Raw genomic sequence first — 121,896 nt, 5'->3', positions numbered from 1 at the left:
CCAGAACATCCAATCAAATCAGAATAAACCAAATTATAACACAGTCAAAACAAAACTACATTGCTTATTGGGAAACAAAAGGACAAGCACAAAGTAAAATGCAGTGCTTTCTGGCGCTAAATCGACAGTACACCGTGGTTAACTATTTGACCATGGTTACTGATCAAAACCTTAGAAAAACCTTGACAAAGTACAGGCTTAGTGAGCACAGCCTTGCCATTGAGAAGGGTAGACACAGGAAAACCTGGCTCTCTGTAGAGGAAAGGCTGTGCAACCACTGCACCACAGCAGAACCTGAGACCGAGCTGCATTTCCTGACAAAAATGTAAAAAACATAAAACAATTAATGTCATTTCCCCAAATTTGAAACTGTTTTTTCAAGGTTTCAAAGACCTCTCTGATGAGAATAGGCTACCCGTCCTGTTGGGGGAGGACGCAGAGAGCTGTGGGTTGGCAGCGCACTACATTGCTGCCTGCTATGAGATGAGGGACAGTGTCTGATAGACCAACCAACCTGCACATGTCCACTATATTGTTATTGTTCAATAGTTATTTTGACCCTTGGTTATTGTTGTTACTGTTGTCCCATTGACAATATTGATTATTATTTTTATTATGTTAATAGTGTAAATATCCAAAGTAAGCTTTGGCAATATGTACATTGTTACGTCATGCCAATAAAGCAAATTGAATTAGAGAGAAAGCGAGCGAGCGAGTGAGAGCAAGAGATCTCTGCAAGGCAGCACATTTCTCAGTGATGTAATAGTGCTTTTTATGAACCTTTGAGTTTCTTTACAGGTCAGCTATTCTGGAACAATGTTATTACCCAATGGACACAGTCGAGTTATGACACATTGAGAGTCATTCAGGCAACCATTTAAGGAGGTGAGGTCTGACCAAGGGACCAGATATTGCAGATATTTATCTACAGATTTGTAACGGGCTAATGGGATTCTCCATTACCCGTTACAGGATAGGTACTGTTTGACATGGCACAGAATCTACGACCAACCTTAACTTGGCGATACTATCTTTGTTTTCTATTCGGCCAAACATGTACACTACATGACCAAAAGTATGTGGACAGCTGCTCATCGAACATCTCATTCCAAAATCATGGGCATTAATATGGAGTTGGTCCCCCCTTTGCTGCTATAACAGCCTCCGCTCTTCTGGGAAGGCTTTACACTAGATATTGGAACATTGCTGCGGGGACTTGCTTCCATTCAGCCACAAGAGCATTAGTGAGGTCGGGCACTGATGTTGGGCGATTAGGCCTGGCTCGCAGTCGGCGTTCCAATTCATCCCAGAGATGTTCGATGGGGTTGAGGTCAGGGCTCTGTGCAGTCCAGTCAATTCTTCCACACCGATCTCGACAAACCATTTCTGTATAGACCTTGCTTTGTGCACGTGGACATTATCATGCTGAAACAGGAAAGGGCCTTCTCGAAACTGTTGCCACAAAGCTGGAAGTACAGAATCGTCTAGAATGTCATGGCGATCTTTACACCACTCTATCCGACGCTTGGCATTGCGCATGGTAACCTTAGGCCATTTCATGACGCTCCCAACCAACAGTTATTGTGCTGACGTTGCTTCCAGAGGCAGTTTGGAACTCGGTAGTGAGTGTTGCAACCGAGGACAGACAATTTTTGTGTGCTAATAGCTTCAGCACTCTGCGGTCCTGTTCTGTGAGCTTGTGTGACCTACCACTTCGCGGCTGTGCCGTTGTTGTTCCTAGAGGTTTCCTCTTCGAAATAACAGCACTTACAGTTGACCGGGACAGCTCTAGCAGGGCATACATTTGACAAATTGATTTGTTGGAAAGGTGGCATCCTATGACGGTAACACGTTGAAAGTTACTGAGATCTTCAGTAAGGCCATTCTACCGCCAATGTTTGTCTATGGAGATTGCATGGCTGTGTGCTCGATTTTATACACCTGTCAGCAACGGGTGTGGCTGAAAGCCAAATCCACAAATTTGAAGGGGTGTCCACATACTTTGTATATATAGTGTACCTTCTAAAATGTCTGTGTCCAGTTGCAGGTGGTTCGTTAGAATTTAGAAAATGCTCCATTATTAAAATAAATACATGTTTTGCTCCATGAAGTAATCCAACAATGTGTAAGCCGCCATCTTCTCTACTTCAAACCCTCTCATATTGATCAAGACAGGTGAGTGTCATGACAAGCAGCACTTTGGGGTGGACCCACCTGTCCCAATCAATGAGAGAATATTTGAAATAGACAAGATGGCGGCATACATATGGTTGAATTACTTCATGGATCAAAAAATCAAAAAACATTTTCTTAATTCATAAGAGCACCCAGCAACTGGAAAATTAGATTTTAGAAGACATGTTTGGCAGAACCGAGAACAAAGATAGTATAACCAAGTTAAGGTTGGTCGTAAATCATCTGTGTAGCGTCATGCCAAGCCTATTTCACACAAGCTCTTATATTGTTCACGAAAATCACAGCCACTTGTTGGAAACAATTTGAAACATCAAATAGCCATATTGCTGTTGAGACATTTACCCCAAAACAATACTATCAGATAGAGCAGCTGCTGAAGATGCATACAGTAGCTACCTGATGGGATAGGCGTTGCTTTGTTTGAGGACATTTTAAATGTTTTTTCCAGTTCCAAGTTCTTCTTTCATTTGCGGTAGGTGAGCTTCTCAAGGAAATATATTCCTCAAATCTCTCGTGACTGCGCAAGCACGCACTCAAGAAGGGGGTGGGGGGTTTGTAGTCCTGGAATGTTTTGGTGTGCGCGCCCCCGATGTTGTCTGATCGTGTGGCGCGCCAGAGAGCGAGGGTAGGTAAGCGCGGTAGCGCGATACGTCTGTGTCTGGAGTACAAGGAAGGAGGAAACTATGGAAAGGGGAGTGATGGTGGTAAAGAAATGACAAGTTTGGGAGTATAAATTACACAAGAGTTGCCTTATGAGGAGCCTTCAGCGCCTAGGACGATGAAACAAGTATCGTAAGAGGTAAAATACTACGGCAGTTCATTTTCGTGCGGTAAAGCTCTGAAATGTTTTGATCACGGTTTACTTGGAATTGTTACAATGAAACTGATCACCACTAAGGACATTTTGGTATCTAACTTGTTTCGCACAGTTAACTTATTTCTGTGTTTCATCTTTGGCTGACTTTATTGTCAGTGTTTGACCGGTTACGAATTGTCATAGGCTACTTAAAAGCCAATTCAGGTTCAAGAATTAAAGACGTTGGTCTACAACAATGTCGTGATGAGGGAAAAGTCATTTGCTTTGAAACAGCACGAAGAATGCGATTGCGAGGTATATAGGAAGTTGATCTGATTTGGATAGGCTCGAATAGTACTAACAGCTAGGTTTTGAAAGTGTGTTTTGCTCTTGTCTTTGTAGATGACCACACATTACGCATGATTTGAGGTAAGGGCGCCGGAGAATCTGAGGGATCCATGGCACTGGTCGAGAGAGAACAACAATAGTGAAACAAGAAACGAGGAAATACTCAGAAGTTTAACTCCTATCACCTCTTCCCAAGATACTCCCTGTAAATCTTTGAAAATGATAAAAGCCGAGAGCAAAGGAGAAAGGGCGCTGAGGAGTGCGTCCCCGCATAGAAATGCTTACAAGTCGGACTTCCACGCTATTAAGTGTACTTTTGATGGGACGAAATCCGACGGCGCTGCAAAGTTATATGCAAATGGCTCTATCGACACCCAGGAGGACACGAGGGGGAGGCCTTTTGGCAATCGGATAAACAAGATAAAGAATATTTTCCTCCAGATGGATGGTCAGCAACAAGAGATTCAAGAGGTGAAAACCACTTTGAAAGCTGATGTGTCCCCTGTCTCCCCACCAAATGAGCCATTTGCAGTCACCACACACACAACAAGCTTGAGCTGTGCCACTAGCCCAGAATCTCAAAGTTTAGATAAAACCCCCAAGGGAGGGGATGTCGAAGTTGACAAAGCAGCTTTGGCAGAGAAGTTTTCTTCGACCAGGAAACTCTTTGAGAGGACTATCAAAGAACAACCCGCAGCGGATAAGTCTCCCAACAGAGTTGTAAGCCGGGTGGCCCTGGGCAGTGTGTCTGATGGGGGGAAAAGTACCAGGAGATTGTCAGGGTCCACTGAGACTAGCAACATCAAAACAGAGCCTGGTCCCACTCCAGTGACGAGAAGCCGGACAGATGAGAGGAGCGATACTGAGGAGACAAAACATGTGTCCAGGTTGTCACTGAATGCTGGACCCATGTCCAGGCGGCTAGACAACTTCATTGTGGACAGTGACAATGAGAGAAAAGCCACAGAGATATTATCTAAAGTATGCAGTCTCTCAGATCGCTCAATGCCTACATCTCCGACAAGGGACAGTTTTTACAAATCCACCATTCCAACTAATGATGCCACTAACAAACCCACCTCTGTAGTTACCAGTGTCATTCTCAAACCAACTTCCCCATTCAATAACACCACTCACAAACCAATCCCCCCAACAGCCAATGCCACTCCAAAGGCCAGCTCCCCAGAGCCCATATCCCCAGGTGGCCAAAGTGCTTACAAGCGCTCCCCCTCAACCAGTGACTGTTTTGTTAGACCATCTGTGGGTAGCGATGGCGTAAAACCCTCCAGTCCACCCCCCAGGGATCAAAAACAGCCTACCATGTTTGCCAACAGCTTTTACAGTAGCAACAGGGCCAAAACCTCCGACAGTGCCAAGAGTGATGGGCATGTGGCACAGAGTCCCACCAGGGAAAAGCCACCTACCCAGGCTTCATCTCTGCCTGGCATGGTCCGGGCTGAGCTCATAGTGGTACAGAATGAGTCATCAGAGAGCGAGGAGAATGAAGATGAGAATATTGAAGACAATGTTTTTGAGGAACTGAATGTGCAACCCCCAAAAGAGATCAAAGTTGAGCTAAAAGAATCACCACCAAAGGTGATCAGTCAGAATGATGACCACCATCAGCAGATCTTAGAGAATGATGAGGGCAAGGAGACAGAGATTACACTGAAGAAGGAAGATGGAAGTCGAGTTGAGGAGTGGAGGGAAGACACAAGTCCTGTAAATCAAACTGCGGATTACGAGGAGGAAAAGGTGGATGAGGAGGTTGCTGAGGAGGGGCGTGAGCAGGAGGAACAGGGCAGCAGGGGCAAGATTTCCCCAGTGGCATATGGTATAGAGAACGCAGCATTTGTGGATGATAGGGATACTGACCAGACCCTCAAGGAGGAGGAGGAAGAGAAGGAAGAGCAGCCCTGTGATGAGGAGGACATTGAGGAGGCCCCTGGGCTTTCAGATGAGGAGGAACCGGGACCACGGAGGAAGATCAAGTTTTCAACGTCACCAATACGGGTAAGTATTGAGAAGGGGAAATGTCACATTGATAATCTGAAGTGAAGTTGATGATAATTGCTTTGATTTTGGGGTCTTAAAGAATGTAAACCTTACTATAGGGTTTCTATTTATAGTAGCTGGCTAACTTTTGTCTGGCCTAAAAGTTCTGAGAGAGGTCAATTGTAGATGTGGTAATATACCAGACAATCTCACAGCTGGTGCCCTTTTGGATCTAATTTATTAACCAAGGAAGTCTGCTTTCGCTCAGGTTGTTGACATATTTGTGGAGGGCATTCTTTGGTGCCTTGACTGACAGATCACATACACAATTAGTATCTTTGTTACACATGATGATGTTATGGCTGCTGTAGCACTGTATCATCAGGCAAGCCGTGTCATGGATGAGAACCCAAACTATGGGATGTTTAAGCTTCTGTAATTACTGAGGCATTGCCTAAAGCTGATGTGTCTGAGGGTCACATCTTTCTCCTGTTAACAATGTCAAGGATCTAGGCTAGTAGTAGTGGGACATATTTCCGGATGTTAGTCCGGAATGCTCCAAGCGGTATTCTTGGAAACATTGTTGACATTACAAAAGGGGTCTGTGTGAGCCCCAGCTGAATGAGGACAGTCGGGAGGGATATGGAGTGACGTGGTGGAACCCTGACTTAACTGTACTCCACTCTACTGTACTCTACTGTACAGTATAAACAACCTCATCATGGCTTGTAGATGGTTGGTTGGAGGCCTGCTCTTGGAGAATGATTATTTCCATTCACTGTGAATCAGCCGTGCATACTTGTGAACATTAGGGTTGGGCGGTATCCAGATTTTCATACCGAAGTATACAGTATTACCGGAAAGGGCACTATTCATTCACTTATTTTTATATATATATATATATATATATATATATATATATATATATATATATATATATATATATATATATATATATACATACATACATACATACATACATACATACATACATACATACATACATACATACAGTGGGGAAAAAAAGTATTTAGTCAGCCACCAATTGTGCATGTTCTCCCACTTAAAAAGATGAGAGAGGCCTGTAATTTTCATCATAGGTACAGTCAACTATGACAGACAAATTGAGATTTTTTTTTCCAGAAAATCATATTGTAGGATTTTTAATGAATTTATTTGCAAATTATGGTGGAAAATAAGTATTTGGTCACCTACAAACAAGCAAGATTTCTGGCTCTCACAGACCTGTAACTTCTTCTTTAAGAGGCTCCTCTGTCCTCCACTCGTTACCTGTATTAATGGCACCTGTTTGAACTTGTTATCAGTATAAAAGACACCTGTCCACAACCTCAGTCACACTCCAAACTCCACTATGGCCAAGACCAAAGAGCTGTCAAAGGACACCAGAAACAAAATTGTAGACCTGCACCAGGCTGGGAAGACTGAATCTGCAATAGGTAAGCAGCTTGGTTTGAAGAAATCAACTGTGGGAGCAATTATTAGGAAATGGAAGACATACAAGACCACTGATAATCTCCCTCGATCTGGGGCTCCACGCAAGATCTCACCCCGTGGGGTCAAAATGATCACAAGAACGGTGAGCAACAATCCCAGAACCACACGGGGGGACCTAGTGAATGACCTGCAGAGAGCTAGGACCAAAGTAACAAAGCCTACCATCAGTAACACACTACGCCGCCAGGGACTCAAATCCTGCAGTGCCAGACGTGTCCCCCTGCTTAAGCCAGTACATGTCCAGGCCCGTCTGAAGTTTGCTAGAGTGCATTTGGATGATCCAGAAGAGGATTGGGAGAATGTCATATGGTCAGATGAAACCAAAATAGAACTTTTTGGTAAAAACTCAACTTGTCGTGTTTGGAGGACAAAGAATGCTGAGTTGCATCCAAAGAACATCATACCTACTGTGAAGCATGAGGGTGGAAACATCATGCTTTGGGGCTGGGGCTGTTTTTCTGCAAAGGGACCAGGACGACTGATCCGTGTAAAAGAAAGAATGAATGGGGCCATGTATCGTGAGATTTTGAGTGGAAACCTCCTTCCATCAGCAAGGGCATTGAAGATGAAACGTGGCTGGGTCTTTCAGCATGACAATGATCCCAAACACACCGCCCGGGCAACGAAGGAGTGGCTTCGTAAGAAGCATTTCAAGGTCCTGGAGTGGCCTAGCCAGTCTCCAGATCTCAACCCCATAGAAAATCTTTGGAGGGAGTTGAAAGTCCGTGTTGCCCAGTGACAGCCCCAAAACATCACTGCTCTAGAGGAGATCTGTATGGAGGAATGGGCCAAAATACCAGAAACAGTGTGTGAAAACCTTGTGAAGACTTACAGAAAACGTTTGACCTGTGTCATTGCCAACAAAGGGTATATAACAAAGTATTGAGAAACTTTTGTTATTGACCAAATACTTATTTTCCACCATAATTTGCAAATAAATTCATAAAAAATCCTACAATGTGATTTTCTGGATTTTTTTTCTTCTCATTTTGTCTGTCATAGTTGACGTGTACCTATGATGAAAATGACAGGCCTCTCATCTTTTTAAGTGGGAGAACTTGCACAATTGGTGGCTGACTAAATACTTTTTTTCCCCACTGTGTGTGTGTGTGTGTGTGTGTGTGTGTGTGTATATATATATATATATATATATATATATATTCTTATTTTTTAAATTGCGCACAAAAAATTTTGGCAATAGGGATTTTGATCCAGGATGGGATTGAATGTCTGCTGTAACCATGAAGCTTGATCTTGACATGTAGCACTTATTCCAAATGCCTGTATTTTTCGTTTTTATGAGCGTTTGTCTACATGTTGTCTTTTTGGTCTCGTCTCGTTCGCTCATTCTGTGCTGTGCACCTTCCCATTTACACCAGAGATCTGTATATAATGACGAAATGCTCATATTTCCACCCTTAACAATAGGAGTCGTTGTCCCAAAGGCGGGAAGGCAGGCGACAAGCTTGGGTTCAAAATAAGCGCATAGAAACGCATCGGGATTATTTTGGACATATTTTGGCGACATTGAAACCTCTCGCTTCGCCTCTTTCTCCCAAGCCTTTCCCCTTACCACTCACAACAACAAAGATGGGAAATCACTTCTTTTTCCTCTCTGACAAGCGGTTTCAACTCGCTATTTGCATTTGAAGTTTGGTCCAACAGAATCGGTCATATGGACACCAGAACACATGGAGACATTATTTTACTGTAATAGAGGAGAAGTTAACCTTTCAAACATACCCTTTTTTAAATGTTTCAACTCCTCAAATTTCGAGCAGAGCAGACACTACTAAAACGGATGTACCAATGAACATTCATTGTGGAAAATATTTGCAGCATTGTAGTCATATAAAGATAGTGATACTAGCTGTTTAGTCTGTGTTTTATAAATGTGCAATAATCATAAAACAATTCTATGGAATTAGCAACTCGTTCTCATTCTGAGAAACAAGGTAGGCCACTTGATTTCAACATCTGAACAAAGTGGACAGGCTAGCATGCTGTTCAAACAGTTAGAGACAGACCGAAGGTTGTGTTCATAACAATTAAACTATTTTTCCTTGTTAGCTGAATTCAGATCCAAGTTGGCTAAACTTGAAATATAAATATTAGCTGGCTACTGACTAGCACGTGGGCTTGTTTTTGAGACAGGTGTTAATTTTCTGTAATGCCTGCTACAATATTAGTGAATGTGCATTATGCATGGTTCCGGCTTATTATTATTTTTACAAAGGGCATTTTTATAGACAGACCTGAATGCCAGATCAGTGATTATTGCAACAACAACAAAAAGCAGGTACAACTATTTTGATAAAATAATTACAATATCAGTGGGTCTTATTTACATTTTAGTCATTTAGCAGACGCTCTTATCCAGAGCGACTTACAGTTAGTGAGTTTATTAATTATTTTTTTTCATACTGGCCCCCCGTGGGAATGGAACCCACAACCCTGGCGTTGCAAGCGCCATGCTCTACCAACTGAGCTACATGGGGCCCTATGGTCTTATGGTTGTTGAAGGCATACATTCAGCCTATGTATAATTTCACAAGCTCTGAATATATTAGATTATTGCTGACTGTTTTAAATGCAGTGTATTTGACCTTTAATTGTACAATGAAGCTTATGTGTATATTTTTATTTATTTTATTTTGTTTTACCTTTATTTAACTAGGCAAGTCAGTTAAGAACAAATTGTTATTTACCATGACGGCCTACACCGGCCAAACCCGGACGACGCTGGGCCAATTGTGCGCCGCTCTATGGGACTCCCAATCACGGCCGGTTGTGATACAGCCTGGAATCGAACCAGGGGGTCTGTACCAGTCAAAAGTTTGGAAACACCTACTCATTCCAGGGTTTTTCTTTATTTTTACTATTTTCGACGTTGTAGAATAATAGTGAAGACATCAAAACTATGAAATAACACATACGGAATCATGTAGTAACCAAATAAATGTTAAACAAATCTAAATATATTTTATATTTGAGGTTCTTTAAATAGCCACCCTTTGCCTTGATGACCCGAGTGGCGCAGTGGTCTAAGGCTGTGCCACTAGAGATCCTGGTTCGAATCCAGGCTCTGTCGTAGCCGGCCACGACCGGGAGACCCATGGGGCGGCGCACAATTGGCCCAGCGTCGTCCAGGGTAGGGGAGGGAATGGCCGGCAGGGATGTAGCTCAGTTGGTAGAGCATGGCGTTTGCAACGCCAGGGTTGTGGGTTCGATTCCCACGGGGGGCCAGTATGAAAAAAAGAATGTATGCACTCACTAACTGTAAATCGCTCTGGATAAGAGCGTCTGCTAAATGACTAAAATGTAAAAAATCTATCGTGAATCGCCCATAACTTTGAAAAAATAGAGATATGAGTTTTAGGCCAAATCGCCCAGCCTTTTGTGAACGGCATCAACATGAAGTGGGCTGGGCTGGGAGGTTTTGGGTGATATCTCCCATCGCCACATCTAATCAACATTTTGGCAGATCAGGGGAAAACAAATCACTTCAGGGCATTCCACAGCCTGTGTGAACTGGTCAATGTTTATCCAGGGCCTCAAATGTGTGTTGTTATCTCAGGGTGTGGATGCCCCCAATTGGCCTGCCAGGTGGTCCTAGAGAGTGGGTCCTGATGGGGTCCTGGGAGAGGGGGCCAGTAGCTGACCTGGAGGACGACACAAATAACAGTGTGCTGCATCTCTCCTAGGGATGACATAGCAGAGATTAGCCTAGCTTTGCACTTCACACCAATGTGTTACAGGAACAGTTCACATATTGATAGAGCTCAGTAATGGTGTGAGTGAAGTGAAATACACAAACGTGTTCGGAAATTCAAGCCATTGCAAACTCCATTATCAAACACTGTTTCAGTGAAGAATGCATTACTCATAAACTCCTGTGATAACGATGAATCAATTTATGATCACCAGTCTTTTTGTCCAGATAACACTACGATTAGAGGGCGTCTCCTTGTTTGGACTAGGTCCTAAGTGTGATGTGACATCTGTTGGTTGACTGTATTCTTCCTCTGGTTGTGAAATGGTGGATTCTTAGTTTGGTCTTGCCCTGGCATGTGCTGCTCATCATTCTTCCCTCCTTGTTTCTCACTTCTAACAGGCGGGAGGTAGATAGCATTTCAAAATCAAATCAAATTGTACACATACACATACACATATTTCGCAGATGTTATTGCGGGTGTAGCGAAATGCATTTCTGGGACAAAGTATTTACTAGTTATAAATAAATAAATGAATATTTTCGCAAGCTTTTTCGCATCCTTCATTTTTTCTTCTATACTCATCAGGGTGCCATCTGAAAAATGGTGGGTGTCCTATTTGAGATGAGTCATGATTTAACTGCTTCCAGACAGCTTGAAGTGGGCACTGCGCTTTAGGTCTTCCTCAAGCATGCACTTCCTGAAAACACTCCGCCCTGGAGTATATCTTAACAACACAAGAATGAGACGTGTCTCCTGCTATGTGTTGACTCGAAAGTGGAATGCTTCCTCTGGTCTTTCCTTTAAATGTCAACGATTATATTGCAAGCAGGAATGGCTTCTGTTACAATACTTATCAATTTGTTTCCATAAGTGCAGCCTTACTAGCCTAGAGAGTCAAGTTATGTAAGCTGTGTTCTTTCCCTCTCAAACAGGCCTCTCAGGAGAAAAGACACTCCTTTTGCAATAGGGGTAATTTCTGGGACAGGTTGGCTCTTGCTGTTGGTGTTTGAATATCAGTTGAAAAGGGGAGTGACTGTCTACTCACAACTGTTGTCTGGAAAGCAGAAAGATTTGCAATTGACAGTTTGGTCTTTATCTTCAACTGAAGCATCTTTCCAAGGCATTTTCAACACAAGTCTGTCCTCACGGCACAATACAAATGACATTCTAGTTTACATCACTAGTAGTGCTTGACTAGAGTATTCAGTCAACAATGCCTCAGACAGTGTGCTGGTTTGAGCTGGCCCTGCCTGGCATAGCAGGCCGCTCTGGAGCCCTGGCCTGCTCTCAGAGGAGAGTTGAAGTGCTTTGTGCTCCAGCCTGCAGCAGGATTTAGGTCTTTGTGTGCAACCTGAGCCTGTACAGGGGACCTGTCGTCTGAGGAAGAAAGGTCCTCTTTGTCAAGCTGCTGCAGGAGACTTCCATTCTGAACATGTCCCTTGACCGAGGCTCAAAAGACAGTTTGCAGTTGCACATATGGAGAGTTACTGTTTGTTTCTCAAATGAATGGATTGTAAATTAGTTGAGACTGATTTTCAGACACCTGTACTCCTAAACCATTAGCTCCGTACTTAATCTGCTTGTTCTGCTTGATGCATCTTTAAAAATACAGGTTGTGCTTTACTAAAGGAATCTCAACTTAAATTGATGCTTTGTACTCATCAGAATACTGCATTCCCATAGCAGCTGTGTCAGTAGTAGTCTGTTGCTAAAGGAGTCCCATAACCTACTGATGATAAATATTCAACATAAACACATACCGTAGTCTTTTCCACATATGTTTTATCTTCGAGACATCTCTTGCACAATCTATCGTTTATGTTATATTGCGTTGCTTTTATTGTTACTTCAAAGTAGGGCTGGGCAATATATCGAATTCATTTGAATGTATGTTTTATGCGATGTTCCAAATACCTGTATCGCAATAATCATAAACATTCTGATCTGTTGCATCAGACTAATTGCTTTTTAAGGTTAATTTTGTTTAGTAATTTTTTTAATGTAGCCAAGCCTACTGGTTTTATGAATTTGGGATCTATCGTCTGACAACTGTCCCCGAGTCTGTTTGGAATAGGCCATTTCTTTCTCGACAAGCTGACCAATAGAATAGGTTAACTTTTCTACTATGGGGGATAGTAGGTTGACATAGGCTAGTGATTTTGCTGTTTGTTACTCGTCTTGTTGGCTGAGAAAAATACAGTTATTCTAACATCTTCAAAGTGCACATCAGAATTCACTAAGAAGGACCACACATCGTTTATCCTCGACTTGCATGTTTAGTTTATATGAATTACCATAATCTAAATGTGATTTCTGTCATTCTGAGCACTGTGGGTGGACGCCCTAATCAGGTTATGCACCCAATGCATATGGGTACGGTCAATTTCTCAAATGTCCGGTAAATTAAAATGCTGCTGGTCAAATTTCCGGCCCAACATTTTCCTAATTGAAACCCTGTCTTAGACAGACTTGAAAGCCAAATCAGTGATTATTGCAAAAAAAAGCATGTTAAACTAATTTGATCAAATAATTAAATTATTGGTGGGTCTTATGGTTTTGGAAGGCTTATATTTGCCCTGAATTAATTTGATTATACTTGTCTGTTTGAAATGCAGTGTATTGACCTTTTAATTGTGCAACAAAACTTATTTAGATATCTTGAATCGCCTATAAATGTGAAAAAATCTATATATTATTTTTAGGACCTACCGCCCAGCCTTACTTCAAAGAGCTTTTGAAACATTAAATTGTGTCGTAGGCAGAGGTAAGGAAAGGGTTAAACCCTCTTCTCTCTGTACAGTTGGAATTGTGTTTTCTAGGTGTGGCCTAATTTGAAGAAAATTATGGAGTGGTGTGACACACACAGCTATGTTCAAACTGTGAACCACAGGTCTAACAAACAGCACACCCGGCAATCTGTATCTGCTGAAATTCACATTCACCTTGACACCAATGCTATGACCACATGTTGTAGAATTATAGTAGAGAGCGGTGTAACTCCCCACTTCCAGGTGTGTTATTATCCTGTTGTAGATACTGTGTGCAGTACAGAGGTAAGTACACTGTAGTTTGTCCAGTTAATTCACTGTCCAGAGGGGCTGACTGAACTATTGTTCTGTGCTGCTCATCGCTGTTGGAGTCCGGTAGACATTTGGAGTTGAGAATGAGTTAATCATCAGAGAAAAGAAAATGGCAGCAGGAACCTAATTGACATTGTGGAAGCCTGCACAGAATAAAAAACTTCCAAAACATGCATCCTGTTTGCAACAAGGCACTAAAGTAATACTCCAAATGTGGCAAAAGCGATGACATTTTTGTCCTGAATACAAAGTGCTATGTTTGGGGCAAATCCAATACAACACATTACTGAATATCACTCTCCATATTTTCAAGCAAAGTGGTGGCTGCATCATGTTATGGGTATGCTTGTAATTGTTAAGGACTGGGGAGTTTTTCAGAATATAAAAAAATTAATGGAATGGAGCTAAGCATAGGCAAAATCCTAGAGGAAAACCTGCTTCAGTCTGCTTTCCACCAGACACTGGGAGATGAATTCACCTTTCAGCAGGACAATAATCTAAAACACAAGGCCAAATCTACACTGGAGTTGCTCACCAAGAAGACAGTGAATGTTCCTGAGGGGCCGAGTTAGATTTTCAAGTAGATTTAAGTCAAAACTATGGCAAGACCTGGAAATGGTTGTCTAGCAATGATCAACAACCAATTTGACAGAGCTTGAAGAATTTTGAAAATAATAATGGACAAATGTTGCCCAATCCAGGTGTGGAAAGCTCTTAGAGACTTACCCAGAAAGACTCACAGCTGTAATCGCTGCCAATGGTGCTTCTACAAAGTATTCACTCAGGGGTGTGAATACTTATGTAAATGAGATATTTCTGTATTTCATTTTCAATACATTTGCTAAAATATCAAAAAACATGTTTTCACTTTGCCATTATGGGGTACAGTGGCTTGTGAAAGTATTCACCCCCTTGGCATTTTTCCTATTTTGTTGCCTTACAACCTGGAATTAAAATTGATTTTTTTGAGGGGGTTTGTATCATTTGATTTACACAACATGCCTACCACTTTGAAGATGCAAAATATTTTTCGTTGTGAAACAAACAAGAAGTAAGACAAAAAAATTGAAAACTTGAGTGTGCATAACTATTCACCCCCCAAAGTCAATACTTTGTAGAGCCACCTTTTGCAGCAATTAAAGCTGCATGGATGGTGTTCTCGGGGTGATGAGAGGTGTTGGGTGTGCGCCAGACATAGCGTTTTCCTTGATGGCCAAAAAGCTCAATTTTAGTCTCATCTGACCAGAGTACCTTCTTTCATATGTTTGGGGAGACTCCCACATGCCTTTTGGCGAACATCAAATGTGTTTGCTTCTTTTTTTCTTTAAGCAATGGCTTTTTTCTGCCCACTCTTCCGTAAAGCCCAGCTCTGTGGAGTGTACGGCTTAAAGTGGTCCTATGGACAGATACTCCAATATCCACAGTGGAGCTTTGCAGCTCCTTCAGGGTTATCTTTGGTGTCTTTAATGCCTCTCTGATTAATGCCCTCCTTGCCTGGTCCGTGAGTTTTGGTGGGCGGCCCTCTCTTGGCAGGTTTGTTGTGGTGCCATATTCTTTCCATTTTTTTAAATAATGGATTTAAAGGTGCTCCGTGGGATGTTCAAAGTTTCAGATATTTTTTTATAACCCAACCCTGTTTGGAGAGCTCCTTGGTCTTCATGGTGCCGCTTGCTTTCAAATCAAATCAAATCAAATTTTATTGGTCACATGCGCCGAATACAACAGGTGCAGACATTACAGTGAAATGCTTACTTACAGCCCTTAACCAACAGTGCATTTATTTTAAACAAAAAAAGTAAAAATAAAACAACAACAAAAAAAAGTGTTGAGAAAAAAAAAGAGCAGAAGTAAAATAAAGTGACAGTAGGGAGGCTATATATACAGGGGGGTACCGTTGCAGAGTCAATGTGCGGGGGCACCGGCTAGTTGAGGTAGTTGAGGTAATATGTACATGTGGGTAGAGTTAAAGTGACTATGCATAAATACTTAACAGAGTAGCAGCAGCGTAAAAAGGATGGGGTGGGGGGCAGTGCAAATAGTCCGGGTAGCCATGATTAGCTGTTCAGGAGTCTTATGGCTTGGGGGTAGAAGCTGTTGAGAAGTCTTTTGGACCTAGACTTGGCACTCCGGTACCGCTTGCCGTGCGGTAGCAGAGAGAACAGTCTATGACTAGGGTGGCTGGAGTCTTTGACAATTTTGAGGGCCTTCCTCTGACACCGCCTGGTATAGAGGTCCTGGATGGCAGGAAGCTTTGCCCCAGTGATGTACTGGGCCGTACGCACTACCCTCTGTAGTGCCTTGCGGTCGGAGGCCAAGCAGTTGCCATACCAGGCGGTGATGCAACCAGTCAGGATGCTCCCGATGGTGCAGCTGTAGAATTTTTTGAGGATCTGAGGACCCATGCCAAATCTTTTTAGTCTCCTGAGGGGGAATAGGCTTTGTCGTGCCCTCTTCACGACTGTCTTGGTGTGTTTGGACCATGATAGTTCGTTGGTGATGTGGACACCAAGGAACTTGAAGCTCTCAACCTGTTCCACTACAGCCCCGTCGATGAGAATGGGGGCGTGCTCAGTCCTCTTTTTTTCCTGTAGTCCACAATCATCTCCTTTGTCTTGGTCACGTTGAGGGAGAGGTTGTTGTCCTGGCACCACACGGCCAGATCTCTGACCTCCTCCCTATAGGCCACATATGTCAGAGTCAAGGCCCGCGGGCCACATCCGGCCCGCGAGAAGGTTTTTTACGGCCCCTGGGATGATCTTGATTTATTATTAGAACCGGCCCGCAGACCGCAGCAAGCCGGCAGCCCGCAGATCTTTTACACGCACCAATACTACATTTCCCACAATGCAACGGTGACGCACCGAGCAGTAGGCTGCTTCATTTCAATATTTATTGGCACAGCAGTCGTCAGCATCACAGTAAAATTAACTTTCAGATACCCATCAAAAATGGCAAAACGGAAGGTGGACACTGAGAACCGGGGGTTTCAAACAAGGTGGGAGTCGGAGTATATGTTCACGGAGGTAGCTGGAAAACCTGTGTGTCTTCTGTGTGGAGAAAGTGTGGCGGTACTGAAAGAGTATAATCTGAGACGACATTATGAAACGAAACACGCGGACAAAAACAAGAATATGGACATGGAACAAAGGCTACAAAAGGCAGAGGAATTAAAACGAGGCCTCAAATCTCGACAGGCTCTGTTCAAAAAACGTGGAAAGCTCACCACCAAACCTCCAAATGGAGTTGATTGACCTCCAATGCAATGATGCACTGAGGGCAAAATATGCGGCAGTGGGTGCTGCGGAGTTCGCCCGTTTCCTCCCGACACAATGCCCCAGCTGCGCATCCAGGCTGCTCAAACGTTGTCTATGTTTGGCAGCACATACCTGTGTGAACAACTGTTTTCTTTGATGAACCTGAACAAAACATCACACAGAAGTCGACTTACTGCTGAACACCTCCACTCAATTCTGAGGATTTCCTCAGCTCAGAGCCTTACCCCGAACATTGATGAACTTGTGGAAAAGATGGGACACCACCAAGTATCACCCTCAACCTCAAACAAGTGAACATTACTGTGCAATCACATATTTAGAGTTTTTACTCAGTTCAAGTTTAAAAGTTAAAGTTTAATATTTGTTTTCACTGCATGTTACTTCTCCTTAAACAAAGTGTTGTTTTTGATTAATAGATTTTTGCACTTTATTTTATTGTATTTCAATCCAATTATATTTTAAAAATATTTCAGTTGAGTGGATGATAGAAAATTGCTATTATTGTTTTTTTCTTTGAAGTAAATTTAGCCCACTTTTGCTAAAATAGAAAATATAGGCTACTGATGGTGCCTTGAATACCGGTTTCTTTCATTTAATGTTCATGTTATGGGGATTTTTATATAAAGGAAATTTGTCTTTTGTGTCTGTTGAAAATTAAAGATTACTGACAGAGCCATAAGAAAATATTGCTTTATTTATCTGATCATATTGGAATATATTTGTTAGGTTTTCAGTAGGTTCAATTAGGTTCACTAGACTATATGCGTCATTTAAAAATTTTTCAATGAACATTCGAACAGTCCGGCCCTCGGCTTGTAGCTAAATTTTTTATTTGGCCCTCCGTCCATTTGACTTTGACACCCCTGCTATAGGCTGTCTCATCGTTGTCGGTGATCAGGCCTACCACTGTTGTGTCGTCGGCAAACTTAATGATGGTGTTGGAGTCGTGCCTGGCCATGCAGTCATGGGTGAACAGAGAGTACAGGAGGGGACTGAGCACGCACCCCTGAGGGGCCCCCGTGTTGAGGATCAGTGTGGCAGATGTGTTGTTACCTACCTACCTGTTGTTGCTTGGTGGTGCCCCTTGCTTAGTGGTGTTGCAGACTCTGGGGCCTTTCAGAACAGGTGTGTGTATATATACTGAGATCATGTGACAGATCATGTGACCCTTAGATTGCACACAGGTGGACTTTATTTAGCTAATTATGTGACTTCTGAAGGTAATTGGTTGCACCAGATCTTATTTAGCGGCTTCATAGCAAAGGGGGTGAATACATATGCACGCACCACTTTTCCGTTATCTATTTTCTATAATTTGTTTAACAAGTAATTTTTTTCATTACACTTCACCAATTTGGACTATTTTGTGTATGTCCATTACATGAAATCCAAATAAAAATCAATTTAAATGACAGGTTGTAATGCAACAAAATAGGAAAGACGCCAAGGGGAGGAATACTTTTGCAAGGCACTGTATTGTGTGTAGATGGTGAGAAAAAAACATCAATTTCATCCATTTTGAATTCAGGCTGTAACACGATGTGGAACAAGTCAAGGGTTATGAATACTTTCTGAAGGCCCTGTGTCAACGTTTAGGATGACTATGTTTGATGTACAGTTACAAGATGACATGGCGTCACACCCTGGGTTGTTCTGAACAGAATGAACCTATGTTTGTCTATTATGAAGACGATTCGCAGCAGAACATGCACCTGAATGCACTCTTGACTACTTTCTATGCGCAACATTTCGATCTGTTTCTCTGATTTGCCCTGTGAAAGCCTAACACTGTAAGATCGAATTTTATAACTTAGCTAGTCATGTTGGCAATAGAACAAATTATGCCCACCTGACCCAGATTGCGAATTATAATGGGATGTTTTTGGATTGCGTAAACAACAACAGTAATTGTGTGATGGCAGGGATGCAGGGCTGTGTTCCAAACAAAACTACAAGTGTGCTTGCTGTAGTTCCTCAACAGCTAGGAGAGCTCAAAAAAGTACCTTGTGGTTGAGGATTCTTCTTTAAGTCATAAAAGTGCATTGAAATGACTTAGGAACTGTGCACACTTTGGATAGGTGTGTAGCCACTTGGATACTACAGTTAGACCTCTCACTCAAACCCTTTACATTTATTTTGTCTTATGTTGCACCTACCCCACATTTTCCAGGAATATTCTTATGATTTTACTCTGTATCCAGTGTATATTCAGATTTCGTTATCAACAAATGTGAAAAGTACAGTAAATGAAAATTCTCAAATCAACAGATTATGGTTTGGATTCAGTCTTGTGTCAGGTGAGCTGTTTTGTTCTCAACTTTGGTCTAATCATTTTCCCATAATTTCCAAACTGTTGCCTTTCAGTTGCTACCATTCTTTTCATATTCATTCTGTAAGAAACATTTAAATGTAGCCCTATCCATATAGGCCAATTCCCACACGTGTAAAGGATTAAAATAGATAAATAATGGTAAAACATACACTACCGGTCAAAAGTTTTAGAACACCTACTCATTCAAGGGTTTTTCTTTATTGTTACTATTTTCTACATTGTAGAATAGTAGTAAAGACATAAACTATGAAATAACACATATGGAATCATGTAGTAGCCAGAAAAGTGTTAAACAAATCAAAATATATTTGAGATTCTTCAAATAGCCACCCTTTGCCGTGATGACAGCTTTGCAGACTCTTGGCATTCTCTCAACCAGCTTCATGAGGTAGTCACCTGGAATGCATTTGAATTAACTGGTGTGCCTTCTTAAAAGTTAATTTGTGGAATTTCTCTCCTCCTTAATGCGTTTGAGCCAATCAGTTGTGTTGGGACAAGGTAGAGGGGGTATACAGAAAATAGCCCTATTTGGTAAAAGAGCAAGTCCATTTTATGGCAAGAACAGCTCAAATAAGCAAAGAGAAACAACAGTCCATCATTACTTTAAGACATGAAGGTCAATACGGAAAATGTCAAGAACTTTGAACGTTTCTTCAAGTGCAGTTGCAAAAACCATCAAGCGCTATGATGAAACTGTCTCTCTCATGAGGACCGCCACAGGAATGGAAGACCCAGAGTTACCTCTGCTGCAGAGGATAGGTTCATTAGAGTTACCAGCCTCAGAAATTGCAGCCCAAATAAATGCTTCACATAGTTCAAGTAACAGACACATCTCAACATCACCTGTTCAGAGCAGACTGTGTGAATCAGGCCATGGTCGAATTGCTGCAAAGAAACCACTTCTAAAGGACACCAATAAGAAGAAGAGACTTGCTTGGGCCAATAAACACGAGCAATGGACATTAGACCAGTGGAAAGTTGTCCTTTTGATCTGGAGTCCAAATTGGAGATTTTTGGTTCCAACCGCTGTGTCTTTGTGAGACGCGGTGTTGTTGAACGGATGATCTCCCGAGTGGCGCAGTGGTCTAAGGCACTGCATCTCAGTGCTTGAGGCGTCACTACAAACCCCCTGGTTCGATTCCAGGCTGTATCACAACCGGCCGTGATTGGGAGTCCTATAGGGCGGGTCCGGGTGACTGGAAGTCTATGGGAACAGCTAGCATATGTCCAGTCATTGCGCTAACGCTAGTTAGCAGTGGCTCGCAAAACTACCTTCAACTTCCTTCATTCAAACTGCACGCAGAGACAAAAATTGTATCCATGAGTTCATCTGGGTAAGTATAAAAAGGGCTTAATTGCCAAAATATCGCACTATCCCTTTTAAGATCAGATTGACAAGTTACAATGTATATTTGTTGCAAACAGAAGGAGCAGTGGCGCTAATGAGAGGCACAAGCGCACAGCCCCTGCTTGCTCCTCATCTCTCTACAGTGCAGTGGGGCGAATCAGTTATATTTCAGATGGTGTCAACATAATTACATTTTTATGCATTTTTAAGTAGAATGTCTTTTTAAAAAGTCACCAGAAGTGACTTTCTCACAGTTGTTCTACAAAACAATTATCCTGTTGAGGCATGCCCTTTGTTCACAGCAGTGGGTTCTGCCTCTCCTCTCCTTCCTGCTCAATTTCCTGTGTGCGAATCCTGGAAAGTGGAGAGGGAGTGAGCGTAGATACCGTTCGGCGGCACTACTCTAGTCATGGACACTCCAGGAGGGGCTACTCCTATACATCCCCTCCACAAAATGTTATACTTTCATTTCCTGTCTCTGTTTCATTCTATTGGTGGCCAGAGGAATGTGTCTGACACACTCCACCAATGTTCCCTTGAAGCTGTGCATGCAGTAGCCCTGAGACTGCCGCGCAGAAGAAATATCAGCCCACGGAGAGAAGAACGAGATTGAACTTCACTCAACTTTGTAGAGTTTTCCCTGTTAACACTATCAACCTTTCCCTTTACTGTGGCAATTGTGATCGAATCAACGCAATATTAGTCACTTTCAATATGACATACCGAAACAAAACAAATTATGCAAGAGAGTTTGTTGTAGGCAGAATGAATCGGAGTAGGATTCTATTGGGCATGACTCAGCCTGTACTCTACACAGACCCGTGCGCCATAACCAATCAGAGCTGCAGTAGGCCTATATGCAAATCTACCATTGCCATATATGGATCTGTGCCATTTACTTTGAATTGGACTATGTTTACAGCTGTGGTCGTGAGTAGATGCGCTTGTTTTGAGATCAAAGCAAGAGCTGGATGTAGCCATGTGTGGACATTTTGTTCATATCCTTTGCTAGTTAGTGAGTTAGTAGCGTAAAGTGGTTTCTTGCATCAAACAACACAAAAACTTTTCCAGTCACCACCTTGTCTGAAGGACAAGTGGATAAACAGGTTAATGTCAAGCCCTGCATGTTTTTTTCAAAACTCTCATGGAATGTAGGCCTACGTTAAACACCACACATTGGCTGCTACTTTAGGCTGAATGATAGAACAGCTATTTCCATGTTAACATGTTATGGGATGCATTTTCTCCAATATTTTTGATGGTCGGCCACTCTGGTAGGCATACATTATGATCAAGTAGCCTACTTGGCCACTGTTAAAACTGTAACTTAAAGCAGGTAAAGCCTCAGTGTTCACAGTAAACGCACGCTGGAAGTTGCACATAATTTTCAAAACGTTCACAGCAGACCTGAAATTTGCTCAGTGCCTAATGTTTTTGAGGAAACATTGCACTCCACCCCTTACCCAGCCAGCAGAGAAGCCAGAGAGGAGAGGTGAGGAGAGGGAGGACCTGCCTGCCAGGATCTGGGCTCTGTCCAGACACCTGGACTAGTATTGGGCTGGAGACTGGAGTGATGGGCCTGAATACTAATACAGCTGCCTCAATGCTGCCTTTTCGCTCTTTGGCACAGGGAGAGTCCGACTAGTCTGGGGCTGATTGTGATTGCCTCATACTGTGTTTCATTATGTGATTTAAAAGTAAGTACATCAATAACTGTTGTTTTCACTTAGCTGGTTGACAGAAGACTAAGTGGTATCTGAGGGTTTTTATCAGCTGTCATAGCAGGGCACGAGAGGTGCCTGTTAATCTGAGTCTGTGGGCCATTTGTAAGCAAACCTGTTCAACCTGTCTCTACTCCACGCTCCTTTGGATATGATTCCAAAATAGAACCCAGCCGCATTCTATCCCTCTGGCTCCATATCACCAAACACAGGGTTGGGGTATGGCCTCTTTCTCACAATTAAACAGTCAGTCACTATAAGTGCTTTTCCAGAGTGATTAATTCATTGTTTATTTCTTCAAAGGTAGAGTTGAAAAGGAGGCCTATTTGACTGATTTATTTGTTATTGAACCAGTGTACACTAACGGTCAAAGGTTTTAGAACACCTACTCATTCAAGGGTTTTTCTTTATTTTTACTATTTTCTACATTGTAGAATAATAGTGAAGACATCAAAACTATGAACGAACACATGGAATCATGTAGTAACCAAAAAAGTGTTGAACAAATCAAAATATATTTTATATTTGAGATTCTTCAAATAGCCACCCTTTGCCTTGATGACAGTTTTGCACACTCTTGGCATTCTCTCAACCAGCTTCACCTGGAATGCTTTTCCAACAGTCTTTGAAGGAGTTCCCACATATGCTGAGCACTTGTTGGCTGCTTTTCCTTCACTCCGCGGTCCGATTCATCCCAAACCATCTCAATTTGGTTGAGGTCGGGGGATTGTGGAGGCCAGGTCATCTGATGCAGCACTCCATCACTCTCCTTATTGGTAAAATAGCCCTTACACAGCCTGGAGGTGTGTTGGGTCATTGTCCTGTTGAAAAACAAATGATAGTCCCACTAAGCCCAAACCAGATGGGATGGTGTATCGCTGCAGAATGCAGTGGTAGCCATGCTGGTTAAGTGTTCCTTGAATTCTAAATAAATCACAGTGTCACCAGCAAGTCACCACTGAGGCTGGTAACTCTAATGAACTTATCCTCTGCAGCAGAGGTAGCTCTGGGTCTTCCATTCCTGTGGCGGTCCTCATGAGAGCCAGTTTCATCATAGCGCTTGATGGTTTTTGCGACTGCACTTGAAGAAACTTTAAAAGTTCTTGAAATGTTCCGTATTGACTGACCTTCATGTCTTAAAGTAATGATGGACTGTCGTTTCTCTTTGCTTATTTGAGCTGTTCTTGCCATAATATGGACTTGGTATTTTACCAAATAGGGCTATCTTCAGGATACCCCCCCACCCCCTACCTTGTAATAACACAACTGATTGGCTCAAATGCATTAAGAAGGAAAGAAATTCCACAAAGTAACTTTTAAGAAGGCACACCTATTAATTGAAATGCTTTCCAGGTGACTACCTCATGAAGCTGGTTGAGAGAATGCCAAGTGTGTGCAAAGCTGTCATCAAGGCAAAGGGTGGCTATTTGAAGAATCTCAAATATAAAATATATTTTGATTTGTTTAACACTTTTTTGGTTACTACATGATTCCATATGTGTTATTTCATAGTTTTGATGTAGTTACAATGTAGAAAATAGTACAAAATAAAGAAAAACCCTTGAGTAGGTGTTTTAAACTTTTGACCGGTAGTGTATATTTTTTATCTGGTCCTATCTTTTTGTAGAGCATGCTAGCAGGAAGTATTGGACCTATTCTGTGCTCTGTTTATTCAGGACTGAATAACTTGGCGGCATGCTTTCTTTCCTAATTACTGTATGATCTGCACCAGGCCCCTGCCCTGCTCCCACAGCATGTTTTCATTTGTTGTCTTTGTAGAGCTGCTTACATTATGTGCTCGTCCCAATCCAGCACTCAGCGCTCGCTTTTAGTGCCCTGGTGCAGCGCGGGCTTCTCTGGTTAGCTTCCCTCCCAGCTGCTGACTCATTTCCCACAGTGGTATTTTTTGGGGGGGAAGGGGTAATGGGAGAGGGGGAAAGTATGTGTGTGTGTGTGTACAGCAGGCAGTCATCCCTCTGTGGTGGTTGAAGGTGGATGAAGCGTAATTGTCAAGACAGGCGTGCATGGAGACAGGCTTTCACAAGCCATGGAGAAACAGAAAATATGAAGCAGATGGCACTACGGTTTACCAAGCCACATCACAGCTTCTGCCACCCCATTCAAGATTTAGGGGCACAAAATTACCAACAATAAAATGCTACATTAATTGCCAAGCTTTCAGCTCAGTAGTCAAAGAGAATACTATGCGCTTGATGGATTTTTGATCTGAATCTGCTTGTCCTAGTCAGTGTAGGGCAGGCTTAATGATGTTCACTGAAAGTTTGGCCTCCAGAATTGAACCAATTGCGACCCTTACCTGGCCAACCACCAGGCCTGCACACAGAGATAAAGGTAAATGGTTGTTTCGCATGGTAACTGGAGATTGGTGATAACAACAGCAAGCTGTGTTTTTTCTGGGTTAATAAAGACATTGATTCCAGAATCTCTTTCTTCTGTGGAAGACAGTGCTTGAGTGATTAGGTTTCAGGGGCAGAGAAAGGAACATTGTTCCGAATAGCTGGAGTATTCCATGGCAACAGGAAAGTCGAACAAAAGAAGTGAGAGGGGAGAAGCCAAGCAAAACCACTGCAGTCCAACTGAGGCCTGGGATGCATCAGTGTGTTCCCGCCGTTCTACAATTACATTTTCTATAACGTTTTCTCCAGTTAATTACTGTACACCCCCAAAACCAAGCCTTTTTTCATCCTTAATGACATTTCTGTCTGCTTTGTTTTTATTGATTCGTTTGGATTTTAATTGGCTATTAAATCCCAAACCAATCTGATTTCATTGTTCACACAGACTTTTTCTAGAGCACACTGTTCTCAACCTTAGTAAATGTGTGTGTCACATAATCCAAAGACAGATGTACTTGGACTAAACTATTTTCATTTGAAATGCCAGAGAGCATTTGTACTGTACATCCTGTATTAATTGGCAAATCCACTCATCTCAATACCACGTGAGATGGCATTGCCTGTGACCAAGCTTAAGCATTGTCTGTCCAGCTAGGAGAATAAAGCCTAAGCATGGGATGCAGGCAGGGGATATAGTGTTCAGCTATGAGTAGATTATACCCACGGACATGGTCAAAATCTAGATCTACCTCTAGTAAAATGATGAAAATGCCATTCTTCCCTTCACCACAAAATTGCAGTAGTGTGTACAAACCCTTTGGATTCTAATCTGTTTATATGGGAATGTGCTTGTGAGAACCCATAGCGGTCTACACAGAGACGGACGGTCGGTCGTCTCCTACTCCCACTGAGCGCCTGCCAGGTTCCTCAAGTCCTGACATGCTCCAGCACCCAGACCTCAGACTGGGCTTCTCGGAGTGGAAATGTTTACTGGATTGCATCATGCAGCCTTCTCACTATTACTCCATCCAAGCTTCCACTTGGACCACCCTTTTTGAGCGAACCACAGTGCGTTGTTTGGTGCACACCCGGGGCACGTTTACCCCCTTAGTTTGGTTCGTTTGGACTGGTGTGAACACTATCCGCACCCGGGTGTGCACCAAACAACGCACTGTGGTTCGCTCAAAAAGGGTGGTCTCGGTTTCCATTCTTACCGTGGGTGCGGTTCGCTACAGGTGTGAACGCAGTCCGGACCAAACTCGGGAAAAGAACCAGAGGCGCATAGTATTATTGGTTGTTTGACTGCGAGCTTTTGAGAAAATGCACGCATTATCATAACTTGATATCTTTGAAAAATGTTGTGAGTAGCAGCGCTTTTATGAGCACATCCTATGCAGATTTAGGGGAACCGGGGCTATACAGGGGATACAGTGGGGGGAAAAGTATTTAGTCAGCCACCAATTGTGCAAGTTCTCCCACTTAAAAAGATGAGAGAGGCCTGTAATTTTCATCATAGGTACATGTCAACTATGACAGACAAAATGAGGGAAAAAAATCCAGAAAATCACATTGTAGGATTTTTTATGAATTTATTTGCAAATTATGGTGGAAAATAAGTATTTGGTCAATAACAAAAGTTTCTCAATACTTTGTTATATACCCTTTGTTGGCAATGACACAGGTCAAACGTTTTCTGTAAGTCTTCACAAGGTTTTCACACACTGTTGCTGGTATTTTGGCCCATTCCTCCATGCAGATCTCCTCTAGAGCAGTGATGTTTTGGGGCTGTCGCTGGGCAACACGGACTTTCAACTCCCTCCAAAGATTTTCTATGGGGTTGACATCTGGAGACTGGCTAGGCCACTCCAGGACCTTGAAATGCTTCTTACGAAGCCACTCCTTCGTTGCCCGGACGGTGTGTTTGGGATCATTGTCATGCTGAAAGACCCAGCCACGTTTCATCTTCAATGCCCTTGCTGATGGAAGGAGGTTTTCACTCAAAATCTCACGATACATGGCCCCATTCATTCTTTCCTTTACACGGATCAGTCGTCCTGGTCCCTTTGCAGAAAAAACAGCCCCAAAGCATGATGTTTCCACCCCCATGCTTCACAGTAGGTATGGTGTTCTTTGGATGCAACTCAGCATTCTTTGTCCTCCAAACACGACGAGTTGAGTTTTTACCAAAAAGTTCTATTTTGGTTTCATCTGACCATATGACATTCTCCCAATCCTCTTCTGGATCATCCAAATGCACTCTAGCAAACTTCAGACGGGCCTGGACATGTACTGGCTTAAGCAGGGGGACACGTCTGGCACTGCAGGATTTGAGTCCCTGGCGGCGTAGTGTGTTACTGATGGTAGGCTTTGTTACTTTGGTCCCAGCTCTCTGCAGGTCATTCACTAGGTCCCCCCGTGTGGTTCTGGGATTTTTGCTCACCGTTCTTGTGATCATTTTGACCCCACGGGGTGAGATCTTGCGTGGAGCCCCAGATCGAGGGAGATTATCAGTGGTCTTGTATGTCTTCCATTTCCTAATAATTGCTCCCACAGTTGATTTCTTCAAACCAAGCTGCTTACCTATTGCAGATTCAGTCTTCCCAGCCTGGTGCAGGTCTACAATTTTGTTTCTGGTGTCCTTTGACAGTTCTTTGGTCTTGGCCATAGTGGAGTTTGGAGTGTGACTGTTTGAGGTTGTGGACAGGTGTCTTTTATACTGATAACAAGTTCAAACAGGTGCCATTAATACAGGTAACGAGTGGAGGACAGAGGAGCCTCTTAAAGAAGAAATTACAGGTCTGTGAGAGCCAGAAATCTTGCTTGTTTTTAGGTGACCAAATACTTATTTTCCACCATAATTTGCAAATAAATTCATTAAAAATCCTACAATGTGATTTTCAGGATTTTTTTCCCCTCAATTTGTCTGTCATAGTTGACGTGTACCTATGATGAAAATTACAGGCCTCTCTCATCTTTTTAAGTGGGAGAACTTGCACAATTGGTGGCTGACTAAATAGTTTTTTCCCCCCACTGTATATGCTACTGAATGTATTCTCTGCACGTCGCAGTTATAGCGGCTATTGCGCTTTCCTCCCGCATGTTGTTGGAAGACCAACGCGAAAGTGATATGAATATTTGGGACACACAAGTGATGCTCCATGATGATCATAGCTGGATTTAACCTGAGCATTTTTGCCCAGTAAACAAATTACTTGCATGAACATGTGGTTTTGTTTGGGTATCTTAGTTTGTTTGACATTTGGCAATATGAAACCAACCAGACCAAATGGAAAAAAATACAATGTAACAAATAATCAAACTCTGATTCGAACTATAGCTCAGAACTGTGTGAGAAAACGCCCTTAGTAGATAGCAGGCTAGGATACATCTATCCTCTGAAGAATGAGTAAGCCAGTTTGTGTCCGTCTCTGGTGTTCTTTACTATACTGAACAAAAATATAAACCCAACATGTAAAGTGTTGGTTCCATGTTTCATGAGCTGAAATAAAAGATCCCAGAAATGTTCCATATGCACAAAAAGCTTATTTCTCTCAAATTTTGTTCACAAATTTGTTTACATCCCTGTTAGTTAGCATTTCTTCATTACCAAGATAATCCATCCACCTGACAGGTCTGGCATATCAAGAAGTTGAGTATTTCTGTCTGTAATAATGCGATTTTGTGGGGAAACACTCATTCTGATTTGCTGGGCCTGGCTCCCAAGTGGGAGGGCCTATGCCCACCCAGGCACACCCATGGCTGCGCCCTTGCCCAGTCATGTGAAATCTGTAGATTAGGGACTAATTTATTTATTTCAATTGACTGATTTCCTTCTATGAACTGTAACTCAGCAAAATCTTTGAAATTGTTGCATGCTGTGTTTATATTTTTGTTCAGAATAGTGCATGCTCTGACTAACAGTGGGCCCCACTTTTCTGAGCTCGTCAATGGGTTGTAATAACACATTGGGTAAGGTCTAAGGCGCTGTGGTTGCATGTGGTAACAACTATGCTGTTGTTACAGTGAGGTCACACTTGAAGCTGACCCCATGCCTTAGAAATTAGGGAGAACAGAACAACTCTAGACTAGAGTTCATTCCCTTGGCTTTGACAGTTGTAGACTCCTCATTCCCCTCTTTTAAACCTAAACATATCTTCCCTTTCCTCAGTTTCCTGCAGCCAGCAACACATTTGATTTTGAGTGCGTTTCCTGCAGTTCTTGACACAGGATGTCTGAAGAATATCAAAGCTGAAGACTAATGTGTGGTCCGCTCTATTCTGTCCCCACTATCAGTAGAGCTCTCTTCTCTCAGAGCAGATCTGAGATCATCTGTAAAAAGCAGCTTTGAAATCCCAGCTGGCTGTGCTGCTTGCTCTGGCTCTCTGTCTTTCTGGCTGGATATCACCTTGTGACTGAGGAGAGGACACACCATACAGGCCTGGGAGCCCACAGCCCAAGCCGCTTTAGATAGATTGGATACATACCTTTTTTAATACATCCTGATAACGTAGTCACTGCCAGCAGATGGTTCTCCAGAGAGCAGAGAGCACCTTAACGTGACCCTAGGAGTGTTTCACAGATTAGATTATGGAAGGCGGCCATGTCAGCCAATTAATACACGCGGTATGCCGGCTAAATGAACTGTGTGATGTTTGATTTATTCACAGATATGGTGGGGATAATGCCCACCTGCAATGAAAGCTAACAGAGGGCAAGAGATTGCTGACTGAATACAGGCTTTCTGTGAGCTATTCATTTTAGCACTGAGGATTACCACCTGTTGCCACAGAGCATTGATCTTTGCCACATCCACTCTTTTCCTCCCAGCTGTGGCCTACTTTCTCTCGGGGCGGGGTGTGCTTTGCCAGCCACACTTTGTGCGACTAGGATCCTAACAAGGAAACCGCTACATCGTCTCTGAACTGAACGGAGACTGAGCTAGTGCTCTGATGTTATGTCTGCTGAAATCATAGGTTCTTTAAACCTTAATGAAATCCCTGTAACAGTGTGTCTTTGTGCATACTGGCATTTGCATGCCTCAGTGCTTTTGTTTGCTGTAAAGTAGTGAGACTGCAAGTTACCTCACTGTCCAAAAACTAAGGCACAAAAGCCTCTTTCACTGGCAAAGGGTGAACAAGAGTGGATGGCACTGGGAGCACTTTTTTATTGATAACTAATGAAGGGTTAGCGTTCAAGACATCAAGGCCTAGTCTGCTTGATATTTATTGAAACTCATAACCACAGTAGAGACTAATAAATAGACTAGTTCTCAGCAGAACAGACTTATTTTAGAGAATAACACCAGTTCTATGAGTACAGAGACAGAATATGTGTCTGGCCCTTAAGTCCATTGCTTGTTGTTGGAGTGTGGGGAAGTGGTGTACCTAGTTGTAAGCACCCTGTGCTTGTGTTCCCACACTGCAGGTGTTCAGCACCTACTCTAACGAGGATTACGACCGGCGCAACGATGAGGTGGATCCCGTGGCGGCGTCGGCTGAGTACGAGCTGGAGAAGAGGGTGGAGAAGATGGACGTGTTCCCCGTGGAAATTGAAAAGGGTCCGTCTTCTTGTCTGTCTTTAATCTTTCCTTTATTAATCCATGAGTCCCTTTGAGTACCATTGAGATTTTTTTTACAAGGCAGCCCTGGCCAAGATACATCATCATCATCATCATCATCATCATTACAAGGGTCCAGAGAATGCAGTCCCATCCATCCATTCTAACTCCCCATCTTTCTTTGCCCCACAGGAGACAACGGCCTCGGCATCAGTATCATAGGGATGGGAGTGGGAGCTGACCAGGGCCTGGAGAAACTAGGAATCTTTGTGAAGACCATAACTGAGCGGGGAGCAGCTGAACGGGATGGCAGGTGATGCCCAGCCCTTTGGGGTAACGCGCTGCGCTCCACTGTGCTTAACCGAAGCATTAAAGTTTTAACCGTGTTTTAACCGTGGCAGTTAAAATGTGTTGTAAGTTATAGGCCCATCACGATGATCCACAACACTGTCGGGATGTCAAAGGGTTCACAAGGGTCAAGAGACAAATTGTATGTTGGAAAGAGGGTGTGCAATCAACAGGGGAGGATATTTGAGAAATGTACTGTAACTACGTTGTAGTGACTCTTTTCCACAACATAAGGCCAGATACCCTGGGAAACAGAAGGAGACATTTCTAAACAACTGACTGTATTTATAACCCTGTGAGGCACCGAAAGAAAATGGCTCCTTCTGTTTCCCAGGGTATCTGGCCTTATGTTGTGGAAAAGAGTCACTACAACGTAGTTACAGTACATTTCTCAAATATCCTCCCCTGTTGATTGCACGCCCTCTTTCCAACATACAATATGTCTCAAATGTCTTGCCTTATGATTGCATGTTGTCCTTTCCACTAGGATCCAGGTTAATGACCAGATAGTGGAGGTGGATGGGATCAGTCTGGTAGGAGTGACCCAGCTGTTTGCTGCTACAGTGCTGAAGAACACTAAAGGAACAGTCAGGTGAGCTCAGAGTCCAGCTCTAGTAGGCCCTTTGAAATAAGTCGTAATCATCCTAGGTGTGGCTAGCCTCGCCCCCAGAGTTCTAGGTTATCTGGGAACATGAGATTAAGGTGTGGCAGTAATGGAGCCTCCCACAAAATTACCTCATAGCTATCTTTAAGTGATTAGGTATAACTGGAAGAAAATACATTTCCTTGAAAAATTGAGAAATATTGAATAAATTGGTTTGTTTTTATTATTGTCACACAAACAGCTTTCTGATTGGCCGGGAGAAGCCGGGGACGCAGAGCGAGGTGGCGCGTCTGATCAGCGAGACCCTGGAGCAGGAGAAGAGCGAGCAGGAGCAGCAGCACCTGGACGACCCCTATGAACAGTCCACCGAGGAGGTGAGTCACCTGGCCCGACCCTGGTCCCTGGCCCGTTGGTTAGCCCAATCCAGTCACGCTCCATCCGGGAAGGGAGCAGTGAGTAACCCTGGTGCTGTGTGGGTGGGGTGGCTGCTGGAGCCTGCTGGAATTGTGCAATGTTTGCTTTTCAAAAGCACAGGCAACCACATGCCTTTATTTAGAAAGGGAACTGGGCATGAAAAGGTAGGGCACCTGGAAAAGAGACAAAGCTTAAACCTATTGGATCTGATAAAAGGCGATTATACAAAACATTAAGAACACCTGCTCTTTCCATGACATAGACTGACCAGGTGAAAGCTATGATCCCTTATTATGTCACTTGTTAAATCCACTTCAATCAGTGTAGATGAAGAGATGAAACAGGTTAAAGAATGATTTTTAAGCCTTGAGACAATTGAGACATGGATTGTGTATGTGTGCCATTCAGAGGGTGAATGGGCAAGACAAAAGCTTTAAGTGCCTTTGAATGGGGTTTGGTAGTAGGTGCCAGGCGCACCAGTTTGTTTTAAAAACTGCAACGCTACTGGGTTTTTCACGCTCAACAGTTTCCCGTGTGTATCAAGAATATTCCACCACCCAAAGGACATCCAGCCAACTTGACATAACTGTGGGAAGCATTGGAGTCAACATGGGCCAGCATCCCTGTGGAACGCTTTCAACACCTTGTAGAGGCCATGCCCAGACGAATTGAGGCTGTTCTGAGGGCAAAAGGGGGGGTGCAACTCAATATTAGGAAGGTGTTCTTAATGTTTTGTACACTCAGTGTACATGTCCCATTGTGGAGCATATCATATAGATACAGTGCATTGGGAAAGTATTCAGACCCCTTGACTTTTTCCACATTTTGTTACGTTACAGCCTTATTCTAAAATTGATTAAATAGTTTTTTCCCCCTCATCAATCTACACACAATACCCCATAATGACAAAGAAAAAACAGGTTTTTAGACATTTGTGCAAATGTATAAATAAATAAAATACTGAAATATCACATTTACATAAGTATTCAGACCCTTTACTCAGTACATTGTTGAAGCACCTTTGTAAGCTATTACAGCCTTGAGTCTTCTTAGGTATGACGCTACAAGCTTGGCACACCTGTATTTGGGAAGTTTCTCCCATTCTTCTCTGCAGATCCTCTCAAGCTCTGTCGGGTTGGATGGGAAGCGTCGCTTCACAGCTATTTTCAGGTCTCTCCAGAGATGTTCGATCAGGTTCAAGTCCGGGCTCTGGCTGGGCCACTCAAGAATATTCAGAGACTTGTCCCGAAGCCACTCCTGCGTTGTCTTGTTCTGTGCATAGGGTCGTTGTCCTGTTGGAAGGGGAACTTTCGCCTCAGTTTGAGATCCAAAGCGCTCTGGGGCAGACTTTCATCAAGGATCTCTCTGTACAGTCCCGTGTAGCTCAGTTGGTAGAGCATGGCGCTTGCAATGCCAGGGTTGTGGGTTCGATTCCCACGTGGGGCCAGTATGAAAATGTATGCACTCACTAACTGTAAGTCACTCTGGATAAGAGCGTCTGCTAAATAACAAAACAAATATTTTATAATAATACTTTGCTCCGTTAATCTTTCCCTCGATCCTGACTAGTCTCCTACCCCATGTCGCTGAAATCATCCCCACAGCATGATGCTGCCACCACCATGCTTCACCGTAGGGATGGTGCCAGGTTTTCTCCAGACATGACGCTTGGCATTCAGGCCAAAGAGTTCAATCTTGGTTTCATCAGACCAGAGAATCTTGTTTCTCATGGTCTGAGTCCTTTAGGTGCCTTTTGGCAAATTCCAAGCGGGCTGTCATGTGTCTTTTACTGAGGAGTGGCTTCCGTCTAGCCACTCTACCTTAAAGGCCTGATTTGGTGGAGTGCTGCAGAGATGGTTGTCCATCTGGAAGATTCTCCCATCTCCACAGAGGAACTCTGGAGCTCTGTCAGAGTGACCATCGGGTTCTTGGTCACCTCCCTGACCAAGGCCCTTCTCCCCTGATTTCCGGTTTGGCCGGGTGGCCAGCTCTAGGAAGAGTCTTGGTGGTTCCAAACTTCTTCCATTTAAGAATGATGGAGGCCACTGTGTTCTTGGGGACCTTCAATGCTGCAGACATTTTTTGGTACCCTTCCCCAGATCTGTGCCTCGGCACAATCCTGTCTTGGTTTTTGCTCTGACATGCACTGTGAACTGTAGGACCTTAAATAGACAGGTGTGTGCCTTTCCAAATCATGTCCAATCAATTGGATTTACCACAGGTGGACTCCAATCAAGTTGTAGAAACATCCCAAGGATGATCAATGGAAACAGGATGCGCCTGAGCTCAATTTCGAGTCTCATAGCAAAGGGTCTGAATACTTATGTAAATAAGGTATTTCTGTTTTTTATTTTGAATACATTTGCAAACATTTCTAAAAATCTGTTTTCGCTTTGTCCTTATGGGGTATTGTGTGTAGATTGATGAGGAAAACAATTAATTAATTTAATCCATTTTGGAATAAGGCTGTAACGTAACAAAATGTGGAAAAAGTCAAGGGGTCTGAATACTTTCCGAAGGCACTTTGAATGCCGTGCTACTCCTGTCCAAGGAGCTGTTGGTCGTGGTGAACAAATTTGGTCATTTCTATGTGTGTATGCAAATAATCTGTGCAGTAGTGTGTGGTTGTGTGATGGGGCTTTGTGTGTTATCTTTTTCTGTGCGGTGGCTCATGTTTGGGGTTGTGTGTGTGTGTGTGATGGAACATGTTGATGAGCAGAATATATGCATTTCCTGCTGATACAGGCCTCCTGTTGGGCTCTCTGCAGGCTACCACGGTAACACTGGGATATGATGTAGTGATTACCCATACCTCCCCCCTGGGCTCCGAGCCGAGCTGCTGGGCGCCACGTGGGCAGGTGATTGGCTGCGTGATGTCATTGTGTGGTTGTGGTTGGTTGTGTTTCAGGAGGAGCACTACGAGGAAGAGGATGGAGAGGAGGGAGGCATCCTAGAGTCTAGTTTCTCCGGCGGAAGGACTGTGGAGGTGTCTGACCTGCCGGAGACCGAGGCCATGTTCAAGCCCTCCAACGTGGACTCCACACAGATGGGCTTGAAATTCAAGGAGGTATTTCAAATGCTAGAATTATCACAAGTTTACAGTATGGTGGATGTGTAATTATTTGTGTGATATGTGCTTGTTTTTGTTACTTAAATTGTTTATTTCTTTACCCTAGCTCCAGCTGAAACAAAGCATAGCAACAGCTGAAATAAACCAACTGAAGGAAAAGGTATGATCAATGCTTGGAGTGTAGCTGTCGCCAGCCGGTGACCAACCATAAATGTCATCAGTCATGCTCTCTGTCTCTGCCTGTCTGTCATCTGACTGACCGTAATGATTTGAATATGTTGATTTTACTAGTAGATGAGAAGCCCTTACATTTAGGTACTAAAAATACATTTCACTCTTCCTCTACAGCTAAGGGCGTCCGAGGAGGACAACGCATCCAGGGAGCCCATGGAGGTTGAGTTGGAGCAGAAGATTGAGGAGAATAATGAGAAGATGTTGAAGCTGGAGAAGGACTGGCTGGAGGCCCAGGATCTGTGTAAAACTGTCAACAAGCAACTGTCGGAGACCCAGAGCCAGTACGAGGCCCTGGACAAGAAATACAACAAGGCCAAAAAACTGCTCAAGGACTACCAGCAGAAGTGAGTTGAGTTCACTAAGGGCCAAGTTAGACGTGCATTATTGCATTATTTAGAAGTCTCGACTTCAGCTGAGTGAGTTTCTGTGTTGACCTGAGCTTCCCATGCTCTGAACAGGCTGAAGGCCTTCCACTACGCTGAGTCATGTTGTGTAGAAAGTACAATATGTTTATATGTCGATGGAATGATTTATGAAGTCTAATGGTCTGATTCCTTTCCAGGGAGATTGACTTTGTGAAGAAGGAGGAGGAGATGAAGAAAGTTCTAGACGAGAAGGATCGATGGTACAAGGAGCAGCTTGAAAGCCTGCAGGACAGGGTAAGAGGAACATATTGGAAGAAAGAGACTTCAACATTAGAACAGACCTAGTGGAGAAGAAGTTGACTGTCCATTCTGTGGTTCTCTCCTCAGATAGCGGTCCTGGAGGGCAGCGGTCCGCCTGCTGACCGTGAAGAGACCCAGTCGGGTCAGGACTCTGCTGTGGAGAGGAGATGGAGCAGCCAGGGGAGTGAAGGCCCTGTCACCAACACACAGTCAGTGGACTCTCTAACGCTAGGTAGGGCTCAATGTACACTTGACGAACAGGCTAGGAGCCACCCATCATTTACTACCATTGGAAAGCGTGACTGTCTCTGAACACGAGTATGTCTGAGAATAGTGTACAGTGTATGCCTTATGTTGTGTTTACTGAGCTCTGAGCTGTGTTTTGTCTCTCATCCACAGATACAGACTGGAGCGAGCTGGTCCCTGAGACTGAGCGCTTGGACACCAGTGCACACAAAGCCAAGGGCCTACTGGCCCCAAGGAGGAATCGTCCGTCTCGCAATAAACTGAAGGAGAACCTTGGCATGTCCCCTTGCCACTCACAGGTCAGCTCGGAAAGTTCTCTCAGTCATTTTGAAAACAATTTCAGGGTCAATAGTACTAGCTAATTCAAAGATGTATTCTTCCGCATCTCCTTCTATGGATGCATGTTCAATACCAATATTCACATGTATCAGGTCTATCTCCACTGTTTGTCTGCTCACATCACTGCTGACTGGTTTTCCCTCCAGGAGAACGAGGAGGAGGACTCTACCAGGAGGAAGAGGTGCATCCAGGAGAGCCTGTCCCTGCCCGTGCCCATGTGCTATCCTAGGACCGGCCAGAGGGACGACACCCCCGAGGCTGGGGAGAGATCCAGGAGCAAGGTGAAGCTCTCCAGCAGCCCCTCCCTGCCCCCGTCCCAGAGAGATAGTGTCGAAAGCGGGGGCAGTCCTTCCCTGTCCCCACCCAAAGACACCTCTTTGCCCTCACCACACTCCCCCTCAGGGTTCCTTCGCAACGTCAAGAAGAGGGAGTCCAAGGGGAAGGGCAAGGAGCTCAAAGGTACTGCCCCTCATCAACAGATGAATCTGCTACCCACAATATGCTCTTTACACAGCACATTTACAAAACCTGTTGTTGCTGCTACCTCCACTGACTGTCACCATATTGATATGCCTCTTACTGGCTCTCTGCTTGTGGCAGTTCATTTCGTTGTCAAAAATGTAACTCTGTTACAGATGAAACAAATGAGAGTTCTTCAGTAGGAAAACCCAAAAAGACGATTTTTGGGTAAGTGCCTGAGATAATAATTAATTTTCAGTTTGACAGTCCTGTTAGTCCTGCACCATCTAAAGCTTTTGAAAACCAACAGTGGCCTCCGGAAGTCTGGTGGCAAAGGGAAGAAACATGACAAGGAGGCGATGCGAGCATCTCTGGACAGCAGGTATGTCACATGTCATGTTACCAGGCCTACTGTTTCACCACATCCTAGATATGTCATCACCGTACACTCACAGCTCTGCTATCAGAGGACCTTTGTGCTATTAAAGGGACAATATGTAACTTGGAGACTTTGCTTATTTTTCTTCATTTTCCTAATGCCCAGGGGTTCTGCCGAGCTCCTGGAGGAATCTGGGGGAAACCTGTCCCCTTCTGAGTCCATGACCTCTATACCCACCTGTATGCCCTTCTCCTGGTTTGGGGACAGAGACAGGGACAAGGAGCCTTCGTCCACCAGCAGCAGTCTACCATACGCAGCCACTGAGACCAGCAGTGAGCAGAGCCAGGACCGCAAGAACAAGGTGAGTGTACACACACACACACACACACAGTGCCATCAAAAGATAATCTAGACATCTTTATCCAAGAGGTAGAGATGTTCAGTAACGTCAGAATCACCAGTAGCAAACGGAAGCAGAACACATAAAGGAATTATTGCATTAGGCCATTTTACTGGTATGCCAAATATAGCCGGGACTCTAATTACATTTCATTTGCTACTACTAAGTGGAATGAAAGCAGTCCTGTGTCACTGAACTGACCTCTCTGTCATTTCTGGACTGTTTCATGGTGAGTTGGCCAGTAATAAGCCAGTGATTCATTGGTCAGTAATCCACTGTTTAAAGCATGTTTTTGCTCTGCGTGGAAATACCAAATCCAGTCAAGAAATGTGTAGCAGCCGGCCGGTATCGTTTTTCCCAGAGTGTGACGATGATGTTGCTGTGGAGTGGCTGGTCTGTCTCCTATAGCTCCTCCCATTCAGGAAGAGAACAGAACAGGGTTGCGCTGCTGCTGCTGCTGCCTGTGGAACCATATGGAGGCCGTGTGTGTGTGTCCCAAATGGCACCCTATTCCTCTATGGGCCCTGGTCAAAAGTAGTGCACTATATAGGGAACAGGGTGCCATTTGAGATGCAGCCCCGTCATTAATCTGAGAGCGAGAAAAGGAGGAGGAGGATTCACTGGCATTTCAATGGCTTAGCAACCAGAGAATTATCCCCATTAAATGCATCTGCACAAATAGGCCTGAGTAATTCACAACCAGGCTGCCTGGTGAGTAGATGGAGGCCAACAGCACCAGGGCTGTGGGGAGTGGGCGGTGTGTGCCACAAACGGGGCCTCCCCTGGTTCCGCTGGCTGGAATTCTACTACTCTGTGTGATCCGGTGCCAGCTGGAGCTGGGTGTCAACCACAGTGTACAGTCGTGGTCAAAAGTTTTGCGAATGACACAAGTATTGGTCTTCACAAAGTTTGCTGCTTCAGTGTTTTTAGATATTTTTGTCAGATGTTACTATGGTATACTGAAGTATAATTACAAGTGTCAAAGGCTTTTATTGACAATTACATTAAGTTTATGCAAAGAGTCAATATTTGAGAGTGAGTGAGCCCACTCCCTTGGCTGAGAAGCAACCCCACACATGAATGGTCTCAGGATGCTTTACTGTTGGCATGACACAGGACTGATGGTAGCGCTCACCTTGTCTTCTCCGGTCTAGCTTTTTTCCGGATGCCCCAAACAATCGGAAAGGGGATTCATCAGAGAAAATGACTTTACCCCAGTCCTCAGCAGTCCAATCCCTGTACCTTTTGCAGAATATAAGTCTGTCCCTGATGTTTTTCCTGGAGAGAAGTGGCTTCCTCGCTCCCGTTCTTGACACCAAGCCATCCTCCAAAAGTCTTCGCCTCACTGTGCGTACAGATGCACTCACACCTGCCTGCTGCCATTCCTGAGCAAGTTCTGCACTGGTGGTGCCCCGATCCCGCAGCTGAATCAACTTTAGGAGACGGTCCTGGCGCTTGCTGGACTTTCTTGGGCACCCTGAAGTCTTTTTCACAACAATTGAACCTCTCTCCTTGAAGTTATTGATGATCCGATAAATGGTTGATTTAGGTGCAATCTTACTAGCAGCAATATCCAAGCCTGTGAAGCCCTTTTTGTGCAAAGCAATGATGACGGCATGTGTTTCCTTGCAGGTAATCATGGTTAATAGAGGAAGAACAATGATTTCAAGCACTACCCTCCTTTTAAAGCTTCCAGTCTGTTACTCTAACTCAATCAGCATGACAGAGTGATCTCCAGCCTTGTCCTCGTCAACACTCTCACCTGTGTTAACAAGAGAATCACTGACATGATGTCATCTGTAGCTGTAGCTTGAAGAAGGGATGTAGCTCAGTTGGTAGAGCATGGCGTTTGCAACGCCAGGGTTGTGGGTTCGATTCCCACGGGGGGCCAGTATGAAAAAAAAAATAATAATAATGAATGCACTCACTCTGGATAAGAGCGTCTGCTAAATGACTAAAAAATGTAAAAATGTAAAAGAAATCTGGTCCTTTTGTGGCAGGGCTGAAATGCAGTGGAAATGTTTTGGGGGGATTAAGTTCATTTTCATGGCAAAGAGGGACTTTGCAATTAATTGCAATTCATCTTAACACTCTTCATAACATTCTGGAGTATATGCAAATTGCCATCATAAAAACTGAGGCAGCAGACTTTGTGAAAATTAATATTTGTGTCATTCTCAAAACTTTTGACCACGACTGTACAGTATGGAGAACGACTTGACAAGCTCTCTAACCGTCCTTCTTTCAAACAGACAAATCTCTCCTGGTCCTCTTTATTCAGTCGCTCGTTAGATTTGGTACAGTATGATTTCCTTTTTACACCCCCAATCTTAGAGGAGCTGGTAGATTAGAACTAACCAGTCATCTAGTGTAGTGTTGTGATAGTTAATTTCACATCTAGATCATACTAAAACCCTAACATTGATTTGTGTTGTTGTAGTGGAATTGGGTTTGTGGTAGTGTCTCAAGCATTCAGAAAGTATTCACACCCCTTAACGTTTTCCACATTTTGTTGTGTTACAGCTTGAATTTAAAATGGATGAATTAAAGATTGTTGTGTCACTGCCCTATACACAATACCCAATAATATCAAAGTGGAATTATGTTTTTTGACATTTTTACAAATGATTTATAAATGAAAAGCTGAAATATCTTGAGTCAATAAGTATTCAACCCCTCTGTTATGGAAAGCCTAAATAAGTTCAGGAGTAAACATGTGCTTAACAAGTCACATAATAAATTGCATGGACTCCATCTGTGTGCAATAATAGAGTTTAACATGATTTTTTAATGACTACCTCATCTCTATACCCCACACATACAAGTATCTCTAAGGTACTTCAGTCGAACAGTGAATTTCAAACACAGATTCAACCATGAGGCCAATGGTGACTTTAAAACAGTTACAGAGTTTAATGACTGTGATAGGAGAAAACTGAGGATGGATCAAAGACATTGTAGGTACTCCACAATACTAACCTAATTGACAGAGTGAAAAGGAGGAAGCTTGTACAGAATACAAATATTCAAAAATATGCATCCTGTTTGCAACAGGGCACTAAAGTAATACTGCAAAAAATGTGGCAAAGCGCAAATCACTTTTTGTCCTGAATACAAAGTGTTATGTTTGGGGTAAATCCAATACAACACATCTTTTTTATTTTTTTTTATTTTACCTTTATTTAACTAGGCAAGTCAGTTAAGAACAAATTCTTATTTACAAATTCTTATTCACGGTCGGTTGTGATACAGCCTGGAATCGAACAAGGGGGTCTGTAGTGACGCCTTAAGCACTGAAATGCAGTGCCTTAGACCGCTGCGCCACTCGGGAGCCCGAGTACTGAGTACCACTCTCCATATTTTCAAGCATAATGGTGGCTGCATCATGTTATGGGTATGCTTGTAATCGTTAAGGACTGGGGAGTTTTTCAGGATAAAAATAAATGGAATGGAGCTAAGCATAGGCAAAATCGTAGAGGAAATCTGGTTCAGTCTGCTTTCCACCAGACACTGGGAAATGAATTCACCTTTCAGCAGGACAATAACCTAAAACGCAAGGCCAAATCTACACTGGAGTTGCTTACCAAGAAGACCATGAACGTTCCTGAGTGGCCGAGTTAAGTAGATATTTTTCTACTAGAAAATCTATGGCAAGACCTGAAAATGGTTGTCTATCAATGATCAACAACCAATTTGACAGAGCTTGAAGAATTTTGAAAAGAATAATGGGCAAATGTTGCACAATCTAGGTGTGGAAAGCTCTTAGAGACTTACCCAGAAAGACTCACAGTTGTAATCGCTGCCAAAGATGCTTCTACAAAGTATTGACTCAGGGTGTGAATACTTATGTAAATTAGATATTTCTGTATTTCATTTTCAACAAATTTGCAAATATTTCTAAAAACATGTTTTATGGGGTATTGTCTGTAGATGAGTGAGAGCGAAAAAAACTATTTAATCCATTTTGAATTCAGGCTGTGACAACAAAAGGAATACTTTGTGAAGGCACTGTAAATCGAACATTTCACATTTATGCTTCCTCGCCATACCTTTCATATCACACATGATATGATTAATATTATCAGTCGGAATTAATCACAAATGATTGAAAAACATAGTCTTGATACAGTACCACATAGTTTTTTGAGTGGCGTTTTAGTGCTGTACCAGTAGAAATAGTTGTTTGTGTGTGTCATAATTGTCGTAGTAGAAGTAGCTTTTGTCATGCTAGTAATTGTCGAGTTATGTTTGTCGTGAACTCAACTGATAATCCAGTTGGATTTATGAATGTGTAATCAAAGACCTGATATCTTCTTCTACCCCTCTGTTATGATGATAATGTATTTACACAGTATTCCCAGTGTTGATATCACCATAGAGCAAATCATGTCAATGATAATCCCTATTTAATTCTCAACCTCAATTTCCACATTTACACTGTTACCACTGCTGATCCCTTTTCTCCCTAGAGCTTTAGTCCCCAGAACTGTCGTTTACCCACCCATGTGTTTGTCTAGTTAATGCGTTCCTCCTTGTTTCCTCCTTGTTCCACTGTTCCAGAGTTTGTCAGTCATAGATGATTCAAACCTTGGCAGTCCCAGTTCAGACATCTCAGGCTTAGTTGCAGAGCCCATTCTGTCTGGGCGCTCACATACTTTAATCTTCTCGTCCAGTGAGGTGAGTGCTCTCTCTCTTTGTTCCACAAAACCCTGTGTGGGATGGTGCTGCTCAGATGTCTCTGAAAGGGGACAGTATCAAGCATGCTCTTTGAGTTTACCCCCCTTGTGGCTGTGGTGATGGAATCGTGAATGACCACCGGAGAATGAAGTTGCATGTGTGTGCTGAAGTTTGTCTGTGTGGTGTTAAAACAAGCTTGGGGTCCTTGTTGTGCTACTACCAGCTGAACTAGCAGTAGAGGCTACTTAGTTACTCCAGTTGTCTTCTGTTTTTCTCATAGACCATAGAACAGGGATCATCAACTAGATACAGCCGCGAGCCTATTTTGTTCTTGAGCGGATGGTCGGTGGGGCGGAACATAATTACAAATCATTTGTAGACTGAAAATTGGCTGCAAGAAGCCCAAACAGATATAATATTTGACTAAAGCATAATCATTTCAAACCTTGTTTACATTTGTACAGTGGGGGAAAAAAGTATTTAGTCAGCCACCAATTGTGCAAGTTCTCCCACTTAAAAAGATGAGAGAGGCCTGTAATTTTCATCATAGGTACACGTCAACTATGACAGACAAATTGAGGGAAAAAAATCCAGAAAATCACATTGTAGGATTTTTAATGAATTTATTTGCAAATTATGGTGGAAAATAAGTATTTGGTCACCTACAAACAAGCAAGATTTCTGGCTCTCACAGACCTGTAACTTCTTCTTTAAGAGGCTCCTCTGTCCTCCACTCGTTACCTGTATTAATGGCACCTGTTTGAACTTGTTATCAGTATAAAAGACATGTCCACAACCTCAAACAGTCACACTCCAAACTCCACTATGGCCAAGACCAAAGAGCTGTCAAAGGACACCAGAAACAAAATTGTAGACCTGCACCAGGCTGGGAAGACTGAATCTGCAGTAGGTAAGCAGCTTGGTTTGAAGAAATCAACTGTGGGAGCAATTATTAGGAAATGGAAGACATACAAGACCACTGATAATCTCCCTCGATCTGGGGCTCCACGCAAGATCTCACCCCGTGGGGTCAAAATGATCACAAGAAAAAAAATCCCAGAACCACACGGGGGGACCTAGTGAATGACCTGCAGAGAGCTGGGACCAAAGTAACAAAGCCTACCATCAGTAACACACTACGCCGCCAGGGACTCAAATCCTGCAGTGCGAGACGTGTCCTCCTGCTTAAGCCAGTACATGTCCAGGCCCGTCTGAAGTTTGCTAGAGTGCATTTGGATGATCCAGAAGAGGATTGGGAGAATGTCATATGGTCAGATGAAACCAAAATATAACTTTTTGGTAAAAACTCAACTCGTCGTGTTTGGAGGACAAAGAATGCTGTGTTGCATCCAAAGAACACCATACCTACTGTGAAGCATGGGGTGGAAACATCATGCTTTGGGGCTGTTTTTCTGCAAAGGGACCAGGACGACTGATCCGTGTAAAGGAAAGAATGAATGGGGCCATGTATCGTGAGATTTTGAGTGAAAACCTCCTTCCATCAGCAAGGGCATTGAAGATGAAATGTGGCTGGGTCTTTCAGCATGACAATGATCCCAAACACACCGCCCGGGCAACGAAGGAGTGGCTTCGTAAGAAGCATTTCAAGGTCCTGGAGTGGCCTAGCCAGTCTCCAGATCTCAACCCCATAGAAAATCTTTGGAGGGAGTTGAAAGTCCGTGTTGCCCAGCGACAGCCCCAAAACATCACTGCTCTAGAGGAGATCTGCATGGAGGAATGGGCCAAAATACCAGCAACAGTGTGTGAAAACCTTGTGAAGACTTACAGAAAACGTTTGACCTGTGTCATTGCCAACAAAGGGTATATAACAAAGTATTGAGAAACTTTTGTTATTGACCAAATACTTCTTTTCCATCATAATTTGCAAATAAATTCATTAAAAATCCTACAATGTGATTTTCAGGGGGAAAAAATATAATTTTGTCTGTCATAGTTGACGCGTACCTATGATGAAAATTACAGGCCTCTCTCATCTTTTTAATTGGGAGAACTTGCACAATTGGTGGCTGACTAAATACTGTTTTTCCCCACTGTATATGGTCACGTGTCTTTCTATTATGCGTGGAAATACTTGGGAACAGATTTCCCAAATAAAAATCACTTGGAGCTGATTTCCTGGTGTTTTTACTGTTTTTTATGTCCAACAATGAAAATAAAATAAAATATTACAAAAATACTTGGGGGGCCAAATAAAACCACACCGCGGGCCGTCTGCCAGTTGGGGAGCCCTGCCATAGAATGATCTGTGCCGCTCCTGTGTCTGTTTAGTGGAACTTGTCTTACATTCCTTATCATATGGTGTTGGATTGTGTGTATAATTGTGTTTTATGACTGTATTGCTTATCTTGTTGGTGTTTCAGTTGATAAGTGATTTATTTTATTCTGATAAATGTTAGACCAATGCCCTGCTTACTATACTCAAACAAGCAGACGTATGCCAGGTAGAACAAAACGGACATGCTCCCTCTGCATGTTCTGGCCTGTTCCACTTATCAGCGTTCTGACAAACTCTGAATGGACCAGTGGACACAGCCTTTTTATGTGATTTCAGTCACTGGATGTGCAATGCATGTACCAAATGCTTTGCACCGTGCCATGTTTTGATATTGTGCTTAAACATTCATTTGCTATTTAATCCATTATACTGTGCTCTAGGTGACTTGTTTCGTTAGTTTTTTGGGGATGTCATGTGTTTCTTGGTGTTCCGTAGACCCTGGATGATGAGCCAGTGCCCACAGGGAAGGAATATCAATGGCAGAACCGCCCTGTCCTCGAGTGGAACAATCAGCAAGTCTGTCACTGGTTGATGGGCATGAACATGGACCAATACACGCCTGAGTTCACCGCCAAGGGTGTGGATGGCCATCAGCTTATGCTCCTGGACAGTGACAAGTTGAAGGTACGAGGGCATCACAAGCAACAAGACCAAAGTTCAGAACTCATATGTTGGCCACACAGAGTTTCAGGCAGAATGAAGAATGTACAATTGAAATGATTTTCATATTATCTAAATGCAAGCTCTTCCATTTGCCACAAGTCAGGTTTATAAGGTATAGACTGCCACCTTATGGCCAAAAATGACACAATAAATGAGAGGATATTGTCAGAAGTGTATATACATTTCAGAGAGGTGTGTTCTAGAATGTGACCAGTGATGTTTGTCCCTTCAGGCCCTGGGTGTGTCCAGCCAGAGTGACCGGGCCACCATCAAGAAGAAGCTGAAGGACATGAGGAAGTCCCAGGAGAAGCTGGAGAAACAGAAGGAGAAAAGGGAAAAGGAGGCACGACGCAGCGGGAGACTGCCTCCCAACACTGACTCTGTCTGCTGAACTGCCCCAGAGGTGACCCACTCTCTCTATCTCTGAACATAACCTAACACATTCTCCCTCGAGTGAGGCAGGACATTCAACGACCCCTGTATCTGTTCTGTTTCACATATAGGCCACATAAGTACCATCCACCTCAGTTCACAGCAGTTACTAAGAGAGCACAAACTCAAGTCAATCATCATGTGAGTCTATAATGACCAGTAATGATAATGTTAGCACACCAGTGTTGGTTTACCGTGCCAATTGGAAGAATAATCTGAAAATAGCCCTATTTGTCTTGTTGGCTATTGATACTTTTCCTATCATAGTTTTGGGTTATTCACAAGCACACACACGAGCTGGCTCTGCTTTTCAATCAAATACGCTGACAGTCCTGTCTCCAGAAGTATCTGTATCACATCATTGTGGTAGATTGGGGAGACAGGAGGGGGAGGGGGGGTGAAAGTGATACTTTAATGACAAGTGTTGGGGACATGACCAAAAACAAAACTCAACATGTTTTTTTTAAACCTTTATAAAGCTATAGAAGCAGTACATTTATCCCTTTTGAGTTTCCAGATATGTAGTTGCAGGATTTGTGTACATTTACCCATACAACAAGTGGAATTAATTCAGTACTGCTTTTTACGTGTTTTATAGTGTATTTTTGCTAGCATAACTTTCCTGTAGCCATGTACAGATAGATATTTTGTTGCAGGAACTTTGTACAGTTATTGAGATAAAAGTACTATATAATCTTTTAAGCTTAAAAGGGTGACAAGGTTTTAAGTGTATGAATGAAGTTTTCTACATATGCCTATTAACTGCATAACGTTTTAAAATCAAATTATTAAGGTTAATCATTTTATATATACTTTTTCTACTAAGTAGAATAGCCACTAGGATGAGAACATATTTGCTAAATGAAAGGCAAAAGGAATCAAGTAACGACAACGGAAATGCTGCTTATATAGCCCCTTCCCAACTGTGCCTGTTTTGAGAATGGAAGATGTACTACTCTTGTGGTCCAATTGAGCCGGAGAATTTTATGTGTTGCTGAAATGGTACCAACACATGCAATATTATTCTACACTGCATGCACTCCTTGCTGACAGGGTGTGGGTCCATGAGAACATGAGGTGTGTGTGCCTATGACAATAAATCAGTTGAATGGTTGGCTGTCTTGTCAACATGAATGTTGGGTGCATGTTGAGCTTGTCCATAGCCAAGCATTTATTTTTTTATTCAAGTATGCTTTGTTTAGATTTTGGGGAGTTAAAAGGTATTGGACACACTAGTTGAATTCCCTTCACTTGTTCCAATACAAAAGAGCTAGTCTATTTCTGTTCTTGGTACATATTGTAAAAGCAGCATAAAATAAACATTCTCACATCAGATTCCGTTGTGGGTGTATTTTGTGCTTTAATTGGGAGGTCTAATGGTTTCCGCATTCATGAGATGGATGTTCCACTAACGTACACTTTAATAAGGTCAACAACACTTGACAGAAATAACACATATCTCTTGAAAGGTTGAGTCAATGAAACCACACTGCACCTCAAACGTATCTCAATGGTGAGAACAAGTTTTATCTGTATTTCTCTTCCGTCATGTATAGCTGTAGGACAGAGAAAATATGTACTCCATCTATACTGTCAAGATAATAACATTCCTTCAACGATAGCGAAGGACATGGAAAAAGACCTCGTAGCTGCACAACTTTGTAACAAACATCTTCAGCCCGTGGAGAACACTCAGTAAAAATAACAAGCAACATTCACTCTTTTTCCCTTTCAGCAAAATGCTAGAAACCAAGCAATCCTTTCACATAATACACATGGTATAAACATGGCAGTTTTGACAAAGCAACACTTCCAGAATGGGTTTATACAATTTAGTGATGATAAATACTCACTTCTTTAAACCATTGCATATATGACTGTCAAGGAACTCTATTGATCAAAACACCAAAATCTATTGTTCACATTAAATGTATTGCACTAGAACTATGCTCTGTCATTTTTGTTAGTTACGTATACATGCAACCAGTAAAAGTGCAAAGGTTTTTGACCTATTGCTTCCCAAAGTGGAGCAGCTATAGCATCACTCACACAAAGCAATTCATTCAGCAACTACAACCAAAACAATGAATGTACAGTAAATCATCTAGCAAATGACAATAGTCTAACCAGGAGGCATCTAGGCCTAAAAACTACGGAATGTTGTCATGTCCTTGGGCTCCTTGCTTGGAACACACCAGTCGTCTGCCTCGTGCATGGTCTTGTAGTGCTTCCAGGCTGACTTGTTGTAGACAGGAAGCCTCTCGATGGACTCCGTGGACAATGCCTGCACACAATTGTCGAGGGAATAATGGAGAAATGGGTCTCAAGTTATTCTGAAAAACATCAACACTTAACGTCTCATTTTTGTTTACTTTTTTTTTTACTTACCCGGATATATATCACAGCATCGGTGCCATAGCCCTCCAGAGAGTACAGCTTCAAATCACCTTGGAAGTATCTGGCATATAATCGAGAGATAGGCAGGCCGTACCCATAGCCAGCCTACAACCGAACAGATAAGAGAATGCTTACAATATTGTAATTAATATTAATAGTATGTGCTCCTTGTTATAAAGTGGATAGTCTCACCAGAGGGCTGCGTTGGCCGTCCATGCTGGGTGGGGGGGCGGTGGAGTATGTGTAGGTGAACAACCTCTCGATCTTCCTCAGAGGGACCCCTCCTCCACGATCGCTCACCTGGAAGAGGAAATACCATAAACTAGAGATGCACTGATAAGACTGATATGATGATATGACGTCTCTCTAGCCATATAAGAGAGGTTAAATGAGAAGCAGCACTGCAGAGTAGTTGTACCTTAACTGTCAAGTCTTCACTCCCCAGGGCAACCTGGGCATGTACAGGAGGATAGTCCATAGAATCGCCATATAACTCCATGGTGGCCCTCATGGCATTCTGGAGAGATCAAATCCACATTTAAGGTTCAATTTTCTTCTCAGAACTTAAAAAAGTAAGCTCATAAGTAATTCATTTTGAAGTTTAAAAAAATAAGGCATACCTTGAAAAGTTCAAATACCATGTGGTAGAGATGGGATGGCACATACACTACAGTCAGAGGCTTTCCATCATCTTTCACTGTAGAGACAATTGGAAAATGTAGGAACTGTAAGTGTGATGCAATCATTTCTGAAAATACATGTAAACGCAGTCTAATATCATCAAAAGTCCACCAAGTTTATTATTATGCATAAGTCGGTAATGAAATCCAAACATTTACCATTGAATTCTTCCAGTACCAACTCGGGAGAGTTCATGTAATACCGATCACAAAGGTTTCTTGCATTTTCATACGCATCTGGGGGAAAGGCAAAGCAGTTTACAGTGGGGAAAAAAAGTATTTAGTCAGCCACCAATTGTGCAAGTTCTCCCACTTAAAAAGATGAGAGGCCTGTAATTTTCATCATAGGTACACGTCAACTATGACAGACATAATGAGAAAAGAAAATCCAGAAAATCACATTGTAGGATTTTTAATGAATTTATTTGCAAATTATGGTGGAAAATAAGTATTTGGTCAATAACAAAAGTTTCTCAATACTTTGTTATATACTCTGTTGGCAATGACACAGGTCAAACGTTTTCTGTAAGTCTTCACAAGGTTTTCACACACTGTTGCTGGTATTTTGGCCCATTCCTCCATGCAGATCTCCTCTAGAGCAGTGATGTTTTGGGGCTGTCGCTGGGCAACACAGACTTTCAACTCCCTCCAAAGATCTGGAGACTGGCTAGGCCACTCCAGGACCTTGAAATGCTTCTTACGAAGCCACTCCTTCGTTGCCCGGGCGGTGTGTTTGGGATCATTGTCATGCTGAAAGACCCAGCCACGTTTCATCTTCAATGCCCTTGCTGATGGAAGGAGGTTTTCACTCAAAATCTCACGATACATGGCCCCATTCATTCTTTCTTTTACACGGATCAGTCGTCCTGGTCCCTTTGCAGAAAAACAGCCCCAAAGCATGATGTTTCCACCCCCATGCTTCACAGTAGGTATGGTGTTCTTTGGATGCAACTCAGCATTCTTTGTCCTCCAAACACGACGAGTTTAGTTTTTACCAAAAAGTTCTATTTTGGTTTCATCTGACCATATGACATTCTCCCAATCCTCTTCTGGATCATCCAAATGCACTCTAGCAAACTTCAGACGGGCCTGGACATATACTGGCTTAAGCAGGAGGACACGTCTCGCACTGCAGGATTTGAGTCCCTGGCGGCGTAGTGTGTTACTGATGGTAGGCTTTGTTATTTTGGTCCCAGCTCTCTGCAGGTCATTCACTAGGTCCCCCCGTGTGGTTCTGGGATTTTTGCTCACCGTTCTTGTGATCATTTTGACCCCACGGGGTGAGATCTTGCGTGGAGCCCCAGATCGAGGGAGATTATCAGTGGTCTTGTATGTCTTCCATTTCCTAATAATTGCTCCCACAGTTGATTTCTTCAAACCAAGCTGCTTACCTATTGCAGATTCAGTCTTCCCAGCCTGGTGCAGGTCTACAATTTAGTTTCTGGTGTCCTTTGACATCTCTTTGGTCTTGGCCATAATGGAGTTTGGAGTGTGACTGTTTGAGGTTGTGGACAGGTGTCTTTTATACTGATAACAAGTTCAAACAGGTGCCATTAATACAGGTAACGAGTGGAGGACAGAGGAGCCTCTTAAAGAAGAAGTTACAGGTCTGTGAGAGCCAGAAATCTTGCTTGTTTGTAGGTGACCAAATACTTATTTTCCACCATAATTTGCAAATAAATTCATTAAAAATCCTACAATGTGATTTTCTGGAGAAAAAAAATCTCAATTTGCCTGTCATAGTTGACGTGTACCTATGATGAAAATTACAGGCCTCTCATCTTTTTAAGTGGGAGAACTTGCACAATTGGTGGCTGACTAAATACTTTTCCCCCCCACTGTATATAGGAAAGTAATACTGTATTGTTGCTATCAATTTAGGCCTATTTCAGTTGTTTAAAATTGTGCAGCACTTACCCCTGACTACCTCAGTAACACTGCAGTGCGGATCAATACTGCCAATCTGTTTAGGATGAGCTGGGTTTACCCTCACTTTCCCGCCAAAGAGCAGGGCTAGAATAGAAGACGTACAAATACATGCAAAACTGTCACCACTAACATTTTAACAGATGTTTATATAACAAGTTTGACAGCTCTGCTTCCATTATTTGTCAATTTCTTTCAGATATTCTGGTCTTAGGATGTAAGATATTTTTCGCCTTTAACAGAATGTCTTTAAACTGCCAGAAACAGTTTCCATTTGAAATGTTCCTCTTCTGAGCAATGCTGCAGCTTTTGACATCAGTGTGGGTGCAATCACAGGTGACATGCTCACTGTGCTGGTTAAGCAGCATCCTGATGGATATTCTGCTCATGTAGAAGCGATCCAGGAAATACTGAACATTCTGGCTGACGATGGGGTCTGTGCCATAGGTCTCCTTGTACTCCACAACCCCCTGGGCCATGGTCGGGATGACGTCATTGTGACGGTTTCGGATCTTTATAACAGCATCAGTGAAACTATGTGAAGACAGACACCAAAGGAATTATGATCCACAATGGGCCCAGTTTATATTAGTGATATGTAAGCATGAATAACCAAACGTGATTATAATCTTACTCATATGTTACTTTCTCATCATCAGCATCTTTCTCCTTGAACTCAATGATGTCTTTAAGACTTTGCATGTACCTAAAAATAGAAAATGACCCAATACATTGGTTAAGCTATTCATAGGCCTGCTGAACATGCATAACAGGGGAAGATGGGAATTAGCCTGGTGGAACCAGCCTGATTGCTGCAGTCACCCTCCTGTTTTACTGAAGTGAAATACAATAGTAAAAGCAGCATTCAGGCTGGTTCCAACAGGCTAGATGGGGGTCTGATGGCTCTAAAATGACAGTACTCACCAGCTCTGGACCAACCGGACTGATGGAGTCTTTAGCAGATTATCAGGTAACAAGTTGATCTCCTTCATTATATTTGCCAACCTCACAGGTAGCTCCTGTCTGAGGAATGTAAACGATGTTTTCTCGCATGCATTTTCACCAGACCCTGAATGTGGAACAGAACAAACATGACTGATGGTTAGTTAGATGAAACATATGAAGCAGCTATATAAAGCCTATGTGCCACGTCTCAATGAAGTTAGCAAACAGTTGGCTAAAGACATTGAGAATCAAGTCCACTTACCGAAGTCCAAGAACTGTTTCATCGAGAGGGGTGAAGGGGAGAATCTGGAGTAGTAATCAATATGCTTCCCCATGGAGGCGGCGTTACTCATCAAGGCCCTTAGGATCCTCATTTTGATCGACTTAGCTCACAGTTGATAAACGGACGTGGATAGAAATGATTCAGTTGACGGTGTTGAACAGCTTACTGTCCATGGCATAGTTGACATCTGATCAACGCAGCGAGATATGTAGCTAAGCTAGCTACGTTACTAGCTAGCTTTTATCAGCTAGCTAGTTAGCGTTTATGAAGTTTGTTTGCAGCCATCACGGTCCACAAGTAAACGAATAGGCTAGGTAATGTTTACAGTTTACAATAAACTATAACACCTTAGTGGAGTTTGCCATCTTATTTATCTAGTTAGCTAACGTTAGTACTCAGCAGGTCATGCATTCAAGTTGACTGGAACTGTACATAGCAGTTCCTACTAGCTAGCTAACGTACGCGTTCCTAGAAAGGGGGCTACTTACATTATCTTAAACAAAAATCATACGTATTAGTTTATCTTATTATACTATCTAAATTCAAACCATATATCGCTTCAAGAATCATGCATTCGTTTTCTTGCGCTAGCTAACTTTCCAGCAGTATGCTAGCAGTCAAAACAAACACTTCTTCTGTGGGTTTTATGGCGGACTACAACCCGAAAAGGTGTATTGCCGCCACCAACTGGATGGGTTGAAATCAAAACAAAGGAAAAAAAAAAAACATACATAATTGGGAAACTAACTTAATCCACCCAAGTAAAAATACTACATTGACAAAACAAAACTCCCACTTCTTCCAAATATCTATACCTCCCTTCTCAGGCTGTAGGGCCTGAGAGGGTGGTACGGCTTGTGACAATATTCCATGTAACTCCTTCGCAGAGAAATCTTTCAGCCCCAGGAACCGCTCCGCTGCATCCACAATGATTTAGCTCTTCCTGGACCTTCTCTCCACCTTGGCAGTGCCATTTATCCCCATAGCTATAAAGGCCACCTTCTTAACCTTTAAAATGTCAGGATCCTGCTGGTGAAAGTCAACCCCTGCTGCCTGCAGTGAAGGCCTATCCACCACCATGGACTCTTCAGGTGCACCATTCAAACCTTTTAACGCCTGCTGCATATGAAATACTCTGGACAGCCCTGACTTTGGCCACCTCATTCTCTTTCACTCTTGTGGGGCATTCGAAAGATGTGGCTTCATGGTTCCCACCACAATTGCAACATTTCACATTTTCATCACTTTTATACCACATAATATGATAATTTCCACAACTTGGACAGCTTCTCCCTTCTGCAAACACTTGACCAAAAGCTTTACAATGGTCACACTGCATTGGTCTTGGGATAAATGCTCGAACTCTGTAGTTTATATACCCCAACTGCACTTCAGTAGGGAGAAACTCCATATCAAAAAACAAAAGAACAGATAGACTTCACTTTTTCACCATACGATTCATCCGACGTGCATCAATCACTCCAGGAATATTTTTCATCTCTTCAAAATCGACTTCCCACGAGACCCCAGATATAACCCCATTGAGGGGTGCCCTGTTCCGAAGAGACACACACGACACTTCAAATTGATCAAATCGGGTGAGTCGCAACGCACGTTCCTTCTGATCCGCAGAAGCACAAACAATCTAAACATGCCCACCTCACGTTATCCTCACAGCCTTCACTTTACCCAGCACTCTCTCCACCAGTTTGGATCTCTCAAATGGTTTCTTCAAGATTGGTACTCTGCTCAGCTGCTCCTCATTAACAAACCGTACTCCTACTAGATACGAAGGGTCATTCTCATCACTGTACACTACTTTGCTCCGTTTTACATTCTTTTGAACAATACTCAAATTCTCCTTGATTCTACCATAATTGGATTCAGAATCTACTTCATCGTCCGCTTCTGCCATTCTTTCCCGTTTCAATCTGAAAAATCTACCCAAAACAACCGCTAATCTTCTTCTTCGGTTGGGTTTATCGGTGGTTGGCATCCAACGTTAAGGTGCATTACCGCCACATACTGTACTGGAGTGTGGGCGAGAGACAGGGAGAAACTAAATCCTACCTGCCAGCCCCGTTTCTCTTAAAAAATATAACAAAATATTTGAGACTCTTTAAACTAATTTCCTGTATCCCCTTCTCCCTCATACTAGATCTCAGCCTCTCTCTTTCCCTCTCATACTGCCCAGACTGTATCAATACATGCTCCACTGTCTCTGTTTCCTGGCAATAATCACACTTTCCTGTTGGATGCTTTCCTATCACATTTAAAGTCTTATTCAACTGGCTGTGTCCCACCCTTAATCGTGTAACAATAGCCTCCTCTCTTCTGGCCCTTCCTGCCATCCTCCCCACCCGACTTTCCTCTATACTTGAAATAAATGCCCTTAGTATCTCTATTCCACTGCTCCTGCCATCTTTGTACCATCACTGTCCATATCAGGCTTTTTGCCTCTGCCTTGCTCATTGAAACTACAACGTCAACATCTCCACTACTAAGTGCTTGTTTAGCCAGTACATCAACTGCCTCGTTCCACTCCACCCCCACATGGGCTGGGACCCAAGTAAATATCCCAAGTAAAAATCTGTATAGCCATCTGTCTAATCCTGCCATGGGTTTGTAGTACATCATAAAGCAGGTATTGTCTGCTACGTGAGCTAAAGGACTGGAGACTCATTAACACTGCACATGAATCAGAGCAAATAACTACACTGTCTTGTTTGACTTCCTCCACCCACTGCAAGGCCAACAGTATGGCCATCAGCTCCGCCGTATATACAGCCAGATGATCTGTAATATGTTTCCTGACTGCCACCCCACATTCCTACACTACAAATGCTGACCCAGCACTTCCTGTCCTTGGATCTTTTGAACCGTCTGTGTAGATGGCCACAAAATCCTGATACACAGTATCCAGATGTCTTTTAAACAAACCAGATGGATCAACACCCTCCCTATATTTACGTAGTCTCTCCAACACTTCTAGCTCAACTACTGGAGGTGGGAGAAGCCATGGTGGGTTTACAGGAATAGCTACCATTGGACTAAACTCCCTTCCATACAGTCCCATCTCCCTTGCCTGGTTATTACCCCCCGACCCAAACCTTGTGTTCTGTCCTCGCTCATGTTCCCAGCATGCCTGTAAAATCCCTTTCGCAGGATGAGATACCCCATGTCCCTGTAGGTTGACCCAATAATGAATTGCCAGCTGCTGTCTCCTAATCTGCAATGGCATATCCCCCATCTCCACCTGTAGTGCAGACACTGGAGACGTCCGAAACACCCCACTACATATTCTGAGTCCTTGCTTCTGTATGACATCTATCCTTTCCAATGAGGTCCAGGCTGCCAAACCATATGCTATACTGCCATAGTCTATTACAAATCGGATCAATGGAACATAAATGGTCCTCAATGAGGAACGCCCAGCCCCCCACTCCTTCCCTGTCAGACAGCGCATCACATTTAGCACTTTCTTACACTTTCCCACCACTCTCTCAATGTGTTCTGCCCAGGTCAGCCTAGTGTCAAAGTACACCCCAAGAGCAAGTTTCCTCTTTGGTTCAGGGTTCTTGACGTCACATGTACGCCACTTTAGTAGACTCTGAGAAGTGCCTGTTTCCTTAGTCTACATATACATTTAAAGCATTTATGTAATCAAAACAAGCACATAAAGCACATAAAGAGTGTTGGGCCAGTAGCAGAAATGTCGCTAGATCGAATCCCAAGTCGACAAGGTGAAAATTCTGTCGATGTGCCCTTGAGCAAGGCAACCTTATTGCTCCATGGGTCGCTGTTGATAATGGCAGACCCTGGCTGTCACCCCATTCTCAGAGGGTGTCTCAGGGAGAGTAAAATATGCAAAAAACACATTTCCCCCCCAAAATATTATTTAATAGAACAAAATGTATAAGATCTCCTAAGCCTCATACCTTATTTTTGGCATTTATCCCAAAACCCCATTCTTTCCCCCATAGGAATGGCTGAATGAACCAGAGGTATAGAGCTCCACAGTAGAGGTGTCATAATACCCATAAAAACTAGCGGTCAAACAGGGAAATGGTTCCAATCATTTTTCCACAATTCCTTTTCCCCATAGGGGATTTTAGAAACACTTAAAATATGGGCTGTGTTTCATGTAGGCTTACCCTGGCGTGACATTTTGATAACCATGTAAATCTCTCTCGGACAAGGTGACTTTTATCACTAATTTAAGTGGATGCACGTGGCATTTCGGCAACTTTGGAAAAAAAATACTTTATATCGGAGTTGTACCTGTTGTCATAGAGATAGATACAGGACTCATCATGGATATAACCCATTTCAGCATTGACATAACCCGTTCTAGCATGGACATTGCCATTTGAGGGCTTCCACCATTTTAAAGTCGTAAACTTGGGGTGGCGCAATCAGCCAATTAATGAGAAATTTGACTACTTTAAAATGGAGATAGCCTCAATAGCACTGTCCATGCTGTCACAGACACTATAATAGCACTATACAAAGATGAGTCCTCTATCTATCTCTATGGCCTGTTGTTCACGCATGTATCTGCCCTCTCATTGCCTAGAATGGTGCCACCTGATCTCTCCTCATCCCGCCTGCCTTCCATCTTTGAGGACATGTATTTCCATTGTTAGAGCGGTCACGCAAATATCTTGTCAATATAATAGACAATCTTTGTCTATGCCTCATATTTTTTTGCTTGTAGTTGGTCAATGACAAGTTTCAGAGACCCCATAACAACTGTTAATTAAAAATAAGACATTGTAGAACATTGAGCCATTTATTCTCTTTTTATTGTAATTTGTCACAAAACACAGTATTCAAAACATCTGAATTGAGGAATGCCAGTGATGAGACCTACATTTTTTTTCTCCAAAACACTGCATTGTTCTTAGCCCCGGGCTATCTTAGCCCCAGGCTAGACTGGCCCTGGGCTTGCTTAGTCGGTGTTCACACAAGCATTTGTTAACCCTGGGTTAAGGTGCAGTGTGAACGCGCCTAATGTTTCTCATTGATCACCATTCCACAGCAACTTCCCTTTGAATAGCTTCCATATAAAATGAAGTCTGATAGGCCTACAGACAACATTCATCAACAAGATCACTTTCTGAAGTCGGCATTTTGGGGGGTTTGTATTATGATACTTATGTCAGGTGGCATCTTAACCTTCAAGACACACGTAAAAAATACAATTACTGAGTGCCCTCCTTCTTACTCAAAAATACTAAAATAAAATTAGCAAAACAATACACTGCATTTTATTGCTTCTTTCGGCTCCAGTTATCCCAACTGCATGCTACTGAAGTATCACCCAGTACAGTATTTGCGCATATGTAAAGGCTTTGACAGGGGCACTGTATTGGATAAACAGAGGTTTGGTGTGAATCAGTTATATATCTGTCTAACAAAATCATAGTGATAATAATAATTTTGCCTCGTAACTAGCCAAACCCGAGGGAGCTCAGTGTGTCAGTATGACAGAAACGCCCCTCTTTACCAGAGTGCATAAAAGACTGAGATAATAATTATCAGATCAGACTGACCTCAAGCTGCAGTCCATATTGGTCCAGACCCTGAAAATCAACACAAGGTGAAGACGACAAAGTTGCCTCCACTAACAATCAATGTTACGGCTGAGTAGCTGTTCTAAGTACTGTATCTAAGAAGGTGAATTTAAGTGGGACCATCCTGTTACTCTCTTCAAACCATCGTCTACTACACTGCTCTCATCACCCCACACAGGGGTTAGTTAGTAAATAAATAATTAAATCAATTTGTGTGGTACGGAATGATCAGTAAGACCCGGGTACGTGCAGACGTAAAGCGCCTACGACTTTCAGAATGAGACTGATATGAGGTAAATGATTAATAAATGACTGTTAAATGATAAGAGATATCAAGATATCTTTAGAGTTAATTCGGGAAACGGTAACTCGTTAAACAACTTTTCCCGTGGTGCCCCAAATTCCTAATGAGTTAATTGTTACATGATTAATTTAATCTAGTAACAATTAAACATAGTAGGTAATTATTCGATAAATAATAGTCATCACTATAATGAAAGGCACTTCACGACTTAATGAAAATGTATGCACTAACTGTAAGTCGCTCTGGATAAGAGCGTCTGCTAAATGACTAAAATGTAAATGTATGTTGAATTCAGTCTATAGGAATTGTGTAGCAAGATACGTTGTACACCAATAGCGCTGTAGGCAGGATTGTTGTTGAGAGTGGCGTGTGTGGTCTCTTTTCATCCAGATTATAGTAGGGAGAGATTGATTCCGGTGTTGTATATCTGACGGAAAGTCAGTGTGTAGGGGATTACTGAATGCTACGAGCCAGGACATATGGGCCGATTGAGCTATTCTGAGGAATATACTCGTTGCCCATAACGTCGTATATTTCTGTCTCTCTTGTTTCAGAAGCGAGAGACTCGGTCAGTATTAATTTCTTGAACTAGGACATTTGAGAAGATATAGTTGTTGGCCGAAGCAAAGTATTATCTCTCTGTCTATCGCGCTTCAGTAGAACCACTAAAACATGTTTTATGTTTCCGCGTGTTCCGGTAAAACATTGCTAGCAAAAGAATAGCCGAAAGGGTTAACGTGACGTCATTTATAAACCCCTTCCCTTGTTAAAGGGGACCCTGTGTGTGCGTGGAAATTACATTCCCTGTACAAGAAGGGTAGCTTTGCACTAGATGCTAAGCTAACGAAGGGAGAGCAGCCATTTTTGTTTATCTCTTTGTTCCAACGGAAGTTCCGCCCCTCGGAACTCCCGTTTGATTTCAGCTTTCTGCAATCAGCGACCTCTGGTGGTGAAGAATCGCCAGTAATTCTTTTTGAAACAACTAATGTGAGGGCACACTCTTAACCCACTGTTACAACTGGTTACACTGTATGATATCAATACAATCTCAACTGGTTGGATATCATTGTCTCATTTGATTTAACCGGGAAGGTGAATCGCCAAACAAACCTTTTTCAGGGTTGGTCATTTGGAAAAGGTCAACATTTATTTGTTCAAACCAATGAGACATTTTAAACTTTCTACACATTAACCTAGATACAGCAACTTTTTTCAGGTTAATTAAAGTTTAATTCCCAGATAGCCTATACAGGTATGATTGATCATTATCATTGATTAATCCATTCAATTTGCTTTTGCAAAGCTCATTGGGCCAACTCCAACAGTACTGGTCCAGGATTGACGGAAGTCACGGGAATGCCATGTGGTTCCAGCCCTTAGGAAAAAGGACCCCGGGGGTGAATGTATACTCACATTTGAACTACTGGTTACACTTAGGATATCATTGTCTCATTCAATGTAACAAGTTAAATTGCCGAACATACCCTTTCAGGTTTATCATTTGGATAAGATCCAGATTGATTTGGTTCAACAAAGGAGACCATTTAAACTTTTCCATATTAACCTAGATACAACAATGCTATCAGGTTAATTAAAGTTTAATTCCCAGATAGCCTATACAGGTATGACTAATCAATAACATTGATTAATCAATTAAAATTGCTTTTGCAAGTTCGTTAAAAGCCAACTCCAACATTACTGATCCAGTATTGATGATTCATTGACGTCTGTAAACTGAATAAAATAATTTTTGCAGCTTCCAACGACTCAAAACCCAAAATTGTACATAAGTTTAAACAACTAATAATCATCAAAATGAGCAAGCTATCAGAGGGGGTGCCATCCATTTCCCCGCTAATAAGTGAACCCTCAACCACAGAAAGATTGATCGCTGACCTCAGCAGCGATGCAAATCCAAACTATGCCGAAGGGTTGAGAATGTTAGATCACAATGCCATAAACGAAAAAAATGCAGAAATTGCGAATGACGCCCTCCAAAATAGGCCGGCAGGCACAGGCCTTGTAAAGGTTCTCTCCAGTTTAGCCCTGAACTATGCCCACCAGCAGATATGGGCATTGGTCCAATACCGCTGTGCTCAGCAGTAGCACAAGCAAGAAACTATTGTGATGAAGGGACAGGTGGAGAGAACCAGGAAGCTAATGATAAAAGCTGACAAAGACAAGATGCTGCTAGCCGAGGAGCTGCGTTTGAGAACGGATCAATTAAAAGATCTGGCAAACACTTATGACGAAGAACGAGCACAAACTCTCGAACAAATCCGTTTTCTACAAGAACAACTCGATTTAGCCAACAGTAAATACGACGAAGTCCATGCAAAACTAGATTAATCTGACGAGCTAGCTAAAAACAAGGGCGACCAACTTAATGCCCTGCAAGCAGTTTTAAATGACACCACTCAAAGCAATAATGTTCTATTCCAAAAGCTGCAGACCAAAGACGATCAGTTAATGAACACCTTGACCAAATTGGATGACAAAACAGCGGAACTCATTGAAGTCGCTGACCGAATGAATGATGAGAGAACCCAGGTGAGGAAGTTGGAAAACTTGACCTCTAAGCAAGCGGAGGACATCTCATCACTGAATCTCTCGCTCCACACTCGAGACCTCTCCCTGCAAACCATGACAGATAAGTATGAAGCCGAACGCAGCAACTGCGACACTCACGCGTCTAAAATAAATACCCTCAGCTCCCAAGTGGACTCTGCGATGCAGCAGAACACCACCCTTAGGTACCATCTGGAGAAACTCCAGAATACCTACGCGCTACCGTGTGACTACCCAACAGAGCAACCAAGCTCGCAACCAGAGCCGGGGGAACGAAGGAGTGTAGACGACAGGAGGTTTGGTTTCAGACTTCACCTCTCCTAGGGGTTCCTCAGTCTTTTCATCTTGGTCGTTCAGCCCAGAGTAACATGGCGCCTCTTCGCCAACAAAATGTCAATTTGGCTTTTCCTCTTGGCCCTTCGGTCAAAAATTCCCCACGGGAGGAAGCAGACGCGCCCGCACACTTGACGCGGAACGCCTTGACAAAATCGTAAAAAACTTCTGCATCTTTGACCCCATTCCAGGTAAGCCAAACGACACTGAGACGTTCTTAGCAGACATAGAGGACGCCTTGGATGGCTACCCGAACACTACAAATACTGACAGGCTTTACCTGTTGAAGCGAACGTCCAACAGACACGTGACAAGGTTCATCCATCTACAACAGCAACACGTGCAAAACGACTATGCTAAACTTGCCACAGCTTTGAAAATAGAATTCAGTGGTTCTGCGACTCGCAAACACGACAGCTTGCTGGCTAACACTGTCAAACAAGCTCAGAATGAACACCCACAAGCCTACTATCATAGGCTTCGTTCAGCTTACTTTGGCATGCTCACTGAAACAGGAATGGAAGAGCTATTACCATTCAAAAATGTATCCCAACTTCATTTACTACTTGGGCCCTACTGCCCACGTTGGTTTGCCAATCTCGGCACTCCGAGAGCTTGCGAGCACAGCTTTTGATGCATCCAAAGCGGGCCGGGCTAAGAGCCCGGACACCTTGGTTTTCAAGATTGGGGAGTGCAATCACTCCAGTTGCGGCATCAGGGACAGGAGCGGAAAAAGATGACGCACCAGGTGGGCGGCTACCACGTACATACCACATTGATGACCACCGCAGTAACGATAGCTACAAAGAACGTCCCCAACCAAACAGGTCCCGCAGAGGTTGATCTGGCCGCTACGTTCCTGCATCTAACCCTCACAAATGGTCAGGGAACAAGGGTAACAAGCGTAACAAGAGTAACAAAGGGTTCGATGACGACCAAAATGTAACCCAAAGCTCTCTAGAAGCTCTGATAAGAGATATACTTCAGCAAAATAAATTTGAGAAAGAGGGAAAAGGTAAATCACCATGACTAGGCGTGAAATTGCCGGAGAATGGGTCCCCTGAAATTAACACCATTTGCCAGATTGGAAACGTTCACCTTAACCCCGCCCTCACTCAAATCCCAGTCCAGGGCTCGCTTGATCTAGACACAAGCCCATGGGCTTTGTCTAGAGACCATGATATAGATGTTGCGACGCACAAGGTAAGCAGCGTTGCAACAGCTGATTCCTCTCCCATTCCGATAGAGGACCCACTGGGTAACGAAGTACAGCAATCTGTCTTAAAAATCGACACAGATAACGCACCACTCCGTTCTGCCAACCCACTCCACTTTGTTGAGGATATGACAAGAAAAACCGACTCGAACAGGCCATACCTCAAAGCTGTTTTAGAGGACTGTTTGACCTGTGATGCACTGATAGAAGGTGTGTGTGTCTTTTCCCGGAGGGGTATGAGAAATCCTGTTGGAGGAACAGGTCACATGTACGGGGGTGATCATATGACGTCAACACATTGAATTTCGGTCAAGCTTATAGGGGATCATTACATTTGGGAAATATAAAAGTAAATGTTGATAGAGTTAACATTCCAAATTTGGGTACTTTTATAGAAGAACATTTCTGTAGGTTATACGAATATTGATTGTGTGTTGGGAAGTAGCGTTGTATGAATGTGGTATGAGTTAATCTGAAGTTTGGAGAATGAGCTGGTGATATAATGATACCTGGGGGGGTATGGTAAAATTAACTTGCGGCAATAAAGAATCATTAGAAATACGAATGCGGTGGATGATATGAATAATATTGAAATATGATGAATGTTATGTGCGGATAATTTATTATTAGAGGTTGGGTAAAAGTGAAATAATATATACGTTCTGGCTTGCGCGCCCAAACGTAGACGTATGTGGGGGGTGGGAGACAGTACATAGAGCGTGTGATAGTTATTATAATGCTTAATCTTATTTCTATCTATCATTTCGGAAGCAGAGGTGATATAGTAAAGGAATTTTAGTATATTAGGAGAAAAAACATAATCCATTTGATTAAATTCGTTAGATCTGTTACCAAATTAATGAATGTAGAGTTGACTCGTTGACTGCTAAATTATTTCCTTTGAGTTTATGAGATCGTTGTCTGGTAAAGCTATTTTCTGATAAGTATGGTAGGTGCCAGATACTAAAACTACAGATCCTTATAATTTGAATACAGGATGATCTACTTATCATTTCAATGAAGCATAGTTCTGCATTACAAACTCAAATCTAGATTTTCTGATTAGAGTGTAAGACTGGGATTTAGGAGTTTGCGGGGTTTGAAGTGAACAACTCCCGTATTCAACAGGAATAGTGGGGGGGAGAAAGATAGATATTTTCTGTGGCGCCGAATGAGTTGATCATTTGAAAACTACTGAGAATATAGTTGTAAGTTGGAATATGGAATTGAATATGGATGTGAATTAAATATATGCTTGTCAACGATAGCATGTATTTGTTTTAGTAATTAGAGCGTAATCAGAAAGGACAGTTACAGAAATTGAATAGCGGACTGGCAATTGCGATAGAGCTGAGGCCGTGATTTGAATTGATAACAAAGGAAAGTAATTTAATAGGGAAGTTAGAATTTCAACGGTGAATTGTTTGGGTAGACAGAGGAAAGTAATGTCTTTTAGTAATATGAATGCAAATATAGTAGTTATTGGGGGTTTGGGAATAGACTTTACTAATGCCATGTTTTAGTTCGCGGGTAAAAGAGAGACAGTCCAGCGAGTACGAATCGAGCTGTAAGAGAGATTTGAAGTAGAAGTCTAAATAGTTGAATTGAAAACAGTTCTTTGACAAATTCTAATTGTTATTACTTTAGTCTATAGTTTGCGTAACACCAGTGACATATGCAAATGGTTAATTAATTTTAAAACAATAATTTGTTTTCGATTACGTGGACTAGTGGAGTGTAGGTAGTTTAATTATTATACTGAGGGGATAGTACCAACTTTATGTAGGTTCTACATTTGTTAAACAACAAGTTTGTGTTTTAAAATAAATTAATGCAATAAGATACAATTATAACATTATCAGAAATGGGCACAATATAATGCGAAACGGTTATTAACTACAGTGGGGGAAAAAAGTATTTAGTCAGCCACCAATTGTGCAAGTTCTCCCACTTAAAAAGATGAGAGAGGCCTGTAATTTTCATCATAGGTACACGTCAATTATGACAGACAAATTGACAAAAAAAATCCAGAAAATCACCTTGTAGGATTTTTAATGAATTTATTTGCAAATTATGGTGGAAAATAAGTATTTGGTCACCTACAAACAAGCAAGATTTCTGGCTCTCACAGACCTGTAACTTCTTCTTTAAGAGGCTCCTCTGTCCTCCACTCGTTACCTGTATTAATGGCACCTGTTTGAACTTGTTATCAGTATAAAAGACACCTGTCCACAACCTCAAACAGTCACACTCCAAACTCCACTATGGCCAAGACCAAAGAACTGTCAAAGGACACCAGAAACAAAATTGTAGACCTGCACCAGGCTGGGAAGACTGAATCTGCAATAGGTAAGCAGCTTGGTTTGAAGAAATCAACTGTGGGAGCAATTATTAGGAAATGGAAGACTTACAAGACCACTGATAATCTCCCTCGATCTGGGGCTCCACGCAAGATCTCACCCCGTGGGGTCAAAATGATCACAAGAACGGTGAGCAAAAATCCCAGAACCACACGGGGGGACCTAGTGAATGACCTGCAGAGAGCTGGGACCAAAGTAACAAAGCCTACCATCAGTAACACACTACGCCGCCAGGGACTCAAATCCTGCAGTGCCAGACGTGTCCCCCTGCTTAAGCCAGTACATGTCCAGGCCCGTCTGAAGTTTGCTAGAGTGCATTTGGATGATCCAGAAGAGGATTGGGAGAATGTCATATGGTCAGATGAAACCAAAATAGAACTTTTTGGTAAAAACTCAACTCGTCGTGTTTGGAGGACAAAGAATGCTGAGTTGCATCCAAAGAACACCATACCTACTGTGAAGCATGGGGGTGGAAGCATCATGCTTTGGGGCTGTTTTTCTGCAAAGGGACCAGGACAACTGATCCGTGTAAAGGAAAGAATGAATGGGGCCATGTATCGTGAGATTTTGAGTGAAAACCTCCTTCCATCAGCAAGGGCATTGAAGATGAAACGTGGCTGGGTCTTTCAATATGACAATGATCCCAAACACACCGCCCAGGCAACGAAGGAGTGGCTTCGTAAGAAGCATTTCAAGGTCCTGGAGTGGCCTAGCCAGTCTCCAGATCTCAACCCCATAGAAAATCTTTGGAGGGAGTTGAAAGTCCGTGTTGCCCAGCGACAGCCCCAAAACATCACTGCTCTAGAGGAGATCTGCATGGAGGAATGGGCCAAAATACCAGCAACAGTGTGTGAAAACCTTGTGAAGACTTACAGAAAACGTTTGACCTGTGACCAAATACTTATTTTCCACCATAATTTGCAAATACATTCATTAAAAATCCTACAATGTGATTTTCTGGATTTTTTTCTTCTCATTTTGTCTGTCATAGTTGACGTGTACCTATGATGAAAATTACAGGCCTCTCTCATCTTTTTAAGTGGGAGAACTTGCACAATTGGTGGCTGACTAAATACTTTTTTTCCCCACTGTACATACATACATACACATACATATCCTTTAAAAATATATATATATTCCCCTTTATTACTTTCCAACCCCGCCACCCTTTCCCCACTTGGAGTAAACTAGTGAACAACAACGCCTAGGCCTCTACATCCAGCCCATACCCACTATCTACATTTTATGGACACAGTCAATTTTACAGTAATTACATTTTGTTTGTTCTTTCTCCTGAACTTCTTCTACTCTCAACCTCTCCGATCATTTTCATGATGTCCATCCGGTTTGCTTCTATATGCCATATCTTTCTAATTGTGCTCCTTCACAAAAGCTCCCAACCTACAACCCATACACTTATTATGGACACAGCGTGCCTACATTATTAGTTTGTTGTTATTGTTTGTTGTTAGTTGTTATTAGTCCCATCCTTCAATTCCATTCAACACCTCCCATCTATCTTTTAACACCATCCATATAGGATTTCTATTTGCCATATATATTTCAACTGTTCTGTGATGTCTTACAAAAGTTCTGAACCTTTCTATTCTCATTGTTTCTACAGATTGTAAATGGAAAATAAACATTTTTGCTAAAAGTATTATTATGTTATTGATCGATTGACTATGACTTTTCAGATCACCCAGTAGTGCTATCTGCAGGGTTAGCTCCAGGTAAATATTGCAATCCTTTAGCCATTCCTGGACCTGTGTCCAAAAACAAGCTACAAATGGACAGTACCAAAACAAATGATCTAATAATTCTGTCTCTTCGCAGCAAAATCTGCAGAGCTGGGAAGATTGTATCCACCATATAAATAACATTCTATTGGTAGCAAGAATTTTATATAACTTACCTATTGGTGCAGAATCTGACTCAAGCGGATATCTCCATTCTTCAGCACACTCAGCTTGGAACATTGATTGATTACTCATTCCATGATTTTGAACTTGTTGTTCCCGTTATTGGGCTTCTTCCTCCCTCCCTAGACCTATGTGGTGAGGAAAGTACGCTTTTTACTTGTCCGTCAAAGGCAATCGCAATAACTCCCATATTGCCACTGGACGACACATCAACAGACAACGACCTGTTGATATACTCCATCATCACAGAGGATGATACTGCATCTTCTTCTGCACGTGAAGTACACACTGATGACGTAACAGCTAATGATTCCCCCACCATTGACAAGCCGTCACCACCTGATGAAGACCTGTACAATGCTGCTGAACCATATCCTGGTTTCCATGCACAGGTACTACAGCTACTGACGGAGGCAGACGCACTTGTCAGTGACACTGAAAGACATCAGTTGCGGGACTAATTTAACAAACACAGAGAGATCTCGTCGACAGACTCGCTGGATTGTGGGGTTATGGGTATTCATGTGGTGCGTATTCCTACGCCACCCGGAGCAGCTCCTACGTTTGTGAGACAATACAAAATTCCGCTTGCAGTGTACTCGGCGGTACAAGAGATTATCGACTCCTTATTAGCTAAACAAATAATCAGGGAAAGTAACAGTACGTACAGCGCTCCCGTGTAGCCTGTGTTGAAACCAACGGGTAAATGGCGTCTTACCATTGACTATAGACAACTCAACAAGCTGGTTCCGTTGTCTCGTTGGCCTATGACACAGCTCGACCAAGAGTTGCCAAAGGTGACAAACGCCAAGTACTTCTCCACTGTTGACGTGGCGAATGGTTTCTGGACCATGACAGTCGACCCTCACGACCAACACAAGTTGGCTTTCTCTTTCTCGAACAAGCTCTTCACGTTCAATGATTGCCCGTTCGGGTATTTGAACTCCCCCGCAGAGTTCAACATCTTCCTGCACAAGGCAATGCCAGATGCAGCCACCAGGGGAACGATAATCTATGTGGACGATGTTCTCATGAGGAGCGAGACTTGGTCACATCACCTCAACGAGATGGACCACATTCTTAACCAACTAGGAACGGCAGGGGCTAAGCTGGCTATCATGAAAGGACAATGGTGCAGGACCAAGGTCAACTATGTTGGACTTCTGGTGGGTGCTGAGGGAATCCTGCCACAATCTAGCAGAATCCAAGCAGTCCGCAACATCAAAATGCCTGCAAACCTTCATGAGGTACGCAGCTTCTTGGGAGTATGTAATTACTCCCGTCAATTCATCGAAAATTATGCTGACTTGTCAAAACCTTTGACCCATCTTCTTCAGAAAGACACCCCATTCGTTTGGGATGCCACTCACGACAAAGCTGTGACTTCCTTGAAAGACCTGCTTTGTGCGGCACCCTGCCCTGTCTACCCCAACAAAGACAATACATTATTTTTGGAAGTAGGTTTCTCAGAGCACTGCCTTAGTGCTGGGTTGTACCAAAAATATGACCAAGACAGATGTGTGGTTGCTTACAGCAAAACACTCAACCCTGCTGAACACAAGTACTCAGACTGCAAAAAAGCGCTGCTGTTGACAGTCTGTGCGGTCAAGCACTTCACCTCTTATGTCGGAGGACAAAAGGTGATCATAGAAACATGTCACCAGCCGGTGACTTTTCTGAAAAGCCAAAGAATCCGTGAGGGTGCTGTACACAACAGCAGGATAGCGGATTGGCTCATGACGCTGCAAAGCCATGATGTGGTTGTCAACTACACAAGTGAAAAACCTGCCTTTGGGTGGGGCTTTGGCGGTGTGTCAATGCTGCGTTGAAGATGAAATTGAATTCAAACCAGCCCCATGTGACGTAGCTCCGCCGTTGCCATCAAACCATCACTACTTCGAAGACAACGTGTGTCTTGGCATGCCGATGGCATTTGTAGATGGCTGTTCTTACTGTCAGCTAGACCACTTGCAAACTGCTGTGGGATTGGTATGGCATAACGACATTCCGTGCAAACTGCTTCAATTTCAGCTAGGCAACAAGACCAGCCAGTTCGCAGAAGTATCTGGTGTACTTATCACACTGCAAACTGCGGTAAAACACGACTTGTCAGAACTGGCAATCTGCACCGAATCAAACTATGCCAGACGCACCTTCTTATGCCACTTGCCGTTTTGGAAATAAAAGCACATGACTACTTCAAGTGGCAAAGAAGTGAAAAACAAAGAGCTCATTCTAGCTTGTGATGACCTCATAACCAAACATGAAATATGGGTGTATTGGAAAAAAGTCAAGGGACACTCCAAATCACCTGGTCGTGACAAACTTGGCAACGACCATGCTGTCAGCATGGTGAAATCTGGTGCAATTCACGGCACCGCTTGGGTGTTCGATTCTCGAGACGCAATGATCACCGAGGCGCCCATGGTGTATGCAGTAATGCGTAGCCATGTAGCACCGCGGGAATCATCTTCGCACGAACATAATGTGTTGCCAACTCATTAATTCTTGAATGGTGACCTGGTAGCAATGCGACACCAAGATGAGTCCCTCGCCACTTTCATGGCTTTCTTATTTCATGGATCCTATCAATCACCCAGTGTCCGATCTGGCTTTGGCAGGCTCACACGACTTGCGTTCAACTTGCATACGCAACTAAACAGCACCTCACACTTGTAGATGACCTACTGGTTTATGTTTCAGAAACCGACGCCACACAAAGGTGGGTGGTTCCCACAGAGTGGGATAATGATAGCTCATGCCCACGACGAGCCATGTGGGGGCCATAGGGGGGTCAAGGCTATATGTGAAACATTGCGACAGGTGGCCCACTGGCCTCACATGGAACAAGACGTGGCAAAATACGTGAGGGGGTGTCTAGTTTGCTGCCAGTTTCAACCCTCTAAGCCACTTCACAGCGCAAGGGTGTGTCTTACCCTTGGAGCTCAATCCAGATCGACTGGGTCGGCCCAGTTGCCAGGTTGGCAAGAGGCAACAAGTATCTCCTCACAGTGACTTGCGCATTCACAAAGTGGGTGGAGTGCCTGCCCGCACCCAATGACACAGCGGAAACCACGGCCGTTCTTTTGCTCAACCACGTTTTCAGTCGTTTCGGCCTACCAGGACTCCTTATAACCAACTGCAGAGTACACACGCAGAGGGTGTACGTTCACCTAGATGCAGAGAACGTGTACCGCCAACATATTTCCCCTGCGGCACATATGAGTTGGGCTGGGGCTGACTGGACCACCCAGGCAGTTAAGCACGCTCAGCTAGACACTGCCCACATGTTGGCCCAACTCCAGAAGTTCAGTCACCCAGTCAGAACTAGCAGAGCTCAGGCGAGAAAAACGATTCCTTGGGGCGCTACTCTCAATAGGTGCAGCCATAGGGTCACTATTTGCTCTAGGTACCACTGCCGTCAACGCAGTCAGTCTAGCCATGGTCAAAATAAATGTTAGGGAGAATACTGAAGAGATGCCACTTATCCAGCAACAGATGCAATCACAGGCACTCAGGTTGCAGCATGGGGGAAGGTCTCTCCAGGACACTATTCTGGTGGTAAACACACACGCTACTCTACTGAACAACCTCCTGTCGGTAGGAAAGCTAGTAGAGGTCATGAACCATGACTATGCCCATGTCCAATTGGTTCGATTGTTGTTGGAGGGTTTTCTCTGTGAAGTTAGCTCTTCGATGGACCACTTGGCCATGAATAGAATCCCCTCATATTTAGTGCCCCTCTCAATGGTGCACAACATATTGACCTCAGCTACCACAACCATGATAAAGCCATTACAGTCACACCTGGCCTATAGTCTGGGGTCTGCAATTCCAATACATGTTGATATTAATCGAAATGAAGTGGGATTTTTACTGATGCTGCCGGTTGTTGAACTGGAGAATATCTATAGGTTGAAAACAGTTCTAAACGTAGGATTTTGGCGCGACGACCTCCATAGCTTATCAGGAACACAATCCAGATTTCTATCTCACCCCTAACCTGTTAATGTGTACTCTAACCAAAGACGTCCACTACTTGTGTCCTAGCAAACCCTTCGTCATGGATGACACTGAGCGCCTTTGTGGCCTTAAGCCTATCACCAGCGAAGAACGCTGTAGAGCCAAACTAGCAGCAAGAGGTGGAGTCACCTCTTGTGGAAGTGGTAGGGAATCAATGGCTGATTAGCACCCCATTCACATCCGCCACTATGACTTACGAACGCCATGACTCGACCACCCAATTGAACCTCCCCAATCAGACCATTTTTGTTAAGGTACCAGAGGGGGCGATTATCCACATAGACGACCTAGCTCTATACCAACTTCCTGACGACAGGATAGACACAGATATTGAAATGCCAGATGCTTTTGCTAAACGTTCCCTTGAGTTACCACCAGCTATTCAAAACCAAATTCAGTACGAGGGACCGATGACTGTTGATCTTAGTGTACTGAATGAGGCACTTTTAGTTGACCCAATTTGACTATAACCCAAAAGATTGGTCTGTCACCCGCTCTTGGACGGTGCCAGACAGTATCCTGACTGTTACCATGATCCTTGGTCTTATTGCCCTTGGCGTGGGCACCTACTATGTACACAGGCACACACGCGCAATGGAAGACCTAATGAGGTCTTATGCTAGGATCACCTGTGGGACGGAAGCAATCCCGATTTTCGGAAAACTGACAATAGGTTCCGAAACCCCATCAGGTAACCCATCCACAGCATCCCCAGCTTATTCCTCAGAGGTCGCTAGGTCAGCCCTGTAGTGCCACCAATGAAAGCTTTGTCATTAAAGGCGTCATTTTAGAGAGTGCCTTAACTACCACCTTCAAGTAGGATCGCCCAAGATATGACATCAAATCAAATCAAATTTTATTTGCCACATGCGCCAAATACAATAGGTGTAGACATTACAGTGAAATGCTTACTTACAAGCCCTTAACCAACAATGCAGTTTAAGAAAAAATAAAATTAAAGAGTAGCAGTAAAAGAAAAATAACAGTAGGGAGGTTATATACAGGGGGTACCGGTACAGAGTCAATGTGCGGGGGCACCGGTTAGTCAAGGTAATTGAGGTATTATGTACATGTGGGTAGAGTTAAAGTGACTATGCATAAATAATAAACAGAGTAGCAGCAGCGTAAAAGAGGGGGTTGGGGTGGGGGGGGGGGGGGCAATGCAAATAGTCTGGGTAGCCATGATTAGCTGTTCAGGAGTCTTATGGCTTGGGGGTAGAAGCTGTTAAGAAGCCTTTTGGACCTAGACATGGCGCTCCGGTACCGCTTGCCGTGCGGTAGCAGAGAGAACAGTCTATGACTAGGGTGGCTGGAGTCTTTGATAATTTTTAGGGCCTTCCTCTGACACTGCCTGGTATAGAGGTCCTGGATGGCAGGAAGCTTGGCCCCAGTGATGTACTGGGCCGTACGCACTACCCTCTGTAGTGCCTTGCGGTCGGAGGCTGAGCAGTTGCCATACTAGGCAGTGACGCAACCAGTCAGGATGCTCTCGATGGTGCAGCTGTAGAACCTTTTGAGGATCTGAGGACCCATGCCAAATCTTTTCAGTCTCCTGAGGGGGAATATGCTTTGTCGTGCCCTCTTCATGACTATCTTGGTGTGTTTGGACCATGATAGTTTGTTGGTGATGTGGACACCAAGGAACTTGAAGCTCTCAACCTGTTCCAATACAGCCCCGTCGATGAGAATGGGGGCGTGCTCAGTCCTCTTTTTCTTCCTGTAGGCCACAATCATCTCCTTTGTTTTGATCACGTTGAGGGAGAGGTTATTATCCTGGCACCACAGGGCCAGGTCTCCCTATAGGCTGTCTCATCATTGTCGGTGATCAGGCCTACCACTGTTGTGTCGTTGGCAAACTTAATGATGGTGTTGGAGTCGTGCCTGGCCATGCAGTCATGGGTGAACAGGGAGTACAGGAGGGGACTGAGCACGCACCCCTGAGGGGCCCCCGTGTTGAGGATCAGCGTGGCAGATGTGTTGTTACCTACCCTTACCACCTGGGGGCGGCCCGTCAGGAAGTCCAGGATCCAGTTGCAGAGGGAGGTGTTTAGTCCCAGGGTCCTTAGCTTAGTGATGAGCTTTGAGGGTACTATGGTGTTGAACGCTGAGCTGTAGTCAATGAATAGCATTCTCACGTAGATGTTCCTCTTGTTCAGGTGGGAAAGGGCAGTGTGGAGTGCAATAGAGATTGCATCATCTGTGGATCTGTTGGGGCGGTATGCAAATTGGAGTGGGTCTAGGGTTTCTGGGATAATGGTGCTGATGTGAGCCATGACCAGCCTTTCAAAGAGCTTCATGGCTACAGACGTGAGTGCTACGGGTCGGTAGTCATTTAGGCAGGTTATCTTAGTGTTCTTGGGCACAGGGACTATGGTGGTCTGCTTGAAACATGTTGGTATTACAGACTGAAAACGTCAGTGAAGACACTTGCCAGTTGGTCAGCGCATGCTCGGAGTACACGTCCTGGTAATCTGTCTGAATGTTGACCTGCTTAAAAGTCTTACTCACATCGGCTACAGAGAGCTTGATCACATAGTGATCCGGAACAGCTGATGCTCTCATGCATGCTTCAGTGTTGCTTGCCTCGAAGCGAGCATATAAGTGATTTAGCTTGTCTGGTAGGCTTGTGTCACTGGGCAGCTCATGGCTGTGCTTCCCTTTGTAGTCCGTAATAGTACGATTCAATCTTAGTCCTGTATTGACTCTTTGCCTATTTGATGGTTCGTCGGATGGCATAGCGGAATTTCTTATAAGCGTCCGGGTTAGAGTCCCGCTCCTTGAAAGCTGCAGCTCTACCCTTTAGCTCAGTGCGGATGTTGCCTGTAATCCATGGCTTCTGGTTGGGGTATGTACGCACGGTCACTGTGGGGACGACGTCATCGATGCACTTATTGATGAAGCCATTGACTGATGTGGTGTACTCCTCAATGCTATCGGAATAATCCCGGAACATATTCCAGTCTGTGCTAGCAAAACAGTTCTGTAGCTTAGCATCTGCGTCATCTGACCACTTCCTTCTTAACCGAGTCACTGGTGCTTCCTGCTTTAGTTTTTGCTTATAAGCAGGAATCAGGAGGATATAATTATGGTCAGATTTGCCAAATGGAGGGTGAGGGAGAGCTTTGTACGCGTCTCTGTGTGTGGAGTAAAGGTGGTCTAGAGTTTTTTTCCCTCTGGTTGCTCATTTAACACGCTGGTAGAAATTAGGTAGAATGGATTTAAATTTCCCTGCATTAAAGTCCACGGCCACTAGGAGCACTGCCTCTGGATGAGCATTTTCCTGTTTACTTATGGCCTTATACAGCTCATTGAGTGAAATCTTAGTGCCTGCATCGGTTTGTGGTGGTAATTAGACAGCTACGAAAAATATAAACTTGGTAAATAGTGTGATCTACAGTTTATCATGAGATACTCTACCTCAGGCGAGCAAAACCTTGAGACTTCCCTAGTATTCGATTTTATGCACCAGCTGTTGTTTACAAATATACACAGGCCGCCACACCTTGTCTTACCGGAGTCAGCCGTTCTATCCTGCCGATGTAGTGTATATCCCGCCAGCTGTATGTTATCCATGTCGTCGTTCAGCCACGACTGTGAAACATAAGATATTACAGTTTTTTATGTCCCGTTGGAAGGATAACCGTAATCTTAGGTCGTCTAATTTATTTTCAAATGATTGAACATTGGCTAATAGGATTGATTGAAGAGGCAGTTTACTTGCTCGCCGTCAGATCCTTACAAGGCACCCCGACCTACGTCCACGATATCTCCATCTCTTTCTCATGCGAATGACGGGGATTTGGGCCTTGTCGGATGTCTGTAGGATATCCTTTGCGTCCGACTCATTGAAGAAAAAATCTTTGGCCAATACGAGGTGAGTAATCGCTGTCCTGATATCCAGACGCTCTTTTTGGTCATAAGAGATGGTGGCAGAAACATTATGTACAGAATAAATTACAAATAACGCGAAAAAACACACATAATAGTACAATTGGTTAGAGGGCTGTAAAACGGCTGCCATCTTCTTCGGTGCCATTCCACACGACATTAGACAAATGTCATGACAGAGTAATTTAGCCAAGACCTACATAGAATATAGTCCAAGTAGATGATTAAGGTGGGGGAACTATATCGTGTATATCTTTTGTTGTGTTTTTATTCTTTACATTTTTATTTCCTTTGACACTAAGGAAGTGATGTTGCCACAATCAAGTTCCCCATACGACCACCAGTTGGTGCCACAGCGCCGCCCCTTTGGGGAGGAAATGTAATGATGTATTGCCTAAGTGTTGTGCGTTGTTAATGTCTGTGTAAGTTACTGCCTAGATCTACCAGCCTGGACAACTGGACGACGAGCCCGCAACGATGATCCACAACCAGGACATCCCGTGGTCATTTTTTGTTTTATGGTGGGTTGCAAACTTGCAGAATCCTTCCAAGGTTGAACCACCAGAGGGGGACTGTCATGACTCAATGGCCGACAACAACTAGACGGAAACGCCCCTCTTTACCAGAGTGCATAAAATACTGAGATAAGAATTATCAGATCAGACTAGACGGACCTCAAGCTGCAGCTGTTGTCCATATTGGTCCCGACCCTGAAAATCAACACGAGGTGAAGACGACAAAATTGCCTCCACTAACAATCAATGTTACGGCTGAGTAGCTGATCTAAGTACTGTATCTAAGAAAGTGAATTTAAGTTGGACCATCCTGTTACTCTCTTCAAACCATCGTCTACTACACTCCCCACAGGGGATCATCGACACGGCTGATTAGCCGTCCTCAGAAGACCACTTCCAGAACGAGTGAAAGTAAACAGTCGACTAAGAAGGACATTGTGACATCTTGTAGACAATCTGAGCCTTACATCTGAACCTTACATCTAAAAGGCCATCCGAAAAGAGAAGGCCCAATCGACCCTTCCCACGAAGGCCTGGGTCCAACAGAGACGACGAAGACAAACACGTAATAAATACATGCATTACTTCTTACCAAACGGGCGGCAGTACTTGGCATTAGGATTACTATGAGTATAGGTCCATGTGTATCCATGTGTTTTCTCTCGCTCTCTCTCTCTCTTTAAATCGGCATCTTTTGTAACAAGTGTCATATTGTGTTAGTCTGCTAGGGACCCGTTTTCATTGTATTAAGTTTCTAATCCCTACCTATACGGTGTATGTGTTTGTATCTTGTGTTATCATTTTTAATTAGTTAGTAAATAAATAATTAAATCAATTTGTGTGGTACGGAATGATCAGTAAGACCCGGGTTCGTGCAGACTTAAAGAGCCTACGACTTTCAGAATGAGACTGATATGAGGTAAATGATTCATAAATGACAGTTACGGTGGGGAAAAAAAGTATTTAGTCAGCCACCAATTGTGCAAGTTCTCCCATTTAAAAAGATGAAAGAGGCCTGTAATTTTCATCATAGGTACACGTCAACTATGACAGACAAATAGAGATTTTTTTTCTCCAGAAAATCACATTGTAGGATTTTTAATGAATTTATTTGCAAATTATGGTGGAAAATAAGTATTTGGTCACCTACAAACAAGCAAGATTTCTGGCTCTCACAGACCTGTAACTTCTTCTTTAAGAGGCTCCTCTGTCCTCCACTCGTTACCTGTATTAATGGCAATGATCCCAAACACACCGCCCAGGCAACGAAGGAGTGGCTTCGTAAGAAGCATTTCAAGGTCCTGGAGTGGCCTAGCCAGTCTCCAGATCTCAACCCCATAGAAAATCTTTGGAGGGAGTTGAAAGTCCGTGTTGCCCAGCGACAGCCCCAAAACATCACTGCTCTAGAGGAGATCTGCATGGAGGAATGGGCCAAAATACCAGCAACAGTGTGTGAAAATGTCACGATCGTCGGGAACAGAGGACCAAGGCGCAGCGTGGAATGCGAACATATTTATTAAATAATGATCACACGAACAAAACGATAACGTGACGTCCCTGGTTACATACACCAACCAACACGGAACAAGAAACCACACCAAATGAATGCCTAACGGCTATCTAAGTATGGCTCCCAATCAGAGACAACGAGCTACAGCCGTCTCTGATTGGGAGCCACCCTGGCCAACATAGAATTACAAAACCTAGAAATTAACACCCTGGCTCAACATACGAGAGTCCCCAGAGCCAGGGCGTGACAGTACCCCCCCCCCCCCCCCCCCCAAAGGCGCGGACTCCGACCGCGCCAACCAAACACAACAGGGGAGGGACCGGGTGGGCACTCCGCCTCGGCGGCGGATCCGGCTCCGGACATGACCCCCACTCCTTCTCTAACCCCCCAAAGTACCCCTGGTCCGGTCTGGCCCTGCTGACCGGAGCTGAACTAAACACTGGTGGAGTGGATTGCTCTAGCTCCGGCGTGACGCAGCTGACCCGTGCCGACCCAGGCACCGGTGGAACAGGCACGGGCTGTGCCGTACTGACGACGCACACTACTGGCTTGGTGTGGGGAGCAGAAACGTGCCGAGCCGGGCTGACGAAACGCACCACTGACTTGGTGCGGGGAGCAGGAGCGGGCCGGACCGGGCTGACGAGGCGCACCACTGACTTGGTGCGGCGAGCAGGAACGGGCCGAGCTGGGCTGACGCAGCGCACCACTGGCTGGGTGCGGGGAGCAGGAACAGGCCGGACCGGGCTGGCGACGCGCACCACAGGCTCGGTACGAGGGACAGGAACAGGCCGGACCGTACTGGGGGCACACACCACTGGCCCTACGCGGGGATCAGGAACGGGCCGGACCGGACTGGTAACACACCCCAGTACCTCTCGCCGTGCCTCTACACTTTCCCCCCCTTTTGTGACCAGTGGCCCCCGTAACCTGGCGGCCTCCTCTACTAACCGCTCTATCGCGGCCTCCTGCTGCCCCGTCGTCCACGGCGTGAGCCCCCCCCTAAATATTTTCTGGGTGTCTCTCCTCCTCGTGGACCAGGCCTCCATAGTTCTCGCCCAACTCTCGCTCTTCTGCTTCCAAGTCCTCTCTGGCGTTGGCTCCTGGACACGCTGCTTGGTCCAGTTATGGTGGTTTCTTCTGTCACGATCGTCGGGAACAGAGGACCAAGGCGCAGTGTGGAATGCGAACATATTTATTAAATAATGATCACACGAACAAAACAACAAAACGATAACGTGACGTCCCTGGTTACCTACACCAACCAACACGGAACAAGAAACCACACCAAATGAATGCCTAACGGCTACCTAAGTATGGCTCCCAATCAGAGACAACGAGCTACAGCCGTCTCTGATTGGGAGCCACCCTGGCCAACATAGAATTACAAAACCTAGAAATTAACACCCTGGCTCAACATACGAGAGTCCCCAGAGCCAGGGAGTGACAGAAAACCTTGTGAAGACTTACAGAAAACGTTTGACCTGTGTCATTGCCAACAAAGGGTATATAACAAAGTATTGAGAAACTTTTGTTATTGACCAAATACTTATTTTCCACTATAATTTGCAAATAAATTCATTAAAAATCCTACAATGTGATTTTCTGGATTTTTTTTCCTCATTTTGTCTGTCATAGTTGACGTGTACCTATGATGAAAATTACAGGCCTCTCTCATATTTTTAAGTGGGAGAACTTGCACAATTGGTGGCTGACTAAATACTTTTTTCCCCCACTGTAAATGATAAGAGATATCAAGATATCTTTAGAGTTAATTCGGGAAACGGTAACTCGTTAAACAACTTTTCCCGTGGTGCCCCAAATTCCTAATGAGTTAATTGTTACATGATTAATTTAATCTAGTAACAATTAAACATAGTAGGTAATTATTCGATAAATAATAGTCATCACTATAATGAAAGGCACCCCACGACACATCTCAAAACCATAACTGACATAACTGATAACCTGTCTTGGTTACTGTTGTGAAATATTCATAAAGGTGCTATTATTTTCTTATTCGGAATTGAGAGGCATTGCATTAACTTTGCATCTTATGACTTGTGTAGAAATGACATACCTTTTTAAAATAATCATAACAAGTGCAAAGAATGAGTCCCAATGACAATACTATTCACATAATACCTGTAGCTACTTTTTAGTCTGTGCAGCACTAGAAAATCAGCAGTAACATTTACCCTTACTTATTCTACTGAAAAGTAACTTTAGATTTTTGTAAGTCTTTGGCCAATGCATTTCTGTTTTTTTTATACAGATAATCACAAAAATAAATATACAGTGTGCTAAAGTATTTAAATATATACAAAACATATAGAATGTTCCAGTCTATACATTGCAGGGATTATACAATACAGAGATTGGATAAAACTGACTGCAAAAAAACACAACAGAAAGATTATCTACAGCTAAACATTGGAGATTGAAACTCAATTTATCATGTTATTAAAAACTGTATCAGTGGCAGATAATTGATTTAAAAGTCCCAATTTCCTTTTTCTACCCAAATGTAAGATGTGTTGCTTCTCTTTTCCTCAGATAGGACACAGGATACATTTTCATCTGAGAGTCCTTGGGGAGAATAGAAAAGGTATCTTTTGTAGTTTGCTTCCCAATTGCAGTCATTGGAGTTTAGACTGTGCAAAATAAAGAAACAAGATCATTGGGTTTGTGACTCTGGATGATTAGAAAAAGAGGAGATTCTTGTCTCTGACAGTATCCCAACAGTCAAGTGTCTCATGAGTAGCTCTCGTTCTCATTCCAGCTTGTCATCCACTGCTTTTTCTCAAAAGAATCCAGCTTGGCTTTTCCGTCTTTAAACTGACAAGCCTCCTTCCTTATCCGTACAGCATGGTATCTTGGAATGTTGTCATCATGTTTTGAGCGTTTGAAAAATCCACACTGGCAAGAGAAAATATACATTATTATAAATGAGACTTGTAACAACCTGAACATATAAATACAACACTTGCAAAATATAATGCTCAAGCAAATCAGAGGCAATGCAAAGAGAGTGTTTTGTGTAAGAGCATGCTTCCCATGGAAAGAGTAATATTCAAAATAGCATTTCCAAACAGCCAGGCGGGCAAAGCAGAAACCTAGAAAAATAAAGAAAGTTCATAGCACACAAGAAATAGTTCCAGAATTACTTCTGGAACAAAAAGTTTAACAGGTTTGAAAATAAGGAAAATGTAATAACTGCTCATTCGGGGGGAAAAAAACATTAAATGCTGACCAAATTTAAACACACATACATGAACAAATACTGTATCTGCATAGCGCATACTCTTTGCACATACTCAAATTAGATCGATTCCAATGACCAGATATGGTACAAATGCAAGTGTTCATGTGCACTCCCATACGTATTTATTTGGACAGTGAAACTAAATCTTTAAATTTGGTGCCACACTCCATTCATTATGGTTTTGAGATCAAATGTTTTATATGAGGCGACAGTACAGATTGTCACCTTTTATTTGAGGGTATTTTCATTCATATCTGTTTTACCGTTTAGAAATAAAAGCACTTTATGTAACTAGTCCCCCCATTTGAAGGTGTCATAAGTATTTGGACAAATTCACTTATAGTGTATTCAATTTAGTCAAAAGTTTTAGTGAGAAAGTTACAGACGCATAAGTATCATGCCCCCCACATTTTTTTTTTTGGGGGTGATATTTATGCATCTGTAACTTTCTCACAAAATTGTTTTGGGGGCATGATCTTTGTGCATCTGTGACTTTCTCACTTATCATTATTCACGATTCATTCATGATTATCCGTAATCATGGTAGCATCCACATTAATGTAGAAGTGTTTAGAAACATATTCTATTCTTATTGACAATAAATGTGACTCCAAAATGATACAATACATTATTTACCATTAATTTCTATGGGCCACAACATAATCTGAAACACAACCAAAACAAACTGCAAATGCATCCAACAAGTTTGTAGAGTCACGAGCTTGATGTAGTCATTGCATGCTATGAATATGGGACCAATACTAAACTTCTGACCACATTTAATATATGATATAATAATATAATATAATATGCCATTTAGCAGACACTTTTATCCAAAGCGACTTACAGTCATGCGTGCATACATATTTTTTTTTTTGTGTATGGGTGGTCCCGGGGATCGAACCCACTACCTTGGCGTTACAAGCGCCGTGCTCTACCAGCTGAGCTACAGAGGACATATGTGAATTCGCCAATTCTTATGACACCTTCAAATGGGGGGACTAGATACATAAAGTGCATTTATTTCTAAACAATAAAACAGATATGTATGAAAATACCCTATAATAAAAGGTGACATTCTGTACTGTTGCTTCATATAAAACATTTGATCTCAAATCCAAAATGATGGAGTATAGAGCCAAATTAAAGGTTTTAGCTTCACTGCTGATGTAAAAAGGGCTTTATAAATACATTTGATTTGATTTGAAATACGTATGGGAGTGTATGTGTCCATTATAATTATTTCACATGAGACGTACAGAAGTAACTTCGGAAGTAAGCATTTCCTTTAAAGCAAAAGTGAGTTAGTCTTTGTTAAGCCCACACTCCATGCTGACTGCAATGTCCGTTTTACCCCAGGTCTGAGTGCAGAGATCAGGCACTAAGCCTCAGTAGTGAGTTTCTCTTTGTCAGAGGGCTGAATATGGATCTGTGCCTTGTGATACGCTGCATCATACTGGTCTTGTGGGGCTCTCTTGAAGAAACCACACTTAAGGAGAGCAAGGGTGATGAATCATTAGGAACAATATGAGAATGGAAATATACTGTAACACCGCAAGTGTGAACAAAATCAATTTTATCAGAAAGATACGTTATGATCACTGTATGTTAGGATTACTACCTTAATGAATAATGATTCACTGTTACATGTGTCTACTAATAGCTCAGAGTACAATACAGTGAATATGTTAGTAAATGTGTTGCAGCTACACCATGCCTACCTTCCAGAGTAAAAACACTAGCAACGCCAACATCAGAATACCAGCCAGGACAGCCACAAGGATGATCCACCATGGAACTCCACCAAACTGGGCTACGGTCTTCTCTGGAAACACTGTGACTCTCACCTGCATGGGCACAAGAAGAAACAGTATGTTTATTTTGATTTGTTACATAGAAATTCTTAATTTTATTGATCAGTGAAGGAGTCATTGTGTGAGTGGATGGTAACGGCTGTCAATAATTTCTGTGCCACCCACCTGAGTCTCAGCATTCCTGAGAACCATATTCTTTGCAGGAGCATCAAGGCTGATGGAAGCTTTCACAATTATATCAAGATAGTTCAAAGATGCGTAATTCTGTTTCAAAATAAAGGTTTTCAATGTTAGAGAATGTCCAAATCAATAGTATCAGCTATTTAGGACTATTTTGAAAAGCAAATAGCAACAGGCATGTTGTTTCTCACCTCAAGGAGGGTAGCGTTCCACAGACGGGACCGTAGAGAAATCATTGCACTACTGTCCAAGCCCAGTAGAGGGCACTTGATCACCACACATCTAGCGTCGTAGCCATTGCCACACATCTGAGAGGAAAATAATTTTTGTCAGACAACCTACCTGTCATTATTGATCTTTTTCTTTTTTTTTATGAAAATGAAAGTGTGTTTACCAAAATCTTGTGCTTTCTTTGGTCTGATAACAAAGAGATTTTCCCTCCAGATTTTATGCCTCCAGCTTCACGCCTTTTCCTAGATGTGCTGAACTCCTAAAAAACCATTATCACAAGTTAGTGTTTCAAATTAGAATTTCATTAAGTGTTTTAAAACTTCCTCTCTGGACGATTTTGCTTCTGCACAAATGCATCAAGTACAGTGAAACTTCAGTAGGAAAGTATTACCTGAATGTGTTTGAGAGGGTTGATCTCAGTCTCTGGGGAGCAGGGGATCTCTTCCAGGCCAGTGGTGCTGATCTTAACCAGATATAACAGCCATTTCCCATCCACATTCTCTTTGGGCCACTGGATGTTCAACGAGGCTGTGCCAAAGGACTTCAACGGCTTACCCAAATTGATTATCTGGAGGTATAATATTAACATTTTCAACATCACGGTCAAACCTCAGATCAAGTGATATTGAGAAACTCAGTGAGATAAGCAGACAATGATAATTACCCTAAATTCATAATCGATCAAACTGCCGATCTCCTCTTCTGTCTTGATGGCACTCTCTCCTTTCACATCGCCCCCAAAATACACCTGGGAGGGTCTCGCAACTCTGTTGATAAACAAACCACATATTAGAGGACTACATTGCACACAATAGCTTTCAAATCTAATTGATGCAGTAAATCAAAAAGTGTAAATGTTTGAATACTTACCCTGCAACAGAAAGTAACAGCTCAATCACTACTTTTGCCTTTGCTTTCACTCTGCCCATTTTTTCCTGTGTACTGGTCCTGAAAGAAGAGAAATTACCCATAAAAGTATTTTATAAGGCCACCAAGTCAGTCATCAGTCATGTTTGTGCGAAAACTATAGTGCTACTTACGTTTGAAGCTCAAGGTCAATGTCGATTTCTGTAGTATTGAGAGAGATACCAGCAGTGCTCAAGATTATGTAGAAAGTAACCTGGAAACATTCATCATGAGTGAGCCACACAATGACAGAATAAGACAAATACTGTAAAGAAAAACGACTTCATAGCCTACCTCTGAATCTCTTTTGAATGGATTCCCCAGTTCACACTCTGTCTGGGAGCCATTCTGATTGGCTAAACAGAGCACCGGTTTATCCCTCTGGAGAACAAGAACCCATTACAATGTTATTACTTGACTGATAGCAAATCTGAGTATGCTGAAATAAACTTGAGTCACTCCACTTACCGTAGTTTTCTGCGAGCGAAATCCGGAGTATGAGAGCGCGTTGGGGAACATCCCCACCAGTTTAGCCTCATGGGCATCATCCCCATTTTTGTTCTTCACCGTAACCTCCAGAGCTATGTCCTTCTGATCACTGAGGGAGATAACTGGTAGCCCATTCTGCCTGGATAAAAACAAAAACAAAGCATTGCCTTATACCTTCCTTAGATTCATGGTTTTCTTTTCCAAATCTAGCATGAAAGTCCCAGAATGTACAGTACCAGTCAAAAGTTTGGACTCATTCAAGGGCTTTTATTTATAAAAAAAAAAAAAATACATTTTAGAATAATAGTGAAGACATCAAAACTATGAAATAACACATATGGAATCATGTAGTAACCAAAAAAAGTGTTAAACAAATCAAAATATATTTTATATTTGAGATTCTTCAAATAGCCACCCTTTGCCTTGATGACAGTTTTGCACACTCTTGGCATTCTCTCAACCAGCTTCACCTGGAATGCTTTTCCAACAGTCTTGAAGGAGTTCCCACATATGCTGAGCACTTGTTGGCTGCTTTTCCTTCACTCTGCTGTCCGAATCATCCCAAACCATCTCAATTGGGTTGAGGTGGGGGGATTGTGGAGGCCAGGTCATCTGATGCAGCACTCCATCACTCTCCTTATTGCTAAAATAGCCCTTACACAGCCTGGAGGTGTGTTGGGTCATTGTCCTGTTGAAAAACAAATGATAGTCCCACTAAGCCCAAACCAGATGGGATGGCGTATCGCTGCAGAATGCTGTGGTAGCCATGCTGGTTAAGTGTGCCTTGAATTCTAAATAAATCATAGACAGTGTCACCAGCAAAGCACCCCCACACCATAACACCACCTCCTCCATGCTTTACGGTGGGAACTACACATGCAGAGATCATCCATTCACCCACACCGCGTCTCACAAAGACACAGTGGTTTGAACCAAAAATCTCAAATTTGGACTCCAGACCAAAGGACAAATTTCCACCGGTCTAATGTCCATTGCTTGTGTTTCTTGGCCCAAGCAAGTCTCTTCTTCTTATTGGTGTCCTTTAGTAGTGGTTTCTTTGCAGCAATTCGACCATTAAGGCCTGATTCACACAGTCCCCTCTGAACAGTTGATGTTGAGATGTGTCTGTTACTTGAACTCTGTGAAGCATTTATTTGGGCTGCAATTTCTGAGGCTGGTAACTCTAATGAACTTATCCTCTGCAGCAGAGGTAACTCCAGGTCTTCCATTCCTGTGGCGGTCCTCATGAGAGCCAGTTTCATCATAGTGCTTGATGGTTTTTGCGACTGCACTTGAAGAAGCTTTCAAAGTAATGACGGACTGTCGTTTCTCTTTGCTTATTTGAGCTGTTCTTGCCATAATATGGACTTGGTTTTTACCAAATAGGGATATCTTCTGTATACCCCCCCTACCTTGTCACAACACAACTGATTGGCTCAAACGCAGTAAGAAGGAAAAAGATTCCACAAATTAACTTTTAAGAAGACACACCTGTTCATTGAAATGCATTCCAGGTGACTACCTAATGAAGCTGGTTGAGAGAATGGCAAGAGTGTGCAAAGCTATCATCAAGGCAAAGGGTGGCTATTTGAAGAATCTCAAATATAATTGATTTGTTTAACACTTTTATGGTTACTACATGATTCCATGTGTTATTTCATAGTTTTGATGTATTCACTATTATTCTACAAAAGGTGTCTTTTATACAGGTAACGAGCTGAGATTAGGAGCACATTCTTAAAGGGAGTGTTCCTAATCTCAGCTTGTTACCTGTATAAAAGACACCTGTCCACAGAAGCAATCAATCAATCAGATTCCAAACTCTCCACCATGGCCAAGACCAAAGAGCTCTCCAAGGATGTCAGGGACAAGATTGTAGACCTACACAAGGCTGGAATGGGCTACAAGACCATCGCCAAGCAGCTTGGTGAGAAGGTGACAACAGTTGGTGCGATTATTCGCAAATGGAAGAAACACAAAATAACTGTACATCTCCCTCGGCCTGGGGCTCCATGCAAGATCTCACCTCGTGGAGTTGCAATGATCATGAGAACGGTGAGAAATCAGCCCAGAACTACACGGGAGGATCTTGTCAATGATCTCAAGGCAGCTGGGACCATAGTCACCTGTCTTTCTGGAATTTGTTGTTGTTATTCTGTCTCTCACTGTTCAAATAAACCTACCATTAAAATGATAGACTGATCATGTCTTTGTCAGTGGGCAAACATACAAAATCAGCAGGGGATGAAATACTTTTTTCCCTCACTGTATATGCACTAAGAATGTTTGTTCATACTTACATCTGTAATGGAGGGAATACCTCTTGGTTGGGCTCTTTGGAGCAGAATTTGTACTCCAGTTGTAAGTTACTCTGGCAAATATTATCATTTCCACATCCCTCCTTTAAGAAGTTAACCTGTAATGAAGCACAATACATACACTCAAGCTTATTTTCAATGCATCTGACAGTAAGTCCATTCTAAACTTGACTGAATTCTAATCGCCCTGAGACATTCAATGACATCATGAAGTATATACCACAATGGAGATCCTCTCTCAGCTCTGAAGCAGTATGGTTACCTCAGTGATGACCTTGCTTGGCTGGGAGTTGTCAAGAATAGGCACAAGCTGGGGGAGAGCGTTCTGCCTCTTCTGACGCTTGGTGCCCATGATGCCCACTGACACCTCAATGGGAATACCACGCAGCTTGTCCCTAATGTTATCCTACAGACAGAGAAAACAACCATGATGAGTACACCATCTCCCTTCCCACATTCTAGGTGTTATTCTAGAATCTCAAGAAGGTTAGAATGAAGACCAAATACTGTACCTGCAGTCTGATTTTTGTCTTGGTGCACGCTCTTTTGTTTTGTCCCCGGAGGTCCAGAGTTCCGGTGGACTGGAAGTCCTGGTCAGTGCGAGACTTGTTCAGAAACAGGACCCTAGAGATCAGCCCTTGCTTCCTGCGATCTGCTTCAGCCTCAAATGCATAGCGGATAGCTGTAAGGAAACATAACAGAACAACAGTATGTATTATGTAAGGACAAATGGATTCAGGAATTTCGGGACTACGACAAATTATGCCAATTGGGGTGGGGTTACAGGAGAGAGAGAGGCTTCACTTACTTAGTTTTGGGCTGTATGATGCAGGGTTGGCTTTATAGGTGAAGCATGCCTCCACGGTCAAACTATGGACAACAAATGGATATTATTCAATTAAATTGGCAAACAAATCTAGAGAAGTATAAAGATGTCAGACATATTTTCAAACATGAGTAGTCATCAAATCCCATCAACACCTTACCAGATACTGTTGCCACAAGTTTTCTTTGTGAAGTCAATTTCCTTTGGAGTAATTTTGACATCCTTCTTGATACTAATAATTGGCCTTGCCCTAAAACAATAGATGTTATGTGAGTTGTTATGTGTTATCTTGACATTAATTTGTGAGGTCGAAACTGGATTGTTATAGATAGCCTAACAGGATCATTACCTGTAAACGAGTACTGTATCTGAGAGCGACCCAATGGCTATATCAGGATAGGAATTCTTATCTAAGTCCATGTTCCCAGCCAGAGAATATCCAAATAATCTGATGTTGTTGGGCTTTCCTTCAAGGATCTGAAATTACAAATAAAAATAGGATGCAGCAGTGATGTCATTTCACTATGTCAACAAGCATATCCTTAACCAATATAACACTGCAAAACCAACCTGTGCAGGCATGGTGTTGATTCCATTAGCAGAACCATGGTAAATGTACACTTTTCCTGCCCCGGCATCAGCGTAGGGCGCTCCAACAGCAATGTCTGTAAAAGAGAAGCCATTTAGCTATGGAATTTGATGGAAAAAATAAAAGAAAAGGCCAGAAACAAGAACAGATACCAGGTTCCCACCTTGATAGGAGTCCTGATTGATGTCACCGATGTTCTCCACTGCCAGCCCAAACATTGAGTCTTTGGTTCCATTGAGGCGGATTGGGGTGATCTTGGCCCACTTTCCTGCCTGGTTGATGTAGACATAAACAGCTCCTCCAACGTCTCCCTCTTTCATGAAGAACTGAGGGGCTCCCACAACAATATCCTGCCACCTGGGATGCAAAAAAACAAAACAAAAAACATTTGAAGCATAAGTTACAATATCCATGTAGGTTTGATAACATAATGTATGGATAAGCCAAAACTGGAAAAGTAGAAGTGAACTTGTGTGACATACCCATCTCCATTCAGGTCGACCACAGTTACATCATATCCAAAAGAAGATGCCAGTCCAGGCCCTTCTAGAATGTACTCTGGGGAGAGTCTTGCTGACGCTTCATTCTCTTTTCGCAACAGGACCACAGCCCCACAGTGATTGGCTCGTGGTGCCCCAGACACAATAGTTAGGCCACGCCCCTTGGTGATGCTATAGCCAGAATCAAGGGAAAATCCTGCAACATGAAATAAGAGGAATCAAGGTATATCTCTTACACTGTGCATAATACAGATCATGCATCTTTCATGGATAAATGAGTGAATTTGGGATGTAAAGAAAAACACTAATAAATATACTAGTCATGTCATCTTGAAGCAACCTAGAAAACATATGTTGATGCACACATACACTACCAGTCAAAAGTTTGGACACACCTACTCATTCAAGGGTTTTTCTATATTTTTTACTATTTTTTACATGTAGAATAATAGTGAGGACATCAAAACTATGAAATAACACATATGGAATCATGTAGTAACCAAAAAAGTGTTAAACAGCCACCCTTTGCCTTGATGACAGCTTTGCACACTCTTGGCATTCTCTCAACCAGCTCCATGAGGTAGTCACCTGGAATGCATTTCAATTAACATGTGTGCCTTCTTAAAAGTTAATTTGTGGAATTTCTTTCCTTCTTAATGCTTTTGAGCCAATCAGTTGTGTTGTGACAAGGTAGGGGGGGTATACAGAAGATAGCCCTATTTGGTAAAATACCATATTATAGCAGGAACAGCTCAAATAAGCAAAGAGAAACGACAGTCCATCATTACTTTAAGACATGAAGGTCAGTCAATACGGAACATTTCAAGAACTTTGAAAGTTTCTTCAAGAGCAGTCGCAAAAACCATCAAGCACTATGATGAAACTGGCTCTCATGAGGACCGCCACAGGAATGGAAGACCTGGAGTTACCTCTGCTGCAGAGGATAAGTTAATTCGAGTTACCAGCCTCAGAAATTACAGCCCAAATAAATGCTTCAGAGTTCTAGTCACAGACACATCTCAACATCAACTGTTCAGAGGGGACTGTGTGAATCAGGCCTTCATGGTCGAATTGCTGCAAAGAAACCACTACTAAAGGACACCAATAAGAAGAAGAGACCTGCTTGGGCCAAGAAACATGTGCAATGGACAGTAGACCGGTGGAAATGTGTCCTTTGGTCTGGAGTCCAAATTGGAGATTTTTGCTTCCAACTGCCATGTCTTTGTGAGACGCGGTGTGGGTGAACGGATGATCTCCGCATGTGTAGTTCCCACCGTAAATAATAATAATAATAATATGCCATTTAGCAGACGCTTTTATCCAAAGCGACTTACAGACATGCGTGCATACATTTTTTTTGTATATGGGTGGTCCCGGGGATCGAACCCACTACCTTGGCGTTACAAGCACCGTGCTCTACCAGCTGAGCTACAGAGGACCACAAGCATGGAGGAGGTGGTGTTATGGTGTGGGGGTGCTTTGCTGGTGACACTGTCTGTGATTTATTTAGAATTCAAGGCACACTTAACCAGCATGGCTACCACAGCATTCTGCAGCAATACGCCATCCCATCTGGTTTAAGCTTAGTGGGACTCCAGGCTGTGTAAGGGCTATTTTAGCAATAAGGAGAGTGATGGAGTGCTGCATCAGATGACCTGGCCTCCACAATCCCCCGACCTCAACCCAATTGAGATGGTTTGGGATGAGTCGGACAGCAGAGTGAAGGAAAAGCAGCCAACAAGTGCTCAGCATATGTGGGAACTCCTTCAAGACTGTTGGAAAAACATTGCAGGTGAAGCTGGTTGAGAGAATGCCAAGAGTGTGCAAAGCTGTCATAAAGGCAAAGGGTGGCTATTTGAAGAATCTCAAATATAAAATATATTTTGATTTGTTTAACACTTTTTTGGTTACTACATGATTCCATATGTGTTATTTCATAGTGTTGATGTCTTCACTATTATTCTACAATGTAGAAAATAGTACAAATAAATAAAAACCCTTGAATGAGTAGGTGTGTCCAAACTTTTGACTGGTACTGTAAGTATACCAGTAATAATAACTGCAGTGCATTCAAGCATTATGTTAAAATTATGACATGCTAAATATTCACATTATAAACCATTGACTAGTTAGCCATCATGGAGATGGAATGGTTAATGTTTTAGGCACCTCAAAGGTCACAAACCTAAGTAACTATTGGTCGTCACATCTAGAGTTCTCTCAGGGCTGACCTGCAGAGAAGGCGACTTATACACAAACTGATCAGGGTTGGCAGCAGACAAACTGGTCATGAACAGGATACCTAAGCACAAAAAACACACGGATCTCACAATCAAGGTTCAGACCTACTGTACCCACCTAGGTAGCTGTTAGCAGGCACAGGCACCAGGTCAGGATCCAAGCGGTTCTCATCTCCAACTTCATAAGGCCCATCATCATAAAATCCCTTTTCCAACAAAGTGTTGTTTTTTTGCTCTACACGTACAATGCCTAGAGTGGTTGAGAGTGAGGGGTGAAGATGTCAATGGAATGCTGCTGGCTTAAATATGACCCTCAACAAAACAATAACGACACAAGCTAAATGTAATTGGGTGAATGTATTCTACAAGTGAAAATAAAATTGTATTAAAGCACAGTATGGAAATGTCAGATGAAGTATGTTGCAATGCCTTTCTTTACCTCTAGAGGACAATGTGAGTCACAATTACTACATGACTCTTTCAGCTGACATTAAAATCTATACATTGTACACCCATTGATTTTCAAAGTAAATAGGTTTGGTAACTACAACTTAAGTTCATGCCTTATGAACAGACTCCTACCTTTCCAGTTGTAGGCACCAGGCGCTCCAAACACCACGTAATGGTAGTCCTTGGTGAACGTGGCAGCAAGACCCTGCTGGCATGAGCCAAACCTCTCATGGCCTCTGGCACGTCCCTCACAGAACTTCCAGTTCCCTCCGTCTTCATCAGAGGATGTATCAATAGTGAGGTCCTGACTCAGGACGTAGCAGCGGCCTGTGATGTCACGGGACTCCTGAGCAGTGTCCACAAACAGACGTCTCTGGTAGCGATGAGCACAGGTCTGCAATGACAAGACAGTGGAATCAGGTTAACATCCACCAAGTAAGGCAGATCCTCAGCTAATGAATACTGTAGATCTGACGCAAAGTTCCACCTGACAGATATACAAAGCACTATGAACCTGGCCAGTAAACCAGCCATGTAGTATATCCTCTGACACTGACTTACCACAATCTTCCCTCCAGGGCCCTGGCTGTTAACTGTCACCCCCATCCACTGGTTCTCCTTGTTCTCAACTCTCACATCCTCTGTGGGAATTCATCAGAAGGAATCAGGATGCTATGTTGATTCTTGCTTTAGAATTATTAATTACAATTACAATATATATACACCTCACCTTCATTGTCAAAATCGATGCGATCACAGTCATCGGATTCGGTGGTGATGTCACAACTGTACAGGCCTCCGGTTATGTTGGCTCTCTGGTTGGCCAGTGCTTTGGCTCTTGGTGCTCCAATCAACAGTCTGTAAGAAAAATCCAATGACTGTATCTTTAAGATATGTACGGTCTATAGATTAATGTACTGTGACAATAGCAGATGTCAAAGACGTTTTGTAATCCTATACTGCAGCTGTTATATTCAATCATTAATACTGACCATTTTTAGACATGGGATTTGATGCAGTCAGCTTAGTACCCAGGACTGCACTGAATAACAGAGACCATGTCAAACTGGCAAACACATGTCCACTACTTTGTGTCTATACAAATTGCCAGACAAACTGCCAGCATTCATAATACTGTCTCAGAGTTTTCAAATAATTGTGAACATGCCCTTTGAGACCCAAATAAAAACATTTTGGCTGCCAGTCCTCAAAATAATTATTTTGGTGGCTAGGGACAAAAAAGAGATCTTCTCATGATCTATTTATGTAGTAGAGTAGACTACTGTGCAATACAATGAGCACTAGGGAGAGAAACAGTAGAGCCGACAATCTAATTTGGAACGTATTCAATAATGTGATTGTCCTGTACAACATTAGCTCACTGACCACAACTTATCCAAATCACCCCCAGTCCTTCAGAGAATCCTAACAACCGCAGGGAACAATAGGCCTGCGTGAATACATTTCAGGCTTGAATCATTTGTAGAGCCATTTATTTATGACATATATTTATGCGCAATGCTTTATATGACTTGAGACTGAATGATATTGGAATTAAATATTTCAAGTAATATCTTAGGAGGGCTTTTAGGAATTGGCTGTACTTGGCACTTCACTAAATGAAAAAAGCGTTCCTGTTAGGCTAACACTATAGAGGGAAACACACAGGCAGCTAGCTCAGTTGAACAACCACAGTGAGAGAAAAACACTTGAGCAGGACCACTCTGGGTCACATTTTCCAGCCTGGACAGTGAGTGAGAGCCACAGCCCATACCAGGGAGCACTGAGAAAAACATGAGGAGAAGCATCAATATGAGAATAGCTCACTCTGGGTGAAAATATTGCATAGGCCTATTGCATATTACCTAGAGGAAGTCATTTTGTAATGCTATTAAGGAAATGTATTACAGTCCTTACAGTACAAGTCCTATGTTCAACTGCTTAGGAAGCTCCGATCTACTGGACAACACATTTGGGTGATCGTGGACCACAGTGTGAATCCAATGGAAACGTTGTGAGAATTTCCACAAAGGGGGGCAGGGAATCCTCTCCACCCTCTTCCTCCACTCTGCATGATTCCACAAGCTCTTCCCGTAAACCCCCTATTGATTCCTTGGATAGTGTCATAGACCTCCATTTACCAAACAAGGACTCCCAAGAGGAAGCCTGTTGGGAAAGGGGAAGATCGAAGCCCAAATTCTGTCCCCTCCATTCTATCAACAGCCAGTGAAATGCAAATAAGAGCTTAGTCAATACAAAGATCGTAACTACAATTTCACAGTGCAGCTGAGCTTTCAGTGCTAGGCACAGTTAGAATGTATATTGTTGAGTGCTTTCAGAATCACAATTTATTTATTCTAATGTTACTCTTGCACATTACACTCTCACTTAACCCTGGAGAAAACAGCCCCATGCACTCTTAGAAAAAAAGGTTCCAAAAGGTTTCTGCGGCTGTCCCCATAGGATAACTATTTTTGGTTCCGGGTAGAACCTTTTTTGTTTCCAGGTAGAACTCTTTTGGGTTCCATGTAGAACCCTCTATGGAAAGGGTTATACCTGGAACCAAAAGGGTTATACACAGAACCAATAGGGGTTCTTCAAATGGTTCTTATATGGGGACAGCCAAAGGACAATTTTTGAATCTAGATAGAACCTTTTTTCTAAGAGTGTAGAGCTATATGAAGTGGGAAACAACACATCCGTGCAGAGATAGTAACACAGAGATAGTAACACTGAGATAGGGATTTGTATCTGCAAGTAAAGGTTTTCAGAACAAGTTAAATTTGGGGGAAATGAGACATTTTCGGACACATTCAAAAAATAACATTGCACATCAACTGCCCTTGTTTCCCTAAAACATAAAACATCCAGGTTATAGCATCAAGTCAGCTTAGCTACCACAAGTAAATAAAAACATACATGGAAAGACATATCCCTATCACTGTCAAGAAGTGTAAAAGACAGTAGGAAGAGAAAAGAAAGCAAAAACAGAGACCATGTCAAAGCATGGCATATCAACCAACAGCATGGTTAGTTACAGACTAACTGTAAATGAATAGTGGTGGCCAAACTATGGGTGCATCCTTTGTCCACATGTGTGATGCTGCCCCCACAGCTGTGCACTCACAGTCCCCAGGACCCCTGCAGCTGTTCTAACTGTGTCCGTTAACCCACACCAACACTTGGCACTGGCCTGGAGTTGGCTTGTTATATCAGTCAGGCCATTACAAGAATTAGGCGTGCTGGATTTAAGCAGAGATCCTGCTCAGTGAAAGCTCAGATAGGAACAAAACCCCTGTTAAATGTGGTGTAAAGAGTTCATAGACATACTACCGTACAGTGTGATCCTAGAAAAGCCATGATTTCTAGTTGGTTTTGAGTGTCTTGTCTGAGATGAAACTGCTGCAAGCGGTCTATTGGGTTACATGTGCACAGATGGCCTGGCATGTACAATCAAATGGCCTTTTCTCTGGTTTCACTGTGGAGATATCCTAACCACATCATCGACGTACAGAGCTATTCAGGGGGGTATCCAATTCATTGTTTTGAAGAGGATGCATTAACATGTTCAATATACAGTGTCAAATGGAAAAAGGTGGATCTCTACTTATCACTTCCATTCCACAGGAAACTATATGAATTGAAGGAAGGAAAATACTTTAGTGTACCACACTCAAAACGAGGTTGTGCTTTCAATGCAACCATTGGGGAGTTGCAAAGATACATAATGACTGTTTACTTCTTTCACATTAGATGGGCGGCTTTCAACACCACAGATTTTCTTTCCACGTGCGCAGAGACATTGGCAATAAACCCTGAAGGGCTTGAGGTTGTTTTGAGTTCAAATCAGTTTTAAACAATCAGTGCTAGACACAGAAGGTTATCTAACTAGAGAGGAAGGGTAAGTGAGTAATCACTTTTGTTGAGTTGAGTTCAGATAGTGAGGATATTAGTCTGTTATATAGCCACACCTGCTGCTCAAATAAGCAGCTGTATGGCCAGCTCATCATAATAGAAGATTATAAGCTCTTTAAAAAATATGTTCCAGGCCCAAATGTACTAAAAAGGAAGTGGTCACTCAGTACAAGCAATAGCCAATAAATGAGTTGATAACATTATGAATTTATTCATATTCCAAAATAAATGTTGCTGATAATTTGGCCAGATTTGGGTTTTACATTAATGCCACTGACTGTGAATATCAGATGCTCTAGGTGGGGAAAAACATAAATAGAGTCAATTGTCGATTGGTTAAACAAATATTTGCGTTGACATTTGGTTTCCTAAGCTGTGTAATGACATAGCTGGTTAATGAGCATCACAGCCAGGGCTACACATTAACTATATGTGTGCTCAACTCTGCTTTCACTTGGTTTGCTCATTATCTAAGGTCACATGAGGATTTAAATTTGAGATCACAGCCAGATCTTGACTTGGGCAGGAGCTCAACAGAGCTGAGTACCGGCACCTCAAATGTTATACTGCTTGAGCTCCTGTTCCTCTTATAGAATATTAGCTCAAAAATATTGTGGAGCTCCTGCACCTAGAGATAAACTGTACCGGCACCCAAAATGAGTACAGGCACCTATTTCAGTTCAAGTAAAGCACTGATCACAGCCAAAATGTTTACAAGACACTGTGTTTTCCTGCTGGTCTCAATGACCTAAAAAGGATAGGCCTAAACATTTTTTTAATGATAATATCTTCTTTGTAACAACCAACCAAGGACAAGAACCCAACAGGGAAGGGAAACTGTCCTAAAGGCAAATGGTTCATTTTCCTCTGGTCTTCTTAGCCTTCATTAGAGAGCTGTAGAAGGTTTAGGGCCAGATTTACCAGAATGTTTGTCATTCTCCTAACATTGACTAGAGTTTTTGTACTACCTATTTTATTGTATTGTTATTCTTCCGAAATTACACTGCTTAGAAAATCTGATCCCAAAGTGTGTGGCTTTTCAAAACATCAAGACCTGAGCTCTTCTATCTTTGCTAATAAATCAGTGGCTCTCCCTCTACCCAACCAAGGAATTCTAGCCTCCCTTTGAAATTTAGTGGGACACAGCCAACTGCCAGGGTCCTGAGAAATACCAAGCTTCTGTTTGTCCAACAAATATCATGGAATTCGCTATATATTTTAGAGACTGCTGCTTTTGGGCCACCTTGAACGTATTTCTTGGACAGGCAGAGAGAAACACACACTTGTAAAACATTAACATATAAGTAGGACATTAAACTTTTTTTAAGCAGTAATTTACAGCAGCGTTACGGTAAACATTAGCTTTGAAAATAGCATTAAAAAACGTTTTAAAAGTTGTGTTGTTCACAAAGACATGATTTTGTCACCGATAAGCGTTTTAACTGTCTTATTCTACCCTTTCTTCAGAGCACTTAGCCCCATAACCTCAAGCGTGTTCCCTTTCAAATGACACCATGGTTATGCATAACTGCATCCTCCTGCTGTATTCTCTCATTATTAGCATCTAACTGTGGGTCCATATTGCTTAACCTACAAATCTCTGGCGTTGAAGGTGATAAACATTTAGTAAATGTGTTAATAATGATACCAAGAACTGCCGTACCTGAGAGGTTCAGATTGCATTCCTCAAAGCAGGATCTAAGTGAGGATCTAAGTAAAAGAAGGGCAATCTGAGTGATCTAAGGAATCCTGGCCTAAATGTTGTTATCAGTGCATTGCAGACTGGGCCTTTGCATCTCTAATGTACTGCAGCAAGTGCCCTCTGGCTGCCACCAAATGTGTGCTTGCTTGTTGGAGCTCAGCTTAGCTCACCCTGGCTAGAGTATGTGTGTGGATGTGACATGCCGCAGAGCCCATCCCCCTGCTCTGCTCTTCTGGTGGGTAGCTGGAACACACACTTGTGAGGCATGGTTTTGTCCCAAGCTGGATCATTGCACTCACCCCTAACTTTCCTGGCACCTCAGGGTTGGCTTAAGGAAATTAATCACAGGTTACATCATTACCATTACTAATCATTCTTGAATATAGGTATGTCAAAATATGTTATTCTCAAATTGTGCGAGAAATTGCCCTTTCGGTAATACAGCAATGCTGACCATAGTTAAAATACCTCGTACCTACAGGGTGTTTATTTGATTAAATTAGACTTAATGGATTGTTCTTTATCTAAATATATTCAATGTTTATGGCTGCAATGTTTTTAAATGGTGCACAGTGCACTGCACACACACACAGCTGTGTGACAGTAAAAATCCCAGTGTGTTCTGTCTAGACCACTGCCCTTAGCACTGCCGTTCTAAACCAATAATTAACCTCGACCCATGTCACACTCATCCACTCTCACTGTTGGGACAACATCAGGTCACCAGTCATTCCTCTTTTACATTTAAGTCATTTAGCAGACGCTCTTATCCAGAGCGACTTACAGTTAGTGAATACATCTTTTTTTTTTTTTTTTATACTGTCCCCCCGTGGGAATCGAACCCACAACCCTGGCGTTGCAAACGCAATGCTCTATCAACTGAGCTACATCCCTGCCGGCCATTCCCTCCCCTACCCTGGGCCAATTGTGCACCGCCCATGAGTCTCCCAGTCGCGGCCGGCTACGACAGAGCCTGGATTCGAACCAGGATCTCTAGTGGCACAGTTAGCACTGCGATGCAGTGCCTTAGACCACTGCGCCACTCAGGAGATTAATTTTCACAGGAATTAATCTCAACTATCAGAGAATGGATTACAGCTGAATAGATAAACCTTGGTTGCACCACTGCAGATGCCTGAGTAGCTATTTAGTAGAATGACAAGCATTTGTTATAAACCAGGGTTTATAACCATGTTATGAACTCATTAAATAGGCTAAGTGTACAAGCCTGGAGTTGGTGAAAGTGAATGTGTGAAAGTTAGAAATGGATCTGCAGGCAGATCTATTTTTAAGAATGTAAAACAGCAGAAGTAATGCTGTTTGTTAATTGACACCAAAATGCTTCTGGAATGATAACAGTGATAATATACTTTTCAATAAACATCTGGCAGGCAATACAGTGTCCCATACTGTGAAAACAAACGTATGATATCCAGTGTGTATTCACTTTTTTTATGTCCTTACAGATTTCCTATTCATATTCAGAGAACCCCATCTCAACCTCTCACTTGGGGGATAGAGTCACTTTCTTTTGAACAAATGTAATTAACATGCATGATTTCTCCAGTGACAAAGCTCGTTACCTCTGGTTTTCCATTGTTAACTTGTAGCAAGGTCCCTGTCAAAGGGCATTCTGAAACACACAATGACTGGACCCACGCACTACTGAATATAAATCCTCATTGTGCTTCTAGCCAATTACACGCATTCAACATGTAGGTCTCCAAAACATTGTGAGTGAAAAAAATATGTTTTTCAAAACGAATCTCTCAGAATTTCCATGTACGAATAGCAATAGTTCATTTCTCTCCATAATGAAACAATTGTGGAAAGTTGCTTTAATAGGAACAGTTTTGAAATGCACAGTATTCGTTATAAATTCACAATATTCTCCTCCCTTGACAAGAAAACGGTCCCAGAGGAATTTGGTCAATGGACCTGCTACCATGCATCAAGTGATGAACGCTCCAACTACGTGTAAAGTGGAGACTGGAGACGCACAATAAGTAGCCTAACCTACCCACACGAAGTGTAAGCCTACTAAATGTTACAGAACTAATGCAACAACAATATCAACAACCAAACAACCAAAACTTACATTCTCTTATCTGAAGGAATAAGTTGCCGGTGCATGGCTAGAGAGAATCCAAATAAACTGCCCGGTTCTCCGTCTTTCCTCAGGACATTCAAGGTATCCAGGTTGAATGCTGATATATGGGTCCATTCTAGCAAACAAAAAAGGGCCACATGAATTGGAAAATATCTTCTTGGGAGCACCATTGCGTTAGGACCTAATGGTACCACTATAGTCCAATGTTGTGCCGGTGTTTCCACGTTCCACTACACCTCGCTCAGGATTCTCTACTGAATGCTTCTGTTGTTTTCCCGGGGTTATGGATTAAGTTCGTGCGGTACAGCGCCCCTCCCTCCTCTGCTTGGTTGTCACTAGTTACCACATCGACAAAGTCAAAATTGGGTATGGTAAAAATTCATGAAAACAAAAATTTGCTTTTTGCTATTAATTTAAGCTCAGGGTTAGGCATACGATTAACAGTGTGGTTACGGTTAGGGTTAAGGTTAGGGTTATGTTTAAATCACATTTCAAGAAGATAAATTGTAGAAATAGGCGGGGTTTAGCCATTTGTGGCTGTGTTAACTAGTGACACTCCTCTGCTCCCCTCCCTCCACCCTTTATTTACGTCACCATGCAAGTATTACTTTGTCATACCTTACAACTAGGGTCCGGAGTTTTACCTGGTTAGGTTAGCCCAGTGGTTCTCTCCTCGGGGACCCCCAGATGTTTCACAATTTTGTTTTAGCCCTGAAGTAGTTCACTTGATTGACCTAATCAAGGGCTTGCTGATTAGTTGACAATTTTAATCAGGCGTGCTAGTTCTGGAATAGATCATATACATTAACCGGCTGGGGATCCCCGAGGAGAGGTTTGAGAACCACTGGGTCAGCCTATCAGACCAAAACATGTCCTATAAGTATGCTCTACTATAACAAAAAAAAAAAAAAGATGGAGGTAGTAGGTATCTGAACATTTCGACTTAGTAGCTCGACCTTTTGATTTATGTATCTAGAAATGTTGACTTAGTATCTCAAAAATGTTTGATATAGTATCGATATTTGTATACATATTTTCGTGGCGGGAAGGGGCTTCCATAAGTAACTCAACCATAGATTGGTAACTTTTTTTCTAATTTGGCACACAGAAACTAGAGTCCATGAGTAACTTGGTCAAAAATAATGGTTCTTAAGCGCTAGATAAACCTTGGAGGTAAATTAGCAGAGTGGCTGTTCTGTGCCAACCTGCCAGAGTGGCTGTTATAAGCAGTCTCACGCAAACCCGCCCCGTTTGACCCAGATACTTTAAACTTTGTAGGTAGAGGTCTTTTTTCATGCTGAACAAATGTGTCTCTGAACAAATGGCTTATTTATTAATAAATCAGGAAATCAGATTTTATGTGTCCATTTAAATTCTTTGTAAATCCACTCCACAATGGCCTATCAACTTGAAACTATTTAGGGTCATCAAAGACATTACCATGATGAAACGTGTTAAGTTTGGCATTGATATCTTAAAAAATAAGGAAACTATTAACAATTCACTTTTTTGACTATGTAACGCTTAAAATAATCATAAAAAATCTTCTCATTGACTAAAAGTCAGATTCACTCCAAATTTTGACTTTGGACTCATCCCTAAAGAGTTTGAGAAAATAACGTTGATGCACTCAAAGATAGCCACCACAGATGCACATACTCTAATATGCTAAAATATGCAAAGAAAAACGTATCATTAACCACAGGACCAAATGACACCAAATGTTGTAGGCCCATGGTACATTTCTTAACTTAGTTTGAGAAAAGCTAAGGGATTGCTCAAAAGATGGCTGAGTTATTGACAAAAATAAATAAATATGTATTGTCCATTTAAACCACTGTAAATCCACTCCACAGTGGCCTATCAACTTGAAACATCACTCTCATGGATGTCCCTAAGATGAACCACACTGAATTTGGTATTGATATCTCAAAAAACAAGGAAACTATTAACAACTCATTCTTTGCATATCGTCGCTGTCTGATGAAAACCTCGTAACTAAATGTTTACCAATGTTCTTTTAAAAAATGTTTATTGAAAGCAGTAACTCATGAATAGCTTCATTAAATTAAATCAAAGTACACTGTAGCCAATATTGATCAGAAATGGCTATTTGGTAACCAGACTGGACTGAGAGACAGCACTGTGCCTTCGGAAAGTATTCAGACTCCTTCACTTTTTCCACTTTGTCACGTTACAGCCTTATTCTAAAATGGATTAAATAAATATAAAATTCTCAGCAATCTACACACAATACCTCATAATGACAAAGCGAAAACCGTTTTTTAGATTTTTTGCAAATGTATAAAAAAAGAATTACAAAAAATACCTTATTTACATACGTATTCAGACCCTTTGCTATGAGACTCGAAATTGAGCTCAGGTGCATCCTGTTTCCATTGATCATCCTTGATATGTTTCTAAAACTTGATTGGAGTCCACCTGTGGTAAATTCAATTGATTGGACATGATTTGGAAAGGCACACACCTGTCTATATAAAGTCCCACAGTTGACAGTGCATGTCAGAGCAAAAACCAAGCCATGAGGTCGAAGGAATTGTCTGTAGAGCTCCGAGACAGGATTGTGTTGAGGCACAGATCTGGGGAAGGGTACCAAAACATTTCTGCAGCATTGAAGGTGTCACACCCTGATTGGTTTCACCATCTTCCACATTATCCCCTGTGCATTTATACCTGTGTTCTCTGTTTGTCTGTTGCCAGTTCGTCTTGTCTTGTCAGGTCTTACCAGCGTGCTTTCCCGTTTTCCTGTATCTCAAGTGTTTATTTCCTAGTTTTCCCGGTTCTGATCATTCTGCCTGCCCTGACCCCGAGCCTGCCTGCCGTCTTGTACCTGCCTGACTTTGACCTGATTACGAACCTCTACCCCATGTTCTAATAAATTATTATTGAGAACTGTACTCTCCGCCTCCTGTGTCTGCATCTGGGTAATATCCTGAGACGTGATAGTACGAACTGGCCATGACTGACTCAGCAGACTCAGACCAGCTCCACAATGCTGTCTCCCAGCAAGGAGCCACCATTGGAAGACACAAGGAGTTACTGCAATGCCTTATGGAGGACTCCATACCCTGGCAGAACACCATGACCATGCGTTCGATACATTGCTGGAGCAATTCCGTGGATTCCCTACAAGGCAGCAAGCCACACCAGTAATTCCCCAGACTCTCAGCAACCCCGCCACCAGCATTGCTTCTTCCCAGCCTACCCCAGTGTCCCGAGAACCCCACTTACCTCCTCCGAAGCGCTACACTGGAGATTCTGGAACCTGCCGGGCATTTATCTCCCAGTACTCCCTCATCTTCGAGCTGCAGCCTTCTTCATTCCCATCAGACCGCTCGAGGATAGCGTACCTCATAACGCTGATGTCCGGGAGGGCACTAGCCTAGGCGACGGCGGTTTGGGAGCAACAGTCTGCCATCTGCCTCAGTCTGTAGGAGTTCGTGGCGGAAGTACGGAAGGTGTTAGATTCTCCGTTGTCCGGGAGAGAGGCTGCTCATAAACTGATCCAGCTACGTCAAGACTCCCGTAGTGTGGCAGACTACGCAGTGGATTTTTGAACATTGGTGCTTGAGAGTGCCTGGAACCCGGAAGCATTGTTCGACATGTTCTTTCACGGATTATCGGCGGTGATCAAGGATGAGCTTGCAGCCCGGGAGCTGCACATGGGCCTCAACTCCCTCGTAGCCTTGACCATCCGGATCAATGGGCAGCTACGAGAACATAGGAGGAAGAGGGAATCTGTTCTCGCCTCCTCCCGAGCACAAGCTACTGGGAAGGGCTTGATTGTCTCAGGATGAACGTTTATGCAGACTGAACACCTGTAGCTGCCTGTATTGTGGGACTACAGGATATTATATTTCCACCTGTCCATTAAAAAGACCAGGATCATCAGTAGGTACGAGTACTCTGTTGATCCGTACAGGGATTTTCCAATCTCCCATTACTCACACCCCTCTCCATGCCACCCTGTTGTGGGGTGACCAGGCCAAATCACTTCAGGTGATCATTGACTCTGGGGCCAATGAGAGCTTTATCGATGCTACCTTGGTGTCGGAGCTGGGTATCTCCACTCAACCCCTCTCCATTCCCATGGATGTCAGAACACTGGATGGACGCTCTATTGGCAGAGTCACCACAATACGATTCCTATCGACCTACGAGTATCAGGAAATCACAGCGAGTGTATGCAGTTCCTGCTCATAGAATCTCCCCATGTACCCGTGGTTTTGGGATATTCATGGCTCCAGAAGCACAATCCCCTGATCGACTGGGCTACTGGTTAAATTGTGGGCTGGAGCCCGTTCTGCCATGAACATTGTCTTAAGTTGGCCCAGCCTGCCCCGGGACGTATTCCTGCAGGCTTAAGAGAAGCCTCGGATCTCTCCGTCATTCCCGCGGAGTACCTGGACCTAAGGGAGGTCTTCAACAAGGCCCGCGCTACGTCTCTCCCTCCGCATCGACCCTGCGCCATTGACCTTCTCCCGGGCACTACACCCCCTCTGGGGCAGCTTTACTCCCTGTCGGCTCCGGAGACCAAGGCTATGGAGGAATACATTGAGAACACTCTCACTGCAGGGAGTATTCGTTCATCGGCCTCTCCCGCCGCCCGTGTATCGACTACAGGGCCCTTCATGACATCACGGTTAAAAACCTGCACAGTGTGTGCACAAAATAAGACTCCACGGCAAGCTCTGGCTGGCCTTCTTCAACCATTCCCTGTTCCTCAGCACCCCTGGTCCCAAATATCCCTGGACTTTGTTACTGGGCTTCCCCCATCAGACGGCAACACTACTATCCTGACGGTGGTGGATAGGTTTTCTAAAGCCGGCCATTTTATTCCCCTTCCCAAGTTACCCTCACTTGGAGACGGCTCAGCTCATGGTGCAGCACGTCTTCTGGATCCATGGACTTCCGGTCGACATGGTCTCCGATCATGGTCCCCAGTTCTCGTCCCAGTTCTGGAAGGCATTCTGCACCCTCATTGGGTTGTCGGCCAGCCTGTCCTCTGGTTATAACCCCCAATCTAACGGCCAATCGGAGCGAGCCAATCAGGACCTGGAGACGGCCCTTCGTTGCCTCGTCTCCACCAACCCCACCACCTGGAGCCGGCAACTTGTGTGGGTGTAATACGCCTGTAACACCCTTCCCTGTTACTGGTCTCTTTCCCTTCGAGTGTTCCTTGGGATATCAGCCCCCGCTCTTCCCTGAGCAAGACGAAGAAGTCAGCATACCCTCTGCCGTTCATCCGCCGCTGTCGCCGTACCTGGAAGAGAGCCCGGGCCGCTCTTTTGAAAACCACATCCAGGTATCGGCGACAAGTGGATCGCCACCGGACCCCTGCTCCCCGCTATCTGCTCGGGCAGAGGGTATGGCTTTCCACTCGGGACTCCGGGGCAGTCCCGTAAACCTTCCCCCCGTTTCATCGGCCCTTTCCCCATCTCTAAAATCCTTAGCCCCTCTGCTGTTCGTCTTCTGTTGCTCCGCACCCTCCGTATCCATCCTACGTTTCATGTGTCCAAGATAAAACCTGTGTCTTACTGTCCTTTGTCTTCTGCTTCCAGAAGGACAACCATCTCTGCAGCACTCCACCAATCGGGCCTTTATGGTAGAGTGGACAGACGGAAGCCAATCCTCAGTAAAAGGCACATGACAGCTCACTTGGAGTTTGCCAAAAGGCACCTAAAGACTCTCAGACCATGAGAAACAAGATTCTCTAGTCTGATGAAATCAAGATCGAACCCTTTGGCCTGAATGCCAAGCGTCACGTTTGGAGGAATCATGGCACCATCCCTACGGTGAAGCATGGTGGTGGCAGCATCATGCTGTGGGGATGTTTTTCAGCGGCAGGGACTGGGAGACTAGTCAGGATCGAGGCAAAGATGAATGGAGCAAAGTACAGAGAGATCCTTGATGAAAACCTGCTCCAGAGCGCTCAGGACCTCAGACTGGGGTGAAGGTTCACCTTCCAATAGGACAACGACCCTAAGCATACAGCCAAGACAACGCAGGAGTGACTTCGGCACAAGTCTCTGAATGTCCTTGAGTGGCCCAGCCAGAGTCCAGACTTGAACCCGATCTCACATCTCTGGAGAGACCTGAAAATAGCTGTGCAGCAACGCTCCCCATCCAACCTGACAGAGCTTGAGAGGATCTGTAGAGAAGAATGGGAGAAACTCCCCAAATGGAGGTATGCCAAGCTTGTAGCATCACACCCAAGAAGACTTGAGGCTGTAATCGCTGACAAAGGTACTGAGTAAAGGGTCTGAATACTTATGAACATTTGATATTTCCGGGGTTCTTTTTGTATACATTTGCGAACATTTCTAAAAACCAGTTTTTGCTTTGTCATTATGGGGTATTGTGTGTAGATTGATGAGGGGGAAAATAATTTAAGCAATTATAGAATAAGGCTGTAACGAAACAAAATGTGGAAAAAGTAAAGGGGTCTGAATACTTTTCCGAAGGCACTGTACATGTAGTCTATTCATCAATGTATATGGATCAATAATTACACTCTTCTGCCCACAAATTATAATCAAAAGAGGTCCATGTGTTTTAGGGCATCTAGCTAATAATGTTGAAATGGCCAGGGCTTTTTTGTGTTTGCAGACAATAACGCTAATGGTTGGACATGGATGGACAGTTGATCAACTGTGAAGCTAAACAGTTGGACATAGTGAACCTCCCAAATCCAGGCGGACAAAGAGATAGGTAGGATTGGCACGCTGACTTGTCCAGTCTTTGCCTCAAGCCTTTTGTGTTCATTAAGCTGAAAGGATGGGAGCTTTTCAAATTCAGGCTCAATTAGAAAACTTGGAGATTTTCATTTTAAAAGCTTCTTAAAACAAGGAATACTTTTGATAGACAATGGTCAATTTGATACGCTCCTAATCATTCATCAATAAGAGAATGGCTTCTAAAATATGTATGACCATTCTGACTCATAACACCTGGTGGACACAATGTTCATGAATAAGTAATTATTCCTACATTTTGTGATCTCTACATTTACAGTATGTCTCAAATTAAATGGCATCCTTCTCTCCCAGGGAACCATCATTGCACCCACAGTGCTCGCGCACGTCAATGAGCGTCTGCGTAGCCAGGCGCTAAAATAGAACTTGGTTCTATTTGTGATGCTTGACGCGCTGCAAGTCCCGCCTCTCCCATCTCCTCATTGGTTTTTAGGAGCATAGGAGAAAGATGAACTGAGGTCCACATTCCACTCCAGTTGGTGGTAATGCACCTTAAAGTTGGTTGCCAACCGCCATATAAAGTCCAAAGAAGAAGAAGAAGCCTGAAGGAGTAGAGATTACTAGAAACAAACTCAGTTTACCCTTGTATCTGTGGATTAATTGTCAGAGTAGAGGACCTTGTGCATTTCAGGTAAAATAACAACCTAATGTTTATATCCCAGGACAAATGAGCTAGCAACAGCAAGCTAGCTAGCTAAATTGCAATACATGTTTAATGCTTTTCGACCTGTCCCCAAATTAATATAGTTGGTTCAGAGTTCGTTTTGATATTTCAACCTGCGTGTCCTGATCGTGTCTGGTGTGGGTGGACAAAACCAACATGCACGCGATGGTGCACGCGCCGAGTGGTGTGGTCAGCATGTAAGGGGCACTCTGCCCACAGCCTTGTCTGATGAACTAGAGGACAACACTGTGCATAACACTCTTTTTGGGAGACTTCTGACTCAAAGTGTGAGCATTAGTCTTCTCTCTGTTGGACAAAGGCGTGAATACAGTTTGTTGGCATGTCCTGCAACAAAATATTATAAATTAGTAGTGTACTTTAGCCTCAAGGAATACTTTTTTGAAATGTTTCTTGATAACCCAACCCTGTGTACATATATTCAAATATATCACACACACATGGTCTTAACATGTTTCAATGGAATGTATGCCGCCTATTTCTCATTCACAAAATATTTAGTTTGATCATGCCTTTAAGATGGCTTACAGATTGAACTGACCTGAGCCTATTTCTCACTGCAGAGAACAAAACAATGTGGGCATTGTAGAGACCTCAAAGCTAAGTCTGTCCCCATTTCAACTATTCAAAGATTATAGGGCGAGAGAGTGAGAGAGAGAGAGAGAGAGAGAGAGAGAGAGAGAGAGAGAGAGAGAAATTCCATCTAGACACCGTTGCCCTAGAGCAGACAAAAAACTATACATACCTCGGCCTAAACATCAGCGCCACAGGTAACTTCCACAAAGCTGTGAACGATCTGAGAGACAAGGCAAACAGGGCCTTCTAGGCCATCAAACGGAACATAACATTTGACATACCAATTAGGGTCTGGCTAAAAATACTTGAATCAGATATGTAACCCATTGCCCTTTATTGTTGTGAGGTCTGGGGTCCGCTCACCAACCAAAAATTCACAAAATGGGACAAACACCAAATTGAGACTCGGCATGCAGAATTCTGCTAAAATATCCTCAGTGTGCAACGTAAAACATCAAATAATGCATGCAGAGCAGAATTAGGCCGATACCCGCTGTGAGGACAGACGCTGGGAGACGAGAAGCAGGTACAGGGAGTGAACATTTAATATAAACAGACATGAAACAAAACACGGACAGCGTCTGGACAGGGGAAACATAATGACATTAAGGCTGACACAGGGATCACAACTGAGGAACAGACAGATATAGAAGGGACAATCAACAAAGGGAAGGAGTCCAGGTGAGTTCAATGAGCGCTGATGCGCGTAACGATGTTGACAGGTGTGCGTAATGATGGACAGCCTGGCGCCCTCGAGCAGGTTGTGACAGTACCCCCCTAGCCTGACGGGCTGGCCGAGGCATGGGAGCCGGACTAGCTGGCCGAGGCGCGGGAACCTGTCGAACCTGATGGGCCGGCAGAGGCATGGGAGCCTCACGAGCCGGCCAAGGAGCGGGAACCTGTCGAGCCTAATGGGCCAGCCGAGACGTGGGAGCCTGACGAGCCGGTTGAGGCGTTGAAGCCTGACGAGCCGGCTGAGGCATGACATGGGAGCCTGCCGAGCCGGTTGAGGCGTGGAAGCCTGATGAGCCGGCTGAGGCGTGGAAACCTGATGAGCCGGCTGAGGCGTGGAAACCTGACGAGCCGGCTGAGGCGTGGGAGCCTGACGAGCCGGCTGAGGCGTGGGAGCCTGACGAGCCGGCTGAGGCGTGGAAGCCTGACGAGCCGGTAGGAGACTATGCGTAGATAATAAACAGAGTATCAGCAAATAGTCCGGGTAGCCATGATTAGCTGTTCAGGAGTCTTACAGCTTGGGGGTAGAACCTGTTAAGAAGCCTTTTGTACCTAGACTTGACGCTCCGGTACCGCTTGCCGTGCGGTAGCAGAGAGAACAGTCTATGACTAGGGTGGCTGGAGTCTTTGACTATTTTTAGGGCCTTCCTCTGACACCGCCTGGTATAGAGGTCCTGGATGGCAGGAAGTTTGGCCCCAGTGATGTACTGGGCCGTATGAACTACGCAACCGGTCAGGATGCTCTCGATGGTGCAGCTGTATAACTTTTTGAGGATCTGAGGACCCATGCCAAATCTTTTCAGTCTCCTGAGGGGGAATAGGCTTTGTCGTGCCCTCTTCACAACTGTCTTGGTGTCACGCCCTGACTCAGGGGACGCTTAAATGTTGAGTCAGGGTGTATATATTCTTTGTTGTGCGTTTTCTATGTCTGTATTCTAGCATGTGTGGATCTATGTTGGCCGGTGTGGTTCCCAATCAGAGGCAGCTGTCGCTCGTTGTCTCTGATTGGGGACCATACTTAAGCAGCCTATTGGCACAGTCTAGTTGTGGGATCGTGTTCCGTGTAAGGTATGTTGTGTGTGCTACCTTGGACTTCACGTGTCGTTGGTTTATTGTTTTGTCGTGTGTTTATTCAGTATAAATAAACATGTACGTATATCACGCTGCGCCTTGGTCTGACCCGTCATTCAACGAACGTGACAGAAGATCCCACCAAACGAGGACCAAGCAGCGTGCCCAGGCGGAGCGAATGGCCATGTCACAGGTGGCCGATTTGTGGTCATGGGAAGAGATATTTGCGAGGAGAGGACCATGGGCTAAGTTAGATGCCCAGGCAGGAGAGGAGCAACGGCAACACGGAGGAGGCCGGTCGAGGAGGAAGCCCGAGAAGCAGCCCCAAGAACATTTTGGGGGTGGGCACACAGGGTGGTTGACGGAGCCTAGGGTTAGAGCAGAGCCAACTCCCCGTACTCACGCGAAGAGGCGTATGACTGGGCAAGCTCCGTGTTATGCGGAGCTACGTACTGTGTCGCCAGTGCGCCGGCACAGTCCTGTACGTCCTGTGCTTGCACCACGCACGTGCCGTGCGAAGATGGGCATCCAGCCAGGACGCCTCCTCGGTCCCGCATATCCTGCGCCAGTTCTACGAACTGTATCGCCAGTGCGCGTGCACAGCCCAGTGCGCCCTGTGCCAGCACCCCGCACGTGTAGTGCGAAAGTGGGCAGCCAGCCAGGACGGGTTGTGCCAGCTCTCCGCTCTAGACCTCCAGTCCGCCTCCACAGTCCGGCCCGGCCTGTTCCTGCTCCTCGCACCAAGCCAGTGGTGCGCGTCGCCAGCCCGGCCCGGACTGTTCCTGCTCCTCGCACCAAGGCAGTGGTGCGCGTCGCCAGCCTGGCCCGGCCTGTTCCTGCTCCTCGCACCAAGCCAGTGGTGCGCGTCGCCAGCCCGGCCCGGCCTGTTCCTGCTCCTCGCACCAAGACAGTGGTGCGCGTCGCCAGTCCGGCCCGGCCTGTTCCTGCTCCTCGCACCAAGCCAGTGGTGCGCGTCGCCAGCCCGGCCCGGCCTGTTCCTGCTCCTCGCACCAAGCCAGTGGTGCGCGTCGCCAGCCCGGCCCGGCCTGTTCCTGCTCCTCGCACCAAGCCAGTGGTGCGCGTCGCCAGCCCGGCCCGGCCTGTTCCTGCTCCTCGCACCAAGCCAGTGGTGCGCGTCGCCAGCCCGGCCCATTCCTGCTCCTCGCACCAAGCCAGTAGTGCGCGTCGCCAGTCCGGCCCTGCACGTTCCTGCCCCTCGCACCAAGCCAGTGGTGCGTGTTCCTAGTCCGGTCCGGCCCGTGCCTGCTCCTCGCACCAGACCAGTGGTGCGTTTGTCCAGTCCGGCACGGCCCGTGCCCGTTCCACCGGAGCCTGGTCCGGCACCGGTCAGCTGCTTCACTCCGGAGCCAGAGCAGTCCGCTCCACTGGTGCCTGATCCAGTTCCGGTCAGCTGTTCCACTCCGGAGCCAGAGCAGTCCGCTCCACCGGTGCCTGATCCAGCTCCGGTCAGCGACTCCACTCCAGAGCCAGAGCAGTCCGCTCCACCGGGGTCCAGTCCAGCTCCGGTCAGCGGCTCCACTCCGGAGCCAGAGCAGTCCGCTCCACCGGTGCCTGATCCAGCTCCGGTCAGCGACTCCACTCCGGAGCCAGAGCAGTCCGCTCCACCGGTGCCCAGTCCAGCTCCAGTCAGCGGCTCCAGTCCAGACCATGACATCAGCCCCTCTCCAGGTTCGGGGTCTCCCACACCAGCGTCCAGACAGGGCCTGGCGTATCGTGGGAGGAAGGAGAGGGGAAGCAGTGCGCCGAGGTCCAGACCAGACCAGGGGCGCAACAGGGAGGCGGAGAGTGAGAGGTCGTCACGCCCCGAGCCGGATCCGCCTCCGAGGCGGAATGCCCACCCGGCCCCTACCCTGTTATGTTTATGTTGTGCGGTCGGAGTCCGCACCTTTGGGGGGGGGTACTGTCACGCCCTGACTCAGGGGACTCTTATATGTTGAGTCAGGGTGTGTATATTCCTTGTTGTGCTTTTTCTATGTTTGTATTCTAGCATGTGTGGATCTATGTTGGCCGGTGTGGTTCCCAATCAGAGGCAGCTATCGCTTGTTGTCTCTGATTGGGGACCATACTTAAGCAGCCTATTGGCACAGTCTAGTTGTGGGATCTTGTTCCGTGTAAGGTATGTTGTGTGTGCTACCTTGGACTTCACGTGTCTTTGGTTTATTGTTTTGTCGTGTGTTTATTCAGTTTAAATAAATATGTACGTATATCACGCTGCGCCTTGGTCTGACCCGTCATTCAACGAACGTGACACTTGGTGTGTTTGGACCATGATAGTTTGTTGGGGATGTGGACACCAAGGAACTTGAAGCTCTCAACCTGTTCCACTACAGCCCCGTCAATGAGAATGGGGGCGTAGTTTTTTCCTGTAGTCCACAATCATCTCCTTTGTCTTGATCACGTTGAGGGAGAGGTTGCTGGCCAGGTCTCTGATGTCCTCCCTATAGGCTGTCTCATCGTTGTCGGTGATCAGGCCTACCACTGTTGTGTCGTCTGCAAACTTAATGATGGTGTTGGAGTTGTGCCTGGCCATGCAGTCATGGGTGAACAGGGAGTACAGGAGGGGACTAAGCATGCACCCCTGAGGGGCCCCCGTGTTGAGGATCAGCATGGCAAATGTGTTGTTACCTACCCTTACCACCTGGGGGTGGCCCGTCAGGAAGTCCAGGATCCAGTTGCAGAGGGAGGTGTTTAGTCCCAGGGTCCTTAGCTTAGTGATGAGCTTTGAGGGCACTATGGTGATGAACGCTGAGCTGTAGTCAATGAATAGCATTCTCACGTACAGTGCCTTGCAAAAGTATTCATCCCCCTTGGCGTTTTTCCTATTTTGTTGCATTACAACCTGTAATTTAAATGGATTTTTATTTGGATTTCATGCAATGGACATACACAAAATAGTACAAATTGGTGAAGTGAAATGAAAAAAATAACTTGTTTCAAATAATTCTAAAAAATAAATAACGGAAAAGTGGTGCGTGCATATGTATTCACCCCCTTTGCTATGAAGCCCCTAAATAAGATCTGGTACAACCAATTACCTTCAGAAGTCACATAATTAGTTAAATAAAGTCCACCTGTCTGCAATCTAAGTGTCACATGATCTGTCACATGATCTCAGTATATTTACACCTGTTCTGAAAGGCCCCAGAGTCTGCAACACCACTAAGCAAGGGGCACCACCAAGCAAGCGGCACCATGAAGACCAAGGAGCTCTCCAAACAGGACAGGGACAAAGTTGTGGAGAAGTACAGATCAGGGTTGGGTTATAAAAAAATATCAGAAACTTTGAACATCCCACGGAGCACCATTAAATCCATTATAAAAACATTTGAAAGAATGTGACACCACAACAAACCTGCCACGATAGGGCCGCCCACCAAAACTCACGGACCAGGCAAGGAGGGCATTAATCAGAGAGGCAACAAAGAGACCAAAGAAAACCCTGAAGGAGCTGCAAAGCTCCACAGCAGAGATTGGAGTATCTGTCCATAGGACCACTTTAAGCCGTACACTCCACAACGCTGGGCTTTACAGAAGAGTGGCCAGAAAAAAAGGCATTGCTTAAAGAAAAAAATAAGAAAACACGTTTGGTGTTCACCAAAAGGCATGTGGGAGACTCCCCAAACATATGGAAGAAGGTACTCTGGTCAGATGAGACTAAAATTGAGCTTTTTGGCCATCAACGAAAATGTCTGGCGCAAACCCAACACCTCTCATCACCCCGAGAACACCATCCCCACAGTGAAGCATGGTGGTGGCAGCATTATGCTGTGGGGATGTTTTTCATCGGTAGGGACTGGGAAACTGGTCAGAATTGAAGGAATGATGGATGGCGCTAAATACAGGGAAATTCTTGAGGGAAACCTGTTTCAGTCTTACAGAGATTTGAGACTGGGACGGAGGTTCACCTTCCAGCAGGACAATGACCCTAAGCATACTGCTAAAGCAACACTTGAGTGGTTTAAGGGGAAACATTTAAATGTCTTGGATGGCCTAGTCAAAGCCCAGACCTCAATCCAATTGAGAATCTGTGGTATGACTTAAAGATTGCTGTACACCAGCAGAACCCATCCAACTTGAAGGAGCTGGAGCAGTTTTGCCTTGAAGAATGGTCAAAAATCCTTGTGGCTAGATGTGCCAAGCTTATAGAGACATACCCCAAGAGACTTGCAGCTGTAATTGCTGCAAAAGGTGGCTCTACAAAGTATTGACTTTGGGGGGGGGGGTGAATAGTTATGCACGCTCAAGTTTTCTGTTTTTTTGTCTTATTTCTTGTTTGTTTCACAATAAAACATATTTTGCATCTTCAAAATGGTAGGCATGTTGTGTAAATCAAATGATACAAAATCCCAAAAAATCAATTTTAATTCCAGGTTGTAAAGCAACAAAATAGGAAAAATGCCAAGGGGGGTGAATAATTTCGCAAGCCACTGTATAATGGGGACAATTTAAGTAGGTGGGGTGGAGATGTGGTGTATTGGGGTTGTGCCGCAGAATAAGGCAGGGAGAGAGGAGAGGGGGACTTTTTCTGACCCTGAACTCTTGTGACTAGGACTAAATCAAGAAGTTTTTTATTCACTGTAAATCCAATATATTAGACTAGAAGTTAACAGAATGCTGCACACCTATTAGTAACATTAAAATCCTGTTTCAGAAGTGTGTCACTTTTAGCCACTCACATTCCCGTGTCTTTGAGAGAATAGTGAAAGGTGACATTTTGACTTAGAAGCTATTCAACAAGTAATCTGGAATTCTGAATGGTCATGTAATTGACTTTGTGTTTGCCAATATTGTAGTTTGAGAGGATAAATACTCAAGTTCCTTTGTATTAGAACTTAATATCCTGCTTTATTGCAATTATAAAGCATACATTGACTTGATGGAAACTAGATGGCGCCGGAGGAGATGGCTGCCGTTTTACGGCCCTCCAACCAATTGTACTATTATGTGTGTTTTTTCGTGTTATTTGTAATTTATTCTGTACATAATGTTTCTGCCAACGTCTCTTATGACCAAAAAGAGCTTCTGGATATCAGGACAGCGATTACTCACCTCATATTGGACGAATATTCTTTCTTCAACGAGTTGGACGCGAAGGATATTCTACAGACACCCGACAAGGCCCAAATCCCTGTAATTTGCATGAGAAAGAGACAGAGATATCGTGGACTTAGGTCGGGGTGCCTTGTAAGGATCCGACAGCGAGCGAGTAAACTGCCTCTTCCATCAATCCTATTAGCCAACGTTCAATCATTTGAAAATAAATTTGACGACCTAATATCAAGGTTATTCTACCAACGGAACATTAAAAACTGTAATATCTTATGTTTCACCGAGTCGTGGCTGAACGACGACATGGATAACATACAGCTGGCGGGATATATGCTACATCGGCAGGATAGAACGGCTGACTCCGCTAAGACAAGGGGTGGCGATCTGTGTGTATTTGTAAACAACAGCTGGTGCATAAAATCTAATACTAAGGAAGTCTCAAGGTTTTGCTCGCCTGAGGTAGAGTATCTCATTATAAGCTGTAGACCACACTATTTAGTAAGAGAGTTTTCATCTATATTTTTTGTAGCTGTCTATTTACCACCACAAACCGATGCTGGCACTAAGATTGCACTCAGTGAGCTGTATAAGGCCATAAGCAAACAGGAAAACGCTCATCCAGAGGCAGCACTCCTAGTGGCCGGAGACTTTAATGCAGGGAAACTTAAATCCGTTCTACCCAATTTCTCTGAGTATGTTAAATGTGCAACCAGAAAAAAAAAAAAACTCTAAACCGCCTTTACTCCACACACAGAGATGCGTACAAAGCTCTCCCACGCCCTCCATTTGGCAAATCTGACCATAAATCTATCCTCCTGATTCCTGCTGTTAGAAATAGCATTAGTTCAAATCCGGTATTGGAATAAGAGAAAACATGATCAAGAGGTATTCATTTCAAGCTAAATTTATTATATGCAAATGTATATATGATAAGTATGAAGTTTCGTATACGGGCTCACTGAAATACCACGCAGGGCAGACAGAGAACTGATCCATTGTTCTAAGTTCTTCTTCAAATACTCTGACAGAGATAGTTCCCACTCCCTGCTGGCCAATCAGAGTAGAGACTGAGCATGGTTTAGACTTACTCAGCCTATCGTTGGCGCACAGGCTGGTCCCAGTCCCTTGGCGCTTCACTGTTGCACACTGTTGCCAGGCATAAGTTGTTATCTGCAGCTGGTCCAGAGAGTCTGCACTTTTTGCCGTACACGTCCTTGAGCGCGGTTTAACAAAGAGGCAATGTTTGTGTATGTGAGACACAAGTTCTTATCTCATCCTACCCCCTAACGTTCCTCACATGAATCACAGCTTGTTATGTGAAACAATTTATATCAGTACAGTACAAACCTATTATGTTTAATCATTAATGCATTCTTTCTAAGCTAGGCATCACATCTAGAAAATAGATCCCCACACTGCTTATAAGCTAAAACTAAAGCAGGAAGCACCAGTGACTCGTTTAATAAAGAAGTGGTCAGATGACGCAGATTCTAAGCTACAGGTCTGTTTTGCTAGCACAGACTGGAATATGTTCCGGAATTCTTCTGATAGCATTGAGGAGTACACCACATCAGTCACTGGCTTCATCAATAAGTGCATCGATGACATCATCCCCACAGTGACCATACGTACATACCCCAACCAGAAGCCATAGATTACAGGCAACATCCGCACTGAGCTAAAGTGCGGATGTTGCCTTGAAAGCTGGCACTTTCAAGGAGCGGGACTCTAACCCGAACGCTTATAAGAAATCGTGCTATGACCTCCGACTAACCATCAAACAGGCAAAGAGTCAATACAGGACTAAGATCGAATCGTACTACACCGGCTCCGACGCTCATCGGATGTGGCAGGGCTTGCAAACTATTACAGACTACAAAGGGAAGCACAGCGGCGAGCTGCCCAGTGACACAAGCCTACCAGACAAGCTAAATCACTTCTATGCTCGCTTCGAGGCAAGCAACACTGAAGTATGCATGAGAGCATCAACTGTTCCGGATGACTACGTGATCATGCTCTCTGTAGCCGATGTGAGTAAGACTTTTAAGCAGGTCAACATTCACAAGGCCGCAGGGCCAGACAGATTACCAGGACGTGTATTCCGAGCATGCGCTGACCAACTGGCAAGTGTCTTCACTGACATTTTCAAGTCTGACATTCGAGTCTGTAATACCAACATGTTTCAAGCAGACCACCATAGTCCCTGTGCCCAAGAACACTAAGATAACCTACCTAAATGACTACCGACCCGTAGCACTCACGTCTGTAGTCATGAAGTGCTTTGAAAGGCTGGTCATGGCTCACATCAACACCATTATCCCGGAAACCCTAGACCCACTCCAATTTGCATACTGCACCAACAGATTCACAGATAATGCAATCTCTATTGCACTCCACACTGCCCGTTCCCACCTGGACAAGAGGAACACCTAAAGTGGCTTGCGAAAGTATTCACCCCCCTTGGTATTTTTCCTATTTTGTTGCTTTTCAACCTGGAATTAAAATGGATTTTTTGGGGGTTTGTATCATTTGATTTACACAACATGCCTACCACTTTGAAGATGCAAAATATTTTTTATTGTGAAACAAACAAGAAATAAGACAAAAAAAACAGAAAACTTGAGCGTGCGTAACTATTCACCCCCCCCAAAGTCAATACTTTGTAGAGCCACCCTTTTGCAGCAATTACAGCTGCAAGTCTCTTGGGGTATGTCTCTATAAGCTTGGCACATCTAGCCACCGGGATTTTTGCCCATTCTTCTAGGCAAAACTGCTCCAGCTCCTTCAAGTTGGATGGGTTCCGCTGGTGTACAGCAATCTTTAAGTCATACCACAGATTCTCAATTGGATTGAGGTCTGGGCTTTGACTAGGCCATCCAAGACATTTAAATGTTTCCCCTTAAACCACTCAAGTGTTGCTTTAGCAGTATGCTTAGGGTCATTGTCCTGCTGGAAGGTGAACCTCCGTCCCAGTCTCAAATCTCTGTAAGACTGAAACAGGTTTCCATCAAGAATTTCCCTGTATTCAGCGCCATCCATCATTCCTTCAATTCTGACCAGTTTCCCAGTCCCTGCCGATGAAAAACATCCCCACAGCATAATGCTGCCACCACCATGCTTCACTGTGGGGATGGTGTTCTCGGGGTGATGAGAGGTGTTGGGTTTGCGCCAGACATAGCATTTTCCTTGATGGCCAAAAAGCTCAATTTTAGTCTCATCTGACCAGAGTACCTTCTTCTGTATGTTTGGGGAGTCTCCCACATGCCTTTTGCGAACACCAAACGCGTTTTCTTATTTTTTTCTTTAAGCAATGGCTTTTTTCTGGCCACTCTTCCGTAAAGCCCAGCTCTGTGGAGTGTACGGCTTAAAGTGGTCCTATGGACAGATACTCCAATCTCTGCTGTGGAGCTTTGCAGCTCCTTCAGGGTTATCTTTGGTGTCTTTGTTGCCTCTCTTATTAATGCCCTCCTTGCCTGGTCCGTGAGTTTTGGTGGGCGGCCCTCTCTTGGCAGGTTTGTTGTGGTGCCATATTCTTTCCATTTTTTAATAATGGATTTAATGGTGCTCCGTGGGATGTTCAAAGTTTCTGATATTTTTTTATAACCCAACCCTGATCTGTACTTCTCCACAACTTTGTCCCTGAACTGTTTGGAGAGCTCCTTGGTATTCATGGTGCCGCTTGCTTGGTGGTGCCCCTTGCTTAGTGGTGTTGCAGACTCTGGGGCCTTTCAGAACAGGTGTATATATACTGAGATCATGTGACAGATCATGTGACACTTAGATTGCAGACAGGTGGACTTTATTTAACTAATTATGTGACTTCTGAAGGTAATTGGTTGTACCAGATCTTATTTAGGGGCTTCATAGCAAACGGGGTGAATACATATGCACGCACCACTTTTCCGTTATTTATTTTTTAGAATTTTTTGAAACAAGTTATTTTTTTCATTTCACTTCACCAATTTGGACTATTTTGTGTATGTCCATTACAAAAATCCATTTAAATTACAGGTTATAATGCAACAAAATAGGAAAAACGCCAAGGGGGATGAATACTTTTGCAAGGCACCGTAAACAACAATTATGAACCCTTACAAGTCCAAGCGTCTTGGTGCCCGCCTATCTCTCGTAGGGTAACCGTGGTCAATCTGACTCTCAATAACAATGTCTTTAGACTGTGGCGTTGTCACAGGTGTAGACATGCAAGTAGCCTGTGTCACAGTCTCGTCACACACTTGTGTGGATGCAGCTGAGTCAGTGTCCTGAGAATTTGACTGTGAGCCCCTAGGTGATGACTGCTGGGTCAGGGTGTCACCCAGTAACAGTTCTGGAACACTCACGACTGGTGGTTCTGTCAGTGTGGCTTTACTCAACAGTAACTGATTTGGGTGCCTTCTCCAGAGGATGTCCTCTGCAGGTTGAACTGTGTAGGACACAGACCAGTCTGAGCAATGACTGTAGCAGGAACCCACTTTGGTCCATTGAGGTAGTTCCTAGCTAGACAGTTTCTCCAGGATTGAAAGCTCTGTCCTTTGCTCTCAGTTCACAACATTTGACTTGACTCTTCTGTTGACTTCGCACTGTCTCCTTTGCGTTCTGAAGTTTCAGTAGGTGGATGCAGGCGAAGCGTTGGTGGTTGCGTGCAGCGTGTTCCTGTAGGATAGTAGGAAGCTGTTCAAGCGTTGGTGCAGCGTCCCTTGACCCTAAGACGCTTTCAAGGCATGTTTCATGGTCTGTGCGAACCTCTCCGTCAGCCCGTTGGTAGATGGATGATACTGTGCAGGCCGTGATGTGCTATACACCATTCACCTGTAGTAACATGGCCATTTCTTGGGACACTAGCTGTGGTCCGTTGTCGCTAACAAGTTGGAGTGGCGATCCGAACCGACTAAACACTTCTCCAATCTTCTCAATGGTCTTCTCAGCAGTAGTAGACCTCATGATGGCAACCTCTGGCCACTTGCTATGAGCATCCATGACCACGAGAAACATTCTGTCTTCGATTCGAAGTCAACTCTTTCTCCTCAATGCTTCCATCCAATCCAGGCCACCAGAAGTAGCTTCGTGCGATTTCCTTCATGTGAACCATTCCACAATGACCTGAGTGTAGCTGTTGCAACACTGGTTTCCTTAGTGAAAACGGAATGTTAACTCTCCTCTCCACAGCAGACAACCGGACTGTACCGACAGCTCAGGTTTCAGTTCCGGAGCATCTCCTGCAGCTTTAACTTCGTGGTCCTCTGTAGCTCAGCTGGTAGAGCGCGGCGCTTGTAACGCCAAGGTAGTGGGTTCGATCCCCGGGACCACCCATGCACAAAAATTTATGCACACATGACTGTAAGTCGCTTTGGATAAAAGCGTCTGCTAAATGGCATATTATTATTATGATAATGTCCATCACATCAGACAACGCGGGTTGTTTCTCAGCACTTGTGTTAAAGTGAATGGTACGTTTTCCACTTGTCTAAAGTAGAAGATGTCCACTTGGCGTGACTCTGGTTTGACCACAGGTAGTGGTAACCTGGAAAGTCCATCTGCGTTGCAGTGCAGTTCTGACTTGCGGTACTTGATGTCGTAGGGGTGTGCTGACAACAACAAAGCCCACCTTTGCATACTCCTTGCAGCAAGTGACGTAATCCCAGTATGCGGTCCAAAGATGCTCGTCAGTGGACGATGATCTGTAAGAAAGGTGAACTTCCTCCCATACAGATACTGGTGAAACTTACACACTCCAAAAATGATGCCTTGGGCTTCTCATTCTATCAGTGCATAACTAGTTACTTTTCTGCTTTGTTCAATGTCCTCAATGCGAAAACGATCGGCTTCTCTACACCGGAAGGCATGATATGGGACACGATTGCTCCCACACCATATGGTGTGCGAGCTAGTTGGATGGTCAATGACAGGTCAAAGTGTGTCAGTGCCTGAGATTTCAGGAGTGCGTCCTTGGTTTTCACAAATGCTTTCTTTGCATTGCTCAGTCCATTTCCATGTTTTGTCCTGACAAAGCAACTGATGCAGTGGCTTCAGCTTCGTTGCTAAGCTCGGGATAAAGCGTCCATAGTAATTCAGCAACCCCAGGAACGAAAGTAGTTGGCTCACGTTCTGAGAAGCTGTGGCATCCAAGATAGCCTTGACCTTGGACAGAGTGATGACATATCTGGGGTATTCAACCGATACTTGGAAGAATGCATATTTGTCCTTACAAACTCACTGTCCATAGTCCCTCAATCTCTGTAAGGTCACATCCAAGTTCTGGAGATGGACCTCTTCGTCCTTCCCACTAACGAGGATGTCATCCAGGTAGCATTGTACTCCTGGCAATCCACTCAAGATCTGGTTAATCCCCCTCTGGAACAGTGCTGGAGCACTTGTGATTCCAAATGGCAGACGACAGTACCTGAAGAGCCCCTTGTGTGTCACGACGGTCAGCAGCTACTTTTACTTTTCATCCACGTGCATCTGCAGGTAGGCTTGGCAGAACTTTTGACCCCCATCTAAGTCCTCAAAACGTTTTTTGATGTGTAGTAGTGAATACTGCTCAACGGACAACTCAGGGTTACCTGTGACTTTAAAGTCTCCACATATCCTGATTCCACCATCCTTCTTGAGGACTGGTACGATAAGTGTCACCCATTCACTCACGCTGACCGGCTCCAGTACTTTGTTCTTGACTAAAGCGTCCAAGTCAGCCTCAACTTTTGGTCTGATAGCATAAGGTATGGGTCGTGCTTTCAGAAACTTTGGTTTGCTGTCTGGCTTAATGCTAAGCTTCACTTTAATGTATTTCATACTACTTACAGTTGAAGTTGGAAGTTTACATATACCTTAGCCAAATATATTTAAACTCAGTTTTTCACAATTCCTGACATTTAATCCTAGTAAAAGTTCCCTGTCTTAGGTCAGTTAGGATCACCACTTTATTTTAAGAATGTGAAATATCAGTAGAGAGAATGATTTATTTCAGCTTTTATTTCTTTCATCACATTCCCAGCGGGTCAGAGGTTTACATATCCTCATTTAGTAAAAGTAGTTGCTGACTGTCGTGACACACAAGGGGCTCTTCAGGTACTGTCGTCCTCTGTAGCTCAATTGGTAGAGCATGGCGCTTGTAACGCCAGGGTAGTGGGCGCGATCCCCGGGACCACCCATACCTAGAAATGTATGCGCACATGACTGTAAGTCGCTTTGGATAAAAGCGTCTGCTAAATGGCTTATTATTATTATTTAGTATTTGTTAGCATTGCCTTTAAATTGTTTAACTTGGGTCAAACGTTTTGGGTAGCGTTCCACAAGCTTCCCACAATAAGTTGGGTGAATTCTGGCCCATTCCTCCTGACAGAGTCAGGTTTGTAGGCCTCCTTGCTCAGACACGCTTTTTCAGTTCTGCCCACAAATTTCCTATAGGATTGAGGTCAGGGCTTTGTGATGGCCACTCCAATACCTTGACTTTGTTGTCCTTAAGCCATTTTGCCAAAACTTTGGAAGTATGCTGGGGGTCATTGTCCATTTGGAAGACCCATTTGCGACCAAGCTTTAACTTCCTGACTGATGTCGTGAGATGTTGCTTCAATATATCCACATAATTTTCCTTCCTCATGATGCCATCTATTTTGTGAAGTGCAGCAGTCCCTCCTGCAGCAAAGTACCCCCACAGCATGATGATGCCACCCCGTGCTTCACGGTTGGGATGGTGTTCTTTGGCTTGCAAGCCACCCCCTTTTTCCTCCAAACATAACGATGGTCATTATGGCCAATCAGTTCTATTTTTGTTTCATCAGACCAGAGGACATTTCTCCAAAAAGTACAATCTTTGTCCCCATGTGCAGATGCAAACCGTAGTCTGGCTTTTTTATGGTGGTTTTGGAGCAGTGGCTTCTTCCTTGCTGAGCGGCCTTCAGGTTATGTCGATATAGGACTCGTTTTACTGTGGATATTGATACTTTTGTACCTGTTTCCTCCAGCATCTTCACAAGGTCCTTTGCTGTTGTTCTGGGATTGATTTACGTTCATCAAAGTACGTTCATCTCTAGGAGACAGAACACCAAAGTACGTTCATCTCTAGGAGACAGAACACGTCTACTTCCTGAGCGGTATGATGGCTGTGTGGTCCCATGGTGTTTATACTTGCGTACTATTGTTTGTACAGATGAACGTGGTACCTTCAGGCATTTGGAAATATTATTTTTTCCTGCATATATATATATATATTGTGATGTCACGAGAGGCTGTGTCCTGGAGGGACGTTACATCCCCCTGAGGTGGCTGCAAACCCAGACAGCTATGGCTCCATCTGCTGGTATGGTCGGGAACTCCACCCCTCTATGGCCAATCTTCCCACGCAGCTGAAACAAATGAGGAGCTGATTAGCTGAAGGTTGGGGAAGGGAAGAGACACAGTCTCCAACCTGGGCTCTCTGGAGGACAAGAGTGCTGCACGTCCACTTCCAGGAGGAATATAAGGATTTGGAGATACTTACCTTTGGGAAATACTCACCTGTGGATATATGCACCTGTGGAAATACGTGAGAGACATTTGGAAGGACTTTTTTGCTGGGTTGGCCACTAGCTGCAACGTGGACTACAGTAAGGCTGGGGAAAAGTTATCTGAGCGAGTGAGAATTATGATTTTGGATGTGGAAGAGACATCCCTGAACTGTTAACCCTTAAAGAGCCACAAGAGAACAGAATTTTGTTATATTTTCCAGTTAATTTCCCAAGACCTATAATAAATTCCTTGTTTTGTTTGAACCTTGTCTCCTTGCACTACTTGAGCAATCCCGCTGAAAGCCGTGTAGCCTCTCGTGACGTCACAGATGGTGGAGAATACGGGCACGCTCAAGCGTTAATAGTGCATGTCAGAGGAGGATACCGAAGGTTTGATCACCCAGTTTTCCAGTTGGCCGTAGGCTCCCCGCCCGACGGAAATGGAGGACATATTGAAAGCCCTTGTTGCTGGCCAGCAAGCCCAGATGCAAGCAAACGTGGCTCTCTTGGAGGAGCAAAAGAAAGCCAACCTTCTGAAGGCAGAGGAATTGCAGTTGCAGAGACAGAGGGTGGTCCAAAATACCCGCCCAATAAAGGCAAGTGACTTTATATCTAAGATGGGAGCTACCGATGACATTGAGGCATACCTGCATGCATTTGAGGCCACGGCCACTAGGGAAGCCTGGCCCAAGCAACAGTGGGTTGGTCTGTTAGCCCCCTTTCTAACCGGGAATCGCTGAATGCTGTCCGGGACCTGGGCCCTGACCAGGTTACTGACTATGATGCCCTGAAGTCTGAGATCCTCAGCAGATATGGACTCACAAAGTTTGGTATGGCCCAGCGCTTTCACAGCTGGACCTTCCAACCAGACCAACCTCCTCGGGCGCAGATGCATGAACTTTGGCGGTGGTGGAGGCCGTTGTGGTGGATCGTTACCTACGCGCCCTGCCTTATGAGGCAAAACGGTTCATCAGTCAACAGGCCTTGACCACGGCTGATCTGACCGTGGAAGCTGTGGAAAAGTACCAGGCCACAGCGGAGATGCTGAATGCTTCCCGAAAAG

The 121,896-nt window shown here is 43.7% G+C and overlaps 3 protein-coding genes across 7 annotated transcripts; 1 reads left to right on the top strand and 2 right to left on the bottom strand.

Moving 5' to 3' along the window:
- The first annotated feature begins 2,815 nt into the window (after window positions 1-2,815).
- On the top strand, window positions 2,816-46,797 carry LOC121536784 (neurabin-1). Of its 4 annotated transcripts, none has more exons than XM_041844329.1 (20): window positions 2,816-2,995; window positions 3,395-5,353; window positions 30,104-30,236; window positions 30,429-30,549; window positions 31,072-31,176; window positions 31,430-31,562; window positions 34,511-34,669; window positions 34,779-34,832; window positions 35,021-35,250; window positions 35,469-35,565; window positions 35,659-35,803; window positions 35,971-36,116; window positions 36,303-36,615; window positions 36,792-36,843; window positions 36,926-36,997; window positions 37,160-37,355; window positions 39,647-39,691; window positions 41,955-42,071; window positions 44,803-44,991; window positions 45,263-46,797. In XM_041844329.1, the coding sequence occupies exons 2-20, from the start codon at window positions 3,560-3,562 to the stop codon at window positions 45,419-45,421; spliced, it is 4,260 nt and encodes a 1,419-aa protein (XP_041700263.1). In that variant the 5' UTR covers window positions 2,816-2,995; window positions 3,395-3,559; the 3' UTR covers window positions 45,422-46,797. The 4 variants fall into 4 exon arrangements, with proteins under 4 accessions (XP_041700263.1, XP_041700265.1, XP_041700266.1 ...); XM_041844330.2 differs by lacking the exon at window positions 2,816-2,995 and adding an exon at window positions 3,023-3,307; XM_041844331.1 differs by lacking the exon at window positions 39,647-39,691.
- Window positions 46,798-46,800: 3 nt separating this feature from the next.
- Window positions 46,801-52,365, bottom strand: pdk1 (pyruvate dehydrogenase kinase, isozyme 1). Its single transcript, XM_041844333.2, has 11 exons — window positions 51,673-52,365; window positions 51,390-51,534; window positions 51,100-51,171; window positions 50,815-50,999; window positions 50,457-50,552; window positions 48,699-48,776; window positions 48,480-48,556; window positions 48,278-48,376; window positions 48,052-48,159; window positions 47,851-47,964; window positions 46,801-47,746 (listed from the first exon to the last, which is right to left on the bottom strand). The coding sequence occupies exons 1-11, from the start codon at window positions 51,782-51,784 to the stop codon at window positions 47,606-47,608; spliced, it is 1,227 nt and encodes a 408-aa protein (XP_041700267.1). The 5' UTR covers window positions 51,785-52,365; the 3' UTR covers window positions 46,801-47,605.
- A 25,380-nt stretch (window positions 52,366-77,745) lies between these two features.
- On the bottom strand, window positions 77,746-97,680 carry LOC121536786 (integrin alpha-6-like). Of its 2 annotated transcripts, XM_041844335.1 has the most exons (26): window positions 97,429-97,680; window positions 90,444-90,571; window positions 90,275-90,354; window positions 89,846-90,107; window positions 89,382-89,513; window positions 87,006-87,219; window positions 86,687-86,880; window positions 86,505-86,599; window positions 86,284-86,411; window positions 86,095-86,184; window positions 85,917-85,978; window positions 85,621-85,790; window positions 85,371-85,514; window positions 85,091-85,206; window positions 82,770-82,929; window positions 82,596-82,682; window positions 82,436-82,515; window positions 82,266-82,343; window positions 82,060-82,162; window positions 81,787-81,963; window positions 81,559-81,654; window positions 81,356-81,472; window positions 81,150-81,248; window positions 80,892-81,017; window positions 80,525-80,659; window positions 78,737-78,824 (listed from the first exon to the last, which is right to left on the bottom strand). In XM_041844335.1, exons 1-25 carry the CDS (start codon window positions 97,608-97,610, stop codon window positions 80,552-80,554), a joined length of 3,228 nt encoding a protein of 1,075 aa, XP_041700269.1. In that variant the 5' UTR covers window positions 97,611-97,680; the 3' UTR covers window positions 78,737-78,824; window positions 80,525-80,551. The 2 variants fall into 2 exon arrangements, with proteins under 2 accessions (XP_041700268.1, XP_041700269.1); XM_041844334.2 differs by lacking the exon at window positions 80,525-80,659 and having other exon boundaries at window positions 77,746-78,824.
- Between the last annotated feature and the right edge of the window lie 24,216 nt (window positions 97,681-121,896).

Source organism: Coregonus clupeaformis, chromosome 23 (assembly GCF_020615455.1).
Source record: "Coregonus clupeaformis isolate EN_2021a chromosome 23, ASM2061545v1, whole genome shotgun sequence".
In the NCBI taxonomy this organism is placed as follows: Eukaryota; Metazoa; Chordata; class Actinopteri; order Salmoniformes; family Salmonidae; genus Coregonus; species Coregonus clupeaformis.
Note: the sequence above shows the minus strand (reverse complement) of the source record. Positions and strands in the feature narration are given on the sequence as shown.

Coding starts and splice junctions, on each gene's coding strand:
- LOC121536784 (XM_041844329.1), top strand. CDS start 3,560: ATGATAAAAGCCGAGAGCAAAGGAGAAAGGGCGCTGAGGAGTGCGTCC. Junction 31,177..31,429: donor AACACTAAAGGAACAGTCAG/GTGAGCTCAGAG, acceptor TCACACAAACAG/CTTTCTGATTGGCCGGGAGA. Junction 34,833..35,020: donor TAAACCAACTGAAGGAAAAG/GTATGATCAATG, acceptor CTTCCTCTACAG/CTAAGGGCGTCCGAGGAGGA.
- pdk1 (XM_041844333.2), bottom strand. CDS start 51,784: ATGAGGATCCTAAGGGCCTTGATGAGTAACGCCGCCTCCATGGGGAAG. Junction 51,000..51,099: donor GATGAGAAAGTAACATATGA/GTAAGATTATAA, acceptor GTCTTCACATAG/TTTCACTGATGCTGTTATAA. Junction 50,553..50,814: donor GATGCTGCTTAACCAGCACA/GTGAGCATGTCA, acceptor CTTCTATTCTAG/CCCTGCTCTTTGGCGGGAAA.
- LOC121536786 (XM_041844334.2), bottom strand. CDS start 97,610: ATGGTGCTCCCAAGAAGATATTTTCCAATTCATGTGGCCCTTTTTTGT. Junction 87,220..89,381: donor GCCTGCTAACAGCTACCTAG/GTGGGTACAGTA, acceptor TTCATGTTGCAG/GATTTTCCCTTGATTCTGGC. Junction 82,930..85,090: donor GTATTCCCTCCATTACAGAT/GTAAGTATGAAC, acceptor GTTTTTATCCAG/GCAGAATGGGCTACCAGTTA.